This window comes from Cupressus sempervirens, chromosome 7 (genome assembly GCF_028749045.1).
Source record: "Cupressus sempervirens isolate cs-2001-9-10 chromosome 7, ASM2874904v1, whole genome shotgun sequence".
In the NCBI taxonomy this organism is placed as follows: domain Eukaryota; kingdom Viridiplantae; phylum Streptophyta; class Pinopsida; order Cupressales; family Cupressaceae; genus Cupressus; species Cupressus sempervirens.
Window position 1 is genome coordinate 120437562 of NC_143124.1, and position 144179 is coordinate 120581740.

General features: G+C 36.1%; 1 protein-coding gene across 1 annotated transcript; it reads right to left on the reverse strand.

The window, feature by feature from the left end:
- Positions 1-11946: 11946 nt before the first annotated feature.
- On the reverse strand, positions 11947-108267 carry LOC149545800 (flowering time control protein FY-like). The gene is made up of 19 exons (XM_089790846.1): positions 108094-108267; positions 94517-94599; positions 94065-94159; positions 93553-93621; positions 93300-93404; positions 48081-48176; positions 47870-47952; positions 47619-47690; positions 47420-47517; positions 47060-47119; positions 46878-46938; positions 46683-46770; positions 46056-46119; positions 21245-21323; positions 20785-20874; positions 14722-14807; positions 13544-14463; positions 13039-13134; positions 11947-12452 (listed from the first exon to the last, which is right to left on the reverse strand). Exons 1-19 carry the CDS (start codon positions 108132-108134, stop codon positions 12321-12323), a joined length of 2418 nt encoding a protein of 805 aa, XP_089646972.1. The 5' UTR covers positions 108135-108267; the 3' UTR covers positions 11947-12320.
- Positions 108268-144179: the final 35912 nt, after the last annotated feature.

Here is a 144179-nt window from a genome sequence, read left to right on the forward strand (position 1 = left end):
AAGATATCAACTCTGCTAAGAGATATAACAAGTTTACCAAAACATGCCTCTGTAAACTCTATCTCAGAACAGACATCACCAAAACTTACATAACTTCTTCTAGACTTATCCAATAAAAGACCACAACTTGGGTCTATGGGACTGGAACCTTACAACCAAGAAGAAAGTGGACAAATAGAGCACCAAATGGTGTCCAAAAAAGAACAAGTACAAAATTGAAGAAGAAAGCATGAGACATCATGGAAAAGATTAGGTGTCTATCTTCAAAGGGAAAAAAATCCAATAGTGACTGATATGGTCAATAGCTACGAGGGGCCCTATGGTGTAGCTTAGTGCTATGAGAGGAGTGTCGCTAGCGAAGAAGTCCACTATGGGGTCTCATTAATTTGGAATGGCCCATGTTAGGGAAACTGCATGGATGCTTCACCCTAAAGGAACCAAGGGAGATACGTAGGGCATGTGACCAATGTCTATGTAAGTGGTCAGAGCATACAATAATCTCATCCTGAATATCTAAGAAGTACTTGGCGTAGAATGCCATCCTTAGATGAAGACCCCCTAGAGGAAACTTGTGATTTGGTTGTGATAGTTTGCAAAGAACTATCAATTTAAAAAGTTTGAACTTGTTGTCAAAACAGCATACCTTCAGTGTTTCTCTGTTCTTGAATCTTGAGCTGACAGCCGAACATTATCTATATCAAATAAGATATAAAATGGTTTATGATCATATATGATTGTCTTATGAAAATGGGAAAACCTTAAGTTGACTGTGATTATTCGAGAACAAATGATAATATGCCGATAATCGATTTACTTTGATATAACAGTAGATTTTGTTTAATTGAATACTACCAATTCTTTGGTTACTTTTATTTTATTCTTTTATACACAGTAGATTGGATAGTATTGTAAAAAAAAAACAAAAAATAATAATAAATAAATTAGTTATTAAGAAAACAACAGGTATTGTTGAATAATGGAGTTGTAAATGTCAAAAAAGAACATCCTTATATTTGGAAAATATGGTCTTAGTTGACAGTTATATAGAATACTATAGTAAAAGTTTTTATAAACTTAGAAATTTGACTATGATTAGAAAAAGAAGTCATATTGATTTGAAAGTATAGCCAAAAACGTATGACAACATTGTTATTGGTCAACTGTTCAAACAATGATGGGATCTGAATTTGTAAGAAAACTGTCAATGGTGTTAGAATGTTGTATTACAATTCAGTCATAATGTTGAAACAAAAAGGAATTTATTTATATTAAATGTTGTACTCTGTTTTATTAAGAATCAGAGTTGTTTTCCGGATTCTATTGAAATGGAAAGTTGATTTCATTTTAAGTTTCGATTATGAAATATGTTGATGAAATTCATTTTCAAAACGAAGGTATCTTTTGTACTTGATCTTACTATTTAGCTATTTCAAAGGATAAGTAAAGATTGTTATGACAACAGGGATAAATAGTATAGTACTAAGATCAGTAAATATCATTAAGTTAAGATGTCAATTTAATTGTATTTACGGGTTCTATTATTATAATATTTGTTTTTGTTGTTGTAGTAGTCTAAATTTACCTTGGAAATAGGCAATGCTAAGATATGTTCGAATAGATTAAAGGATATAGTATCATGTTGAAAACTGAGTTATATCTGTAGCATGAACATTCTTAGAAAATCTGTTTGATGTGTGTTTTAAGATTAGCTATGATGAACGTATATCGAGGTGGCTGAATTTGGTTTATCCTATTCAGTTAATTAATTCAGTGATAATTATAAAATGAATTAGGTGAATTAATCACATATAAAAGATAAGTTGACCTTACCTATGACTTAAACCTATATGGTTAAGTACAGGAACAAGGCATATCTCTATTCTGTCGATGAAAAGTATAGTAGAGAAACTTGTTATGTGTTGACTATGAGCATACCATACATGGATGCAGTATCTTAGTGCCATAACGATGACACCTTAGTATATATATGTTTCATTTACATGTTATTCTTAGTGTGAGTTTAATTTTGCAATAATGAGTAAAGGTTTACTTCTTGCATATTAATTTTGGAACTGCACTATGTAAAAGTGAATTAGATATCTGCATTATGGTTTTGTATATGATTGGTCTAACGTGCATGCAGGTGGATTACACTTTTCAACTCAGTGTGTGCTGAGCCCTCTTTTGATTTGTGTTGCATTCTATGTGATTCCAGATGCTTCGAGATTACAAGTAGCTAAAGATGTTTCTTGACGTTCTTCTTGAATCATTATTTATTTGCTTGTAGGGTCCATATTTTGGACATAGGCATTTAAGGATGAGATTGTACTTCATTATTGTTCTGAACACAATGTGTATTAGAATCTTTATGTAATCATATTTGGATGATAATTACTTGTATTTTGAGGTTTTTAGATTGAGAGTGATTCAATCTGTGTTATTGTACTTATATTAAGTGGAAATAAAAAAAATTGCGTTCTTTGTTCTTGTTATTGGATTCAAATTTTGGTTCTGTTAGTGGAAGTGTTACACAAATCGTGGTGGCCAGTGAGTGAAACATGGTGGACACCTAACTATGATCTGTGAAGCTAGCGGGACAAAGGAATATTCTCAAATGAAAGATGAAGAGGTCTTGATCACTCTCATCAAAACAAAAATGGGTACGAGTGTGGATTTGAGCAAGGGGACTAGAGGTGGGTGGTAGAGGGTGGGAAGAAATATGAACCGAAAGGCTAAGGAGAGCATGATCAGCCAAGGGAAGACGGGAGATGGTAAAGTTGTGGATGGAGGGGAGGAAAGAAGCAACAATGAGGATGTAGTCAACCGCGCTCGCACCCCCACTATGAGCCTGGGAAGCAAGGGACACCATTCAGAATCACCAGGTTGGCGGACTCACAAAGCTAGAGAAGTTGGCGACCATAGCAAGAAAGAGGTCCATTATAATCCTTGGACAATCATTGAAGACCCATATAGGTAGGATCCCTCTCTTTAGTACAAATCAAGTCAGACCCATGGTCATACTAGGGGGTTTGGAGATCTCTAGTCCATGCACTAAAATCCCCTAAGATGATGATGTCACCCATAGCCCCGAACTTGGAGATGCTCTCATATAGGTCTATAAAAGGGTTCCCATCCTCAACACTATGCATCGCATAAGGTGAAGAAGCCAACGAAAAGTAGAAAACAACAACGTAGATATCTCTTTGATGGTAGTTGGTGCCTCCATAACGAATCCACATAAATCTAGCATAAGTGTCAGAAAGAACCAATGTGGTAGTACTAAATAGATCATCTAAAATCAAACATGCAACCCCACCAAAACCACACACTCCTCCAGAAGCACGAACCTCCTCTCTACAAACTGAAAACCACTAATTCCTTGTGTACCCTAGAAGGGGTTGTACAAGACTCTCATGAGTCTCGGTAACAACCAACAAATCAGTAGACCCAACTGCATCATGAAGTAAGCTTGACAAAGAACACAGGGAGCCATTGTCATTCCAATAGTTTACAAGCAGAGAGCCAATGATGGGCTTAGACCTGCCCAACTGTTGGTCATCAAACTATCATTTGGCTTGGGTATGTCTCACTCCCAAACCACTAGGTGGTGAGTCAGGAATAACTGCATTTAGATTCCTTATAACTTCCCATTTCCCGTTACTCATTACCTCCACCACGAGACTCCTGGAGTACTTTAGTTCAGCTACATGTGATTTTGTGAGGTCCTCGTCAAGAAGTATCTTAGTGGGAAGAGGGAAGGGCTTCTTCTTTGCCCTAAGAGCTTGTAATCGATCGACCAGTGAGAGAAACCTAAGAAAAAGGGTGTCATTGTGTCCAAACCATGCTCTATCTAATGTAATATCTAAAATACCTAGTTGCTCATTGAGAAATAAGTAGCCTATAGGGAGAGGGTCAATAGGGGATGGAGGAAGACCTCGAACCCAAAGGTTGAGTTCCTGGAAGCACCTAACCCGGTCTTCAGCCAACATTTCTTGGATAATTTTTTCGATCTCAGGCAAAGGTGTAGTGCAGGATTTCTTGCAAGTGGAAGGCCAAGATTTAATATGCCACTCTATTTCAGTCAAGAGAGATGTTTGTTTATTAATGATCTCAATCTGCTTGTTTGTGAGGCTTTCGATATCTCTGAAATCTACAAAAATGGAGTTGATATATTTTGTAATGCCTGTTGTTTGGGTGTTAAAAGTTTTAGAGAGGTCTTGGATGTGTGAAGAATTAGCCACCACCTACTGGTTCAAGTCATTTAATGTCTCAAATAGGGAGTGAATAATGTCTTGGAGAGTTTGGTTCACAAACTCGTACTTCTGTAACTGTACTAAGAGACATTGGGAGGCTGCAGAAAGAGAGAGTTGTGACTTTCAAAGATGCATTATCCTTCTCTAGTAATGTCAAGTGGTCAACTATTTGCTGAAATGCTACTGGATTGGGTGGGGGGTCCATGATTTAAAACTGTCGCTGTAGAGTAACAATGCTATGCAGTACTTATATAAACAGTTGCAGATGCGATGCTATGTGACTATTTCGTAACATGCATTGTGTCAAACAGTTCATGTACCATCAATCTAGTATCTGATTAAAGGTCAGACATTTTGTCAAATAGTTCACATGCAATCTGGTTAGAAGGTTGTAGTGACAGCTCTGCTAGCATCCTTGTACACTGCTCCCTCTTGTTGCTCACGACAAACTACACCCTCCAGTTGCTCACAACATTGCACCTTCCCGCTGTAGTGGGCCACTCATGGTACCTACACTCGGCAACCCATGGCAACACAAGGTAGAAGATTCAACAACCCACAACCCCTGCACTTGGCAACCCACGACAACCCACAGTAGAGAAAACAAGTTACAATAAAGAGCTTACGGCAATCCACAACACTTGCACTCTGCAACCCACGACAATCCACAACACCTGCACTCAGAATCCCTCAATCCATGTCAGAAGTCTATAGAGAGGTCCCTACACTAATGCATGAAAAAAGAATAGAGTCCCTACACTTATTCACTAAGGCTATAGAGAAGAAGATACGACAATTTATTTATTTTAAATGAAACAAATCTTTTTTTAAAAAAATTCCTAATCTAATTTGAGGCATACACTAAACTGCTAAATCCAATAAAAATCAGCATTAATTTTGAAAGTTGGAATTTTTTTTTTTCTTAACCCTTGTTCGCACATCAAAAAGAGAAGGTTGCTCATATTTTATTTTAAAACATGGTACTCAGCATGACATTTTTTGCTAATTCCATTGCACTAAATAGTAATAGCTATTTCCAATTGTTATCCTCCAATAAAAAAAATCATAGGTATGTGTGCCACATGATCACTTTACAAACAAAAAAACGTCTTATATTACACTTTTTAAATTACTCGTTTATCCTAAATAATCGATGAGTTTCTAAAGATGCCTTTTTACTTCATTTTTAAAGCATTTAGAATAACTTTAGAAAAGGTATATAAGTCATCTTATATTTAGTTTTATTAAGATGTATTTGATATGAGTTTATATTCTTTTTAAAGATTTTTCTTATTCACGTTAATTGATCTTTTAAACTTACTTATCTTTATATGTATAGATAATCTATAATTTAAATTGTTTTATATTATATGAGATTAAATAACAAAATGTATTAATTTAAATTATAATAAAAAGATATGAGTTATTTTATAATATTCATTGTCATTAAATTTGATTATATTCAATGCTAAATGTACTGTGTGGTCAATGAGAAATTATACACTTATGTACTTTTAAATTTTATTTTGCGAGTGGTTAATGCTATTTGTATAATTTTGTCTTGAGATAGACCTTATACATACATACATGCATACATACATGCATACATACATATATATTGGACATCTTATATAAAGTTTAATATCTAGGTGATGTCATGATCATGTATGTGTGGGCCCTGAGGGTTATGTAGTTAGCCAATTAGGACGTACACCAGAGGTTGTTTTTGGTATTTCTTTGTAATGTTTCTCTATTTTGAAATGTTGAGCTTGTGTTTTCAATTTGGAAGTTGCATTTATGAGTTTTGCTACTTGGTGCATCTATGTTTACTCGAGTTAGGAGAACCAACTTATGTTCAAGTTGCCTGTTAAGGAATCGACTTTGATCATTATGGGTGTTGTGGTATGGGACAATGCCAAGGTAACCTATTGTAAGTTATGTAATAAGTGATAATCTAGTAATTAATATTTTGTGAAACGCACTAAAAAGATAAGTTAGAGATATTGCCTCAACCATGTCTTGAGTGCTTGTATAGACTAATGATATGAATGGGATGACACTATGATTGGTTGGCCTCGTCTTCTTGAGAGGGTTTTTTGGTTTTACATGTGTCATGTTGAGGGTCTCAGGTTCAGAGTAACCAGTCCAAGGTAACTCAACGCTTGAGGGTCCGAAGTCTATTGAGTAATCAATCCAGGGTAACTCAAGTAGTTTCAACATGCAATGACACTCCCTAGTATGTAGCCTGAGTCTCCTCTGTAGATTTTATTTGTACCTCTAGTGGTGTACTTATTGATGACTGTATTAATTGTTTTGAATGTATTCAATGGCAGTGTTTACCTTCATTGATGGTGATTGGTGATTCATTGATGATGTACTTTTGACATGTGGTTCTTGACTTGAAGTGGTTATCTTTCATTGACTTCATCTTATGATTTTGGTGATTTGATCTATTCTTGGTATATGTACGATGTTTTGTTATGCAGTGTGGGTATTAGATTCAATGCTCTTTCTTTTGGATTATATTATTTTCTTGAATAGTATTTGTTACCTTTCAGGTAGTTTTGGCTATTAGGCATTCCTTGCCTAGGAATGTTTCATGATTGATTAGCCGTATGTGAATTGTTCATTATCTTCCCTACACGGTGGGAGTGAAAGCCTAATTAAGTAACCATGCAATCAATAGGTAGTGACTTCTTACCATTGAGTCCCCCTCACATTGCCAGTTGTTGGATGTTCATTGCAGGAGATGTACCTTCATCATTCTTATTTCTCATCTCAGAGACTTCTTTTTAGTTGATCTATACATATTATCATGTATTCTAATGTATTGTATCTATTCTCACATACCATGCGACGTGCTGTGGATGTTATTTATCCATTGTGTTTCCATTGTATTAATTATACTTATGCATTTGTTTATGTGATTATGTATCAATTACTTCTTTATGATGATGACATTGTACTCGAGACTTAAACTAATTAATATAAACTTCTTAAATGTGACTCAATGTGAAGGAACCCTTGAGGAATTGAAATTCTATTTGTAATTGCTTATGTGCATTTGATGTGCATGTTCATATTGCTTCCGCATTAATATTATCTTGATGTTGTTTAAACCTTTTTTTTAAAATAGTTCAATAAACATTGTAACATAATAGGTTTATTTCTCTTGGGTTCCCAAGCGGAGCATTACATTGAGTTTCACACTATTCTAGAAGCCATCAAAATAATGAAACAAAACTATGTACACATATTGGTTGACAAACTATCTTCTCAAGCGGGATTGTACTTGTTATGATGCACTATGGGGAAAGCAAGAGGAGGTAGGTGAGCTCACTAATGAGTTGGGGGTGACTATGGATTCATTGGAGAGAGCTAAATCGACCCTTTGTGACTCTTAATCACAAATTGAGGAGCCTACTGTAGAGTTAAGTTTGACACAAAGGCAATACAATCTTCCACAATGACAATTAGTAATGACACCATATCCAAGAGTTGTGTTAATGGATGTGTTAGAGTATATGGCTACACCCATTGCTAATACAAGTGCAATGGTCTCAATTGGGATGTGCATATTAGGTATAGTAGTACAAAGCCACTTGTTGCATAAGGTTCTCCCAAGGTCGGTACCACGAAAGATGATGCGTGTTAGATTGTTGATAAATCTTGTGTGGCAATGGTGGATTCTCTTGCAAGTCATGTATTTGTACATGATGCCACTCCATCATCCTAAAAGTAGATTTATAGGGTGTTGTTCAGTTGGGAGTATGGTACTCGTACTCATTAGTTTTCTTATCTTGGAAGAAAAATTATTACTTCATCTCATGCAACTAATGGTTATAGACAACTTCTTGTGTCATAAAGTCATCGTGATTAGCTAAAAGTTGAAGAAGAACAAGTTATTTTGCCTCATTGTTTTTACTACATATATTCATTTATTGAGAACTCATTTGAGAGTCAAGTTTCAGAAGGGACTAATTGGAGTCGCTAGCACTGTTCTCATCTAAGGCTCTCATCGCATTCAACATTTGGTGAGAGCAATTATAAATACTTCAACTACAATGCTTCCTTGAAGATATTTTGTGTTTGGGTTTGCAAAGAGGGTTACTAGAAGCCTTACTCGACCAACCATTCAACCTTAGAGACAATAACCTTCTCCTAATTCTAGAATTGTTAGTGATGTCATTGAAAGAGATTGAAGCATTTTGCCATAACTACATTACAATAAGGAGGGTTCATTATGTTTCTTTTGATTCACCTATGGAGGGCTTGATGTTGCCCTAGTGCATATTGGCTCCCAAATTATACTATCCTCTGTGGGATGGATACTCACCATCTTTAGCAAATGGAATTTGTAGCTGCAAGTTGGTGGCGAGGGGCTACTTGCATCGTTCACACATCCATGGTAGATTAGCAAAGGATGGAGATGGTGGTTGTGATACACACCGTCAAGAGTTTTCATCTCCATAATACAGATGGATGTGAGCCTCAATTGCATCGAGACATAGGTAGCAACAAGGTAACCATTTCAAGTTGGTTGGGACTTTGGATCGCTTCAACATTCAAAACATGGGGACGTGATCAAAATTGCAAAATTGAAGTCTAAGGTTCTTCTTAGCAGGCTACCATTTAGGATTTGGGATCCATGTATATTTTGTCGAACACTTTTTGGTGTGGTATGGATCCTTTGCGTGCATTGGGGTTCTAGTGTGGGTCCACTTAAGAGTCTTGCAATGTGTGCACGATGTGGGTTATTGGTAATTTCACTATCAATTCTCGTGTGGATGATTCATTTCAAGTGCACAAATTTAGTGCATAGAAATAGGACATATAGGTTGTTCATCTCTATATAATTGTGATTATGCTAGAGTTGTAATACTGGTGTATTAGTGCATGACATTTCTCAGTTTCCCTTCAAATCTCATATGTAGTGGTGTTTGCATTCATGATTGCTTGGGGACAAACAATTTTAGGGGTGGCGTATTGTAACTTCCTCTTTTTTAGGAGCATTAGAGTTTGGAGGATTAGTTGACCATTTAACCCTCATAGGCTAGAATGGTGGAGTATTGGGTCTAGTTTGGGAGTTTTAGAGTCCTTCAAGTGGCAATTGATGGTGTTAAATGAAAGCTTTGATGGCAATAAGGATAAAATGGAAATATTTGGCCTTGGCACAATTTTGCCGCCTCAACAAGACCTTGCAAAATTGTTGAAACAAAAAGACTATCGAGGGGTCTTATACTATGAAAGTGAGAACATAATTCTGAATTACAAAATTGGAATCTCAAGCAAAGGAGGAATGATTGATGGTGATACAGTCCTGCAATAGTCAATCGGATAAACGTGGGTATTACCTTCAAAACCAAAGCTAGTTGGCCCCATATTTAAATTGAAGTAGCCCACTGAAATAAACGAAGTGCCGACCCAATACAATTGATGATAACCATTCTTTAGCATTATTTACCCACCCACGGAATGAGTGGGAAACCATAAAGAGTTGTGTTGAGTGAAGGGAGGTATGCCATCGTGTACACGGGTATCACAGTAAGGACCTCCCAAATTTGTGCATGCAACCTTGATATCTTCTATCTCTAATGTATGATGTCCCACTTTACTCTAAATCTATATGCATCCATGTCTAGTCTAATACACAAAAACTCACGATGGAACAATGGAATGTCACTAACACTCGACTTGCAGAACAAAACTTATATACAATCAGGGTCCTTGAGAAAACACAAACAGAATGGAATAATATTGTGAAATTCTAAATAAGTGCAAAACCAATTCTTTTTGTTTTAAAAAGGGTAAAGTAGTTATAGAAAAACTGCAGTTGTCTCCCTTAGCTAACAAAAAACTTACCTTAGGAAACTAGATAACAATATGCAATGAAAAAAGCATTTGCGTAAATTGTAGTTGCCTGCTCTTGCTGGGCTACAGGTTTCAATATTCTGTCTTGTGGAGGGTCGGCTAATATTTTGCTGATGGTTCTATTGTATTTGGATTTTTTAAGTCCCAGCTGATAATTGTGCGGCAACCTAGTGCAGCTTCATTGTTTTCTGACTTTTGTGCTGGTGGTTGTATTGCATATGGTTTGAAAGCCCCTTTAAAAACTGGTTTACCTTATATAAAAAAAAGAAATAAAGAATGTGCTGGAAATACATATAAGGAACAAATTTTACTATGAACAAAAACAACATGAGGTATTATCTGATCTATAATCACTTCCTATCAAAGATAGCATGTTACCAAGCCCAGTTTAGTTTCTCCAAAATGGGAAATGCCTTTTAAGAAAGGTCGGTATATAAAGCAAGTTTTGAACACAATAAATCTAAGAATCCACTCCGCTTAAAACAATGTTTGGCAGATAATCATGCATTGCATGTGATTCAGAATTACAGCATTCCATCCAGAAATTCAACATTACTGATGAATGCATTATTCTTAAATTATAGATTAAGCATGTTAAATAAATTTTCCTATACATTTATTTTCTAGCACTCAAACAAAATTCTACATGCTAGGGAAATGAAAGCAATCAATAACTAGTAAAGACCCATAATAATTTCCATGATTAACCTAAAAATTCATTGACAATCACTTGCATTCATTTTTTGTATATTGGACCTTTATGAAGTTAGCTTGGATGCAAATTCCTATGATAAATGAAGGCGTGACAAAATTCCCCAAAGTCAAATTATTTACATTAAAGCTTACTGCAAATGGCTAGACATCACATCTTCGACTTCAAAATGGACTTTCTAAAAGAAAATGGAAAGATAATTAAGATAGTTCTCAAATTTGTACTGTGTAAATGTGAATCAGAAGCTTTCAACCCGGCTGTAAAACACATATTTCAATGTCACTTCAGCCAGCAAACATTGGATGAAATATTCTCTTCTTTAAAGTTTGCTCAAGTGGCAAATACGAAAACTGCTTTAGTTGTCTAACACAATATTGTGTACCTGTTACTGAAAGATCACTCTGTACTGGTAGTCATTTTCCTGCTATAAAACACATCAAGCCATTCTTTTTCAAACATCATTTTACTCTTGATTACTTCTGAAGTCGTGAAAAAAACCTAGCATAAAACTTCGACTACTGAATACTTATTCTATTTATTGCATGGAAAGATAACATTTTTTCTGATACATTGAAAGTAATAACAAAATGGCTAATTTATCAATTTTCAAAATTTCTCCCTGCTATTAAGAAAAAACTACATTTGATGATACATTTGAAAGCAGTGACAAAATGGAAAATTTTCCATTGATCAATTTACAAAATTTCTCCCTGCTATTAAGAAAAAACTACATTTGATGATACATTGAAAGCAATGACAAAATGGAAAATTTTCCATTCATCAATTTACAAAATTTCTCCCTGCTACTATGAAAAAACTGAATGTCACCCTCACATTAAATTAAATTTATAGGCGAAAATCATAATCAGCAGAACAAATGGTGCTTCAACTGTCAACAGAATAAGAAATTATCGTGCTTGACACTTGAGACATCAGAAATTGTTTACATTTCTCCTAGGTTTACAAAATGCTCTACCTCAGCTCTCTTATCAAAGTCACAACTTTGAAACTTCTGGCTGATACCTGATAGAGAATACTGGTACTAAACTTCCATCAGGAGACAATAATCTACACAAACAATTATTTTGGGGGAAACCTCAAAAATCAAACTAAAAAGAAAACAAAAATTTAAATTTATATGTGAAAATCACAATCAGCAGTGGTTCAACAGGATAAGAAATTATTGTGCTTGACACTTGAGATATCAGAAATTGTTTACATTTCTCCTAGGTTTATAAAATGGTTTACCTCTGCTCTCTTATCTAAGTCCCAACTTCAAAACTTCTGGCTGATACCTGATAGAGAACACCGGTACTAAATTTTCATCAGCAGACAATTACCTACAGAAATTGTTTTATTTTGGGTGAACCTCAAAAATTAAACTAAAAAGAAAACAATGCTTGATGTGAGGGTGTATCTCGCTTTTTAGTAATTGCAACCTTTCAAAATGACAAAGATCTACTGCAAATTCTGGTAATCAACTATCATGGTTGTGGTGGAGCAGGACCACAGGGATGAGATGGAACACCCATGCCCATGCCCATTCCATGGCCAATATCAGTTCCCAGATTTGTACGAGGCCCTCTCATGTCCATCATGTTTGGTGGGACAGTTGACTGCAGAAACAGAGCAAAACCCAAATGATATAAACAAGTATAGTTGAAATGCTATGTAAATTAAACAACAGCCAGATTTATGCCAGCAAACATCAACAAACAGCAGATATGCATGTCCTGTACAAGCCATAAGTTTCAATGCTTATGAAGTATCAAAAATTCGAATTTGAAGAAATAGAGATGGTACTACTCAATTCATCCTTCTGTCAAGCAGAAATTAATAGCAGCTAGCATATATAAAATAAATGAACCTTATTTATATTCTATCATCTCTCCAGCAACAAGCTACAAAAACACAATTTGAAGTGTTCCCCACGTTGGGTACCTATGATCTGCTAAGGACTTGTTTTTTGTAACCTACCATGCACGGTTGTTACTTTTGTGGTTAATTCATGTAATCTTCCCCTTGACATTGACATAATTATTGAGGTCATTTTTTGCTTAACATAATGCCTATGAAGTTAATCATTAAATAATACGAATACAATAAATCATCATTTTTCTTTATTTACAGCATTGATTGCACTTTGTAACATTAAAACCAGATATATAGATAGTCTATGAGAATAGATCAAATCAGACCAACCTCCAAAAAAGTCCACAATTTGTCTTTATGCCTCCCATTATCCTTTTGTGAACCCCCTCTAGTCCAACATGCCCAAAATTTGTTTCTGAATATTGCCTGATTCAGATACCAATTTTCAAGGTGGTACCACGCCACCTTTGTCTTCGTACCATTTTAATAGATGAATGCATTCCCAAAATTTATTGCCACAACTTGATATGCCTTAGTATCCAAAATAAAATAAACTAGATGATACCTAGTATTCCAGATTTATTTCAAATTCTTTACTTTGAAATTTGAGGATATTCAAGCTTCAACTTCTAATAGACAGAATATGCCTCCTTGCATAAAATTCTTCCCCAAGTATACAATAGACAGATTTCGGTAAAGGGAAGAACTGACAGAACTGGACCTCCTTGCATCAACTTTAATAGTCTGAGAGTCCTAATAGATGGATTATAGAGAACTGACATAAAAGGGAAAAACAGTTATCACTTAATTTTCCTTTCAAAAGAAGAATGCATACCTGGTATGAATGAAGTCCTGGAGTTATTGATGAAGTTTGTAATGGACCACCTTGTGGCCTGTTGTAAACTCCAGAAGTCGGAGCAATTGTTGCACACGGTTGAAGCTGCATTCCTACTGTATTAGCTGGAAAAGGTGGTGCTCCAGAAACACTGCTTTGAATTTCCATTATATGTGTAATGCCATTCCCAAAGCTTCCTATGCTTGTTGGAAGGCTTGAACCAGAAACTTGTCCTGAATGCATGGAATTCAAACTAAGTGCATGCGATTGAGATATTTGAGGTCTCATTTGATTTGATGAACCTTGGGCTAGTTGCCCTGATAAAGGTACCATCGAAGAATACTGACTAGAATGAAGCATAGGAGCAGAAGGCAAAGAGTTTGGCATTGAAGAAGGTATTGAAAGAGGCATCGAGGAAGGCATTCCTAATTGTGAAGGTTGTGGTAATGGTGGTCTAGGTGGTGGTGGTGGAGGATGTGCATGCAATCCTATATGCATGGGAGGACCTTGTAGTTGCTGTGCTTGTTGCAGCTGTTGTATATTTGGGGGTTGCTGTGGTAAAGTTGAAGACTGTTGCAGCTGAGGAATCATTTGATGCTGCTGTTGCTGTTGTGTTGAAATCTGTTGCATTTGCTGATACATTTGTTGACTTGATGTAGCAATTGATGGATGTGGAGCAAAAGGAGGATGAGGCCCTCCTGGTTGCACTCCTTGAGGTGCTGAACCCAGCACCATCTGTTGTGGTGGTTCAGTCTGAGGAATCATATCAAGGGTTGGAAGCATGAAAGACATTGCAGCACCAACACCTGGAATAGTTCCTTCAACACGTATGCCCCCCCCTGCTGCAAATGGTCCTGGAGTAGTTGGACCTTCTGTCTGAAATGAACGGCCTGGGACAACATTACTTTGCTCGCTAGATCCTGCAAATGACATAAATTATCCAATTGCTACAATTATGAGAACATAGAACCATTCATTTGTCACTGCAAGTGCAAACAATAAACTTGTTACACAGCACAGATAAAGTGGAATGGACTTTAGTTGTGGTTGATAAAATACAAGGGTAACTACTAATTGGTAACGCAGGCTTTGACATTGCCAACTTTGAACAGATGGGGAGGTACCAAAGTTCATGAAGGCACAACAGTAATCAAGAAAACAAACTACAGAATTCAAACCTTGAACATAGCCAGTGTGTTTGTCTCGGCCTGAATCCCCTGGACGGTTTCTACACCAAAACTTGGTTGTGTGATCATTACTTCCACTGCCAATTGACTAGAAAAATCTTAGATATCCAAATAACATGCATATATGTTTACTTTCACAAAAATCTTGCATAAATTATACATATACAGGAGCCATGCCTAATGCTAAAAGATAAAACAATGAAACACTAGAAAACTGAAAAAAAAACTCTTCATTTACATCACACGGTACTTCTAGTGAAGAAATGAATAGAAATTGTAGATAAGATTGTGGTAAGATTTTTCTAAATCACAATATTAAAGTAAGAAATTAGTGCCAGTGGTAAAAGCTAACATGATGTAATAACTATACTTCCAGGGTGACTATAATGAGTTTAGTAGTCAATAAAATTTTGACAGCTAATCAAACAAAAATAATCTCACTGGGCACGATAATACTGATAATATAATTATTACATTCATGATAATAATAATTATAGTAATATTTATATTACAGTGTAACACCAGCAGGGGAGGACATTGGGACAAGTTTCCGGGATGGGAAAAAAGGGCGTCAATTTGAAGACAGTGGGGGACAGGGGGGTTTAGGGTGGAGGAGGGAGGGGTGAAACATGATATACATATAAAACTTGAAATGCTGGTTATGAAATGCTGTTTCAGTATAACATACCAAATTGACTCTTGAAATACTTGAACTTAATAAAATTGCAACACAAACCAGAACCATTGTACATTCAACATAGTAACATACCAATACTATAATAAGTTGTAACATTCAAAAAAAATCAAATAGAAATTCAAATCATCAACGAATTGGAATTTCATTTATATTAGCTCTATCAAAGATTCAAATATCACACGGATGATTAAAAAATAGCATGATATTGAATCATGATTGATGTTGTATACCCTATTTGTAATAATAAATTAATGATTGAAATATATTAATTGAATATTGATCATCCATATAATTGTTAAAATTAATAATTAAATCACTAAATATACATATATACATATATATATATATATATATATATATATATATATATATATATATATATATATATATATATATATAGTTATAGTTAATGGTTAAACGAATAATTAATTAACATACAATATTATTACATAAATAATAGTCACAAAGACATTCATATACAATACCATACGGAACAGAACATTAATTCCCAATAGTAATTCAAATTGTTAACAATGCAACAATGATGACTTAAGCAATCCTATCAATTATCTATGTGGATGGTGTAAAAAATGACATGTCCTGCTACGTATGAAAACGACAATGGTCGCCACCAGGTTGAGTTTAATGTCCCCAACAGATTTTTATCGAAATTTACCCCTTCCTCTGGTTGTCAAATACTTTGTCCATATAAATTGTATGCATAAATTGATCGTGGAATACTTGATGCAGTAACTCATAGGATATCTCAATAACTTTTTGGTTTGGGCTATCTAGTTAAACACTTACCAATGCATTTGTTGTAAATTTATTGAATATTCCCAACATCCATTATATTAAAGAATCAAATGATGGAAACTTTCTTTCACCATAGTAATAACTGACATAATATGAATTCAAAGTTTAAAAGTGCATGAGTTCTCAGTTTCTCTGACCTCCGCTGTTATTGGGTGTTAATTAAGGAACTCTGACGATAATTCCATCCATTCCATGTTGTCTCTATAAGGGTCCATTTGGTTCCTGGAAGATGATAGGAATTGGCTTTTTCAAAACCCGAATTTGAAAATTTGTGCGTTTGTTTCAAAATTTGCAAAATGGAATTAGCATACGGGACTTCCAATTTTGCCTCAAAACCAGGTTTTCCAACTTCCTACTAGCAAGTAGGAATTGAAAATCAAACCCTGATTTTGTTTTTTAAGGAGTGTAAAAACAATAGATTTGACTACTTTTTGAAATTTGCCTTCAACTACAAGCTTACGCACTTCACATGAATCTTTGGAGTGAAACAAACAGTTTTAGTAAAATCCCAAAAATTGGAATGAAGATATGCAAAACCTTGATTTGGCTAAACCAAGGTTTGTAGAAATCTGGGTTTTTTAAATTCCACGAACCAAACAGACCCTAAACTAATAGATTAAATATCTCAAAATTTTGATACTTCTTCTCCCTACTGTCCCAACTTCCATTCAGTCTCAATGTGATCTCTACAATAGGTATACAATAAAAACTTAGGCTCCAACTTTATTCTTAAGTTTTCAAGATGCACGATAACTATATCTTCCCTCAAACCCCACTCATAAACAACTCCAAGCACTCCTTCAATACTCTGTGTACACACGAATGTCTTCACTGAAAAGATGCTTATTGCTAGAGTTGATGATATTGCTGATCCTCTCTGCTAATCACTGTAGTGTCTTCCAGTCGAACCAGCTGTATTGGAATACTAACTTCAACATAAACACGTTCTTCTCCGTAAGGATTTGTACTACTGCTCATAGTTTCCTCTGTTATTTTATCTTCCGCTACACTGCAGACGTGGACTAATTATCTCTTTTTGAGTAATTGGTAACACGGCTAAGAGCTATTATTAGGATCAATACCTCTCATTCCTCCTTCTGAAGCATTCATCGATAATATTTTATATATCACCCTATGAATATTGTTCGATGGATATTAGAGGTTTCATTGATATTGTCTCTTCTTCACTCGACTGCATCTACTGATTAATTGATCTACAGAGCAATTAATTGGTCTTAATAAACGATAATTGATAATATCAAGTTTTTCTAGTTATGGAAAGCCAACGATTTATTGCATCTCTATCCTCTTTGACTAGTCGCTGATTAACATTTTTGATGAGGCTTCCTATTCCCATATTATTGTCAAAGACTTGTGATTATATCAAAATTATATTAGTAATACTTGTATTATTACTTATTCATTTAATTGATGATGATATGATCATCATCAATCTACTCCTATGGAAGTCAATCTACACAAGTTGAAGGATGATATGATCAAATTATAACCGATAGATTCTACTTACTACAGGCAGATCATTGGATCTTTAATGTATTTGGGCAATACTCATCCTGACATATGTTATGCAACTAACACCTTGAGTCAGTTTATGTGTGCACCAAAGAAGATACATCTACATGCAGCTAAATACATTTTGAGATATCTAAAAAGTACTATTGGCATGGGAATCAAATATAATCAAGTCAACATCAACCTTCATGGATATTTTGATTCCGATTGGGTAGGCAGCCCTACTGAAGGTAAGAATACTTTTGGATATTGCTTCACTCTAGGATCTGGAATGGTTTCTTGGTTCAGCAGAAAACAACCTTCAGTTGCATTAAGTTCTACCAAAGCAAAATACATTGCCTCTTCCTTGGGTGCTAGAGAAGCGTATGACTACGGAAGTTGTTAGTAGATTTGTTCAAAAGAACTTTGAAGCCCACTGTGATTCATTGTGATAATCAAAGTTGCATCAAGCTTTCAGCTAGCCCAATTTTCCACAATCGTTCCAAACATATTGAAATTCCTTACCACTACATTAGAGATATGGTGGATCGAGGAGTCATTCAACTAGAGTACACCAGTGCTAATGAGCAAACAGCAGATATCTTTACTAAGCCTCTTGTGAAAGTAAAGTTGGATTACTTCAAAGGAAAACTTGGTATGATTAAACTGTAATATTGAATATTGAATTTAAGTTTTCAATTCGTGTGAGTTTATGCTTCTATTGTTGTTTAGTTACATCAGATATGTAATAAAAGGTGACGATCTTTCATGGACATATATATTCAAAAGGTAATCATTTGTAAGGTGACGATCTTGCAAATGATAGGCCTATTATCATGGAAATCTCTAGATATTGTTTCAGACAATTAGAGATCATTGATAACGAATCCATTATGATTACTCTAGATATTGTTTCAGACAATTAGCGATCATAATATATGTTATGATAGTGTTCATAGCATGGCGATTTTAATTATTTGACTAGTCATTGTTTTAGAGTGTTAAGATCAGATAATGTATTCAGATATTCTATTCTGAAGGTGTATTACTTCTCCCTTGCTAAGAGGGAGTGTTGATGTATATCGTCAATAGAAATAATGATAAAACTATGTCATGAGAATTTTGTTCATTAGACGTATGCTTATTTATATATATGTGTGTGTGTGTTTGGATATTTGTCATAACATACATTTGGATGATTATCATAATATTATCGGCATACATTGTAATGGGAATATTATTGGCAGACATTGTAATGTGTATGTTATCGGCAGACATTATAATGTGTATTATCAGGGGTCTTGTGTTTTACTGCTGATCACATAATCTATTGTATTGCAGTGTTTATCTTAACTAAACAGTTGGTTAGTTATGCCTCCATAGAGGCATGACCTTTCACATGTATAAATATAAGTGCAGATCGTAGAGTCATGACTCTACAAGGGCATGACCTTTCACATGTATAAATATAAGTGCAGATCGATGGGAGAGATAATCAATCTAAAGCATTACAGTCCCAGCAATCTGCAAATTCATTTTGCAGGACAACTCTCAACATTATTCATTGGAAGGCAATTTATATGTTCTCACAGCAATCTCCATTATAAGACAGTATATCTTCAGCAATCCTCAGCACTAAAGTTAAAGACTCAGTGATCACTTGAGAGAACAGACTTTGCATCTCTGGTTCTGCCATTGTTCAAGTACGGATATCAATTATAGTCTATATTTGCAATAATAGTTTTATCTATCAGAGATCACTAAAACTAACACATCCTTGATACAAGTTGCTCCAATGGGGATTCAAAGTGAGACCCAAATCAGAAGCCCCTCCTTGGTAATAACATATTATCCTTAAATGTGTGATACCAAAGGTACATATATTTAGTTACAAGTTTAATATGGTGGCTCACGTGATGCATATGCTCCTGAATGAAATTGTATTGTGTTACTATAATGTAAGTTGTGTCGATTATACCTCCTTCCATGTATCAACGTGGAATGGTGATGGTTGGGTGAACTAGGTACTCCAAATCCACGTGGGATATCCCCCACTTAATGCAAAGTGTAAATATAGTTATTGTCTTTGGTATGAACATTCCAACTTGGAATAAAGGGTCGAATTGAAATAATGGGTACGTTTTTCTTAACGTCCCTTCTACATCATTTTGGTGTCAATGGGGATGGTATTAAAAAGTAATTTTTAAAAATTATGTGTTAATGGAAGGAGGCCCAACATGTCACCCACCCTTTCCAATTTTATTCTTTTCATCTGCTTGCAACAATTCCTGTGTTCTGCTTCACAAATCACAATGTATCTTATCAATGCCTCCAATAGCCCGTTCTCTTCTCTCTTTCAAACGTCAGGCACAAAATGCTCGAACCCAATGACCACGATGCTGACATGGTGTATGATGTGCCTCTACACTCGACGGGTGTGGGTTTAGTACACATTCTTTCTCTTCAGTCGTTGTTTGCCAAACATTCATATCAAAAATGGCAAGGTACAGACCTAGTCTAGGTCCTAGATTTCCCATGATTCCATTAATCTTCCCTGGTTTTTTAAAAAAATTGTATGTAATTTCTGTTTTCTTGATATTGGCAAGATAGATCTACACATTGAAAACATCAAACATGACAAGTGCTGATTCCTTATGGGCTGTGAGTCAAGGAGATTAAGCATGTTTTGAGCTACTCTATCACACAACATTACTTTATTTTATGTTTGATCCCAACTATAACATATGCTCTAAGAATTTTATATCTCCCTATGCATTTGGGCTAGAGCAGAAGTCTGTAATTTTGATTTCTACACATTTCCATGCAGATATTACTTTACATTGTGTTTGGCTTTTGTGTAAACATTCCTTCCTAACGCTTGTGAAAATATCGTGCAAAAACCATGTTCGGAGTAAGAATAATCACATTAATCAAATTTACTGATTGATGTTGTCTTGCTGTAATATCAAAATGTTTTATTAAGGGATTCAAAAAATAAGAAACACTGAGATATAAAATAATTATACTACCTGCAGAGAATATGACCCATCGGATGCCACGCAAGATCCCATACAGCACTTTCATGTGCATTATGTATCTCAACTTGAGGAACTTCGTGCCTGCCCAAAATAGCATATATTTGAGTCTAAACAAACATATTCAGCATTTTATCACTGTTACCCTTATCATTCTGCAATGCAACTCCTTATCTATTATGTACACTAGAATGTTTTCCAGTTAAAAATCATTGTAATTCGACGCCCTAATGAAAATATACTCAAGAAAGCACGCAGGTCATTACTAATCAAGTTAAACCATGCTCTAGAATTTAATATGAAAAAAAAAATGGCAAATACATGAAATGATTTCCCATAAGTATAATTTATATGACATGATCTCCTTCAAACATTTCACTATATCTTAAACTTCTCCTCAAACATTTCAGGTCAAGTTTAGTAATTTATTACAGAATTGAGTATCAGACATTACCCAACAAGCCAGTGTATAATGGATCCATCAAAGCTTCCACTCACAAATAACTCCTCGTGGAATGGATGCCATGCCACAGCTGTTGCCAGAGGAAAAATGAAAAAAAACATTGTAAGCAGATATGTCAACTGGAGAATTCATGCAAATGCATTTGTATAAGTGCTACATGACCCGGGCAGAACCTCAATAATTGCAGCTATGTGGCAGTGCCAATTACAAATCATAATTTGCTTTCTTATGCAAAAATATTAAAATAGCAAAAGAAGAAAACGAATATCAACAAGAAACCAAACTAGGTCAATGAGAGTTAAAAATACAAACAGATATGTTACCAAGAAGAAATTTTAAAAAGTTCCCAAAAAAGCTACAAATTAAGAGACAAGTAGCAGAATCAAAAATTAAGCATTTAATGGGAATTCATATTGAAATAAGATCAAAGATTATGCAAGTGTGAGAACTAGGATTTGAAATATAATCAAAAATCCATTGATGGTTAATAATTTCATCAAACAAGAGGTTGGAGATTAGCAAGGTGTAAGGCTTCTCGATTTTCCACCCCTGGAACTCAAGTCTCACTTATTAAAGATTTGCATTCATAATCTTAGAGTTTCTTTATGCTTCTCATCACTTCGTCCCTAAAATGCTCATTCTCTTACCCTCCTTATCCTCGTGCATAAATTGCAAACCTCAACCCTTGGGACCTCAAAAGATCATTGCGAAACCAAGACTAAGCTAAAATAACTACTAAACTACTAAGCAACTAAGCAAAAAAGAGGGGAGTCCCTATTTGCAATAGGGTGTGTATGTATTTTAACACAACAGAATGCAACGGAGATTTAACCTTTCAAGAACATTAAAATGTTTGTCAAAGTAGAAAAACAAATTAAGTGCCTTTGTGAGGCTCTAGATGAAGCAATGGTTATGGAGTATATTACAGGATTCAACAAAAATGCCCACGGTGCTCGTCAAGGCACGACACAAGTCTGCCGCCAAGTATACACTATCCTTTACAAAACAACCCACTAAAAAGTGTATCCTACATTACTACAATATTACAAGCTATCTATCAAGATTGATTAAACTTTTTGAAGATTGAACTGTGATTTCCCCATTTTGAAATAACAGTTAAATAAATAATTAAAACAAAATTGGTGAGCCAATAAATTATAAAAAATGATTATAAGAATGATATATATTAATAATATAGTACATATAGAAATATTCATAAAAAAATATCTATTATTAATATAAAATTACTATATTATATAGTTATTCTTTATTTTAAAAATAGTTTACATTATTAATATGATAATAACAGAATATTATATATATGTGAAATCGTATAATATTTTTAATCAAAGAATGTGATAATGTAATCAATCAATAGTAATAATAATAATTAAACTAAATAAATGAATAAACACAAATAATTACAATGGGAGCTTTAAACTAGTTGACGAGCAATATTAATAATATTGAGTGCAGAAAACACCAAGAGGAGAACTTGGCTGAATGCTTGAGGATATCACTATGAAACACTAGCCACAGGCATCGGTTAGTACTGAGATTGCAACTCCTTGGTAATCATAATCACCGGGAATATGGATACTATTGTAAGAGATATGTATGCAACGTTATTAATCTACAATAGCAAACCTACATCAACGGTTAGATAAGTGGTAGACTTCCGCAATTTGCATAAAAGCATCCATATCAAGAGAGATTATATTGATAGGTAAGAAGTTCTAGCATTTAAGGAAGTCAACTAATCATATAGCCGATGAATAGGGTAAAACTAGTGATTAAACTAAAATATCGATCAAGCTGAAGCCAAGTCATCAGAATGCAGAAGATCATGAAATCGATATACAAATTGACTTGGGAAGTATAATATTCTTATAGCCACTAATCTCTGAACATCATCAGCAATAATATGTAATTGTCGATTTAGGAAGACGAAAGAATGGGGTCGATCTAATAATAATTATATCAGCAACCTCCATATCAACGAGTCAATAAATAATAGATATCGATTGAATAAAGAAGACGATTCATTGTGGCAAGTACATATTAGATGAAGAGATCAATTATGAAAAGCACCGTGTAACTGATAGTGATAAACTGATTAGTCTTGAAGAATCACACTTATGAGAAGAACCGATTAAGAGGTAATTATTCATTGGCAGGTATCTTGAAAGGGTGTGATCGCTTATAAGAAAATAGAGATGTCTTAAGGATGCAGCCATTTGGCAAGGAGGGATATATATGGTGACTTAAGTCCTTCATTTGAATCAGCAATCAGATTACAATTTATTCTTATTTCATCATATTGGAACCTTTATCTTGTCTATATTCAGTTTTGGATTTGTTCATTAGAGAACTTGCCTATTTTCTGCACAAGCATACAGAGAAAGACGAGACAACACCAGTAGTTTCCAGTGAATAAAGTCTAAATCAGAAACAACATCAACCAGTCCATTGCAACTTATTATATCAGATCAAACATAGCAACACTATCAGAAATATATTCTATAACACAGATTTTTAACTGTCATATCAGAGACAGCAAATATATATTGCTACAAGCAACATCAGATCTCTTTGTCTATTCATATTGTTGCACTTGACATAACAAATATCATCAAATGTAGTGCAAATCATATCAATTTAAATTTTAGTATATATATTGTATATATATCAGAATTATAAAGTGATATCATTCATATTCTCCATCACATAGTGAAGAGCACATGAATATACTGAGAGGGAGGGGGGGGGAATCAGTATATTAACAACTTTGTTAGTTTAAAACTTTTATCCAAACAATTAACTTGAAATGCTGAAATGAACAATTATGCACATAACACAATAACACAAGATTTATGTGGAAACCCAATGTCGGAGAAAACCACGACAATAAATGCTTTTATATAAACTATGTTCTTTTACAATGTATTGTAGGCTCTGTTGGTTATCAAAATCACTGATTAGAAATCTACGAGCCTTGCCTGCTCGATGTTGGGTATCTAAATGATCTTGGCCAACTTGACAGGACTAATTCCAATCCTCTGCGCTTTTGGTTCCGCTGGACTAAGGCCTGTTTACCTAAATCTTGGATGGCAAAACCTAATTCCAAGATGATTTATAACAGATTATAGCAATCAAATAAACTCCTCAATTGGCAAACATCAAGGAAATGTTTTGAATTATTTATCTTCAAACTTCAATTACTCTATTTAAGATTTTGTGTGTTGCTGAAACGAAAAAGATAAACAAATTACTAAATGAAATCAGATTGCCAAAGGAAAAGGATAGAGAAATGCCAGCATTGGGTTTAAAATTAATGAGCAATTTTTATGATCAGTGCTGAATTCTAATTGGGCAATAGAGTCAAACATACTTTCTTACATACAACTTTACAGTATTGTTGGTATAATATTTGTTAATAACTTAGTTAATTTGATGCCATAGATTGTCACACTTAAGCGTATTCAGATCAGTCTATTGTAATTTAACCATCACATGGGCATAATAGATACAAATAATGAGAAAAATATGATATCCTACACTATTTGTATTGATCAAATCTGAATAACAGTAAACAATCTAATGCACTTATCAAATTAATAAATTTGAAACAAATAAATAACTCAAGTATAAAGGACGATAATGTGTGATTCAACTCTAAGACAAATAAAATTTCTTACTGATTGATTGCTGAACAAATCGTGATGAAGACATTCAATCTCTTGATGCTCTATCCAACATAATCAGATCCAAACAATCTCTGGAAATAATACTCAAAAAATTTAAATCTCCTTTGCTTTGTTCAGATCTCGAACTTCTCTCCCAGACAAAAAGATTCAACAATAATTATAGAAAATTTACAGATTTCAAAAAGTAGTCTCAATGCCCTTTGTTTGAAATCTACATCTCACACATATAGATAACCAAGAGGTGGAAGTTAATTTTCCAATCATCACACCTCTTGGTAACTCAGAACCGCTGCTTGTTTATATAAGATTTAAATTAATATAATAACACTTAATCTACTATATAGCAAATAGAACAATTATGATCTTAATTATGAACCTTGCCAAATACCATAAGGCAACGTATGATTATGGTTTAATCTGCCCAGGCGTATGTTGTTCCTGCCGTGAGGGAAAATAATTCCATCTTCATTTCAAAATGATGCCACTAGCTTCATGTGAGGGTAAATTCATTCAATCCTTTGCTGTATGCATGTAATATTTTGTAAGGTCCCCTCTCTATAATGTTGGAAGCTTCCTCTACTTTGCGCCAATAAAGATCCTTCCGTTGCATTTTAATCCGCAAGCCACATTTTATGAAATTTACTCCCAGCACCCGAACACACACCAACAAGCTCATGAAAATGGTTGATGTTGATAGCACAGCCCCGACACACAGACCTATTGATGACGTGAGGTATTTGTTCTCCATGCTAAGACCCGTCTCTTGTTGCCAACTCATGCAGACCTGCAAGCAAAACAAAAGAGAAAAAGCCAATGAGTCGTGAAGAATATTCAACATATCTTTCAACATTTGATGAAGCTTCTTTGCCCATTGAATGATCCACATGGCAATTGCAGAATGCCCTAGTAAGTGTAGATTTCCAACGCCCAGCATTCCATATAGTCCTGCAATTCTTATTTCCTTCACACAGGTCGCATCTTTAATCGCACAGGCTTGAACCTGTGTATATACTGAGGAACTCTTATTCCATTGCTACAAGCTATCATCCAATCCAATGGGTCTGAATTCAAATCAATCAGTCAAACTGAGATCATCTTCATCACGCACAAAGAAATGAAAACTACAAGACCCAAACAAATCAAACCCACTATATTCGGTCTTCATTGCAATAGGTTCAGACGCATTTGGGGTTAAATCTCCATTACCCAGTGAAGAAACATTTGTAGCAATTTTATCCATCTCACCACCTGGGGCCGTCACTTCAAATGGGCTAAACTAATACAACGAAACTAATACAAAAGTGAAGGATCAGACACTCGCAGAAGATTCGAAATAGGATTAAAATAGAAAGGGGTTTTTCCCACACATATGCCGAGGTCAGAAATTCAAATTCAACTATTATTTTCTCTTCTTTTCCTTTGGAATTTTTACTGTTGATGTCCTGCTAAAGAATAGGAGAGCACCAATAAATAAAAAGTATGTTTACCCTCTTGTTTTCATATGTTTCCCAAAGTATCAAGAAGTTCACCATATTCAACATGCTGCATTGATTCCTCCATTTGTGATGTGCTGACCAAATATCAATAACCTGCTTCTTTTACACATTATGGCTTCATCAAAATATAAGAAAGAAACCCTTCCACAGCATTGTTCACATAAAACGAATTTCTAGGCTCCATCAGGCTCCAACCTACAAGAGGCTACAACCTCTATGTTTATGAGCATCGACTCACTAGAAGCTTCAACTCCCACACTTCGCAAGCTTCGATCTATAGGAAGCTCCAACTCCCTTTGCTATCTTCATGAGCACCAACCCACTGCACACAAATTTCTTTTCCACCCTAACAATGTTGCTTACTTCAACGGATGATGGACTATTTAAGCAATTCTTTATTCTGACAATTTAAGCAATATCTTTATTCTCTTCTTTATATCTCTCTTTTCTTAATTTGGATTCGCATACTCTTCTTTAACTAGCATATATTTCATATCTGCTTATATTTCACTTTTATATCTGTACATATATTATCTTGCACTTTTATATCTGTATATGTATCTCTTTTCTTTTTTTTTCACTCCACTTACTCATGTACATATAAATCAGATTTAAAATCTGATTATATATATTTCATTTCTGCTTCTTTACACATCTTAATTTTGTCTTCTTTTCATTCACTTTACTTCAGATATTTCATTCTATATTTCCCACTTTTCCAAAATGACTTTTTTACTTCATTATATATAATCCTTTACGTCTCTATTCATAAAAGAGTTGTGCCCTTTTGTAACTGATGTCTATTCATAACTATTAGTTCAATTAACAATTGAATTACATAACTCAACCTTCATGACTTTCAATAATCATTTCCTTCATTTGATTTATTTTATCATCTTAAAACTTCAATTTGTGCATATGTTATGAGATTGCTTTCTGTATATTAAACAAATCTGCCTTCTATTGTTCGTATCAGACATATTCATTCAAACCGCTGACTTGTGTGTCTTTAGTATTACCAATGTTAATATTCATTTTTATGCCTGTTTTCTGACTCACGTCTTCCACTCATATCTGGACAACATTTATTTTAAAATATTTATTTCCTTGATCCACGATCCATTCGATACCATGCCTGTTTACATGTCACTGCATATATATGATCACCGTCTTATCTTGGTCTGAAGTTTTTGTTTTTAAACTAATCGCTTGATACTCTTATCGGGCCACTACAATTCAATTTTTTTGCTGACGTGATCTGTATTTGTTGCCATTTTTGCAAGCATCTCAAATCTGACAGTATGGACAGAATATGGTCTTCTAAACCTCCTGCTTGCTCCTTTGTCAAGTACAAAGAATTTCCAGTTATTATTTTTGTTGTAGACAAACCAACACATGACTCCATCCCGATATGGTTTTGCCTCTGATAAGGTTTATCAGACTTTCAAAAATATTATCGTCTTTTAATCAGTGCTTGACCACAATACTTGCATGCCCACTACTTATTGCTATCTATATGTTTTTTTGACTTCTGAATTATCCACCATTCTATTCGTTGTGCTGGTATAGAACCATTTGTATATCGAAACAAATATTGCTGCATTCAATTCAATAATCTCCGTACTTCATGCTTGACGAAATACTGGGAATTCTGGGCGTTGCTGTAGATTATTTGACTGCTTCCGTAGCTTTCCAATGCTGTTCTTGATAGGACTAGCATTTATATTTCCATCACCATATGTTATCTTTCTATTAGGAATGCCGTTCTTTTCCTTTATATGCCAATATCGCTGCTATACATACATTGATTTATTCTTGTCTTTGTTCATCACACGAACATTATATGGAGATGCTATTGTTTGCAATATATTATCTTTATTATGTCCTTATTCTTGTCAGCAACTAGACCACTTGCTTCCAGGCATCCTTTCCATCATTACTGTTGTGTGATGATTGCATGAGAGGCTCTGCATTATTCATTACTGCAATAGCATCCACCACTTGCTCTTCTATATTGATTCTTCCTTATTACACTCGATATATTGTCAGTCACTTTCCAGGATTTTCCTTACATGATATATTCATTTAAGATCATAGAGATTCATCTTCAAATATATAGTTTTATCTCTTTCACCTCTTTCATATTTCTGCACTTTCCTTCATGCTCATGAAGTCCTTTGACATCAACGACAATGCTTCCATCAATCTCCCCTCTTTGTCATTGATGGCAATACCAAATCTTTTGAATCTCATTCTTTCATTCTCTCTCCCCCTTTGACATCAATGGCAAAGGTATGTCTATTAAACCTGTCATCAAATGCTCCCCCTATGAATGTTCTCCCGTACTTTTGCTAAGTAAACATCATCCATGCTCTAGTAGTACCATCACTGCATCTCCCTTTTTGAAGGTTCCTCTTGCATACTTTGACATCGATGCAATCCGTTATCTGTCTTCAAGTTATCAACAATCTCACTCTTTTCTCCAAGGGTTTAATGAAGTATCTTATATGTATCTCCCCTTGAGTTCATGCATCTCCTTTCAAACTAAGAAGTATATGAATTGCAAGTTGCACTTGTGATTGTTTGTTCTTCACCTGTAGATGTCTTCTTTCTCCAAATTTTTCTAGTTCTCTCATGATCATTTTTCTTTTAAGTCCATAAGGATGCATTCTCAGCTTTGTCTTTGTCAAGTTTCTTTCTCCATACAAATGTAGGCCCTTTTTGTTTGTTCTTTGTCTTATGTTCTTCATGTGATTTCATGTTTCCAAATATGCAATACCGCGCTAAGTGCCCATACTGGTTTCTACTTCTGCATTCATGAAAGTTTTCGTTTTGCACTCTACATTCTCTCACTCTGTGACTGAAATAATTGCATGAGTAACGGTATCCATAGAATTCATTTCAATGTTTGGATGTATGCTCTTGTCTAGGAGAAAAAGTTTTTCTGATTTTGTCGTTATCTCTTGAAGATGTGTTTGTCCTTAGCTGAACTTGATCTTTCATTCTATCTCCATCTCTAATGGGATTTATCAATACTTCAACATCTCTTTCAAGGTCTTCCTCTTTTAGAGATAAATCTGTCATGCTACTTCCTTCTTTGATGAAGCCTTTGAATGTATAATTATGATGCTGCGAACCTCTTTCATAACCTACTCCTGTCTTGTTAGAAGATAACCTCTGGCCATCAATAATATTACTCAAAATTTCAGAACTATTTTCAAGCTTGAGACTGGTACTCAATTTTGCACTGGTTTTCTCCTAATTAGTGATTCAATATGATGACTTCTTCCTTTAATTTTGTATAATCTGATTCTTTTGCCTTTAACTTATTGATCATCTCATTTTGAATTTGTTTGGCTGCTTCTAATTGCGCTTTCAAATTTTCAATTACTTTGCTTGATTCTGTTTGGGATTCATACAATTCTTGTATTTGTGATTTTTGTTTTTCATTCTTCTTCTTCAGCTTTCCATTGTGTTTGTAAGCATAATGAAGTTCTTCCATGATATCGACATCCTCTTCTTCGTTTTAGGCCTCTTCTTCGTCCTCTATAGATGTAGTGGATCCTTCTTTGAGTTTTTCATTATCCGTGATTTCTTTTACATCTAATTTATCATATTCTTCTATCTTATCTTTTTCATCACTCACGATGTTGTAATGTCCCCACTCCATGGTACAGTTTTACCTATAGAAATCATTAGCAACATAGACTATTAAGTCCATTTCTAGCGATCATAGTTCCAAATAGGAATGTCACTACTTGTACACATCCTTAAGGATTCCTTTAATCAAGCTTCCTAACCCTCTGGGAGGATCCCCTATGTCCCAAGGAACAATCCTCGATTAGTTGGCCTTCCTCCTTGAAACTACTTTCAAGTCAAGCTTCATAATTCTCTGGGAGGACCCTTTGTGTTCTATAGGACAACCCTCGATTAGTTAGCCATCTTCTTAAAGGGTTGCTCTTAAGGTCTATGAGATTTGTCTATCCAATCTTCTACCTTTATATCATAATCAACCATTAATCCTTGATATTAATAATCCAATATAAATATATTTATTTCTATGATCTTAGTTTATTAATACAACATGATCATTATTAATTATAAGGAGTCCTAAGTAATACCTTTAATACATTATAACATTTATTTTGATAATTATTTATCTCATAAGAAATTATATTGATATTTTATAACCAATTAATTATTCTTATAGTATCAAATATTTAATTATCACTCTTTGAATTAAAAATCATCTTCCAAATATTATAAAGATAAAATAAATATATTTTGCAAATTTTCACATATGGGTTCATATATATATATATATCTATATATATATATATATATATATATATATATATATATATATAAAGAAAAGGTATATTAAAAACTTGTTTAACAAATAAAAAATAAAGAAAACATTTCTAATTAATTAAATACACTTACCTTTTTATTACATACTTTCCATCTTTTACTCTTAAAATACTGGCTATTATTTCTCTTCCCTCCTTATTTGGTGGACCTCCTTTTATTTATGCATTTCTTTATTAAATTTATTTCCCATACTTCTAGAATTCTTCCCATTCCTTGTATGTTTGTTTCATTCTTTTTATTCTCTGCTTTTTTTGCATGCCATAATGTTATTTAAATACCATACCTATGTTGTTTTCAAGGTACATGACTTTTGAGTGGTGTTTCCCATTAATCCAAATATTAGTTTGTTATAAGTATCATTTTCTAGTTTATTATTTATTATTTTATATGTTTGTGTTTTATATATGTTTGTTAGTTATTATGTTTGTTGTTATTTAATAAAATGGGATTTAAGCAATTAATAAATGTAGATTTAATATTGCTTATCTAATCAATTAGTAATTATTAACGTTAATTGATAATATTTAATTATTAGTTTAGTTTAATACTAATATTATTTATTTTCCTATTATATAGATTTATCAATCAATTAGCTATTTTTATTAAATGATTATTATTAGAGGGGATATTACAGGCGTCATCTTGATTTGCCACATCATCATTTTCTATTGCCATAGGTATTTCAAGTGCCACTTCATCACATATACTTGCCTCCATGTTATCCCATGCATCTGCTTCCATATCATCATAATAGACATAGTCATCTCCTTTTTCAAATAATTCATTATTGGACACTACAACTTTGTTTCTCAATGCATTGTTATTAGTATTCTTCTTCGCATTTGCTTTTCTCTTATTTCCTTTATTTTTCTCACGTGTACTCAATAGATCTATCTTCAAGTGGTTAGGCTTTATAGAAGGAACTGGCTTTGATACCAATTGAAGAGCACACGAATATACTAAGAGGGGGGGGGGTGGGGGGGTGGATCAGCATATTAACAACTTTGCCAGTTTAAAACTTTTATCCAAACAATTAACTTCAAATGCTGAAATGAACAATTATGCACATAACACAATAACACAAGATTTATGTGGAAACCCAATGTGGGAGAAAACCGCAACAATAAATGCTTTTATATAAACTTTGTTCTTTTACAATGTATTGTAGGCTCCAACCTACTAGAGGCTACGACCTCTATGTTTATAAGCACCAACTCATTGGAAGCTTCAACTCCCACACTTCACAAGCTTCGACCTATAGGTAGCTCCAACTCCCTCTGCTGTCTTCGTGAGCACCAACCCACTGCACACAAATTTCTTTTCCACCCTAGCAATGTTGCTTACTTCAACAAATGATGGACAATTTAAGCAATTCTTTCTTCTGACAATCTAAGCAATATCTTTATTCTCTTCTTTATATCGCTCTTTTCTTGATTTGGATTCGCATACTCTTCTTTTACTAGCATATATTTCACATCTGCTTATATTTCACTTTTCTATCTGTACATATATTATCTTGCACCTTTATATATGTATATGTATCTCTTTTCTTATTATTTCACTCCACTTACTCATATACATATAAATCAGATTTAAAATCTGATTATATATATTTCATTCTTGCTTCTTTACACATCTTAATTTTGTCTTTTTTTTATTCACTTTACTTCAGATATTTCATTCTATATTTCCAAATTTTCCAAAATGATTTTTTTACTTCATTGTATATGTTCCTTTACGTGTCTCTTCATGAAAGAGTTGTGCCCTTCTGTAACCAATGTCTATTCATAACTATTAGTTCAATTAACAATTGAATTACATAACTCAACCTTTATGACTTTCAATAATCATTTCCTTCATTTGATTTATTTTATCATCTTATAACTTCAACTCGTGCATATGTTATGAGACTGCTTTCTGTGTATCAAACAAATCTGCCTTCTATTGTTCGTATCAGACATATTCATTCAAACCACTGACTTGTCTGTCTTTACCAATGTTAATATTCATTTATATGCTTGTTTTATGACTCCCGTCTTCCACTCATATCTGGACAATATTTATTTTAAAATATTAATTTCCTTGCTTAACGATCCATTCGATAACATGCTTGTTTACATGTCACTGCATATGTATGATCACCGTCTTTTTCTTGGTCTGAAGTTTTTGTTTTTTAAACTAATCGCTCGATACTCTTATCGGGCATCTACAATTCAATATGTTTGCTAACGTGATCTATATATGTTGTCATTTTTCCAAGCATCTCAAATATGACAGTATGGACAGAATATAGTCTTCTAAACCTCCCGCTTGCTCCTTTGTCAAGTATGAAGAATTTCCGATTATTATTTTTGTGGTGTAGACAACCCAACACATGACTTGTAATGTCTCCATTTTTAGCAAGTTCGTGCAATTGGCCAAGTTAGTTCACCATAGCGAGCCTTGTAAGCTGACAGGGCATTTTGGGGTCTCAGTTATGGATTTACTATTTTTAGTAGTTGATTTTCTTGGTAGTGCAGTGGGTGGCTTGGCAGTTGGTCGTCACCTATGATTGATCAGGTTAATAATTGCATGAGCTCTTGTTTATTTATTATTCATTGAGTTGCATTATTATAATTATAATAATGACGTTTAGAGATATTTCTAAAAAGTAAGTTGGAAAGTTTCTAGTGTTGAGTTCTTTTGGGAAACTTCCACGTTTTCTAAAGTGGAGTTTTATGGAAACTTTTGCCAACGAAAGCTTATAAATGAGAGCTCATTTCATTAGGAAAGACACACTTAATATATATTTGTTTTTTGTGCCCTGTGGCTCTTTTCTTGGTTTTGAATTGTCTGCCTTTGCTGATGTATAAGGGTTGGAAATTCTAAGAATTGCAATTGAAATTTAGCTGCTGAGGTATGGCTAAGATTGCCTAACTTCTCTACTGTTCATCACTATATTTGAGAAGTATTTTTCATTCCACTGCTGAAGTTTAGTGGATTTGATATTTTCCTTACTATGTTCACTATTGCTAAGGAGACAAACATTCTAGAGGTTAATTAATTGCTATTGTTTGGCAATTGAGGAGAGATCGAATTGACTATAGAGACAGCTGGAAGTGTCATTCTGGAAATACATGTCGTATTGAGTTTCAGATTGAACATCGCATAAACAGTGCAAGTGGTTTGTGAAATTGAGTACAGCTAGCAAAGTGCCGAGTAAACCTTCTCAATAACATGGGTAACCCATGAGGCCACATTGATATCAGACGTCCTTTATTACTGCCGTTGTTTGCGTTTGGGTCCAGGATTCACCATGTTAGGTATTGCGCGTGAAGTGTGTAGCTGCGTTTGGAATTGGAGGTACTGTGACTACCTTTTTACATACTGGGGGCTGTGTCTAGGATTGTTTCAGCTAGACGTCATACTGAGAAGTGGTCTGCTGCCAGACTTGTTAATGGGCAAAGAGAAATAACACAAGAGGGGGTGTTCTGCATTATTATCACGCCTTGTATATGTAACCTGCATTCAAATTGCAGTTGGGCGCCATTCCTTCCTAGCCGCAATTAGCATTAGGGCCATTCGCATTTGTATTAGATTGTCTGACAGTATCCTTGGCTGCGTTAAAAATATTAGGGAAGAGGTCGTGTTAAGGGACCGACCCTAATATATCTTCCAGGCTACTCTTCAACTGGCAATTACAGGGGCTGTGCTAAGCAGTAATCAAGTTCACTGTTGTTGTTAATTACTAAGGAATTCAGTTCTTGATATCTATCAAATTTTGTTTTCATTACTTCAATGACATTATATGTAATCTGAAACTGGATTGTTAGATTCAGCATTTGCCATATACTTCTGATAATTACTGAAAATTAAATAAAACAAAGACACAATAATTTTGTTCATTGACTTTGGCAATTTTGTCAGGGGCATACTTAAAGTCTTTACATGACTCCATCCCGATATGGTTTTGCCTCTTATAAGGTTTATCAGACTTTCAAAAATATTATCATCTTTTAATCATTGCTTGACCACAACACTTGTCTGCCCACTACTTATCGCTATCTATATGTTGTTTTGACTTCTGAATTATCCACCATTCTATTCGTCGTGCTCGTATAGAACCATTTGTATATCCAAACAAATATTGCTGCATTCAATTCAATAATCTCCGTACTTCATGCATGACAAAATACTAGGAATTCTGGGTGTTGCTGTAGATTATTTGACTGCTTCCATAGCTTCCCAATGCTGTTATTGATAGGACTAACATTTATATTTCCATCACCATATGTTATCTTTCTATTAGGAATGTCGTTCTTTTCCTTTATATGTCAATATTGCTGCTATACATACATTGATTTATTCTTGTCTTTGTTCATCACACGAACATTATATGGAGATGCTATTGTTTGCAATATATTATCTTTATTATGTCCTTATTCTTGTCAGCAACTAGACCACTTGCTTCCAAGTATCCTTTCCATCATTATTGTTGTGTGATGATTCCATGAGAGGCTCTGCATTATTCATTACTGCAGTAGCATCCACCACTTGCTCTTCTATATCAATTCTTCCTTATTACACTCAATATATTATCACATAGTCACTTTCCAGGATTTTCCTTACATGATATATTCATTTAAGATCATAGAGATTCCTCTTCCAATATATAGTTTTATCTCTTTCACCTCTTTCATATTTCTGCACTTTCCTTCATGTTCATAGTGCCAGGCATATAGTGTCATGAGCTATTAACAAAGGTTCACATCATTGAGGTTTTACTCTATGATTTAAGTATTAGTTGTATTCAATTACCAGTAAGTACCCAGAAATTGTGCCAAGCTTAATCATTTCCTTCACCACAAGGAATTTAATTTACACGTCATGCAATCTCCCCATGTCTCTGTTCTTTTTAGTTTATTATATGAGGTTGGAAGCTTTAGCCTATAACTTAAAAGAAATCAATGGTAGCAAAGCTAGAGCCTATCTATGAATGAATTATTATTTACTTGTGTCTAATTTTGAAATATGTATAAGAGTTGAATAATCACTTGCAACTAGTAATAAATTATAATATTGTCTTAGCTTGAAAAAGAGATTCAACTAGTGCAAGCTTGTACAGAGGTATCTGCAATATACTCTCTAAGCTAAGATATTGCACAACTATGAAGTCAAGATTAAATTTGAAGAATTTTTCTTTTTTGTAAGCCATACCCCAGGTCGGACAGATGTAATGATTGTGATTATAAAATGCTTATGCATTCACCCTATGATTCATCCAGAAAGGCCAGCATGGTTGAGATGAAGGGTGTGAAATGGCAATCATTGAACTATGGTTCTTCCTGCATGATAAAGAAAAAAACAATCAAAAACATAAGCAAGTAATATAAGATGTTTTAGAATCCGTATCAGCTCATTGTAGTAGATTGTATAAGTCTTGTTGTCTAGTCAGTGGTGGGTTGATACTCTTAACACCAAGATGTTCAGTAGCTGGACAGTGGTGTCCCAAGCCTAGTTCCAGGTATGGAGGACCTTTCTTGATAGGGATTATTGTGTGGCAATGCCTATGGGTCCATGGTTGGGAGGTTAAGCCCATGACAATGCTTCTCCTCTCCCCCAAATGCCAAGGCTTGCACAAGAAAAAGATACAAATTGCATTCAATGATCTTCTTTAAACAGGTATTTTATTTTTATGCACTTGCAAGTTCAGTTGAACATATATTGGATGATATCGTTAAATTGGTTACTCTCCTTTCAGTTCTTAGGATTCAGCCAATCTGTTATAACCATTGAATATGTGAAGTAGTCGATATAAACGTATTTCATTCATGTCAACATGAGTAGTAGCATATCTTTTATTTACGTTTGATTGTTAAATTAGAGTTAGGAAAATAGCATGTTCTTGTTATTAATATTTTTCTTCAGTATTGAACGATCGAACTTAATAAAATCAAGAACCTCTCTTTTCATTTAGTAACGGTTAGTTACAATGGCAATTGTAGTGTTGGTTAAAAGCTCCTTCAATTGTTCGTTAAGACCTTTTAGTTATTCCATTATAAACATCAACAGATAGCTGTTATAAGTGCCATCTCATGCTTGTGAATATGAAATAGTAATTGTGTTCAATAGTATGATAGTTGATATTTAAGGCTCGAAAAAAGGGGTTGTTACAATCTTGAGCTCGTTTCGATAGAAATTTATTTGTTTAAGAGTCTCTCCACATAACTCTACTATCAAGTGTCAATTCTATCAAGTTTGCTCATTTAGCATAAACTCCGCTAATAATATTCTACAATCAAGCTCTTTAAATGAATGGATTTTTAAAGATCATAGGTGTTCATTCCACATTTCTATTTGTAGTCTCACCTTTTTTCCTAACACAGAAATGGGGACCAACTTTCACGACAGCTGGTCCTGTAGAAAGATATACAAAAAGAAGAAAATAAGCTTGTTCCTCATTTCAAAGTGACACATATGATTTTGCGGAACTTGAGATCACTTGTGAAATTCTGCTAGGACTCCTAAGCAAAAGCAAGGAATGTTGTAGGATGGGAAAAATGGCCTCAATTTGAGGACAACAGGTGGGGAGGGGAGGGGTGTTGCATACTATGCATATAGAACTTGAAATGCTAGTTATTATGAAATGATATTTTAGCATAACATAACAAATTGATTCTTGAAATACTTTAACATAGCAAAAATTGCAATACAACTAGAACAATTGAACATAGTTACATACCAATACTATAGCAACATTCAAAAATCAAAATTCACATAGAATTCCAAATTATCAACAAAGAGGATTTTCATTTATATTAGTTCTACCAAAGATTCAAATGTCATAAAGATGATTGCAATGAGTATGCTATGAATCACAATCGACGCTTGGCAGTCGCCCTGATGTCTCGAGATGTCTTGAAGAGGCCCATGCACTGAAGCGGTGTTGTGGCAGGTGCAGCAGTGACATGGCAACACTATAGCCACAACAATGGCACTTTGGTACTCCAAGCCCCCATGTTGGGGACGTGTCCACACCAAATACTCCTAGGTTATGGGTTGGGTGTATGTCCTCAAGTTTCACTACTTTGTAATGGTTGACATTAAAAAGTATTGCATATTTCCCACAAACATAAACAATAATGTGAGGGTTTTTTATAGTCTAGTTAATATAAAGTGAGTCCTATAATATTTAACATTTTTTAATAGATGTCATTATTGAGTGTGATCCCCACATCACCTATCCCCTTCAATGTGTAACTTCCAATCACCAAGCAACATAAAATCTATATTATTATTATTAGCAAAGCACCTAACAGATAAAATATCTTAAGCTGGTCCGATATTATTATTGTAAATTGGGAAAGCCTCAAGGCTGATCCTCACAACATGTGAAGCATGAAGGTGCACTTAAATGAAAGAATCAACAAGTGTTTTTTAATATATTTGAAAGAGTCATCAATGCATACTTCCCTCATGGTCTTCCTTACCTGTCTTTATAAAACTAGCTTCACTTTGTTGCTTGTGGGATAGATCATACTGTCATCGTCTACAATCATCCCTCACATGTCCTAGTCTTTTTATAGAAGAAGCATTTTACTTTTCTCCACAATTATGGAGATGATGAGAACTTGAACCTATTCTTTCAAATCATGTAACAAGTGCACTTTCTAAACTACCCAAAAAAGATTCGTATTTTCTCTTTTTATCATTCCTACTACAATAAATAAGCTCAAACCTTGGCAAAAGTCAAAGTCTGGCTTTCTACTAATAGACTCAAAGACCACCAAACTTTCCGAAGATAGTTTGTCATTCATTGCCAAAGCAACCACATCCTCATCATCTATAGTTTTGTTAATGACACCAAGTTGATCACTAAAATGCTTGATTTTTTAAGATGTTCTAAGAACAATGCAACCTCATGCAATTTTGTAGAAAGCGGTAAATTCTTCAAATATTAGACTCTAATTTGTTTAATTATTAGGATCACAGCAAATGTACTAACATTGCCATAGTTATAGGTGTGTTCCAAATGCAGGTTTGAATCCCATAGAGATATGAGAGGAGACATGTCTCTATGGTTTAATCACCATTAATTAGTAATATATTAACAAAAATAATAATATGTATACAAATATATATTATATACAATATTTTATATTATTTAACATGGATAAGTATGTATAGGAAATGATGATTTACCAATAACAATAATGTATCTCAGATTGAATCAAACTGATAGAAGCCACAACCTTAACACTCCCTCTTAGCTAGGGAAGATTTGTAGAACACGTTATGCTCTTAAGTTTATGAAGAGATACCATCTCAGTATGATATTCCAAGAGTGGCATATTTAAGGATATCAACATAAATCCATCAACTTAGATGTTGTCTTTCAATATAATCCAAAGTATGATTCAACAAGAAATATCAACCATATGATATTCATCATACGTATATTCTTTTGGTATGTGCACTGCCATCAAATCCTTGACGCCTACCAAAAGAATATGTCATATCCTAGGAGGATATGAGTTATTTGATTTCTGGCACTTAGAGACAAGTATCATGGTCTTTAACATGACAAGTATCATGATCTTTGGCACTTTGAGACAACTTAATGAAGTCTGATCATGATAGGTTTGTTATCATGACTTCCAGCACTCTAGGACAACAACTTAGTGAAGTCTGTCATGATAACAAGTCTACCATTTATAATATTGTCAACTTACAATGGTTACCTTTTGTTTATATATGTTAATGAAAGATTGTCACCTTTCATTACATATCATATGCGAAATAGTAAACCAAGTCAAAGGGTGGTACAAGGGCTTTTACCTCAATTATCTCTCACAGAGAAGGAACATTACAATGAATTGTGCTTAGAACTTCTCCCTCATAGAGAAGATATCATTAACAAAGGATTGTCAATGATCTTGGGAAGTCAAGTCCTGTAGTTACTCCCTTTAAGACTCTCTTCATTCAAGGATGCTTGTCGGACTCCCTCTGAATTTGATATTAATCTTTCAACCTTCAGGTGACAAGTTATTACTTCCTCGTGATGTACACATGACTAGACCCCTCACAATCATGTAGTCATACACATGTATGTTAGACTTTGTCTAAGTATCAATCTTCTGAGCTCCTTGTATAAGGTTGTCTCTAATGAAGTATTCAACTCCTCGATATGAAAGGATACTCATAATCTCAATCATCAAAGATATTCACTGCTTAAGCCTCACTTTAACCAGCCAAATCATCAGATGACTAATAAATTCTAGATCATAACTTGTTTCGACTTACTGCCATAAGATTGAGTATGCACAATTTTTGGTAGCATGTGTAAAGTACCAGCCTGTTGTTCTTGCAAGATCATCCCTACACATAAAAGAAAAAAGATTTAAGGAAAATAACTCTTATAGCATGTATAGAATTACAAATAGGAGAGAGACTGCAATGACTAGATAAATGTAAAAGATATGAATACTTATCTGCACATGATGGTTCATAGACATTTATGAATGAAACATCTCCTTTCTAAAGATGGTTCAACTTTAAACTTTGATAGTGTACCTTCTTTGACATATCACCTCTAAAGATGGTTCAAATGGAATAAAACAATGATTATCATTCCTCCCCACAATGTAAGATTCCCATTGATATTGTTTTATGGAGTTTTCAATCATGATCAAGTCCAACGAGAGACAATTTTGAATGAATCATATCAACCTCTATGTCATATCAGTATAACTCTCTTCATGATGAGAGAATTATTATGCATACATGCACACTAGAAATGCTAATGTTCAAGTTTTCTTTTCACTATCAGATTGCAAGCTTCATCAGCATATGATATTCACCATTTTGACATTACATTTGAGTATTGGTCTCCAGAATAACAATATATGATATTCACCAAATACTCTTTGAGTAATAGCCTTCAAAATGTTGAGATGCAAGATATTCACCAAGTGCTTCGAGTAATGGTCTCCTATCAATAACTTCTACAAATACAAGTGACATCATTTGGAAGTCATCACTTCCTCATGATGTACACAGGGGATAGGCCCATTAAAATCACATAAAGTCCTCTTGACTGCTACAATTTATTGATCACTGCAGAATCCATCTCAACATAGTTTACTCTCTCTCAATTAATATGGCTGAGATCCCCGAATGTTGACTAAATCACATCCTCTATCTACGCCCTCTCTTTCAAGTTTGCCTCTAATGAAATGTTAGGCTCTCTCTAAATCTCAATCTATCTTTTCCTACAATAACATTCTCAGAGGAAAGGATCAAGGTACATAGCTCTTAAAGTGCGTTGTGAATTTATAAATAAGAGAGAATAACATAATACTCAAGGACAATTCTGCATAATGATATGACCCAATGTAATATAGATAAAGATCTAATTTAAATAAATATAAACTATACATATATATGCATATATTCCATCTTCTATATATATACTTTAATCTATATTTTCAACAAATTATTATTATCAACTCAATGGATATTATAATACCAATTATAGTTTACAACTAAGAATTTTTATTATATATTCAACTATAATGGTATATCCCCTCGTTAAGTTAAATTATTACTAATCTTATCCTAATACTATTTATATCCCATAACATTAGAATTCAAGAACTCAACCTATAATATTTGTTTAGGGGATCAAAAAACAAATTATATTTTCCTATCTATAATAAAACAATGCTATTAATTTCATGTAAGTATTACCTAATATACCCTTGTACCTTCCCAATTTAATGATTGATGTTACTATACATAATGGAGAGTTTAGTTAAAAAGAGTATGTACCATCGAATAGATTAACTTGCCCGATTATGTGAGCCCATCGAGTCATTTTGTTTTGACCGTCGCCTTTTCAAATGCACGATGTCCTTGCATGGTTCAGTGTCTTTGCTTTGTCTTGGTTTGAGGGCATCATTTTATAACGTGCGAGTGGCACGTCTATTTGGTGCTAGCATTTATATGACTATTGTTAATGATCGACAATCTTATAGGACCTTTTCTGCCATCTCACGTGCATCCCAAATAAGATGATGTGATTTTATCATTTTTGTTTCATTTTTTAGAAGACCGAATTTTGGCCAAAATCACGCAAGAGACCCTATGTGGTATGTGCAGGGGAAATATATCTTATGGACATTACAAATGACTGATTTAAGGATCACCTCACAGTTGTAGTGTCAAGATGATTGGGTGCACTCGGTATTTCCAATTCCTTCTAGCCAAATTTGTCATTAATCAACTAGATGGCTTAAACATCACACACTAAGCTTCATTCCAAATAGTGTCCATAGATTAATGTTTTAATCATCTTATTAATTAATCGATGGTATAGTTTACTCAAAGATGTTGACTCAATGTTTTATATATTTCTTCTAATATGACCATTGTTTGTGTAATAGCAACTGAAATTCATATGCGATGGAAGTTTATCAAATCATCTTTTCGGTTGTTAATACCCCTTTTACTATTATTGTCTATGTTGTGTATGCTATTGATAAACATTTGTATGAATGTGACTCACTCATTTCTATTGCCAAAGCTTATCTCCAATTATATATTATTGCCTCTATTAGATCTTATGTTTGTCCACCTCTAATGTTTGTCAATGCACTAATTAATGGCGATCTGAACTTTGCATAGGAATCATATTTCAATACTTATTCATCAATTGTTTGCCACCCTTTTTAATTATGCCCAATGTATTCTGCAGTTTTCTTATTTCCCATTCGATGATTCCACAATTTGCAAGCAAGTTGACAAGGAAGACTTCGCAGGGCATTTTCAATATCTGCAATTTCCATTAATAATCTGTCTACTATGTTTTGATATGGGACAGGGATGTCACTGTTATTTTCTCTAGTGAGACCTTTGTAGTTCCCCTGTTGTATCTTCAATCCTCCCATCTTAAGTCACTGATGTAGTATAGCATTAATGTTTGATTTTAATATCAGATATTATTTATTCTCTTCCTTGGATTGCAGGTGCAGATACTATCGTACAAGATTAACAGATTAGGATCCATGCCAATCAATTAAATTTGAAAAGAATTTTCAACAAGGTCATTTTGCAACATCTACAATATCATATTGACATCAATACATCTTTGAGACATTCACTCAATTTGCTTACACCTGTGTTTGAATGATAGCATACATTAGACCATATTCCCTGTAGACATTTAGTCAAACACTTGTCATGCATCATTTTAGAACCCTTTCTACATTCTCTGTGGATCTGCAGACTGTTACCACACATTTTGATTGATCTGCTCTCTATAATGCCTGAACAGAAGTATTTGACAATGAAAAAAAGAATTTAAAAATCAAAATCAGGTATAAGGACAGTCTTGTCAATCTTCATTTGCCAATGTTTTCCTAAAGCAATAGATCAAAACAAAATCATGGCATTGTCTCTTAAAGAAATAACAGTAAACATGTATGAGCTCTTTCTTCTTGCAGTAGACAACACCTCTCACAGCTATAGATTGGGCTCTCACATATCTGATAATATATCTTTATATACAAGACAGATTTCTTACATTTGCAGTTGGCTCTAATACCATCTTGAATTATCAGGATCGCTGCAAATGTACCCACATTGCCATAGTTATAGGTGTGTTCCAAATTGCAGATTTGAATCCCATATAGATATGAGAGGAGGAAGAGACATGTCTCTATGGTTTAATCATCATTAATTAATAATATATTAACCAAAATAATTATATGTTTAACTATATATATATATATATATAGGAAATGATGATTTACCAATAACAATAATGTATCTCAGATCAAATCAATCTAACTGAGGCTACAACCTTTACATACTTTACACAACAAGGTTTGCAGACTTTGAAAGGAAGAATTCAAAAACTAGTAAAAAAGTGCAACTAAAAACATATTTAAATAAATCTCAAAAGATTCCATGACATTTGTGTCCTAAGTAACACCAAATATTCAAGAAGAATACAACCACAATTTCTTAGTTTATACATACTACCACTAATTGTCACTGCCTGAAATTTCTACCTTCATGCTTGTGTTTCTCTTGAACCCAAAAAATCCATGATTATGAATTTTTTTCTCAGGTTTTTTGGCCACAACTCTTTATAGTTCTCTCTCAAATTTCCCTCAAAATCTATGCAGACTGACATGTGAGTTATATGATTTTTATTGGTTGAGAACTAAGTTACCACGGTACCTCCTCCCCCCCTCCCTTCAGAACAGGAAAAGTGTGAACTGGTCTGTGGTTCTGATCCGGTTCAAACTTGGTTTGGGCAGGGTTCATTTTTTGCCTTGTGGGTACGATCAAGTTCAAATTGAGTTTGAACTTGGGCGAACCAACACCAAAACTTTCAAACCCACAATGAACTGAGCCCCATAGATGACTAAAAAGTGCTTTTCTGGGCAAAACTGAAATGATTTTTGAGTCTTGACACAAGTAAAGAACACAAAGAATGGCAGTCAAAGAAGTGAAATATAGGTGCAAAGATTGTGGATTTGGATGCTTCCACTACTCGGCCTACAATGGATGATATTGATGACTTTGATGTTAATACCATTGTTGCTTTTGCAGCTGATCCCATTGGCCTTAGCTCAAGTAATACCGAAGAAGAAGAAGAAGATTGAAGAACTTTGAATATTAATCGGTTTTTCTGATTTTCATTCCATTAGTTGAACAATGAATGTGAAACAATGATACTTGAACTTGATATTTACAATGTTTTGAATCTTTGATGTTGAAGTTATTGAACTATATGATGGTATGATCACTATGATTACAAGTTCAACTGTTTATGGTGTTTTTATTGTTTAAATGTGTTTATGCTACTATGCTACAGTCTAATCTTAACTCATGCTTCATATAATTGCTTGGAGCAAGTGCTATAGCTTGCTTCCAATATTCAGCAGCTTGATCAAACCAAGCTTCTGCAATTTCAGGACCTCCCTATTGAATGGCCTGTTCTCCTCGGTCGGGATAGAGAAACTTCTAAAAGTATGTCTATATACATTTTTTTAAATAATTTTTACATGTTTTTGTACTAACAAACCCAAACACCTTTCCAAAATTTTGACGAACTTGCAAACCAGTTCTTGAACTTCGAGCTTGGAACCGAAGCCGAACCGGCAACTTAGGTTTAGGGTGGCAACTCTACAAATATTTGAATGACCTTATAAGAATCTCCTCAAATGCTACAAATCTTACAAACAACAACTCAATTTTTTCAATGACTTGTGTGCTTGAGTTTTTTTCTCACCTGCTTTTGAAATCCGTACAGAGAGCGCTGTACCCAAACAAAAGTAATTTCCTTAACACAATTCAGCTCTAATATCAGTGTTGGTTAAAAAACTGAAGAATGGCATGAGAGAAATTGATATTTACACTTTACTGTCCTCTTATTACACTACAATAACAATTATATGCTAAAAAATAGCATGCAGTTACATGTTAAAAAAATAGACAGGCAGTCTATAAATAGAAAATGGTGACAACTAACTCGTTAACAAACAAGCGTAAGACGATAATTATAATATTATATAAACTCCAATACTTAGAACACAAATGTAGTTAATCACATTCACCTTGTCACCAAATGGTGCATGATTATGAACGAATGCACTGATTATTGAACATTAATAGTACTTTTAATTATTCTCGAGTCCATGTTTTCACTCTTATTCAAATCATTTCTTATTTCAAGTTTAGATGACTTGTGTTTCTTTTCTGATCATCTTTATCATTTCATTAAAAAAAATCCAGCAAATGCATGTAAAAGCAAAGAAGAAAGGTATATATTTTAACAAATTTCCAAAGAGACTTGATAGCAGTCAGAAAACATATGTTAAGAACATTACTTTCTCAAATACACCAGACATGCAAGAAACTCAAATAATTCAGTAACTCCCTCACAGTCCCTAAAAGTTATCATGTGACTGCACAAAAAAGAGCAGTATGTATTGCATAACAAAAATAATTAATTCATAAATAAAATATAATTATATGTAAAACAAGAGGCAAGTAGTAAGAAAATTTAAATCTGGGTAATATCTAAGAACCTGTTGCAGTGTTTAATGAACTAGCCATAACAAATATTTTCGCAAGGACAAAAAATAAAAAATGCAAACATGAAAGAAAAAAATTTGTTCCATGATGTTTAAACTTTGTTACAAAATTGCAGATTAGCAACCCAAAATCCAAGCTAACCTGTTACATCCTTACGATGCCCTCGATATGATTCAAGCTCTTTCAGTGTTCGTATGTCATAAAGCTGCAAACATATTACAGACTGACTAATTAAAAAGGTACTAGCATAAAAACATGCTCATTTTTCTGAGGCGCTTCAATTATGAATCATGCAAGTTGATAGTATAAAATTTACTATGCAATGTTGTACTACTGATAATTATTCACAACTTCACACATAGAAACCAACAAAAGGCACTAAGTATTATGAGACATTAATAAAGATGTTTCCCATTACGGCATTTACACAATCAACATCTCTTGATGGCATTACCAGTGTGTGATATGTTACTATGATGGAAGCCAGAGTATGGTGTGTATAGAACATCTGTATTCTTGATAAACATTATACCCCAGACTGACAAATTATAATTAAAAACTTACATCTGATAAGTAGTCTTCCTACAGTACCAGAAAATGAGAAATGTCATATTAAGACCACTTCAACAAATAGGGCAACAAACATAACAAAATTGAAAAATACAAATATCAAAAGTTACAAATTCAAACACACTAAACTGTGTTCGATAGACTGCTAGAAAAATCAAAATTCAATTCTTCAAACAAGTTCTTAGACCAAAGAAAAACCTTTATGGTTTGGTCCTTCGATGCAGCAAGCACCCAATTACCATTCTGATTCCATTTGACAGAGAGGACTGTATTCTTATGACCATGTCTGCATTTTAAATGTCAACATTAACCAAGCACTTTCATTAAAAAAGTTCACAGGCAAAATCCCGAGCTCCTCCAAAGGTAATCTATCAATAGCATGTAGATACTCACAGATTGCTTAGAACCTGTCCTGTTTTTGCATCCCACAGTTTTATGACATTGTCCTTACCCCCTAGAAAATTCAAATTACAAGGTTGAACTTTCAGTCAATGCAATAGCATAGTTTAGAAATGTAGATACAAGCCTTGAACAGCTGTGAATAACCTTGCTACCAAGTTGGACATTGACCTTACCAGAAATAAGCAAAGATTTTGTTGGATGCCAGTCAACACTCATCACATTCCAACCATGACCTGACTGAGCAACAACCATATGAAAAGACCACTTGTCAATCCATATCTATTTTTGCATTCTGAAACTAAACTAGCTCTAGTTGAAGCCATTTGGCTACACAAAACAAAACAAATGATAAAATTGAAAAAAATAATCAATACATAGCTGAGGGAATCTGTTCATCTCAGAAAATGGGAAACGTAAGCAAATGTGTGCAGAAATAAAAGGAAATTAAGAGAAACCATTCATGGCAATGTAGGTTGAAATTCACACACGAAGTCATTTTGTACAAAGTAAAGCTATAGGAATGTTCTTATCACCTTCCAAGCAGCGTTCTTCCTGACATCGAGCAAAATCCCAAACTTTAACATTTCTATCATCAGAGCAGGAGCAAAATTTCAAATCTGTCCTAGAGAAACTGTTCAAATACAAAAGCAGAGTTGCAAAAGATGAAATACAAATAATCCGCAAATCAAACCACTAGTACTGGGAATGTAAAAAGCACTAGAATAAAACTACCTTAGATCACGTACAGACTCTCTGTGTGCAGATTTGTTTGCTTTCACATTATTCATATTAGTTTGCCAGTACCTGGAAAGTGCAAGCATTCTACTCATATATTTAAATGAATAGACAAAAAAAGTAACTTTGCAGAAGGGAAGACAATGAGATAAACTCGTGCTATGCAAATAAAGTCACAAATAAAAATTGCCATAGCGATGAAAAGATAAGGTTCCAAGAACAGCACAGATTATGAACATGAGACCCACTTGATGAAACCACCATCATCACCAGTAACCATCCAATTCTCATTGTGACTCCATACCATTGACCGTACTGCCTGATCATGAGCCTGGTATCAAGATAAAGTTGCATTCAAATGATTTCTGTGTTAATATATTAAAAACACAGCAACAGAATATATATCCATTAAACAAAAGATTTGGTTCTCTCAAATAGTTTAGAAGAAAAGACTAATACCTGAAGAATCATTTCAAAATTAAACGATTGCCCATTCCAAAGTGTGAACTCTCCATTTTGTGAACCAGTAATGAGGCGTCTTCCTGGCGGTGTCCACTTCAAAATAGCCATAAAAGGTAAAGAAAGAACTAAGAAACCTCATCAAGCACAAAAGAAGGCAAAGCAAGGATTTCAAATATTATTTTGAGTACTACTAAAGCTGAAAAAAAGTCTTAGTCAAAGCCAAATAATGTACAACCACTTTAGCTTTCTTCACCCAGACGCTAATTGTAAAACCCAAACACGTAATTAAAAAAAAGAGTTTTTCTACTACTACCATAACCATTATAGCCGCGTTTACTACCACTATAACATACCAATTGTAACTGCTCATAATGGTGACATGAAAAAAAGAAAAGCACTTGAACCCGACAAATAAACTTTACCCTAACCACAAAGAGATAGCATTGAAACCGTAGAATCTCATGCATATCTCCAGGATTATATTTCTATCAGTAAAAACCCTATGGGTACCAGAATCTGTGGCTTTCCTCTTTTAAACATTTCCTCTTACTAAATTATAAACCAGGCTATAGAACTGCCAAAATTATCGCTTCCCATTTTCGATAATTTGAAGAAATAAAGCACTTCCTTTTCATGAGATTATGGACCAAATACTTTTTTTTCTTATGAAAGGTCAAGAAATATGTAATGAAGAGATGAGACTCCGTCAAAATAAAATATTGAAGGGAGGAAAGCTCATTTGAAAAAGAAGGAAGAAGAGGAGAAAATAGAAGTTAAAGAAGGATTAGTTGAAGAGGAAAGGAATGTTGTAGTGCTTACCCCGGTCTGCTTTCAGTTATATTGTCGAACACTTTTGGGCCAGTTTTCATATTATGTTATTGGATGTAGTGGTACTTGGTTACCTGGATGGATTGATACTATCTTCATGATTTTCTTATATGTGTGATGAGATACTTCGTACTTTTGATATTTATGTGTTACCATGATTCATGGTTATTCATGTGATGATGTTTAAATGCTTATAAATAATGACTACAGTTAGGGTTATGATAATGTTTTATATTGAATATGGATACTTATCCCACACTTGCATGTGTATGGTGCGTGTGTCTGTTTACTTTACTTTTTGTCAAAACTGATGTGGTTGAGGGGGGGAGTCATAGTCACCTGCTAGTCAAATCTACACAATATACTACTCCCCACCATTGCTTGTTAAGTTTAGATATATATATCCATATGTACATGCTCGGATTTTATGCAAGCTGCAAGTATCAAGCATCAACTTCCCTGAATTGCCAAGATGAGCGTGTCATATCGCAATATCTCAACGGTAAATGAGGGGAGATAGTTTTCAAGTCCAAATCCCAACCCTGAGACATTTTGTCCTATGATAAAGGACAAGTATTTGATTACTCTATCCTTCTAAATTCGTCAAGGTGACATGAATTAGAATACCTAAGCCTTGAGTTGATTCTTATGCTTTGTCTAGTTATCGAGTTTCTTTTGAGTGTATGGTCTATTTTGTGGTTTCAAGTGTAATTAAACACCTCAGAAGATAAATTAATTAAATAAATAAATAACTTAATGGAAAGTTTTAGGAAGGGAAACATTATTACATTATATTTAATTAATTGAGAATTAATTAAATAAAAGTATTTGAATTAAAAGGCTTAGTTAAAAAGTCTAACATTGGAATTAATAGTAATTAAAGTTACTTGAAAAGCTAAAGTTGGCGGAATTATAAATATTAAACTTGGCCTTTATAAATTTAGAAGTTGCTTTTTAAAAATAGGAATTAAATATTATTTGAAATTGAAATAATTTTATTATTCTGTAAAGGCATCTTGCTAAATTTAAAACAGGTGGAAATTATGAAATAAAATATTATATCATTAAAAGGCACTAAGTGTGCATGAAAGATTCAAATTAACATAAAATAATAAGAAAATTAAAAAATTGAGAGGCCATTTGAGAATAGAAACCCTAAGGTTAGAGGGCTTTAATAAAGAATTGGAACTCATTTCTCCACATCAGGTATGAAGGAGAAACTTGAGAATTCGATAAAGAATTTCTTTGTGCACTTTTTGAGATGGGATTTCGTGAGCACAAGAATTCACTGGTTTGATTTGCATTAAATTACCCAGAATTTAGATAAACAACATAAGTAAATAAGATGCATAAAAAACACAAAAGACTTATCCTGGGAAAAGCCCAGCAACACCAACAAAATATGATTTTATTGATTAAGAAATGTTAATAGTACGAGGCTTTCCACTTCATTGATTTACAACATACCAAGCAATCACTTACATAGATTGCATAAAACTCTTCATCTTTCACACGAAGGTCTCTTTGAGTCCCAAAAATAAAACCTTTCATATTTCCACATATACAACACTTCATATTTCCATACACATGCCTCTTTGCATGACATATGACACGCCTTTTTGCATAATATTAACTCAAATACAATCACATATATCTCTTTCAGCTGAAGATGACCATGACGGTCATAACAACCATATTTCTATCTCATAAAATCAGAGATAAAGATCTCTATTGCAGCTACAAACTTCAACACTCCCTCTTAGCAAGAGAGAGATCTTTATTCAAGTATGCACAGATAGCTGCAACCAAAGATGCTATCTCAGTAACATAATCCAACACAGTTACTTCATATGCACATTGAATTGAGTCACACAAATGACTTTCACCATGCCTTTTCGTCGATGGTAGAACAAAGACTTATATCTAAAACTTCTCCCAAAGAATGATACATCTCCACCATGGCTACTCGCAAAGGGTGGTCTAATGTACCTACTTGCAGAGGGTGGAATGAAGGCTTTCACCTCAGACTTCTCCTGGAGAAGAATGCATTTCCACCATGCCTAATCACAGAGGATGGTTCACCATACCTACTTGCAGAGGGTGGAACAAGGGCTTTCACCTCAAACTTCTTCTAGAGAAGAATGCATTAATAATCAAGAATTTATCTTAATAGAGACTCCCACTTAGGAGAGACAATTTGAATAATTGAGATTTTCTCTTAACAAAGACTCCCTCTCAATAGAAACAAATTTAGCAACTAAGATTTTCTCTAACATACACTACCTCTTAGTAGGGACATCTTCAATCACCAAAATAAGATGGCTGATTATTGCATAAACTTGCAAAGAGTTGGACAACTCCCTCTGTCACATAATCTATCTCTAAAGCTAAATAGTCTCCCTATGAATATATATCACCAAGGCAATATTCATCTCATTGCTTCTTTGTTGCACCCTGCAACCATGAAAGATATTAATATCACTCATAATTATCAATACTAGCAGCAATCACTATTTATAAATTATATTCAAGAGATATAATCATAAATACTTATCTCTTTGTGGTCAACATGCACACACAAAAGAGATTTTGTGCCATTTATGTTACAAAATACTTCACAACCCATTGAATGTGAGAAGATCCATCAGTTTGACTATATAATTCCCTCAAATTCACCACAATCGAGCATAGCATCACATTAAAGAATGGCTATAGAAAGCTCAAACTGCCCAACCTTCTGTGACATATAGAGAACTGCATGAAGATGACATAAAAAAACTCCAGCAGAAATAAATGGACCTGGTAGAGTCTCAGCAGAATACAAGAACCATCCCCCGATGATATGAGCATTAGGAGCCAAAGAATATAGATGAACATCAACACTGGAGCTCAAACCAAAAGAAAATGCTCGCGATAATGCTCCTGAAGCTGCTACAATCTATATATGTCGGGCACCAAGGAATAAGCAAAACAATAATAAGATAGTATTCCTCAACCTAGCGAAGTAACTAATGTGGCATCCCTTAATCAGGATTTCAACCAAAAGACAAATATTCCCAGCCCCACAAAAGATACTTTTCTTTAAAGGAAATTTCAGTCTTCAACCTTTCAAACAAAACATCATGACCACAGATATTACACATAGACTCATCACAGAAAGACAATCATAATACACTCAAGATTTGTCTTCTGAGCTCTCACAACTGAATACATAGTTGAGCTGAATAACCAAAATGAACTAAATGCTCTGCAATACAACTGATTCACAAAATCCCGCATGAAGCACATATGTAACACAATCACAAGATTCTTTGAGATATATAAGATGCATGAACACTGCACAAACTATGTGACATATAATCTCTGCAATTGATATTGATAACACACAAATTCTTCTGGGAAATATTATTCATAACCACTCAAACTTTCAGCAACTCTTGTCCAAAGATATTGCCCCCCAATGATGAAAAAAGCATCCTAAGCCAAAAAAACAACCAAATCACCAAACTTTCTAACTGGAAGTATTATTTGATACCGCACAAGACTAAATGAAATCTATTTTCATAATTGATTGAAAGATAATCAAATATAACTTATCAATTTCTTTCACGCTACTACGATATTTTTCCAAATTAAAAAAAAACTATGCCAACATTTGCATAAACCTATTTCATTATCATTAATCGAAATGAAAAGACATTGAAAGAAAGGCCTTAATGGTGAATGAAAGGCCTTAACTGAAGAATGCAAGATGTAGAATATCAACCAGTATCAAGAACCAGAAGCGTTATCATTCTCAACGACGAGGAGAAATAAAACTGATGCCGGCAAGGGAAGATAAGGTTGATGCTTATGAAAGCGAGAACATAAGAAATAACAACTCCCGATAACAGAAGACCTTTTCTAGATGCCATGTCACCAAGAAAATTCTATCAAAGCCACCACATCGTAATAGAGGAAATACATGAATGCATCCTGCCACATCAAAATTATGTGTGCATGCTAATACAGAGACGACAGAGAAGAGAGCTCATGACAAGGAGACATCATAATACACAACTTGGAGAAGCGACTTCAACAATTATCATAGAGCTGACATCATTAATACTTACAGTAATAAAAAAACTGACATATATTTGATCCATGCCAACTATGCATTTAGTCCGAAAACATTCACATCAACTCCCAAATAATTAAAGCATTTCTCAAAAACACTGATTCCCGACAAGACTTCCCAATAAGAGTCAGGCCCCTCAAATTTTTATGAACTTGACTTAATTAAATCCCCAATAAACAATTTAACATCTCTCATCAAGCATTATTTAGTTCCAACCAGCTCCACACAGAGATATTGAATAAATATTTAAAATTACCTCTATATGCAGGTTACTTAGGAAATATAACCACGTGGCAGACAGAAAAATTGTTTTAAGATCTGTGATTCCTTTAATTCTTAAATTGAAAAAAGAATCTCGGACTTGCAAATATTTTCGTATTTTCCAAGTTCATTTTCAGCAGAAACTACCAATTTTGTACAAATGAGATTTTGGACACAAATCCTCTCAGGAAAAGCCAGGTTTCCATCCACTTCTGCAATCAATTTCTGAAGAATCTTTAGAAATAATCAGCTAATACAAATGCATCAGACAATTCATCAAATTAATATAACATCTAAGCATATACACAAACCAAAGAACAAGACAAATTACTTTAATGCTGTTATCAAAACCTGGCTCTGATACCATATTGATGTTTCAGCCCAGAATTTAGATAAACAATATAAGTAAAGTAAATAAGATGCATAGAAAACACAAAAAAATTATCCTGGGAAAACCCTCTATCTAGAAGGGTAAACCCAACAACACAAGCAAAATATGATTTTATTGATTAAGAAATGTTCATAGTACAAGGCCTTCCACTTCATTGATTTACAACATACCAAGCAATCACTTAAATAGATTGCATAAGACTCTTCATCTTTCAAATGAAGGTCTCTTTGAGTCCCAAAAATAAGACCCTTCATATTTCCACATATACAAAACTTCATATTTCCATACACATGCCTCTTCGCATGACATATGACACATCTTTTTGCATAATATTAACTGAAATATAATCACATATATCTCTTTCAGCTGAAGATGACCATGACAGTCATAACAACCATATTTCTATCTCATAAAATCAGAGATAAAGATCTCTATTGCAGCTACAAACTTCAACAAAATTGAGGTAGGGTTTTGTAGAAACCCATTTTAGAAAATTCTCTTGAAAGCTTTTGTCATTTTCGTGCCTACAAGAATGGAATTTTATAGTGGTAGACCTCTGGAAATTGCATTGATATTGTTTATCATAAATCTGGTTGAAGAATTGAAAACCCTCATTGGAAAGATTGATGGTTCTTGTACTCAAAACATGGGTGAAATCGTGCCTGATTTATAAATGGGGGTGAGATTGTGTTTAACAAAAATATATATTTGGTGTAACAGATTATATTTAATATTTAATTGGATTTTTATTTAAAAGTATTAACTTAATTATTTGTTAAAATTTAATATATATTTTAAACATGAACTCAATTAAATTTTGTTATAATTAAATTTAAAGTATCATGTAAATGGAGTCTTATTGTAATAAATATATAAAATACTTATCCAGGTGGAATAATTACTATCCTATAGAGAAATCATATCACGCTCAAACAAACATCTAGTTCATTTGGAAATGATGGGATTTTAAACTATGGCAACAAAACTCATTTCTTGATTAAACTAGACTTCAGAATTCTATCAATTAGAAAACTTCTATAGATGGATACTTGGATTTGCTCAAATCGAACTTCGAAAATTATAACGGGATATTACATGGCTGAATAACTTCATGTGTTTCATATGCAACTTCATGATATTGTTTTTTATCTGATGATGGGATTTTGGGGAAAAATCTCTTAATTGGCCAAATAGGATTGTTTGCCAGAGGTGGGGAGTTTTGTGTTTCAGTAACTTCTATCAAGTTTGATTTTGTTTTTATGTACTCTTGTAACAAGATCACGTCTTTTTATGCAAGCTCATGCACTATGATACTTGGATGTAGTCCATGAGGTTTTGATTTATGGTTCATTTCTGATTCTAGTTGCTCGCAAAGAACTGATGTGTTTATCGTGATTTATACGAGATGCATGTTTATGAGCTTACGGTAGGTTATCTATGTATACATTGGGAAATGGCTTGCAATGGGGGTCGGAGCCCTACAAAGGTTGTTTGGGTAACTCATTGTAAGTTGTATTAATATATGATAACATTCTCATTAATGAGGTTAAAATAAATTAACAAGATGTCGGTTTGATATTTTGCCCATGCCTTGGGTGCTAGTTCAGACTAGGATGGAAGATGAGAGGATGCTTGGTTACGACTTTGCTCTATTGGTATACCTTGTCTGTAAGAAAGGATACTAGTGCCAGATAGAGTCACTAGGGGGTCGAGGTCCTAGGAGACTACCAGGGTAACCATAGAGTTGGCTCATGTCATGACACTTGCCCACATGCATACTAGGTTTCCTAAGTGTCTTGTTGCCTCTAGGATTAGACATTACCATGTGTACTTAGCACCTTTGAGATCGATGCTATCCATTTGGGACTTCAGATTATCTCCTCAGCATAGTGGGAGTGGGGTCACTTAGGTTCCACAAGGTCAGGTAGTAGGTTCCACAAGGTCGGGTGGTAGTGATTCACAATTGGACACCAATGATGGATATACCTTATTGCAAATGTACCATTCTTTCCACATGACGATTATGTTGTACTTTGATATTTTGCACTTCAGTTGTTGAGATCCTATGGGATGATGTATCTTATTGATACGGGAGCATCCTAGAGTTGTTGGCAATCATGCATGTTGGAGGGATTTTTGGCTTTGGAGTTGTGGACTCAGTCGCTAAAGGAATGGTGCTCAATCGTTATTGGGTAGAGTGTTGGCCAAGGTGCTCGGCATATAGTGTTTTTTGACATGTTGACATATCGTCAAAGTTGAGGCAATTTGCACCACGACCTTGGGTTGGAGAAGTTGAGCTAAGAAGATATCAATCTGACTGGTGATTTGTAGCAAAGGGTTTGCAAAGATCTTGGAAGATGCCTCTGAGAAGATTGGACCCTAAGATTTTGTGGAAGCGAGGATCTCAGAGAAGGTAAAAACAAATTTCAAATCTAAGATTTAATCGATGAAGAATGAGATAATGAGGGCTATTGTTGATGTACCTCAGCACGTGGGTACCAAAGATGGTTATGAGGAAGTTGTTAAAGACTTTGAGGTTGTTGGATAGAGTGGCGAAGACCGGACTGAACGTGTGGAGAGACCTATGGGAGATAGGGCCGGTCACTTTGCCAAATCTAGATCTCAGTTGAAGCTAAAGCATAAATGGAGGTTTCTTATTTCTCGAGTACCTCATCCTAAAGACCTAATTGATTGGATTGGTGAATTGAAAGACTACTTTGAGTTAGGGATATTGGAGATCCACTCAAAGTAAGGTTGGCACAGACTAAAGTTGAAAGGACACGCTTTTCTTTGGTGGAAAGAATTGCAAAGAGATAGAGAAGAGGAAGGTCAAATGAAGATCGCCCACTGGAGATTGATGTTGACAAAACTAAAGGCTAAGTTCATTCTTACTAATTATGAACTTGAGTTGTTTAAGAGGTTGCAGAATCTGAAGCAGAAGGATATGTCTGTAAAGGACTATACCGAGGAGTTCTACAAGCCGACTATTTGGTCTACACACAAAGAATTGTCTAAGGAGAAGGTAGTTTGGTACGTTCATGGTTTGAGATTCAATATCCAAGATGAGATTGGTATGTTGAAGATTGCTTCGGTCGAGGATGCTTATCAATATGCCCTAAAGGCAAAAGATAAGTTGACGAGGAGAAATCAAGGTAGTTCCTGAGGGAAAGGGAAGCAGGATCACTCGAAAAAGGATAAATAGATTGCAGAAGATGAACCAAAACCTATTGAGCCTAGGAAGAGGACAGGTAGAGGTGCATTTAAGGGTACTTGCTACAGATGTGGTGAAGGACATAGATCATATGAATGTCTTAAGGTTGGATCTAGGAAGTTGTTGTTATGAATGAGGCCGAAAACTGTATCAGTGAACCTGAGGAAGGAGAGAGTTTGTTGGCTCGGCCAGTATTGATTGTTAAAAGGACATTGGAACCTTGTCAAAGGCGTAATTTGGTTAGGACTCGTTGCAAATATGGTGGTAAAGCCTGCAATATGATTGTGGATAGTGGTAGTACGAATAACCTTGTTGCTGAGGAAATGGTTTAGAAACTTGGTTTGAAGAGATTGAGACATCCTTGTCCTTATACAATTGGATGGTTGCAAGATGAGCATGTTTTGGAAGTGAGGGAGCAATGTAATATTGATTTTCAGATTGGGCAATATAAGGATCAAGTGTTGTGTGATATTGTAGGCATGAATAGTTTTCACATATTACTTGGTAGACCTTGGCAGTATGATTGTAGAGTTGTCCATGATTGTGTCAAGAATGTGATTACTATTGAGAAAGGTGGAAGGAAGCATTCCCCGATTCCTTTGTAGAATGAAGAACTTGGTAGAAAGAACCTAAGTATTGGTAGCCAAGTTGAGTTGAGGGATTCGGAGAGGGTTAGAGATGAGAGTGGAAAGCAAACTTGTGGCACACTAAAAATGGATGTGAAGAAGCAGAAGTGGAACAAGGGAAAGAGTGTACAAGTTGAAGACTTGGAGGATATGTATGTGAAGAACCAATTTGGGATTTATGTGTTGAATCCCAGAAGATGTTCTTCTAGCTACTAAGAACATCTTTGGTACAAGTTGAACACTTGGAGGATATGTTTGTGAAAAACTAGTTTGGGATTTATGTGTTGAATCCCAAAAGATGTTCTTCTAGCTACTAAGAACATATTTTGGCACCTGGGATGTCTAATGCACGAGCATCCTAAGGTTGTTGGTAATCCTACATGTTGGAGGGATTTTAGGCTTTGGAGTTGTGGACTCAGTCACCAAAGGAGTGGTGCTCAATAGTTAATGGGTATAGCGTTCGCCGAGGTGCTTGGTCACTGAAGAGGCTCAATCACTAAAGGTGCTCAGTATAATTAGTTGCTCGACATGGACTATGTTGCTCGACATGTACTATGTTGCTCAACATGTAATGTTGCTTGGTAAGGACTATGTTACTCAACAATGTTTGTGGGAGTCTGGTGATGCTTGATTGGTGGATGTTGATGCTCGACAATGTGGCTTGCGAGATGGAGTTCTCATGGATTTGTTAGGATGATTTGACGCATTTATTGCATGAGGATAAGATCGATCTTGGGAGTTTGGGTGGACCTATTTGGGTCTTGGTTATTTGTTCAAGGTGTATTTAATAAGTGTTGTAAGCCTTTTAAGGCATTTAGTATTTAATATATGTTGGAGGTCGACTTGTGGCTCAACATGTATTTAATGTAAGGATTTATTTAATTTATAACATACTAGGCCGACTTGTGGCTTAGTCGGGTATAAGTAGGGGTTCTTGTGGAGTCTTGAGCCATTATTCATCCGACTTGGAGAAGAGGATGTGGCAAAGGAGAAAACTTTGAGAAGTGCTAGTATTTGAGGCTTGGGAAACAAGGAGATTGCTTTGTGGACTCACAAGCACAAGTTTGGATCTTCCTTGGAGGTTTCTACCAAAGTGTAGATTTGGACTAGCTAGGGTTTAGATTGGATCTTGAGGACTCTTGCAGAACTATTACTTGCTTTGTATTTGGTTGTAACTGGGAAGGCCTTACAGCCCAACACATTGCATGTAATCAGTTGTTTTATGAATAAAGAGTTGTGTTTTGTATCAGATCTTATATCTTGTGTTGTATTTATGTTGTGAGGTTATTTAATAGGGGCTAGGACATCTCCTTTGGGGATTCTCCTACCTTGCACTACACTTATCATGATGCATATTATTTCAACATTTCATACCCTACAACATGTGTAGCCGATGAGTATGCACCTTTTTGTCCTTGTATATTATTTGATGAGATTTTGTGCAAGTGGTTATTCCAATGACATGGCCTTGTTTGATTGTCAAACTTAATCTTAATAAAACTTATATATATGATTCAACGTTATGGAACCCTAAGAAATGTAACTATTATTCCCTTGCTTATGTATGTATGTGTTATGTATTTGAATTTACTACTTCCGCATCATTATCTCTTGTATCTTTAATATTCCAAAAAACAAAAAAAAATGTTTAGAAAACTTACCATCATTACAGGTCAACTTCTCCCAGGTTCCCTAGTGGGGCATTACAAATGTGAAGAAAACAAGGAAGTGAATTTTTCCAATAGTATTGATGAAAGGATGAAACTTTTTGAAAGTGTTGTAATTATAAATGGTTGTGACTATTCAAAATAGTTGTAATTTTAGTATTCTGATTTTTCAAAAGGATTATGATTAAGAAAGGTTGTGATTTTTTGAAAGTGTTTTAACTTTTAATTATGAAGGGTCGTGACTCTTCGGAAGTGTTTTAATCATGAAGGGTGCTAATCAAATTCCAAGATCTTCTTCACACTATGCCCTTATTACAAACAGCATTGTTAAACACTTTCTCTATAGCAACCAGCACCACACAATATACAAATTTTGTCGGTGGATCTGCAATGGATCAAATGTGCTTGTAGTAAACAGTGGTCAATGCCCACCAATTGTAGAGATTGATATCCTTGGAACTATTCTCACAAATACCATCGTGGACGTGGATTGGGGAAAAATGTACTTCCTAAAGAGAAGTGGAAGAAATTAGGGAAACCAACCCTCTGGCCCCGAACTCTCAATCTATTCGATGCAGACCAGCATGGAATCAAATCCCTTAGAACACTCATGGCACAACAAGTCACAATAGGTACACAACCATTTGTTCTTGACTTTGTTGTAATCCCTCTCAAGAAGAAAGGATATGAAGTCATCCGTGGTAGGGGGGTGGTTTGTTGCAACGAGGGTAAATCATAACAGAAAGAGGGACACTCTCTCAACGAAGATCAGAGGGCAAAAGTTTGTCAATGATCTTTGTACCCAGATGGTGAGCAAAGAGCTTGCATCTTCCTCCAAGCCAGACTCGGATGGAGAGAATGGTGGAGTAGACGAAGGAAGGAACCAAACAACAAAGGCATATCCTAGAACTTGAGGGGTCTTCAGAGAATGAGACCAATTCACTAAATTGTCTCTTCCATTTGCAAATGGAAGATTATGAACTATTGCACAACTACATGTTCAAGGTAGGGGATGTCAACAAGAGTCAAAGATTGGGACAAAGAAACCAATGAAGTATGAAGAACCCTCCCTGTAAATCAAAAATCTTGGAGATGAGGTAAGCGTGCGCAACATACTAGTCAGAAACAACTGAAATCCTAAGTCGAAGGTTGCAGCATTCAAGATTTTTTTGGAGTATAATGATGTATTTGCATGGACCTACACAGACCTAAAGGGAGCACCTCTGAAGTTGTGCCAACACCGCATTTTGTTGGTAACTAGAATTGTACCCATATGAAAGAGGCTCTACCAAATGAATAAGAATTACGCCGCCAGAGTAAATGATGAGATTGAGCCTATGTTGGAGGTAGGTATCATCTTAAAGGTCCATATGAGTGAATGGGTATCTCCTATTATGATATCATTGAAGAAAGAAGCCAATCAGATTTCAATTTGCGTAAACTTCAAGTGTCATAATGTCATTACTATCAAGGATACCTTCCCCATACCATTTACAGATACCAACCTTAAGGAGGTTGTGGGACACAAAATGTACTCATTTATGGATGGGTACTCCGAATATAACAAGATATCCATCACAGAGGAAGACAGGCTGAAGACAACCTTTGTGCTGAAAGACAATGTATATGCATATAAACAAATGTCATTATGTCTATACAATGCACCAACAATTTTCCAAAGGATAATCCTGCGCATCTTCAACAAGATGTTTGTCGGATATTTTAAAGCCTTCCTTGATGACCAATCAATCTATAGTGGGCAAGACACACATCTCGCAGCCCTTTGGGAAGGCATGGAGAGGTGTTGGAGAGCAAGATCGATAGTCAACCCAAAGAAGTGCAGCTTCATGGTACCACTTGGTAAGCTATTGGGCCATATCTTAAGCAAAGCGAGATTAAAAACAGACCTAGACAAGGTCAAGGTGATCATGGAGATGGAGAATCCCATAGAGGTCACCAAGGTAAAATCATTTCTTAGCCACATGGTTAATAATGGTAGTTTAAAAGAATTTCTCCCAAGTCTCCTACCCACTGGACATATTGGCATGGAAGGGAGAACCTTACATACGGGCGACAAAACAAGACACACCTTTTGAAGAGTTGAAAACAAGACTGGTCAAAACACCAATTATAGCATTTCTAGATTGGAAAAAAGAGTTTCACATCTATGTGGGCACTTCCAACTTTGCCATTGGTGCAGCCATCGCTTGGCTGGGCGATCATGGCTTAGACCATCCTATCCATTTCGCCAATAGAGTGCTGTCAAGTGCGGAGAAGAGCTATAACACATAAGAGCAAAAGGCTCTTAGAATGGTCTACACAATCCAAAAGTTTAGCAACTACCTACAAGCCACCCTGTTCACATTATACATGGACCACCAAGCTTTGATGTATTTGGTCAACAAACCTATAATCCAAGACAAAGCAAGTAGATGGTTGTTATTATTGCAAGAGTTCACATTCACCATCACAATGCGGCCAAAGCCAGGTAACTGTCAACCAGATTTCCTACATCAAGTATGGCGAACCACCTAAGGGAGTGAATGATGATTTCCACGATGCCCAATTGTTTCACATTGTTGTATTGTCGGTATGGTACACAAGCATCACAATTTTCAAAGGATATTCCACCAGGCAAGGGGAGAAAATTGGTGCTTGGGAGTAGAAATTTCCAGCTGATCAATGGACCACTATATAAAATGGGACCCAACCAGAAGCTTTGGAGGTGTATCATGGAAGAAGCACCTAGTTTACTTCAAGAGCTGCATGAAGATTCGGCTAGCCAACACATGGGGCCTAATACAACCACAAAGAAAGTGCTACTCGCAAGTTTGTAGTGGCCCACATTGTATAACAATGCTAGGAAGTGGTCATTAGAGAGTCAAAAAGCTAATGAACAAGGACTTTGTACTTCTAAATCCTTCTCATGCACAAGAACTCTTTGAACATTAGGGCTTGGACTTTATCAAACCCCTAAGGGCAAGTCAGGCTGAAAGGTACCAATACATAGTGGTGGTAATGGAGTATTTAACAAAGTGGGTCGAAGGAAGGACTCTACCAGATAATGCAGCACTAAGTACAACCAAGTTTATTTATGAACAAATTATAATGAGGTACGGCATTCCTATCCACTTGACAAGTGACAAAGAAGAGCATTTTGTTAACCACATCGTCAAATCGTTGACTCTAGAATTCAAGATTTTCCATTCTTTGTCAAGCTCATACTACCTCAAGGCCAATGGGCAAATTCAGGTGACAAACAAGACCTTGATATTTGTCATTTACAAATCAAGTGGAGTAGAATATGAAAACTAGGAAGAAATGTTGCCTTCCGAAATAGGTGACAATTTCAGCTTTTAACAATTTCATGGTATTGGAGCAAAAATTTTGGGCACTTATTTCTTTTGTAATTCGTGTTTTTCAAACACATGAAGAAAAATAAAATTCCTCGAATGAATTGCAGTCTACAACAAAACTTGAATTAGGATTTTACAGTAAATTTGGGGAGTCTATTAAGTTTATGCTGCTTTCTACTGGTCTTCATCCAAATCCGTAATTTGTTTTTAACTTCCCACTCAGCAATTTCAAATTTTTTTTATTTTTGTGTGCAAAACAAAACAACATAATCGGTCTTTTTCTCAAAGTTTTCAATTTTCGTGTTTGCAAAAAAGACACATTTTTGGAAGTTTTTGTTTTTTCCTCAGCTTTTAGCATTTTCTAACAGCCTTTAATGTTGCATCTATGTAACTTTTTGAAAAATTTTCCTCCAAATTTTCATGCGGACAATTTTCTGGCCACTGTCATCCACAAACACAACACATTACAATTTGTTGTGAAGCCCTGACCAGGATTTTTGGCAGCTTGCACTACTTTGCCACCCTTCACTCGCGATCTTTTCTTGTTTATTCTTTTGGTGCAGCATCCTTTTACAAGTTTCCCACCCGCATTTTTTTGGGGCTGCCAATTCCCGACAATCACCACCTGTGTCCATTTTTTGTGCTTTTTTTTAAGTTAACCCTAAAATCTTGATTTTCAGATTTCTGCACTTAGGGTTTTCTATTTTTTTTAATTTTTTTTTAAACCCAAATAGGTATTTTCCAGATTCCAAAAAGGACAAAAAATTTCCCTTGATGATCTTTTTTTTTCAAGTTAATTAGTTTTATTTTTTATTTCAATATTTTCCAATGTGTTTTCATTTTGCTAATGGTGCAAAATCTTCCTTAATTTTTGTGTGTACACTAGGTTGATCAGCAACCTTTGTTTCAGTGATGCCATCTTTGAACAACATTATGTTGGAAGAAAGACAAGGGTTTAATGGCTGCAATTACAACACCTAGAAGCAACACATGATGACAATATTGAAAATCATTGTGTTGGTAAGATTGCTTTGGGTACAAAAGAACGTCCTACAACAATTCAAACAGATCAAGATAAATGGGATGAATGCATAGTTACACCACCCTGGAGGACAAGGGGGCAGGGGTACAAGAGGACAAGTTTCTGAGACAGGGGGGTAGAGGGCCTCAATTTGGGGACGGCAGAGGGACAACAATGTGGAGGACCGAGGGGGTTGTATATAATATACATATGATACTTCAAATACCAATTATGGAAAGCTTTATTGCAATATAAGATATAAAGATGTAAAAGAGTAAATACTTGAACATTTCATTGAATTGGAACATCAAACATTGAACATAAATAGTCAAATCAGCAAATATAGTTAACATTGGGACGTCCCCCAATCCTCAAAGAATGTGGTGAAGTCTAGTGGCACCACTAGGGATGGGGGAACGAAATCCCCAAGTCCCCGATGCATCTAAGTCCTCAATGCGTAGGGCAAAATCCCCGGGGGGGGGATGGGAACAGAATCCTCAAGTCAGCAATGCGTCCAAGTCCTCGTTGGGTAGGGCAAAAATGGGAGGGGCACATCCCCCTAATACTATGGATGAACATAATCGTGAAGTTGTAATGCTGATCAAACTTTCAGTTGCAGATGGTCAACTCCCTTAGGTGCCTTCCAATAAAACAGCTAAAGAAATCTAAGACAGCTTGAGGGATCTTTATGAGACATCCGACAAGAGTCACAATTTATTTCTAAAGAGTTTATTGTTTTCTGTCATGATAGTTGAGAAAACTCTCTAGGCATATATGTTGAAAATCAAGGACCTACATGACCAGTTAGAGGCTATTGGTCAAATGATGGAGAAAGAATATATGGTAGTAATCACGCTGAAAATCTTGGCCTGATCATATGAGCACTTCACCGAGAGAATGTCACTTCTACTATTGTTGCCTTAACATTCTCTAATCTCTACAACATGCTTCTCTAGATAGGTAGAAGCAACAATTTGGAAGTCGTGATGGTTCCTCGTCTTCTAAACAAGTGGCCTTTTTAGCACAACCCTCAAACAAGAACAAGGTACCACTCATTTCTCTCAACAGAAAGGATGAACCTTCAACATCTTCAAATAAAAGTGTTGAGCGCAACTATTGTCACAAGTTCGGGCATATGAAGAAAGATTGTAGGAAATGGTTGGTTGCCGCACAATTTTCTCATAATGGGTCTTAAGAGAAGACCCCTAGTTGCTTTGTATTCAAATGAGGAGGGTTTTGATATTTCTTTGCGCAAAATTATCCAATGGCTTTTCATAATTTTTTCCCTCATAAAAAATTCAATTGAGTTTTACCATTTTTCTCCTAAAAATGGAATTCAATATTCTCTGATTCGTATTCTTTTTCCCTATCATTGCTTCTATTTGGTCTTGATCATTTTTTCACCTCAAAAATCATGTTTTTTTGGTTAATCTATCTCCTCAAAAATTGTTTCTAGTTTCTATAATACATGAAGTTCACATGGGACGTACATTCAAGGTTTTTATTGCTTTTCTCAAAAAAATTGATGTTTTGTACTCTTTAAATCATGGTACTTTGCAGAGTCCATTTTGGGGCATTCTGCTCGCATGCAATAGTTTAGAGGGTTTTGCATCTGTTCTCAATGTATCTCTATTTCCAAGGAAGGACGATTAAGTTATCCAACATCTGGTCGAATGTATCTATGATGATTTCTAGTCAATTGTTTTGCAGATTCTGGGAGGGTCAATAGAAGAGTTTCTAGAAGGCTCTACTCTAGTTAACGTTCTGAAGAAGCAGACCTCCTTCTCTGTTTTTTTTTCTAGCTACACTTTGTCATTGACATTCTGCAGATCCAAGGAGGGTCTCAGCAGTAGCAGAATGTTCTAAAGTATTTGTTACTACAAGACATGTATTGTCTTCTAAAGGGAAGTTGATAGAATGACCATTAAGGTTAATATTTTAAGTATCTCATTATATTTAGGCTTTTTCTATAGCTTTAATCAGTTGAGTCTATTTTTAGACTATGTATTATCAATGTTTGTAAACTCTATTTAAGATTTACTGTCAATGCATCCATCCATTTAGTTTTTAACAATTTCAAATGCCAATTTGAAGATCCAAATCATTGCACTTCGTTAGCTTTTGATAAAGAAACGTGTAGCAACCTAACCTTGATAAATTAAACAATCAACTAAATAGTCAAAGACTAGGTATTCCAAGAAAACAAACATCTTTAGGTTGATACCAAGCCAATATAGTTTTGTTTTGCTTTGGTTTGGCTTTTTATATTTAGTTTTAGCAAGTAGTCTAATAACTTTCAAAAAAATCAAACACAATCATAAAAATTAATATCCTTGCTGCAAGACCCCTCTTCTCAGGCACCTAAAAAAATCTTAACTTTTCAATATGTTTTCCTGTAGCAGATTGGAATGGATTAAGACTCGGTAACATGGACATGATATTGTAGTTTGTAATGATCCTTTTTTCAATATTTGACATATTATCAAAATAGTTGTTAATTAGGGTTATTTGTGACAGGGAATCATTAAATATCTAATTTTGAATTATAATCATTTTAATTTATTGATTTCATTGTCTTCTACAAGAATTACATTACCTACTCTAATTACTAAGGTCATTCTTAGATGGTAGACTTACTATGCAAAGAGCATGTGAAATAGACTACATGTAGTGTCCCTCAAGGCCCAACCCTAGTAGTGGGATAATCTATCATTTGCTCGAAATTACTCTGCCTTTCTCTTCCACAAACTCCCTATCTTAAAATACATTAATAAGGAGTAAGAGATGGACTCTCATGCTTTATAATTTTATTTTTTTAATTATGAAATTTGATCCTACTATTATTATTTTTTTATTTTCATTTTATATACTCAAGAATATATGTCCCCTAATCTTGAAGTTTGATGTTATTCAATAGATATTTTATTTGATTCATAATAATATTTTAATTCTCTATATATTTTTATTTTACATACATTTATATACATACTAGCATACCCTACTTTTTACATTATTGTTCCCAAAATTCCATACTACCATGCCCTCCATAAGTTATCATTATTTACAAAGTACATTATCAATACCATATTTCTATTGCATTTTCCATTGCCTTATCCATTGATCTCTTTTTTAAATAATTGGTATATGTGTTGATCTTTTAATGCAAAAATGAAATACCACTTTTTCTTTGTTCTACTTTCTACTTATTTTCTCTCCTTCCCAAGGGTATGGGACTTTGGACCAATTTTATAACTTAAAACTCTTTCCACATAATAATAAGTATGTCATTTGAAACAATTCAATAAATGCCTTCTTTCCTTGCTTATTATAAATTTTCATATTATTGTTTTTATGTGGCCACATTTTTTTTTTAAATTCATTTAACTTTGCCCTTATATCCACCTTTTTGTACTCCATGTAGCCTCTACCTATCTCTTCGTAGTGTTTTTCCTTATCCCTCCATACCTTTATTTATTTGTGAGACCGAATATAAATATGTGTAGACAAGTCACGTCGGTATGAATAGACACTAGCTTTATCTTAATATATGTTCCAAATATTTTGTAATATATTCTTCATAGTTTGTTATTTATATGATTTATATTTAATGATTAAATAAATGATATAGCTTAATTTTAATGATTAGTATTATTAGTATAATTGATACTAGATTATAATTTAATAACTATTTTGGTTAATATATTTATATTATCTTATAAATGAATACTAAAGATTAGTTAGTAATATTGATTAAGATTATTATTTGATTGATTTTAAATAATCAAAATAATTGATTTATTATTCATTATGTAAGACATGTTTGTGGACCGTTAATGGGCTCTTAATGGTTGATCCTTCTCGTAAAAGAGAAAAGTGCATCTGGTTACCGCCAGAGGAGGGATGGATTAAGATCAATTTCAATGGGGCTGCACGAGGCAATCTGGGATCATTGAGATGTGGATGTATAGCACGGGACCACAAGGTAAACATCTCAGCTTTTGTGGCAAAATGTCTAAGGGATGGCATCAATAATGTGGCAGAATGCGAAGCAACCAAAGAGGTTATTTTACGATTCAAGCTTGGTATTAGCAAAGTACATTTGGAAGGAGATTTTGAGATTATCATAAATGGAATCAAGAAAGGGAAATTGGAGTCATGGCTCCTTAATAAGCACACAGGCTAGATCAAGTATCTATTGCAGGATTTTGAAGACTTTAGGATTACCCACACCTACAAGTTGGCAAATTTGGGAGTCGATGGTTCCTTGGGGAACCAATATGAAATACGTGAAGACCTTAGGCATCTTAATTTGGATTGATGGGTATGGGTTTTAGAAATGGTTTACTTATAAATTTCCCCATACATTGAGTGTGCATCTCATTCAATCATTAGAGATGAAGGAGCATTCATTTAGGAGTGATTCCTTGCACGTGTTAGACGCTTTGCAGACATAAAAAAGTCACCCTTCAAAGTTTGAGCTTCCAGAGTTTTCGAGGGCGTGATTGAGGACTGACAGGGGTTTGTTTTCAGTTGAGGACTCTATTCGGAAATCTAAGATGAAGGCCAATTTTGCTTTGGGATTGGACAACCGAACACAGTCATATGAAGGGAAGATTTCAATGCAGAGGCTGAAGTACATTTTTCTTTTTGAGGACAAGAAATTTATGACTAGTATTTCTTAGATTTTTTGGTCTGGAATACCTTGACACTTACTGGAGACGAAGCTCCAATTTCGATATTGCGTCTCTCTTTTTGGTGGATGGTTGGTGAATCCATGGAGGAAGTTCGTTGGGTTGTAGCTGCTTGCATGGATCCAAAATGGTTGTTGGGGATCGATGACGTGATTGACAGAGCGGTGCTTGGTGTCGGCTTGGACATGGGGGATGGCCCGTGGCAGATGATTTGTGGGGGTGATTCTCATGTTCAACCTCTCGTCATTTGGTCCTCTACATCTCCCCAAGGTGTGCATGTTCGGAAAGCAAAGCAAGGATGGAGGAAGGGTGTCATGTTCCTATAGGAAACAGTTTGGTTTAAGGACGAAGTTTGCAAGGGTTTCATGAAATTTGTTTACGACATAAGTTAAGTAAGAAATGCACACAGACAATAAACACGAACAGCAGAACTCCTTAGATTATTCGCATATGCCAGAACATTACATTATGCTTCCAAGATGATTTACAATGATCCCAAACGGGGTATAAATACTATCTGCCGAACCTTCCCGAAGGAGTCTGTCGGCCACAAACATTATGTCCGCTACAAACTATTTACCCATCGGCTACAAAATCTTTACCGACAACGTCGGCTAATAAACATGAACAGCAGAACTCCTTAGATTATTCGCATATGCCAGAACATTACATTATGCTTCTAAGATAATTTACAATGATCCCAGACGAGATATAAATACTATCTGCCGAACCTTCCCGAAGGGGTCCATCGGCCACAAACATTATGTCCACTACAAACTATTTACCCGTCGGCTACAAAATCTTTATTGACGACGTCAGCTATAGAATACAAAAACACCGACAAGAATCAAGTCGGCTGACATCATCCCCCCCCCCCCCCCCGAAAAGAAAAGTCGTCTCCTGATGACTAACAAAATTAGGAGACAACCCACAAACAAAGAAATACTAGAGAGGAGGAGGAGTCCCAGAAGAGTGTTGCTGGCAATGCAACTCATACACCTGCTCTGTCCTGATGCCGCATCCTTATCCTGTACAGCCGCTTCCACATCTCGGATAGCCACGTCCTTATCCTACACAATTGCTGCTATATCCCTCAATAGTGTTGCCCGCTCCGTTGCCCATGCTGCCTGCTAGTCGGCCAAATCTGCGGCTAACTTCTCTCTTGCCTCTCTCTCAACTGCTAAAGATCTCTGAGTTGCAACACTGTCTGATGCCCTGTCTGCCTCTGCGCGTCGGCAAGCATAATAAACCTCCTTATATAGTCCGACAATCTCATGTGCCAGCTTCATCAGCGGAGTGTCACTCGGTCCCAACTCCGGCTCGGTGGCCCAATCTGCCAACATCTCAGGTGTCTCAACCGCCAGCCAACCTTTGTCCACAAAACAAAACTGAAATCGTCGTGGACAAACCCCACGAATATATGCTCGTATCAAATGCCACTCCCTCGTCGAGTCATAGCCTGGATTGCCACATCGTGTCCTTTCTTCAACGCAAATTTCATAGTCCTGAGGTAATCTCTGCACCTATCCTCGTCCGACCCGTAATCTTCTTTGGCAAAGCCCTCCGGTGACCATTCCGCATCACTAATCTCATCCTCCTCCGTGGTAATGATGTCCACATCCGGTGCCGCCTGCTCCGCTGTCGACACAACCACGGCCTATGGCACTACCTCCTCCTAAGGGTGAGGCCCTGGTACTGCAGGTGATGCTCCTGAATGCCTAGGAGACTGAATGGACGGACCACGCTTGGCAGGAGTGAGTCGGAACTGCTGCCTCGAAAACATACCAGCTCTATCCATCACCTCCCGTCGCTCTGACTGCGTGGGTTCCATGCTCTCCTCCTACTGTACTGGCTAGGCTGACTCGGCTGGCTCGGCCTCTACTAATAAGGATGACGAAACAGTGACAACTGCATCGCAATCCATCACATCTAAACAAACCTGAGGCTCAGGCTCCGGCGTTGGCAACTGTGCTCTCTGTGAGACTGCCACTGTAACGACATCTGCTTGTGAAACTTGCTCCGCTGGAATCACCTCCGCTATAGCCGTTGGCAATATATCGGCAACTGTCCATGGGACATCTGTCACTGTTTTTGGGAGAACTTTTGTCGTTGTCCGTGGGACCATCTCTATCACTGCCCATGGAACAACCTCTGCCACCATCGAAGGGGTCATCACAACCGGGGCATGGCACTGGCCAAACGGGGGAATGACTGTCGTGCATGTAGTCAAGTCCGCCAAAGTTGACAGCTGAGGAGGGGTAAAGAATGTGGACCCACTACCTACTGCCTCACCGCCAACTTCCGCCGAAGTGCTCTCCTCCTCTCCGATGGACTCAGCCCCGTCATTCTCCGAAGTGTCCTCCCGTCCGCTATCTGTATCTCCGGAAGCGTCCAGTCCTCGGAATACTCTCTTATGGCCCGCTGCTCTTCCACCTGTATCCAAGTGATGCCAATAGAATATGGGGGGCTCCCCGTCTACCAACTTGCCCCTCGGAGGAGCCTCAAAATCATCCAGTGGTATCTGGCTAGTTGCAGCCTCCAAGAACAGCCCAATAGCATGGTGTGGCATAAAAAATGTTTAGTGTTGAAGTGTCATGAATTCCTCCATCCTGTCGGCAAGGACTGAAGCCCAATCATATACCATACCCTGCATGATACCATTCATGAATACCACTTGCGGCAACGCTATATCTGAGGCCCAAGTGGCACCTTTCAACCTGCTCTTGATGATGTCCATAATGCACCTCCAGTGACCCTCCCGAATGAAATCTCTACGAAGCCCTCTGCACTTTGACCCCTTAACCACTGCGTCCCTTTCCACAGGTGGAAGATCGCGGCACACTAGATCTATCCAATGCTCCTTTCGTTCCCGTAAGAGTTTGTGGTTCTTGATTTCGACTTTCTTACCATCGGGACCAGGGATGTCGAAAACCCTAATGAAATCCCTAGGTTTAAAAGATACCATCCTCAGATGCTTTTTGTACATGAATGTACTTGTTCTGTTCTATCGACTATATGTCTTTATCGTGGTGTGCAATACTGATTCGAATAACCAGATGGAGAAGATTGGAAGTTGAATCGCCCAATGCACTTGCCCGTACCAAAATCTGCTTAATCTGGTCTGCCTCCGAGATCTCCTACCACCACCTCCGACATTCGCTGCCATTAAGGCCCTCGAAATGAACGGTGAGATAAGTGAGTTCCTCCCTAACCTTTTTTTTCTTGCTACTGGATCCCAACGGCCCTGCAACTCGGATCCCTGATGCCAAAACCCTTGCATTCTTTTCCATATTTGCCGCCAGTTGACTCTTCCACTGCTTCCATTTGCCTGCTGATTTCATGCAAAAACGGCTTCTTTTTCCTTATATAAGTTTCCTCCGACCGTTACCCCCCAAAAGAGGCCAAAGAAATATGTTGTAACAAAGCACACCTTTCCCGCGGAAAGATAAGGCAGCAGAGAACGGCGGAAGAACTTTTGAATTCTAAGCGCCACAAATGAGAAAATCAATCTTTCCCCGAAATGCCTCCTTCGGCAATACACAAACAACTTTGGGGATACCACCACCAGAGAATTCTCTTCTTTTTTGTTGCCTTCTGTTGCCTATGCGGTACTCGAAATATCCACAGGCTGATTCAACTCAACACGCACAAATGATAACACCAGTTGTTATAAAGTCATGCTGAAGCCGAGCACAACCAAATCCGCATACACATTGCAATAACTTCGATACAAACTCAAACCAAATGGCACTAACAGAAACTGTCCGCGGCCAAGCTATTTTCGTGGTTGCTATAAGGAATTCTTAACCGCAGAACTCTGAGATTGGATTGCCATAAAGAAGGGTTTGAAGTTGAGAGTCTCCTTCGTTGGTAAATATTTGCTCACACAGAAAGCACTTCCCTGATTCGTGTTCCACGACAAGCAAGGTGCATGTCAGCTCTAGACGTTCAGATTCCTGGAGCAAATGCTGAAGATTCTGGTGCCGGGTTGAGCGCAAAACAAAAGAAAAACCTGTGGATTAATTTCCCATATCCCTCGAGCTTCAAGCAGCGCTCATTGCTCCTTTCCAGTCGCCGTTTAGAAGCGCTTGAGTTTTCTTCTTTGAATCTCAGCACAGAGGAAGAGGAAAAATGCACCCACGGAAGACTGTTATACGCCCGCGAAGACTGTTATATCAAATTAAAAAAGAATTAAGGATTGCTGCGGTCACAACATCGCGAGTTGACTTCCGCGGACCATGTGCCCGCGGACAGAACACCTTCCGTGGACAACCTGCCGCGAGGCATCTTCTGCGAACAGGTGCCCGCGGGACATCTTCATTTTCTTTTTTTCTTTTTTTCTTTTTTCCTTTTCTTTTTTTTTTTTTTTGCCAAAATTATAGAAAGCAGCACCTCAATTTGTCGAAGCATCCTCAAATGACGACGACAAGGGGATCCTCTGGACATTTGGCGACGACGACAAGGACGACGGCATCTTTCTAGTGCAGTATATTTTTAATTTGGCTACGTTGACTGCCTGAGGTATCTCTTCCCCGTCCAAGGTTGACAATTTGGTCGCTCCATTGTCGCCAACCTCTCGGCTCTGGTATGGTCCAACCCACCTAACCTTAAACTTTCCTAGCTTGATTTCATTGCGACCATCGTACTTCAACACTAACTATCCCGGCTGGAACCTACTACATTTCAGATGCTTATCATGCCAGACCTTGCGTCTCTTCTGTGTCACTTCAATCACCCACTGTGCCAACAATCGCTTCTCCTCCAACTTATTCAAATTATTTAGCCACTCCCATAGGCTTTCAACGTCATCCAGCTTGTTTTCCAGTGCTATTCGCAGGCTTGGAATTATGAATTCTGCTGGTACTACCGCTTCCTGTCCAAACATTAACTGGAATGGTGTGTGCCCTGTCGTCACCTTGTAGGCCGTACGGTAGGCCCACAGGGCAGCGGGTAAATTTTCCTCCCAATCTGCACCTTCAACAGCGCAAGATTTGTAGATGATTGAAACTAGAATTTTATTTGTCACCTCGGCCTATCCATTTGCTCTCGGGTAGTACGGACTCGATAGTGAATGATAAATCTTGAACTGAGAGGTGAGCAGTCGAATGACATGATTAACAAAGTGTCCTCCTCTATCACTTGTTAATTGCAACGGAATTCCATACCTGGTAATGATCTGTTCATAAATAAATTTCGCGGTGCTAACGGTCAAGTTATCTGGTAATGCCCGTGCCTCCACCTACTTGGTCAAGTACTCTGTTGCAACAATGATATATCGACAGCATCGAGTCTTACTCACCCGCAGGGGTCCAATAAAATCTAATCCCCATCGCTCAAAAAGTTTATGCGCATGGGAGGGGTAAAGTGGCATGAAATCTCTCTTCAACGGCTTCCCGGCCCGTTGGCAAGTATCACAACCGACAACCCATTCCCGCGCATCGTTGTACACTGTCGGCCACCAGAGACCTGCGAGCAATATCTTCTACGTCGTGGTGTCCGGTCCCATGTGTCCGCCCGCAAGTCCCTCATGTGCTTCTTTTAACACCCGCGGTATCTCCTCTTCTAACAGACACCGCCGAAGAATAGGATCCGGCCCCATTTTGTAGAGCAATCCGTTGATCAATTGAAAGGTACGGCTCCTAATTATCAACTTGCGCCTTTCACTTGGTGGCATCCCAGTGGGAAACTGTCCTGTTGACAGGTACTCGCCGATACTCCTCTACCATTCCGACAGTACCCCAATCTGAAATAGCTGCACATCAGGAAAGTCGTCATTCACACCCTCCGCTGGTTCCCCTATTTTGATCCGTGAGGTGTGGTCCAAGCTGACATGTTTCTTCCCCGGCCGAACAACAATCTTGAAAGTAAACTCCTGCAACAGGAGTAGCCATCTGCTCATCCTTCCTTGGATGACAAGTTTATTAATCATGTACAATAGGGCCTGGTGATCAACATAGAACACAAACGACGTAGCGAGCAAATAATGACGGATTTTTTACAACATAGACCATTTCCAATGCTTCTCGTTCGGTCGTGCTGTAGTTCTAATCCGCCTTTGATAACAACCGGCTGGCAAAGTATATCGAGTGATCCAGTCCGTGGTTTCCCATCCATAAAGGAGTAGATTTCATATCCGGCAACCTCCTCCAGAATGTTGTCTGTGAATGGAATCGGGAAGGGATCCTTGATCATGACTGCATTCAAGCATCTGAAATCGACGCATATCCAGATCTGAGTAGTATCCTTCTTTAGTGAGATGACTATCGGCGACACCCATTCGCTGGTCTGCACCTTGAAGATAATGCCAGCTTCCAGCATCCAGTTGATTTGCTCCTTAACCCGTGCTGCATAGTTCTTGTTCATCCTATAGGATCGCTTCCGTACAAGTACTGCTCCTTCGATCAGCGGGATGCGGTGCACACACAACTCCGACGATACTCCCTTGAGGTCCTTGTATGTCCATGCAAACACATCGTTGTATTCCAAGAATATCTTGAATGCTGCCACTTTTAGTACCGGATCCCAATTATCTCCTACCAGAATGTTCTTCGGTGCTGCTTCATCCCCCAAATTCATTACTTGTAGTGTAGCTTCATTATACTTGATTGTCTCCCCTTCACTGAATGCATGGGCGGGTGTAACATCCAACGGTGCATCCCCCTCGTTTACCTCAATGAACTCCTTCAAAAATTCATCCTCCCTCGGACCTTTCTCAATTGTTAGTACATTGCAACTCTGGAATAGTTCGTAGTCCTCTATTTGCCAGTGGTAGAGACCATTGACCGAATCCAAGTCATCATCCGTTGATCCTCCGTCCAATCGCAGGACTCCCTCCTGATCTGGTTCCATCCGTTATCTGTCTTCATCCTCCTCTTCCTCAGAATCTGAAGACAGGGACTCTTCCCCGACCATTTGCGTGTGCAGATCGATGACAAATCGCCGACCTTTACTTTCCAATGACAAAGTGTTCTTCCAGTCGTGTCGGGCTCTCGCTTCGATAAGCCATCCACGGCCCAAGATGGCGTCGTATCCTTTTCTCTTCAACGGAATCATGACGAAATCCAACAGAAACCGCTGAGTGCCAATTGTTACCAATTGTGCCATGAGGATACCCAGCGATTTAATGCCATATTGATCGACTGTCAGCAATTGAAATTTCGGAGGCCACAATGTCGGTTGTCCAAGCTTCCTCCAAGTCTCTTTCGACAAGACATTTGCACTGGACCCTCTGTCAACTATTGTGTCCGTGAGAACATGTCCGAGGATCCCCATCTCGACGACCGCGGGATGCCATTCGGATGTGAGGGCTAACAACATCTGGTCTTCTCCGGCTCCGACTGCAGCAATTTCCTTTTCCTTCCCTCGACTTGGTTCTCCGGGTAACTTAGGAACTGGCATAATATTTGCGAGAGCAGATCGAAGTTGAGGCATGGTGAGGAGCAAATCATTTATCCTTACTAGTACCTCCATCTACAAAATTTGTTGTACTATGTTTTGTTCCGCGGAATTCCTTGCTCTAGTGCCGGTGGTGTCCTTCAACTGAGGTGTTGCCGCTTGGGATACTTTTTCAACCTCCGCCCGTGCTTCTACAAATTTCCTCTTTTCTTTGGTTCGGTCTGGGTATTCTTTTGCTTGTTTTCGCGTAATTGCCAGAACCTCTTCCTCGTTCGTCTCGACAGTGATCAAGTTTACTCCGGATTTTGGACAATTGGAATCTTCGTGATCGCCGGGTCCGCACCATCTACATAATAGTTTGGGTGTATTCGCCGTTGGACATTCCCGTGCAAAGTGCCCCCACAAATTACATACGCAGCATTGTACAATCGACCATCTATTCGCATCATACTGTATCCAGCTTCTGCTGGTAGTGTTGTTATTGTTGGCATTGTTATTGTTGTTCTGCTCACGTCTATTATTCTTGTATCCTCCGGATGTGGCACCTACACTATTTGTATTTCCGCTACTGCCCGACGGGGAAGCCTCCTACGTAAGAAGCACCTACAGAGATCCTCTTGTCTTCATGTTAAAGGGGCACTCCTTTGTCGAATGGCCTATGATCTGACAAATGTCACAAAATTGGTTCTTTGGACAAGATCCTTTAGTGTGACCGTTAGTCTTACAGTCCGTGCACCACAGCTCACTACCTTTTGGCTCCTTCTACATGTTCTTAAACTCCATCATGCGGATCATGTCCTTCTGAAGGGCGCGGACCTTCCTGCTACTGCCTTCATTGTCGCTACTATCTTCTCCAGAAGGCTCGTCGTCATCAGAATCAAAGGAGCTAGTCTTCTTCTTCTTCTTAGTCTTCTGCTCGCTTTCCAAGTTCAATGCTCTGTTATAAGCTTCTGTGTATGACAACGGCGGCACAATTTTCATTTTCTTCCGCAACTTTGGGCATATACCGTCCACAAACCATCTTTTTTGAAGTTCGTCCGCTAGCTTATTTTCCATTTTGTTTATCAAGTCTTTCAATCTCCTAGCATAGACACAGACAGTTTCATTCTTCCCCTACTTAGTATTGAAGATCTCACCAACAATTTCATTATCATCCCGCAACAACTGAAATTCTACGAAAAACTCCTTTTTAATTTTATTCCAACTGTCTAAGTTATGTGGATCTGTACTAGTAAACCAGTCAATTGCCACTCCCCGTAGGGTGGCCGAAAATTGTCTCATCCAATCGTCTTCATCAATAATCCCATTTGCCCTCTAGATTGTTTCACATGTTTTGCAGCGTCGAATGGGATCGGCCATACCATTGCCATCGAACTTTGGCAGTTTTTCTTTTGGTCCCGCCATCATGATTGGTTTCTGTAAATAGGCGTTGCTCGGTCCTGCAACACTGGCGCTCTTCACTCCCACACTGATGGTCTGCACTCCCACACCGGCGGACTGCACTCCCACACCGGCGAACTGGTCTCCCACACCAGCAAACTACACTCCCACACCAGCGGACTGTTCTCCCACACTAGCGGATTGTTTTCCCACACCGTCAAACTCAACAGTTGCGAACCTTGGTGAAGAAGGGTGTTCTAAAGTTGTCCCCTACGGAAGTATATCCCAGACGAAGAGTTTACTCCACGCTCTTGCTTCGTTGGCACTCCAAGCTGTGCGAGTCGATGCTCTTTCGTCTGGATTCTCTTCCCTCGGCGAACACAAATTCAAAAACTCCTCCCATGCTTCTTCCACCAATTCCACCCACTGCCAAGTTTCCTCCAACAATTCTTCCGTGCTCCAATTTTCGTCGGCAATCTTCTAGAATCTCCTTCAGCATTCGGCTTGCTGTGCCAGAATTAAATTTTCTTGCGCGATACGGATTCCATCTTTTCCCTTGACCTTATTTTGATCCTTGTTAAGCTGATTTGACATTAATCTTCATTCCTCCCACCTTCTAGGTTCATAGGGCAATGAAGCCAAATGTTTACGGCATAAGTTAATTAAGAAATGCACACAGACAATAAACACGAATAGCAGAACTCCTTAGATTATTTGCATATGCCAGAACATTACATTGTGCTTCTAAGATGATTTACAATGATCCCAGACGGGGTATAAATACTATCCGCCGAACCTTCCCGAAAGAGTTTGTCAACTATAAACATTATGTCCGCTACAAACTATTTACCCGTTGGCTACAAAATCTTTACCGATGACGTCGGCTATAGAATACAAAAACACTGACGACAATCAAGTCGGTTGACAAAATTGACTCCACACAAGAGCATGAGAATGCGAGGAGAACCTTTGAGATATCAAATGGCACGGGCTGCTTTAGGGAAGAACACGTTGTCAGGGGCTTGGATGTACGTGTCGCTAGAGACTGAGAATTGCACAATTTCAATAGGAAAGAAATGCCCTCAGGGACCTCGAAGAAAGGGCATGGAACAAGTTGTGGGGGAGGACCATGGCTTCCTAAATTTTTCCAAAGAAAATGCAGATAAGTGGTTCAAGTGATGCAAAACAGAGCCTTCTACCTTATGATCTTGGTTTTTTATTTTGTTTTGTTTTCTTTGCTTTAGGCAATAGTTTTAAGAACCTATTGGTTTTTGGTAGGATGTTCATGCCTTTTGGTCAAGTAACGATTATCAAGTGATAATGGGGATCGAGGTATAGGTGTGGATGTTTGTAATGAGCCACTTAGTATTGTGGCAAACTTCAAAATTTCTATATCCATATATCATTACTTTTACTTAATACAAATAAATGTTACCTATCAAAAAAAAGTTAAACACATGTTTCTACATATTATTAGAGTAATATTAAGAGAAAAATATAAATTTAGATATATTTGTATCAATCAAGGGTCCTGACATACTAATGTTGATTTCTAGACTTATGATGTCCAAGTTATGATACTCATTACATGCATTACGATTGCTATATATTTGATGACCACAATATTGCAATGGGAGTATTGGATTCCGTGTTAAATGTTGAATTATGTCTTGGAGGGGATTAGATGTCGACTTGATGTTATGTGACTAAATGAACTACTCCTTGTGCCTATCTTTATAGATGCTTCATGTAGAATTGTTTTGTGAAATTATGACTTGGTTTATATGATGATGCAATAAGATTGGGTGTGAGTGCATTTAATTCAAATATTATATACTCCATTGATGTTCTCCTTATTACAGAGTAATTGGTAAAATACTTGTTTGATATTAGCAATCATCAATCCTCTATCAATATATACAAGAAGAATGAACCAAATATATTTTGGAATTACTTTAGCCTTGGAATATGTTTGAGGTTCAAACACACTGTAAATGTTGGCCAAAAGAGAAAAATAAACTAACTTTGTAGGTTTGCTCTTTTTCCGAGCAATTCTCCCATCAATGAGCTCATCATCTCAAAGATCAGCTAGTGTCTCAATCTGACACTTAAGCCGGAGAGGAGAATGACCAACATTAGTATCAAGTGATGCTCTATGATCAAGCTCCTCATCAAAAGAATCTGGATCAAACTTAGGTGATGCATCTACAAATCCAGGCGATCTTGCAAGAGAAGCTGGAGGTGTTTGTATAGGGATCACTAGTATAACTAGAGCTTCAAGAGTTATTGGAGCCATCCCATCAAGTGAACTTAATGGAAGCCTAACTCCCAAATCATGAGCGTTCACGGGCTGGTCTGTTGGATCAGGAATAGGAGAAACAGGCATGAATGATCCTCCTTGCTCATCAAAAGCTACATCACAACTATACAGGAGACAAGATATCTCAGTGTCGATTAAGCGGTAGGCTTTGTGAAGACTACTGTATCCAACAAGCATGATTTTTACTTTTGGCATCCAACTTGATGGGTGACACATCAAGGATCCAAACAAAAGCAAAAGAGCCAAAAACATTCAGGTGACTAATTCTAGGCTTAGGAATTGACCAAGCCTCTTCCAAAGCCTTACCTTTGATCGCCATTGTAGGTGACAGATTCAAAAGATAAAGTACAATATTAACTGCTTATGAATCTAAGATTTAAAAACAATTAACTAGAATGTAGTATACATCGAGGAAAATGAGATTCCTCCCAGCAAATTGAATCTGAATGTTACCTTTACTGACAACAATGTACTCTTCTCTACCACCAAAAATAACATAATCTAAATAAGGCTAGTAGTCACTGAACCAATCTCTACAATGGGTGAAATGACGAGAGGCACTTGAATCAATGTACCAGGCAAACGACTTCACATGATCTACGGGTCTTTTAGCCATGAAGGCGTAATAGGTGGATTTAGTCTGCTCAGAATGCTCAGCATTGTATACTTTGGGTTGCAAACTAAATTGCTTAGATTGGGCAGCTAAGCGTTTCTGACATTCAACCTTCATGTGACTATATTTGTGGTAATAGTTGCATTGAATGTTCTTTTTCCGAGAGCTTTCTGAAGCTGGAGCAAATGACTTCTACTAAGAAGACTACTGAGAATGAGACTTGCCTTTATCCTTTCTGTAAGGATTTAGTAGGAAAGGCTTACTATGTGGAGGTCGAGCTGGAACTGCTACCGAGCTATCATTTCCACCAATCTTGCTTAACCAGAAGTGTGCAGAGATCTGTGAGCTTCAAATCAACACCAATAGAAGTAATGTTGAGAGTCTCGATAAAATGCTCGTAAGACTTGAGTAAACTCCTGAGGGTTATGACCACAATGTTCTCTTCCTCCATCTTGCGTCCACTAGCAAGCAACTGATCACAGATTTCTTGAATCCTATTCAAGTGGTCTTGAAGCGATTACTGCTCATCCATGACAATAGAAAACAGAGTGTTCTTGAGAAAGATGGCTATGTTTTTGTCTGAAGCTTCATGAGGTTCCTTGAGATGCTCCCATATCTCAACAGTTGTCTTGACGGATGGAATCTACAGTAGTTGATCGTCAACTACAGATAATTTGATAAACATCACCGTCACTTGATTATTTTGATCCCATGTATTTTGATCAATACTAGGTGCAGTCCGATGTTGTGTAACACCCAGAACAATTTGATCAATATTCTGATATTCAAAGATTGCTAGTATCTGCTACTTCCATATGCAGTAATTTTGACACTGAATTTTGAGTTACCTTGGAGCAAAATATTAGTCAAAGATGCCATGGCACATTTTCCAATGAAAAGCATGAAAATCTGTTAGGGCGCGTGCTTTGAGGCAAAAAAAAAGAGCCAAAAAAATGAAGCGGTGCCTAGAAGAGAGCTCGAAAAACCTAGTATTAATGTTGTCAATTTCCAAATTTGTTGACTCAAAAATCGAGGCACCCAGAAAAATATGACAACCCAGTTGAGCTCTCAAAAAACCCATCAAGAATTTGCAATCAAAAAAAAACTAAGCCAAAAAATGAGGGTTTCAATCAAAAACCCAAGCTGGCTTTAATAAAAGATCCAACAATGGCAGATTTGGGCAAAAATTTGTCAAACTGGACCACAAAATGGCGGATTGCAGACACAATGTGTTTTGTCTGAGGTCGCGAGAAGAGTTTGACAAAAGAATGGGTGTTGTCCAATTGTTTTGTAGCTCCAAACAAAATCACTCAATACACTTGTCGCGAGCTAATTGAACCCAGAAAAAATGGCACTTCCTGAGAACGCACAAGAGAAGGATGTCGCAATTTCCAATCAAACTGAGCCCCCCAAGGAGTTTGTAATGGACGTCATGATTTGCAAATAGATGCCACACTTTTCCAATTGCAGGCTGCAGATGGACGTGTTTTGCGAGCTAGAGAAGTCACTAGTTGCAGACACTTTGCATCCAAAACCCTAGCCGAAACCAGGCATAATGAAGCAGATAAATTATGGAAAAAATAATTTTGAAAATAAGATTAAGATAATTTCAAGAAGAAATTCTTATTTTCAAAAAGATTCAACCTTGGTCTGATACCATATTACAATGTAATTGGTACAATACTTGCTTGATATTAACAATGATTAATAGATCAATATATACAAGAAGAGTGAATGATGGTTCCTTAGGAAACAATAGTAGAGAATAGAAACATTATATTCTAGCTAATAGAAAACTAACAGTTATCCATGGGCTAACTAAATATTAGAAACATTCTAATATTTGCAATAGGTTGCAAATAGATAACCATTAGATAATAATATGTGCTATCTAATATTGTAATACTCCTCCTATGTCTACGCATCCATTATGAATAGTTTGCTTAAGTGATTATTTTGGTGATACAGTCAAAAATTTATCTTTACACAAACTTATTTGAAAATGTCAATTGAATTAATATTAAGACAAAAAGTGACCATGAGTAAATTGGATGTTAGACACTCGAAAGTGATTTATACATACATCTAAGTTCATTTGGCAGTTACCATAGGAAGATGTTACCCACCCCAACCCATCCTAGCAGAGTGGATACATTTATACTTTGATACTTAATGATGCGATATTTTGACATATTTTAGACTAATTAGACAGTGATTTCATATTATTCGATGTTATGTGATTATTTAAATTATGTTAATTTCACTTATGATAATTAGGACTTATCTTATATGCTTTGATGGTTATATATATTTGGATAATTACATCGATGATGATGAATTATGGTTAGATTTGGAATTGACATGTGGACTACGCTTTAAAGCAAAAATTGATTTTGATAAGTATTACATGATGATAATCATGCAAGTACTATTTATGAGAATTGGATTAGGAATATTGCTTGGAAATGAAATGTTAATTGTTTATGAGTTATGAATGTCAAATGTTTAATTCAATTATGTAACGTTAATTTTATATGTATGTGATTTCCTTAGACTAATGTTTCTCAAATTTAGTGTGCAGGGAAGTAAACATGGAATTTAATCAGAGAACTAAGGTTAGACCTATGTGAGATGAAAACTTCAATGTGATGTATTTTATTTGTAAACATAATTTAAATGAATGTTATTAGATTAAATTGCATTATGTGAGTTAGACATGCCACGTGCAATTGTGAAGTGTATTGTGTAGTTTCAGTTGACACTTTTATTGTTATGTGGCAATGACATGTCTACTTAGAGCTTGGCAAGAGATATCTACCCTAGAGTAAGACCTAATAGGTTACCTAAGTAAACCCAATTGATCATAGAGACTTCAATGGTGTCCCATAAAGACAAATCCGTAAATAAACTTCAAGTGGACTTTTGGGGGGTTAAAAGTGACCTTAGGGTGCCATTTAAGTCAAAATTAACTAGCCTAATGGGTGTACTACAAGTTAGGGGTTACTTTTAGGCCATTAGGATATCAAAGTCACATTTACGACCCTCAAAATGGACTGTTTTTCAAAAGCGTTCAAAAGTGGCAAAAATGGAGGTCATATCCATTTCCTTTCTCCACACCTTTGGTTAACCTCTCATTTATGAGAGGAGACAAAAGTGGAAGGGCAAGGACTTGTAGTCACTTCTCATTTATGACTAGTGGTTGGCTAGAGGTTTGGAGGCCTTTTTAGTGGGTCTTGATGAGACTTAGTGATTGTTCACCCACTCTCTAGTTTTCGAAAATTTGTGCTTGCATGCATTATAGTAGCATAGAATGTTGTTGTTTTGCATGCAACGTGTATTTTGGATCTATATTGTTTTCTTGTTGTTTTTCCTTGTATGGTTATTTATGGGTGTTCAAGACATCACTCACCCTTGGGAGTGAAGTAGTGGCCTAAAGGGTGAAGGGATTATTTGTACCTTCCCTTGGAGTGTAGAGTCTCTTCTTTTGGAGAAGAGGGATTTAACATGGAGTATGGCTCCATGTTGTCATACTTGTGATATTGCACCTTGGGGTTATAAGGGGAGATATTTGTGAGATATGATAAGATAAATTTACTAATGTCCAACAAGAGACCACTAAAAGGATCTAAGGGACTGAAAGCTTACAACAAAGGAGACAACACACAAAGGGAACACCAAAAAGTGCCTGAGAAAGAGCAAGCAAAGAACAAGAAAAAGAGTTGAAGAGAAAAAAGACAAAGGAGGCCGAGATTAAGGGTCTATCCTTCGCGGATAAAAGTCTCGCACAGACGGATAGATGTAAAATCAGCCTTTCTGAACGGTTACTTAAACGAAGAAGTGTACATGGAACAGCCAGAAGGTTTTGTTTGTCCAGGTAAAGAAGGGTATGTTTGCAGGCTCAAAAAGGCACTATATGGTCTAAAACAAGCCCCCAGGGCCTGGTACTCTAGACTTGATCAGCATCTTATTGAGCATGGATTTCACAAAGGTAATGCAGGTAGTAATATGTATTTTAAGTCTATTAATGATCAGATTTTTGTTGTGGTTGTATATGTTGATGACATTATTTTTGGGGGTGATGATAAAATCTGCCAAGAATTTGCAATTCAAATGCAAACAGTGTTTGAAATGTCGATGTTAGGAGAACTTTCCTACTTTCTTGGTTTTCAAGTCTCTCAATTGAAAGATGGCATTTTCTTATCTCAAACCAAATACACAAAAGAGATGCTCAAGAAGTTTAAGATAGATTCTTGTAAACCTGTGAGTACTCCTATGATTACTGGTTGTAAACTTAGTAAAGATGATGAATCTCCAGCAACAGACCAACAGCAATATAGGTCAATGATTGGTAGTTTACTCTATCTAACAGCATCTAGACCAGCTATAATGCAAGCAGTATGTATGGCTGCTCGATTTCAGGCTGCTCCTAAAGTTTCTCATCTTAATGCAGTGAAGCGTATATTCAAGTATTTACAAGGCATTTCTGAATTTGGTTTATGGTATCCTAATGATGATCAATTTTCGCTTGTTGCATATACAGATGCTGACTATGCAGGTAGTGTGGATGATAAACGTAGCACTAGTGGGGGAGCATTCTTTTTGGGTAACCGGTTGGTTGCATGGCTTAGCAAGAAACAGGAATCTGTGACACTCTCTACTGCTGAGTCTGAATATATTGCTGCTGTAGCATGTTGTACACAGGTGTTGTGGATGAAACAAACATTGTTGGACTTGCAGATTGTTTTCAATGGGCCTATTCCTATATATTGTGATAATAACAGTGCCATTAATATCTCTAAAAACCCTGTTCAGCATTCTTGTACTAAACATATTTCTATAAGGTGGTGAAGTGTGTTTGGAATATGTGAATACTAAACAACAGGTGGCAGATATTTTTACCAAGCCCTTACCTGCAACTACCTTCGAATGTCTTCGAGAAGCACTTGGAGTTGTGGCTATGCCACACTAAGCTCTTGCCACAAGGCATGAACATCAGGGGAGCATTTATTGTGTTCCCAACCCCTTGTCATTGATGTCAAAGGGGGAGTAAGTTACATATTGATAAGTGACAGAACATGATGATTCTCAGATTTTCTCAAATGATTCCAGATTGTGTGGTTCAGATTTGATGGTGCAGTTCAGATTTATATAGCTCAAATGTTCAAATTTATGGAGTTTTCGCAGCTTTTCTCAAATGATTCCAGATTGTGTGGTTCAGATTTGATGGTGCAGTTCAGATTTATATAGCTCAAATGTTCAAATTTATGGAGTTTTCGCAGCATAATTTGTGACAGTATTTTGCCATCAATGACAGGGGGAGATTGTTAAGTGTCATTGATGTCAAATAGACTCTTTTCTAGATGAATATCAAACCATGAAATGATTATCTTGTACATACCTGTGTGAATCTGAATACTCTGTTCTTCACATTACTGTTCTGTATAGACTCACAGTAAGCTTTGTATCTAAACAAATATGCGGTGGCTGGAAGATATCTTGCTGATATTATACATAGGGTTGCATATCAGGTGATAGAACAATGTTATACAGACTGGTTATGAATGAAGAACTTACAGCAACTGTTGCATCGTAGTTGGATATCAAAAGATACATTGGCAGCCTCATGAATATTTAAAAATAAACCTTGTGTGATAATCATTCTTCAAAACGTTTGACAAAGAACTACGGGAAATGAATTTTGTTTAGAATTTTCCAATAAATACATTCACAAGGCACTACAGATGTAATTTTATTTGGTCACGTAAAAGCAAGTAATAAAGACAAGGTTCAGAAAGCACAAAAGACAAAACTAGGAAAAGACAAAATTGGGAAAGTAGAAAAGAAGTTTGTCTTAATATTTCCTAGTATGAGTTGTGGCAGCCCAATGATAATGAAATAGTCCTATTAAAGTTTTGGTGACACAAAAACAAAATATTGAAACAGTGCATCGGTTTATTATTGGTGACGTGTTTCATATTAATATATTTAATAATTGGTTAAAGAACAGTTTTATTACAGAGCGAAGGAAGTTGGAACAAATTTCAACTAAATCATCCTCTATATATATTTCGTATTATTGTGTCCATTTTGGATGGTACTAAAATAGAATATGTTTTGAAGAAGAAGCCAATTACATAAACAGAAAAGGTATTGAGAGTATATATTATTAGAAGAGCATACAGATGAAAACAAGTTTTTGAGATTGTATAAAATCAGAGAAGCAGATACATCAGGAACACAGATCAACACAGAAGTTCAGAAGAAGATTTGTGATAATGTACAAGGCAGGTATATTTGATTTAGTTGTATGTTGAAATTTGACATGTCACAGGATTTTAAAATTTTATGTTGAGATTTTGAAGAAAATGTCTGTGAAACAATTGTTCCTGGTTTGATAGTTATCAGAAGTTCAATTACAGTCTGAATTTTAAAAAGGAGATGTTTTGATGTTTAGTAAAAGTGATATCAGACCAAAGCCAAACTTTCAGAAATTCAATTCAATCTTTGTATAGAGATAACATAATGTTTTAAAGCAAACTGGATTGTGTTTTGGATTCTAATTTGTCAATGAGTTAGATACTCATACAGATTAGGTGGGTGCTCAGTTTAAAAGAGTTGTAGCTCTGAAAAAGGGGTTGTTGCTCCTAAGGGTTGAAGCCCTTAAAGTTGTATTTGAAGAAAGATTGGTGAGACTGGATTAGGACAGTAGCTCCTAGCAATCTGGGTGTTGGTGGTTTTTCCCAAGTTGGGTTTCCACGTTATATTTTTTGTACTCTTCTTGTGGATTGTGTTTATTTGATTATTGTTGTTGATCTTATGGTACACTGATGAAATATTTAACACAAGTTTAGCAATAAATTAAATTGGCAAAAGATTTTAGTATAATCCTAATTCACCCCCCCTCTTAGGATTATTATTGTGTTCTACAATCTCCTCCCGAGCTCTCTATGCATCTACCAAGAGAGTCTTACATCCAACCAACACCTACTCCGAGTGTAGCACCCTTCTCGAAAGGCTTGCTCCAATGCTCTCTCCACCTCTGGCATACAGATACTCCATGTCTACAGTAACTCCAAGTCTCATCAACTAGTCACACTTCTCAAAATTGATAATTGAACTGATCGGGGGTCTAGGGGGCAATGCCTCTAGCGGGATCGAGAGGCAACGCCCCCGTGGGTCTTGGGACAAAGCCCTAGGCATGCTCCCTATCGCGGTACAAGGCAAGGTTGAGGGGTAGCACCCCCGCCGCCAGGACCAAATTAGCACCCTCAAACCCACATTGAAGTCCATGGAACACACCACCCCCTTGTCGTCCCCTCCGCCTTTGCCTTCGGAATCCGACAACGCTGCCTCTCACCTACCATCTATGTGTGTAAGTCGATTACAAATCTCTAATCTCCGCTGTCCATGGACAGAGTATTTCATTTCCAATCATGTTTCACCTTCGCCTATACTAGCCAGCCTCGTCCAAGAATGGCGTCGTACCCTTTTCTTTTTAACGGTATGACCACAAAATCCAATAAGAATGATTGCGTCCCGATGGTTACAGGTTGTGCCAGCAAGGTCCCTAAGGGCTTGATTCGGTGTTGATCGGCAGTGAGTAGATGAAATGTAGGTGGCCACAACATAGGTTGTCCCAACTTTTTCCATACATCCTCTAGTAGTACATTTACTCCTGATCCTCCGTCTACGATTGTGTCCGTGAGTACGGTTCCCAAGATACCCATCTCTACTACTGCAGGATGTCTTCCCATAGTGAGTGCCAATAGCATTGGGTCTGTTGCAATCATCTTACTACCACCCTTTCCTGTCTCTTCTGTCGCTTTCGGGAGTGGTGTCATGTTCAGTATGATCGTTCGTAACTGAGGCATTATAAGAAGGTCATTTAATTTCATAGGGACTTCCATTTGCATTACCTACCTTATAATATTTTGTTCTCCCAGGGTGCTCCTTGAGGTGCTGGCAGTGTCTTTTGTTTGTGATTTTTCTACTTCCATTTGTTTTTCTAATTCCACTCCTGCTTGTTGCAACCTTTTTTTTTCCTCTTTTGCATCTGGATATGTCGCCTTCTTTGTTTTCTCATGAGTAATGTTTAATGTCTCCTTTTCACATGTTTCAATACTTACAAGTTCACCCCTTGCTTTGGACATTTTGAATCCTCGTGGTTTCTTGGACCATACCATCTGCACAACAGCGGTGGCATTTCCTTCGTGGTACAATCTTTGGCGAAGTGTCCCCAGAGGTTGCATGCACGGCATTGTATCATCAGCCGTCCACTCGAGTCATACTATATTCGACTTCGGCCTTCTTTATTGTTGTTATTGTTGTTGTTATTGTTACCACCTCGTCCGCACCAGTTATTATTACGGTACCCTCTTGAGGTTGCGTCATTGTTCGTGCTCGTTCTTACTCCTGCGGTGGACACTTCCTACGTCAGTAACACTTGCTAATGTCCCTTTGTCTTCATATTGAATGGGCATTCCTTGGTGGAATGTCCCACAATTTAGGAAATATCGCAAAATTGTTTCTTTGCATAGGAACCCTTTGTGTGGCCCTCCTCCTTACAGTCTGTACCCCATAGTTCCCCTTTCACTAAGTCAAGATTCTTTTTCAGTTTTTTGAACTCCATCATCCCTAACATATCCTTTTGCAATGCTCGAACCTTCTTACTTGATTCTTCGTTGCTACTGTTGCTTTTGGAAGATGAATCTTTTGAGTTCGACGATTTGTGTTTCTTCCTTTTGCTCGTTTTCTGCTCACTCTCCAGATCCATCACTCGGTTATACGTATCTATGTACGACATTGGAGGTGCAATTTTCATCTTTTTCTTTAATGCTGGTTGGAGCCCTTCAACAAACCATCTTTTCTTTAAACCATTTGCTGGTTGGCTTTCCATTTTCCCCACCAGCTCCTTTAGCCTTCTTGCATATACCTGGATTGTTTCATTCTTTCCTTGTTTCATACTATTTATTTTTGCTACCATTTCGTTATCATCCCTTAGTAGTCGGAACTCTACTATGAATTCCTTCCTAACTTTTGTCCATGTAGTTAATTTCTACGGATCGGCATCCAAAAACCAATCAATCGCTACACCCCATAGGGTCACCATAAACTGTCGGACCTAATCTTTCTGGTCCATTACACTGTTCACCGTCCAAATTGTTTCGCAAGTCTTACAGTGTATGATTGGATTAGTTGTCCCATCTCCATTAAACTTTAGCAATTTTTCCTTCGGTCCTACCATTGCTATTTTTTTCTGAATCGGCGATACTTGCTATGTACCTGCGCTATTCTAAGTACCTGCGTTGTTATGAGTACCCACGTTGTTCTGCACAACCGCACTACTTCCAACAACCACCCTACTTCCAACAACCACGTTACCCGATGTGAAGGGATCTTCTTCAAGTGAAGTTGTTCGATTCTCTACTTGTATCCGTTTGTCGGGTGTATCAGGAACGAAGCATTCACTCCATGCTCATGCTCCTTCGTCACTTTGAGCCATGCGAGTTACTTCCCTTCTATTCGAATTCTCTATCCTCAACGTATACAAGTTAAGGAACTCCTCCCTTGTCTCTTCCACCAAATTCAATCGTTGTCACATTTCTTCAAGCAATTCCTCAGCGCTCCTCAATCTGCTAGGTGAATGCACTCTCTCCGTCAGTGCTCCTTCACCCCCTCGGTGTCCGTCAGTAAGCTATTGAAACTTTTGTCTGTGCTCCGCCTATTCTGCTAAAACTAATGCTTCCCATGTTGTGCATATATCATCATTATCTTTAATCTCATTCCTATCTTTATTAAATAGATTTGGAATAAATCTTCATAACACCTCTTGTATACCAAGTTCGACTGGCAACGGCACCAAATGTTTACCATACAGGGTAAAAGGATACTTATCGCATTCAGTAGATTAAGATGTAAAACAGAACAGATACTTTATTCATATACGCAATATGCACTCCAAGTACAATGCTTACAATGATAATAATTATGATCTTCCGATAGTCCCTTCGGACGATGTACATATACTTTTCCGAAGGGGTGACTCAACCATCACGCGCCCTTTCGGATACCTATTCTACCCGTTGGCTATAATAATTTTTACCGAAAACAAGATGTGTTAGGATGCAGCATGGATACTAGCAGGAATCTTACTTCCCTCGTATGGATGCACGCAAGATGCTTGGGAGATCATTTGGAGAGAATCCCTTGAGCATCCAAGCACATCTCATGACCATCCATCCATTTTGAGCACCCAATCACTTAAGTGACTTATTAAAACATGTGTTTAATAAGTTTTTTTAATTATATTTTTTCTAATATTTGTCTCACAACCCTAAAACCATTCATTGCTACAGAATTGAAGAAGGATAATGCAATGTTCTATTGGTATTTCTTGTATTTGTTTGCATACATAAATTATAGTGTGTGTGTGTGTGTGGACGCACCCAAACGCATCCAGAATCCCCCCAAAACAAATCCATGCATCTGCGCATCAGCACCCCTACACCGCATCAGCATCAGAACCAACATTGGTAACTTAGCTCTAATATATGATAGATTCCTTAGTTACCAAGTTTGGACCCTACTGCCTAGATCCGGGTCCGAGTTCGCAAAAGTCCAAGTTCATGCCCAAGTTCGCTACAAGTCCGGGCAGAGTACTTCATTTGGACTGTGGGTCCACCCAGGTTCGCTCTAGGACCCTGCCCAGACCTGCAACGAACTTGGAGGGTCCCACAGCAAAACCAGGAGGACCCATGGTGAATCGAGGACCCACAGCAAAACTGGGAGGACCCAAGATGAACCTAGGAGGATCCGCGGGTTTCTCTTTTTTTTTTGTATATATAATGCATATATATATATACCCATGAACCCAAATGGAAATTTTTTTTTTTTTGTTTGAACCCACAAACCCGAACCCAAATCTACAACTTAGAATTAGATTCTAATCAGATTTATATCTGCTTATCAATTCCAGGTTCCCTTCATTATGCTTTCATGTTGTTGCATTGAAATTGTTTCGAGCATAGTTCAAAATACCACAAATATATCTGTGATAAGTAAATATGCTGAGGTTGTTATTTTTGTTGGTGTTGTATGTTGGCCACCTCCATATCATAGCTCGGGTTGAAAAGTTTTAAATTGTGGGAACAAAAGACAATGGCCTTGTGTGTCAGAATATTGTATTATGCTGGAAAAGGTCATTTTTGGTAGCCAAAAACAATTAATAAATTATCTTATAATGACACTTTATTATATTTTAATGTTGTGTTGAGGAAGTTTCTTGAATGGAGTTCATTTGGGAAACTTGTGCCATTTGGAGATTATAAATATGAGCCCACTAGATGAGAAAAGCATCTGTTTGAATATTATTTGCTTTTATTCTCTTTGTGACATTTCTGAGTTTATGGATTTCCGTGCCCTTGCTGAGGCATAAGGGTTTGAAGTTTTGAATTCTGCATTGCTCCTACAGTTGAGGTATTGTGGATCAATTTCTTAAAGTATTCCATCTTCCAATCTGTTATTACTGTTGCTTGGAAGAAGATTGGCTGGGAGTTCTCGTGTGTATTTCTGAAAATTGAAGTCTGAGAATAAATCTGAGATTGCACTTGCAATTTAATTTGACATTTCTTCTACTGTTTGTCACTGTGTCTAAAGAGATTTAATGCTAAATACTACTGACCGAGTTTGAAGTGAATTGGAACCATACTTATTACCTGCATTCAAGTTGGAGGTCATTGTGCATTTATCAAAACTGCCGTCCATATATAAAGCAGCATTTGCAATTGGGAAAATTGCATTAATTAAAGGGAGTCGACACGACTGCAGTTAGGGCTGACAGTGCATAATTTGAGTTGCATTCCATTATTCCAAGGCTGCCATTAATTCCCAAGGGCCTGCGCTGACTGCTGGAGGGGCTGTGACTTGCTTATACAAGCCTGGGTTACCTGTTTGGAAGGCTGCAAATTATAATTCTGAGCGGGCATTGGTCATCTGGGCATCTATATTCAGATTAGAGCCAATATTGGATTGTATTTGACCTGCATTTAATTACAAGGAGGGCCGCAATTTGAAACTGGACACCATTGTTTTCTAAGTCCAAGGTTACAGGTTCTTTTGCAAAATTGATAAGATCATTTCAGTTCTATTGTATTGTAGTATTAGTTGCTTAAAAATATTTCCAACTCTGAATTTTGTAAGCAATTACGTAAAGGAGGGTTTATATCAGTTGTGTAGTATTTATCAATGTCAAAGTCTGAAAGTTTGATTCATCTGGTGAATTATGAGTAATCTAGTAAATTTCTTAGTGCTGCGATAAACATTAAAACATTATACTGTGATAACTGAATTTCTTGCCAACTGTTTGACCAAATGCAAACTCCTGATTAGTTAAGGAAATTGATGTGTTAAAACTAAATGTTTGAACTATAACCGGCTAGGAACTATTACAAAATGGTGTGTGTGTGTGTGTGTGTGTGTGTGTGTGTATAAATATAATTTTGTGGTACAAGTATATAGTATATTTCACTTAGATTGAGATTTTTATAAAAATTTAAATATTTCTTTGCAAAATCTGAATCCGATTTCACCACCAATAGAATCTGCGCTTAATTAAGATTTCGATGTTTTCAAGGTTTCACTTGCCTAATTTTTTCTTCCTATCAAAACCAGAAACCACGGCATTTTTCCTTTCATTCTTTATTTTTCCCGTTGAAACCCTAACGGTTGTGTTACAACTTAGCAATTAACTTTTACCGCCAATGTCATGGTAATCGTGATATCATGATTTATTGACCAGAAAAAAGAAGCCATTTTTTGAAAAACCCGTGCCCGATTTTATGTGCAATTATATCGTTTACAGTCATGGCTTGCAACTTTCGCGATGTATCTGCAAATTGTTTTTCAAATATCAGTTTAAACCATTCACAAGTTTCACTCAAAGAAGCAAATAACACTCAAACATGTCTTCAAGTGTTTGTTGGCTACAATATTTTGAGGATGATTAGAAACCTGATTCTACCATACCTCTCTTGTAGAGGACCTGTTCTAGGGAATTCTTGGATGATCAAACAACTGCAAGAGTCTTACAGCATACAATTTGGTCGGCAGCAATAAGTTGTCTTTCAATAAAAAGATGAGAAATTGCTTTTTAGGATGATACATATAAATTCACTGCAGAGAATTTACAAATTTTAAAACAAGAGTGGGGTGTAGTCGAAGTGATTTTTTTCCTTGCATAAAGAAAGATTCCCTTGGCAACCAGAATGCTCTATTTCTGTAAATCTTATTTTCAGGAGTACTATAAGATGCATTCATTCAAATAAAATAAAATAGAACTTACCACAACTCGATTAATAGAGCATCGATTTTTGTTTGTGGATGCATGCACAAATTTTGTTGCAAAGCTTGTAGCGGGATTGTCTGGGTACGCAGCAGCAGGTAACATCTGCAAAAACAAATCTCTCCAAAACAAACGGATATCAGAAAGCAACAGATACTCCAACAAAAACGGATTTCAGAAAAATGATTACAGTTTATATGAATGAAAATTCAAGCAACTAAAACGCTGCATTTACTAGAAATAATTGACTCACATCTACAGCTGCAACAGGTGTGGGTTGCAAAACAGCGCCATCTCCAGCATCATGTTGCGACACGCGAACCTGCAATGTCCTATTCAATTATAGTAAAGGCTTCTTCACTAGAGAAATCTAGCGAAGAACAATGACTCTTTGCAACTAAGAAGGAAAGTTGTAAGATAATTACTTAATAACTACTTGGGATAAACAACCCACTTGAAATGATAAATAGAAATAAGATATCAATGTTGTATTTCTATTGTCAATTTATGTCTGCTCCTTATTGAAATTTGCAGATTGAGATAGAAAACCAAAGGTTCTTGATGATCACAGAAAATGAACCTTAACCTAACTAGGGCCAAATGTTTATAAATATCCTTTCATCATTCAAACAAAGCTGAGGAATAAATATAGTCTTAAATTAAAATATATAAAAATTAAACTTGTTCGATAGAGTTTAAAAAAACACATTTTCTAAAGTCAGCTCCAGAATTTTCAAAACAAGACTATATATAATTGCTGCAAACCTCCATATACCGTACAACTGTGCTAGTATAATCAACAGTCCGACGATGTACAACTTTTCTGACTCTTCTAGCAGCAAGCCCATCTCCATGTGCTGCTAAATAAGTACAATAATTGCTTTCTTACAATAAGAAGGCATGAATTCTCAAAGAGCTTATATTACAACTTTATAAAATATTTGAAAACCCAGAAGAAAACTTCTATAACTATTTGTTATAAACATACAAATATTTTCAAATGTAAGCTCAATAGTTCAAATAGTAACAAAGAGAGCTGATAGCCTAAAAGTTCAATAATATGGTATCTAAATACCTTACCTATTAAAAAAGCTTATAAATCAAATTCAATATCTAAAATTCAGTATCCTGTACATCCGGGAATAAACCATTTAACAGATTATATTTGGAATCTGACATATAGTCAGATTCCAAAACAGTTCCATGTCTATACTTACAGCTATACTCTCCAGTCAAAGTGCTTGATGCCATCGAGGACTGCCACACTGGAAGTTCCCTGAGATATTCACCACTCCTGCTGCTATTTTCATGCATATTGCAATAAAAAATAAGTAACTTAAAAGATTTTTGGGATATGCTACAATTATCACTCTACCCTAAGGTACCTGACATAAATTTTCATAAACAAATAACAAATTAAAAACAAACTGCAGCTTTTGAACAAACTAAAAGGTCATTAACCATGAAGCTCACTAAAAGAAGAGATGTATACTGAATACTGCTATATGATATATCAACTAGAAAACCATAGTGTCTGCTAGCACTTAGGAAAAACAAGCTGCAGGTAATCCCAGAAATGCAAACTGGCCTTTGCATGTTTTTCAGGTAATGCTTGTTTGAGTTATCATTCATTCATTCCAGTAGTATAAGGCCATAAACAGATACAGATAAGATTGAGTTTGGAAATCCAAAAACCTGCTTCCTGGTTTTGCAATCTAAAAAGGTTATGATAGTGAAGCATAAAAAAAGAATAAATACAAAAAGGTACAATTTTTTTGAGGCAAAAATCACCAAACCCAAGATCACAAATTTCGTGGAAAAGTGGTAAAAAAATCCTAAACAGGAACACCTGACATAAAATCCCACAAGAACAAACACATTCACAAATTACAAATCCTAGAAACCTTTTTTGAGGATAAATTTGAGAAATCAAACAGATAGCTAGCACAAAATCTGAGATATGGATCAGCATACAAACATTGTTTTTAAGGAAAAACGGTAAAATCGAACAGAATTAAAGGAAAATTATAAAAACCCACCTGATACTTTGTTTTAGGGATAAAAAATTATGAAACCCACTAGATAATTTTTGAGGAGAAATTAGTAAAATCTTCGCATAATTTTTTAAGGGAAATTACAAACCCATCAGATATTGTTTTGGAGATATTATAAAAACCAGAAATGCATGATTTTTCTTAGAAATGACACAAGTTGTAGGCACCATTAAATATTGATTAGCATACTATAACAACCACTTTTTCTGGGTCTTAACTAACAACTAGCATATCAAAGAAATGCATTCACTACTTCATATTCATGGGAAGGCAGTTATAACAGTTATGTTCATGTGAAAAAGATTAACAGTAATTACCAATTTAAATGCGTATCACAACTAATTATTGAAAACACCATAAATGAATTTAACAAGGAATTTAAAATCTGCATACCGTAGATTTCAAAACCGAAATCCATCTAGGGCTGCTTCTATGAAACCCAAGTTAGTCCATAGATAACGTTTAAGGAACAAATAGCTATACCACCTTATCGTAATGACAAATACCATCAAATACCACTATATCATCCCTTTTATTTCTATTGCTAACTATGGCAATAACATACAGTTAGAACATACACTCATATTCATTATTCACATAAATCGAAGACAGAAATAGCAATCCATCAGATAAACCTATCTCTTGCATATAGATATATTTCATGTTCAGTTGGAAGATCAACCAATCTAACTAGTTACCAATTACATCGACGAGAAAAGTTGCTTTCATTAAAGGAAATAACTAATTCAATGATATAAATCAATACATCATATCTTCTACTTGTAAAAACATCATAGAAGTAAAATACCCGTTACTAACAAATGTTTGAATGCATAACTCATCTTTGTCTGGTGCATGTCTTGGCATCTTGTGGAGAAGGGAAACATTGTGATATTGCTATAAGGATTCAACTGTATGATTTTGAGTCAAACTCATTGACCCATATTTCATGAGTAGTGCTTCAATATGAATCCATCTCTCATGAGAATAAATGGACCACTTGGCACTCATTGGATCTAGGTGATGCTCACAAGGGCGAAGCACCGGGACTTCCTAGGAGATCACCCATCCCAGTACTACTCCAGCCTGAGCACCCTTAACTACAGAGTTTCCTCTGTGGTTAAACCCAAAGCTTGCAACCCCATTTGCATAACCTTCACCAAGTGTTGTGCCCTATGAACCATTCATTAGAATGCCCCTTAAGCTCATCAATTGATAACTAGGAGATAATTTCCACAGCAAGTCAAATTGTGATATTGCTATCAGGATTTAACTGTGTGATTTTGAGTCAAACTCATTGACCCATATTTCATGTTGCCCCACCACCTGATTTTGCTTAGGATTCATCCAACCTTCTATTGATGATGATAATCTTCTTGCGCCTCATGCTTCAAATGTTAGCATTTCTACTCTTCAGCGTAAATGGTAGGCTAAGACAATTGGCGATCTTCATGACGATGAGCTCATTGAGGGTATAACTAACTACTCATAAAAAGACCAAAAATTATGACTTGGTAAATTTTGCTCACATGGCCAACATTCACAATCTACATGAAACTCAAACATACATAAAGGCAAAAGGATACCTAAGTGGGAAGAAGCTATGCAGATTGAGCATCATAGCCTATTGAACAATGAAGTGATTTGTAAGATCCTCCTTCAAGAAAAAAATCCATTGGTTGCAAATGGGTCTACAAAGTCAAACAGAAAGTTAATGGTACTTAAGACCAATACAAGGCTCTTCTTGTTGCCAAAGGCTTGAATATGAAGAGAACCTTGCTCCCACTGCAATGATGAGCACCATCTTAGTCCTTGTCATGATAGCTCAATGTGATTGGAAGGTCCATCAAATGGGCATCAAGAGTGTGTTTGTGAATGGTAAGTTATAGGAATAAGTTATATTTAGTAATATATGTTGATGATTTGATTATCATCGGTAGTTCTAAATTGTTGATTCAAGGAATCAAATGGAATCTCTATCAATATTTTGAAATGACCGACCTTGGACTCTTCAATTACTACCTAGGTGTCGAGGTTTGGCAACAGTCACAATGGCATCTTCATCTCTCAATAAAAGTATGCACAAGCTTTGTTGGACAAATTAAAAATGTGGAATTGTAAACCTCCATGTACATCTATGGGATTTGGTCTCAAGTTATCTGCCAAATATGGTTCTCATGTTGAGACTAAAGCTTCATTTGGACAACTAGTGGACGATTTAATATCTCACTACCACTAGACTGATCTCAGCTTTGTGATGAGTTACATGTCTCACTTCATGAAAGCTCCCACTTCAAATCAGTGGGCTGCAGCAAAGCACATCCAGCACTATGTCAAGGGCACTCCTAGTTTTGGTATTCTTTATGGAGAAACCAAGATGTCGAACTTATCGCTTACACAGGCTTGGGGAAGGCTATATTCATGACAAAAAACCTACTTCCATGTATGTCTTCAGTGTGGGTAGAGGTGTTATTACTCGGACCAGCAAGAAGCAACCGGTTGTATCTCTTTCCTCAACAGAAGCTAAAAATAGGGGAATAATCAAAGCAGGTTGTGGGGCAATTTGGCTTCGTCAAATGCTTTCCAAGATCGAAATGCTTCAGGCATGCCCTTCACCCCTCTTTTGTGACAATCAAGGGGTCCTCAACCTTGCAAAAAATTCAATCGTCTTTGAGCGCACTAAACATATTGACAGTCATTGTCATTTTATCCATCAACTAGTTGAAGATGGATCTATAAATTTGTATTTTGTTCCTACAACCAACTAGACTACTGATATTCTCACCAAGTCCCTACTTCCAGAGAGGTTTGTCAAATTCAAGAAGCAGCTTGGTGATGTTGATAAGTTGACCATTAAGATAGGGTATTACTACAAATTCTCCTAAGTTATAAGATTTCTATTTAAATGGTTATTTCTAGATATTGCAAATATCTTGCATAATAGATTATTTGTACTATTTGTATGTTTCTTTTTAGAAGCATTTATCTTGTAAACTCTACAAAAACAATTTGTTCTTTGCTAATCAATTATCCAATATTATACCAAATCACTTGTCTAATAGAATTAAGGAGTTGTATCACAAAGTTGTAAGACTTTTCAACATGCGGGCATGGACAAAAACAACATTGAAGAAGGTCACATTACTCAAAAAACTCACCATGAGCCCTAAATGACACAAAGAAAGGTGAGCAGTAACCATTACGAAAACGGCAAAAAAAGTGGACAAGGTCAAGCAAAGAAAAATACTAAAGTCGGGGCCAAAAAATATGCATGAACGGTCACACAGTCATTTATCACCAAAACAATGGCAAACACAAAACCATCAAACACAGGAGTTGAACAAAATCGTGAAACCAAGAAGTGAAAAAGCAACATGAACACAATCACAAAACCACAAAGTGAAAAAACAACACGAACAAAAACCCTTTGTTTTCCAACATAAATGTCTGCAAAAATGCAGAAGACATCTGATCCAGAAACATTCGAAGCTTTCAATAACTTCTTTTAAATTTTGAAAAACATAAAAACTTCCAAAATCTTGAGCCCTCCCACAAGGGAATGAAACCTAGACTACCTCCCACTCTAATACCACAAAACTCTAAAACACTGAATGAGTTTGTATTTCCAATAAACCAAATAACTAGTGTTTACAAATGCTTTTAAGCAAAAGCAAAGTAGTCTAAATATAGACAGCGTCTAAAACTAGAACTGATTAAGATAATTTAGAAATAAAGCCTAAATGACCATTAAACTAAGATTGTAAATAACGGACTTAAAATAGCAAGAATCTAAGGTACTAAAAAGACTCTGATAAATATTAGAGTTTGGTATTTCTAATATTTAGAGATTAATGAATGAATGAACCTAAGTCACTGAATTCGGCGAATATCAACCATGACGTTCGGATTTGCCGAATTTCAAATTTACAAAAAAAACTGATAAAATTCGCCATATGTTCGTATGCTAAAAATTGGATAGTCGATTTGGCCATATCTTTATAATAGTTGTGTTGTTTTCACTACTCTTAGTGTTGTGTCTCTCTAATAATTTCTTTATAATAACCGTGGGTAGTTATGTCCAGGCAAGTGCAGACTGAAAAATACACTTTGTCTTGATGAAGATGGCTGCAGTCTCCATTTGCAAATCCTTTTGTGTTGCACCGTGTCGTGACCTGACTTCTCGTGCCCAACCAATGATGGCTGTTGTTTTGTTTTTATTTTGGCTTTGTAGGCTTTTTCTAATATTCGATATAGTTTAGAACGTTATGAATATTTTTTATAGAATTTATAAAACATAGATCATATTCTATTAAAATTAATATGTTAAATTTTTAATAATAAAAATTTTATATGTTATATTTAAGTAGTATATATTGTTAGATAAAAATAGTCACACTATATCGTATTGTAATTTTATTAATTAAATCTTATAAATATATATTAAATGTTTAATATTAGATGTTTATATAATTATTTGCAGATTATATTTTAATTTTTAATAATAGATGTTTATAAAATCTCATTTATAAATTTCATTTATAATATATTATTTATATTTTAAAATATCAAAAAGATAGGCGAATTTAATCCAATTTTTTTATTAAAAAACTGCCCTAGCCGAACTTCATCCGAATTATATGGTGGTTGTACTCGAGGTCGAATTCGAACCTTGTGACTTAGGAATGAACACTTCTATAGCTTGCTTAAGTAATCAGGGTTTACATTTCCCAAGTCTAATGTTTCCTAGCGCACCCGATTTGTTATTTGACTTCTTTGTGATGTTTGGCTTTATTAATATTTGCCCACAATATTAAAGTGAGTCAACTCCATAAAAAGCCTCATATTAACCAAATAAATTGACAAGAAACATTTTTGTGCCTTTTTATTATAACGAGATACAAAGATTTCTTCCTTTCGTTAAATTGAATGTTAGTTACATGTGTCCCTCTTCCTAAGGCTAAATATTTTCCCCAATTCAATAGTGTTCTGAAAGACCTTATGGTGCTGCAAGTTGTTTTGCTTAAGTAAATTTACTATGGTTCTACAGCCAAAAGTCTTTATATTATTGCAGCCATCTTTCTATTTCCAAACAACCTTGTAACTTCATTCAGTATCAACTTGCGAGAACCACAAGGCTCTTAGCACTCACGACCTTGGAAGGTTGGAATTAAAGCATTTTGCAGGCACAAGGCTTGGGCAGAGGGGAGCTGAGGTGCACAGCAACAATCCTGGGCGGAGCTTCTTTTGATTCCTGTGTGACATGAAAACTTAATTTACAAGAGAAGATTTTCCCATGGGTAAACTGAGTAACTGTTCAAGACTATTGATGAATGCAACTTCCAATGCTAGCATTCAATTTGTCATTGTGTTAATTGAAATAAAGGTGAAAGAGTTTATAATAGCTGTCTTATTTGTCATGTTCTCAAATTTTCTTCTCCTGATATAGTTTTCTACTAAGTAGCCGAATCCGCCTTCTATTAGAATATTTCTAATAATGCTTTATCTATCATATGTAGATAGTTTCTATTTTCTGATAGTTTCTAATTTCTGTATATCCGTTTTGTATACATGAGCTTGTAAGCTCGTTGTAATTATTCATTGTTTATTCAATACACAAAATAATCTTTTGATTATTTTATGGTATCAAAGCTAATACATAAATTTTTCAAAAAAAATTATAATTTCTTTGTGAAATTATTTGTTTAAATATTTTCAAAATTATTTCAGTCGAATTTCTCTAAAACCCACCAAGGGTTTTCTACCTAGAGAATTTCCCGAACTAGGGTTGACGCAAATCGAGTATTGGAAAACTCGCAAGATCTACAAATTGACTCAAAATTGTGATTTTTTTGGGTCTATTTTCGGCTGCCAAATCACGATTTCTAGGCATGATTTCTTCTTCCATACCTATGGGTTTTTTTTGTGTATGGTCGACCTACGTCTGCCATTCAATGGCGTCATCCAAATCTTGAAAATTCGTAGCAAACACTGCGTTTTTTACTACAACTTCGCGATTTATTGGAGGTCTGATGTTCGCCGATTTATGGTCTTTTTTTCTGCCCATTCGTGTGACCTCCAAGTGTCGTTGTTTTGAGTTTCTCTACATTTTTTCCTCCTCCATCCTATCATGACTTCCTTCCAGCATTGGTCGACTATAAAACCACCAATTTTTTTGCTAAATCGACCTTCAAAGCCAACAACTAGGGTTTTGCCTAAAACCCTACTTTTTGGGTCTGGATAATTTTTTTGTTTGCAGATTTATGGTGGGTTTTTCAAGAACTCATCTGGGTCTTTGTTACAATTTTCTGGGTACCTTGTTTTCCGTGCCTCAATTTTCAAGCCGACCAATTTGCATTGTGACTGTAGATTCCTTCTGAGTTTTTCATCTACTCTTCTAGGTACTTGTCATTTTATTTTCTGGGTTAGCTTAAACATTGCCTCGAACTTCGTGCAAATGGCATCTTTGACCAACTTGAGGCTGGAAAACAGTCAACGGTTTAATGGCAGCAATTACAACCACTGGAAGTAGTGCATGTTAACCATCTTTGAGTATCGTTGTTTGGATGCACTTGTTCTAAGCACAGAAACTTGTCCTACCCCCACTAGCACGCCTGATGGGACCTCCGTTACAACAGATCAGGATAAGTTTGATGATCGGAATCACAAAGCTATTGTGCTTCTCAAGCTCTCTGTCACAAATTATTAGCTACCTCATACTCCCTCTGGCAAGTAGGCTACAGACATTTGGAAATATTTAAAGGAGCTGCATGAAACATCCAACAAGAGTCGAGCATTCTTTCTAGAGAATTAGTTGTTTTCCATTATGATGGATGAACATGTCCTTACAAGAACATCTCACATAGATTAAGGGCATTCGTGATCAGCTTGAAGCCATCGATCGGACAATGGAGGAAGATATGGTAGTTATTACCCTGAAAAGCTTGCTGAAAAGCTTGCCAACATCTTATGAGCATTTCATATGAACTCTCAACATTACTTCAACTAATGTTGATCTGAAATTCCCAGAGTTGTGCACCAAACTCCTATAACAAGATCACTAGAAACAGCAGTTTGGCAGCCGTGCTTCCTCACCCTCGTTAGAACAAGCCTATGCAGCTAAGTTTCAGCCATCTCAGTCATCTCCATAGGGTAGTTCCCATCAATCCTCAAGCAATTTTCAGTTGAAGAGTGTTCAGTGTCATTACTGCCATAAGTACGGCCACATGAAGAAAGATTGTCGTTAGCGACTCGCTTCCGAACAAAAGAAACTAGGAGGTTCCAATCAGCATGCCAATGTTGTTGAACATTCTGAGACAAAGGAGTCTGTGTTCTGCACTTTTATGGCTAAAAGCCCTTCTGTCTAGCCCGATCCTTTACTTGGTATATTGACTCTAGTGCTTCACGTCATTTCTCTCATCGGCGTGACTGGTTTACAGATATCTATCCATACAGCGATTCAGTTGTGTTTGGCGAAGGAGAGGAATTCAAAAGTATTGGCAGAGGAAATGTTCAGATACAGTCTGGTGGGTGTCAACTAATCTTTCTCAATGTCTGCTACGTTCCTGGTATGGCACTCAATGTTTTTTTTGTGAGTCAAATCATGAGAAATTCTCCTCAGTTGGATGTGGTGTTCAGTGCCCACAAATGCTCCATTATTGATCGCAAGACTCGTCTTACTGTTGCTACTAGTCTAGAGGATCATGGCCTGTATTGGCTTACTGACACTGGCAATTCTCTTGAAATAGGTATTGCAGCTCATGATTTATCTCTCAGTACTTTGTGGCATCAAAGATATGGACATCTCAACATCCAATATCTCTCTCAACTATCCCAGGAGGACCTTGTTTCTGGACTACCTCTGATTCAGTCGCAACGTCTTGGAGTATGTGATGCCTGTCAAGCTGGCAAACAACATCGGAGTCCCTTCAAAGATGGAGATTCTTGGCGTGCATCTCAGGTACTTCAATTACTTCATGTTGATATTTATGGTCCTATGAATACATTTTCAGTTACTGGTTGCAAATTTTTTTTGCTTATTGTTGATGATTTGATAATCACTGGAAATTTAGCACATTTAATCGTGGAAATCAAACAGGATTTGTGCAACACTTTTGATATGATTGATTTGGGACTCTTGCACTATTGTCTCAGAATTGAGGTTTGGCAAACTGAACACAGTATCTTTCTTTCTCAGTCTAAATATGCTAAAGTCATCTGAACAAGTTCAGAATGCAAGATTGCAAACCTGCTCTCACTCCTATGAAACCCGGGCTCAAATTATCCGCTCATTCTAATTCACCTATTGTAGATGAATCCTTGTTTAGACAACTAGTAGGTAGTCTCATTTTTCTTACTGCCACCAGACCCGACATTAGTTTTGCTATAAGCTATGTCTTTCGTTTCATGACAGTACCCAACACTAATCACTGGAAAACTGCAAAGCATGTCCTATGCTATGTGAGTGTTACTCTCCATTATGGTCTTCTATACACTCAAAAGTCTGATTCTACACTATGTGGCTACACAAATTCAGATTGGGCCAGCTCTATTGATGATCGTAAGTCTATCGCCAGATATGTGTTTAATTTAGGATCTCTTGCTGTAACATGGACTAGTAAGAAGCAACAAGCGGTGGCCCTATCTTTGACTAAAGCAGAGTATCGGGGAGCAGTTAAGGCAACTTGTGAGGCGATTTGGCTTCGACAAATGCTTGCAGATATGCATGTTCCTCAATCAGGACTGACTCCTATATTTTGTGATAATCAGGGAGTGCTCAAACTAGTAAAGAATCCGATCTTCCATGAACGAAACAAGCATGTCAAAACACATTGTCATTACATTCGTCAGCTGGTTGAAGACAAATCTATTCAATTGCTGTATGTTTCCACCTTAGAGCAATCTACTGATATCTTCACCAAGTCTCTTGGTTCTGATAAATTTGTAAAATTCAAGGAGGCTATTGGTGTTATTGATAGATTAAGCATTATGGGAGGGTATTAGAATATTTCTAATAATGCTCTATCTATCGTATGTAGATAGTTTCTATTTTCTGATAGTTTCTAATTTCTATATATTCGTTTTGTATATATGAGCTTGTAAGCTCATTGTAATTATTCATTGTTTATTCAATATACAAAACAATCTTTCGATTATTTTACCTTCTAAGCCCGTCGACTCTGGAAATGAAACGATTCAAAGTTAGAATCTGGTTAGAATCCCTATGGGCACGAACAGGGTACGTTAAATTGACAGGTGAATCATTTCAAGTTGTTTGGAGTCATTTTTGGTTGTATCTTGAGCTGGTGTGGCGATTCATGGGCGACTCCAAGCAAATTCAAGTCACGGGTTTGACTTTTCAAATGAAGAAAACCTAATTTTTGTTTCACGCAGCTGCTTTTCCTCCTTTTACGCGTCTATTTTTTTTCCATTTTCTTCTTCCCGCGGCTACTTTTTCTTCTTCACACTCGCATTTGCATTGACGGCTACAGAGGTTTTCATGGTGATTCGCAGAGGCTTTCACGGCTGAGGCGATTTGCAGAGGTCAAGCGACGATTTGCAAAAGACACCAAATTTGCAGCAAAGGTGGCAACGACTAGGAGGTATTTCGCCCTAGTTTTGTAAATTTTTATGCCCAGTTCGTCCATTTCAATAGTTTTGTTAAAATCAAAACTATATATATTTAAAATTTAAATTATCATATGCATTAAGTTATAATATTTATTATTAATATAGTATTTGCAATTTTGATAAATATTTATAGTATATTATATAGTAAATACTAAACATTATATAAATGAAACTAGTTTATATTATTATATTCTTATATATAAATTTTAAATTTTATAAATTATAATATTAATATTAATTTTAAAATAAAAAATGGTATACTTAGAAGTTAGAGCTAATTATTGTGTCTAGTGGAGAGTTAAAAAATAATATCTTATTGAATGTCAACACTTTAAAGTTTATTAAGTAAAATTATTTAAATTTAATTGAATTTATTTGTTTTACATTTTTTTTTTAAATCTCATATTCATTTCTGTCTAAATTGCAGGGTGTTATTTGTATAGCAACTATTTAAATCTACTATGGCAGGCACTACTACATTCAATGTCGATCGAGCTTCACCACTATGGAGGCATGTGCAAATATTAGAGCATGTCTCAGGTGGAGGGACATGTATTTGGATATGTCCTAAATGTGATGTGAAGTATACAAGTTCCTACAGCAGAGTCAAAGTGCATTTGGGTGAAATTCCTGGAAAGGGAATCAAGTTTTGTCTAGGAAAAGATAAAGTGCATATACCAACTTCTAAAGTAGCAACATATATTAAGGAACAAGAGGAAGCAAATGAAAGGGTTGGAAGTAAGATGGGGCATCCATTGCTTAAAGGAAGGAGCTCACAGAAGTCCATGCTTCGTCATCTCATAGTCCTACACCTATTGTTGCACCTAATATTGTGGTAGAAAGCCATCCATTTATGAGGAGAAATTAAAATGAGGCTGGTAATGCGAAGAGAGCAAGAGGACCATTAGAGATGGCATTAAATAATGATGCTAGAGATATTGCCAATGAAGCCATTGCTAGGTGCCTCTATGCAAACAATTTATCATTCAATGTTGTTAGATCACCCTATTGGCAAGAAATGGTAAGAAAAATAAATGAAGCTCCAAATGGGTACACAGGCCTAGGCTATGAGAAGGTTTGTACCACTTTATTAACAAAGGAGGTCAAACATACTGAAACTTCATTAGCTCCTATTAAGGCCTCATGGAAAGAAAAAGGTGTGTCCATTATTTCTAACGGGTGGAAAAATGCAAACAATAGATCCTTAATTAATATGATTGCAATGTACCCTAAAGGGGCAATATTTCTAAAAGCTATTGATTGTGAGGGCCAAGTGAAGGATGCACAATTTATTGCTAACATTCTCATATAATGCATTAATGAAGTAGGTCCTCAAAATGTTGTCCAAGTTGTAACGGACAATACAAATAACTGTAAAGCAGCTGGTATGTTAGTAAAGACACGATTTCCACATATATTTTGGACACCTTGTTTCGTGCATTCACTCAACCTCATGCTACAGAAGTTGGGTACAAAAATAACTTGGATTAAACAAGTGTATGACGAAGCTCAAGATATACAAATGTTCATAACAAATCACCACTTCTCAAAAGCTATTTTTAGATCATTCTCGCGGTTGGAGCTATTGAAGGTAATTCAAAATTCAAATACTTCATCTCTATGTTTTACTTCAGTGATTTATTTTACTAAAATTATATACATGCACATTCTTTATTTTTAATTACTTGTTTTTTATTTTCGAATAGGTTGCTGAGACTAGATTTGCGTCGAATACTATTGTCTTGAGATGGCTGGTGAATGTTTGAGAGGCACTTTCTGCTATGGTGATCAGCCAACAATGGACCATATGGAGACAGTCCAACACTAATCATCCAACATAACTTCTTAGCTTCATAGAGCCCATCCTAGGCATGATACGCTTTATCTTGGGACAGGTTTATGATGGAATAGACTCAATGATTGAGAGTATGAGATTTGTCATAAATGCCAAAGAGCAAGACCCTGAAGAAACCTTCTTTAAAGAGGTGCAATCAATATGTTTTGAGCGATGGAACAAAATGACCACCCCACTCCATCTTCTTGCCTTCACATTGAGTCCCAAATATTATAGTGAAAAGATTTTTGCTTTGCCAACAAGGGTGCCACCATATTGTGATGCAAAAGTAGGTGAAGGATTCAGGAAAGCCATTGCTAGACTCTTCCCTATTATTGAAATGGAAGATTCAATTACATGTGAATTTGTTGATTTTGTATCATTCATTGGTCATAGTCCTGTTGCTATTCACGACAAGTATAGGAAGGATGCTCACTCTTGGTGGTACCTCAATAGCCACAAATCGCCAAACCTCCAAATTCTAGCAATCAAAGTTTTATCACAAGTAGGCATATGAATTTGTTGTCATTTTGATATTAACAAACTCATTTGATTTTTCTTCACTTAGATTTTAGATACTCCAATGAGATCTTCCTTTGCTTCATTAGGTTGCTAGTTCATCTTCAGCCGAACGAAATTGAATACATACTCCTTCATCCATTCAGTGAAACGCAATCAATTGACATCAAGCAAAGCTGAGGATTTGGTCTATGTGCATTCAAACTTGCGCCTTCTTACTCACAAAAATGATGAGTACAAGGAAGGGGCAGCAAAGTTGTGGGATGTAGAACCAGAGCGTGCAGACTTGGATTTTTCTATTGCTGCACAAACAGTATCAATTGAGGATTTAAGTAGTAAGCATACTTTTAGTGCAATTATCAGTGAGATTCAATTATCTGATGCCAATGTTGATGACAATCTTGATAGTGATGATGACCCATATGGAGCGATTTCTAGTATTATTTCTATTGCAAACAAGAACTACATTTCATGACACTAGCTTGATCTTTTTTGATATCCAAAACTGAATTTCAAATTAAATACTTATGTTTCAAAATCTGAAATTTATAATGGTTTTGTTTAGTTGCTAGCATGTGTGTTGGTATTTGAATTCTACATTTAATTTGTGTTGTTAGTAATATTATTTGATATTGTTTTTGATATTGGTGTGTTGGTATTTGAATTCTATATTTAAAACAATTCAAGAGTATCATGTAAATACAGAGTCGCCATGCAAATTTCAGGTGTGTTAGCATTCAGAAGCATTTTGAATCCGTACCTCCAGATCTTCGAAAGTCCAACGATTGAACAGCTTAACATCGGGTTGTGGTAAGGTCGCCGCCATAGCTGTTGCTCTGCCTCTGTCCTCCTCTGCTCGTCTCTCTCCAAGGGAATAATGCAACCGAGAAATGTTACCAAGAAAAACCCTAGCCCTAAACCTACAATAAGACTTAGATTAATTATAAAAAATTGCAAGGATTTACATAGTGTCGAGTTCAAATTTCTTTAATATAATTTTTAAAAACATGATTTTTATTTCTATCATGTTTGTCAAAAACAAAATATGACTTATATTAACTAGAAGTTGTATGTCTATGATTTTTAAATTAAAGATTGGATTTAAAAGTTGTCAATCAATCAAAAAAATTGCATTTAAAAGTTGTCAATTAATCAATTCTTGAAAAGTTATAAAGTATTGACTAATAGTTTATTAGGGTTATAGAGAGTAATAAGAAGTATTGGGGTAGTCTCACACGAAGGGTGGGAAAAAGGTAAGGATGGTGATGTTTTAGGGTCTGTTTGGCAGTGGGAGTACAAGTGGAATAGGCATGTGTAAATTCTTAAAATTTTGAATTCTTTGTTTGGATGCACCAAATTGGAATTGGAATAAGAATAAAATAGGAATATGTATTCCAATTTTAGCCCAATAATGGGTATTCGTAATTCCACCTAAATAGGTGGAATTGAAATACGTATTCCTATTCCTATTTTATTTATTTTTAAAAATATTTTAAAAATTGTCTGTGAATTCAACATCAAATTATGGCCGAACCAAACAAAGAATAGGAATATGTACCCCCATTTTCTATTCCAAAATAACTATTCCTATTTCCATATTTATATTCCCGCAACCAAACGACCCTAAAGGTGTGTCATCCCATTTTTCTTTTTTTTGTTTTCCCTCTTTCATCGTGATGATGGATCATGGAGTGTGATCCAAAGCATTGATGGAAAAACTCTCACACAATTGATTCCAAAAGCAATAATTGTTTTAGAGATGATTTAATCGCACTCATGGCATATTTATGGAGGAGGACAAATAATCTTATATCAAGAAATGTACAAAGTTGTTTACTAAATATCTTTGTCAATTTAGCAAAGGCTCAAATTTTGACGGATAATAATTAGGGTATTTTTAGTGTGGCATCCCACATGTCTCTCGGATGCATTTTAAATATGTTTGCGCAATTTTTAAATATTTATATTTTAGCAAGAATAGTTAGGTTCATAGTTATATTTATATATACTATATGTTATTTATCATTGGACAATTGTTAATAGAGTTGGAGAACTTAAATTTGTATACAAATTATTTTGTATATAATTCACATATGAGAGTGCAAAAAGAAATTAGGTATAAATGATAAAATTATATAATTATTATTCTATCTATACAATTGTATAAAAATGTCAATAATTTTCTCACTTACATTTTTTTTTAATATAAATATAATAAAATGTTTATTCTTTTTTATCAGTAAATGGCTAAGAGCCTTTATATTATTAAAATTAAAATTCACAATTTACAAACAAGATTTGTCCCCATTCATGTGTAGGTGCTAGGGAAACAAAGATGAGGGAAGAAAACTCTATGTATTGTCTAGGACTATTTCAGTGCGGATAAGAACTATAATACATTTGTCTTCAACTTATAAAGGTCTTGGAAGGGCATACCCTTCCTTAGAAGGTTCGGAATACATTCCTATTACTTTCTTGATGGGTATATCTAATTTTATCTTTAAATTTTTAATTACTTTCATCCTTACTCGAGATGCATCTTTCATCATCGTTGTTATGTTTCCACAATGAGTCTATTGCTCTATGAAACTAGCATTTTGTTTTTCCATAACACTAACATTTCAAAGTTTTTGATATAAAAGAAGCCAAAGCTAGGGAGTTGGCCCTTTACAATAGTGGTGAAACAACCAACAGACAACCATACAGACCCCCTAACAATTTACATAAAAACAAAAGTAGCAATATAACAATAATTAATAGTACTAGAGCTCATGCTCTTAATACTAGCATAGTGTAACAAATTAACAAAAGACATGTAAGTGGTCATCACATCATACCACCTACAACCCAAACCCAAGTTCAACAGAAAAACCAAAACCATTAAAATAGGATAGGAAGTAATAACCAAGAGAGCACCAAAAAGAACACTAGGCACCAGAAAGGCCACTAACTGACATCTTTTTTCTTGCCTTTCCCAGCTAGGAGAACTTTGGCCCAGTCTTCCACAAGGAAATTATAGAGCAGCTTCAAATCATCCTTCCCAAGGCCCTCCTCCTCCTTCTCATGAGCCAGAAGCTAGAGGGTGGTCGCAGCCACATGGGTCACCTTCAAAGTGAACTTGGAGAAGAGGGTGAAGCCTTCCTCCAGCACATTGCACCTATCCTTTGGATCCTTGAGGTCTTTAAGAGTTACAAACCCCTTCTCCGTAGTAACTAAGTTTAGAGCCTTGTTGCAATTCCCCAAAGACTTCCTCTTATTCTGCACATCTTAGAGTGTTAGTGGGAGCCCTTAAGATTTCTAGACCATCATTTCTTATTGGGGAAGAGATAGTGTCAGGAGAAGTTTTATCAAGCTTTGTGTCTTCTTGGTTATCAGCAAATAGCAAGGTGAAAGTGGCAGAGATATGACTAGGGTTTTGGGAAGAATCCTTGGTAAGGTTTTTTGCCTCAAAATCCCAGGTGCTATTAGCAGTGTCATCCCACTTCTCCTCTTTATCAATCTCATCCTTCACGTTCTCCTTACCATCCCCTAAATTCGTATCACTCTCCTCTGAATTGGTATCTTTCTCCTCCTCCTCCTAAAAGTGATTGGCCTTTTGACACAAGCAAAGGATGAATAACTAGGGCCAAAGACTCACCCAGCTATCCAAACCACCCTGCAAGATTCAACACAATGGAAGAAAACACAAGGAACAATAGCCAAAGGAGGAAGAAGAATGAAATACTTTTATTAATTCTTCAAATATTCAACATACATTCCTAGCTGTAAGGCCTTTTGGGTTACGGCCAATTACAAATACATTCACATTCAAAGATCCAACTGTAAATTCGCACTTTCAGTTATGCTCTCTGATCTACTCCCCCAAAACTTTCCTAACTCTAAGCCTAAAAACTCTATATATACTTGCCAAAATATCTTACAGATTATTCTAGAACATTACATAAGAGGAGGGCCGACCCAACAACAGTCTAGACACATCCCAAGAAAAGATCTTAACATAAATGTCGCACTCAAAATAAATCCTACAAGTCAACTCACAGAAATCATGTCCAAATACTAACACTTGGCATACACTGGATAACTCAACACATGAAGAGTCACTTGGCATACACTAGATAACTTGGCACGTGAAGAGTCACTCAACATACACTAGATAACTCGACACATGAAGAGTCACTTGGCATACACTAGGTAACTCGACACATGAAGGAATTGCTACAGTAACTCAGCACATGAAGGAATTGCTACAGTAACTTGGCACATTAAGGAACTACTAGGTACATGAAGGAATTGCTAGGCACATGAAGGACTGAACTACTAGGCACATGAAGGAACTGAACTGCTAGGCACATGAAGGAAATGAACTGCTAGGCACATGAAGGAACTGAACTGCTAGGCACATGAAGGAACTGTTAGGCACGTAAAGGACTGCTAGGCACATGAAGGAATTGTTAGGCACATGAAGGACTACTAGGCACATGAAGGAACTACTAGGCACATGAAGGATTTGCTAGGCACCAACTTGCAAAATAAACAAAAATGAGCAGGATAACAAGGCAACCCATGATGCTCCTGCATCAGACAACTAGGGTTGAAAGAAATGATTATCCTAAATCATTGAGATGTCCCAACGTGAGCTGAATCCAACTCAAATTGAGAAATCCATGAAGCATCTTCAATAGGTCTATTCTTCCACTTCACCAGATATTCATAGTAATATTTTCCTCTTGTACTCTTGCCAACTCTCTGATCCAATATCTGTTCAACTTCTTCAATTTGCTTCTTAGGATAATCATATGATACAACAACTTCATCCTCTGACTCATGATACTTATACAAATCAATAATATTGAATATAGGAGATATATCCATGTCATCAGGTAACTCAACTTCATAAGCATTACCACTATCAAACTTCTTCAAGATCTTACAAGGTCCAAATTTCTTCATCTTCAGCTTACTATATGTTCCAACTGAGAATCTTCCTTTCTTCAAATAAACCATCACCTCATCACCAACTTGAAAATCATGGTGTCTTCTAAACTAATTAGTATTCTCCTTGTACTTCTAATTACTTTGTTCCAACCTCAACTTCGCTTCCTTATGAAAAGATTCCACAAAATCAGCAAATTCTTCTCCTGCAGCACTTCTTTATTCTTCACTAGCAACATCTCTCAAATCTGATATACCTTTAGGATGTATTCTAGTAACAATCTCAAAAGGTGTCTTCCCTGTACTCCTATTCACAAAATTATTATATGCAAATTCAGCTTGTGCAAATACTATCTCCCAATTACTTGGCTTATTCCCAACTAAACATCTTAGCAAATTTCCCAAGCTTCTATTCACGACCTTTGTATGTCCATCTGTTTGTGGATAGAATGTAGAACTAAACTTCAATTCAATACCCATCTTCTTCCGCAAGGTCTTCCAAAAATAACCAACAAACTTACTATCTCTGTCAAAAATAATGCTTCTTGGTAATCCATGCAATCTCACAATCTCTTTAAAGAAAAGTTCAGCAACATGCTTAGCATCTGATGTCTTCTTACATGGTATAAAATGAGCCATCTTAGAAAATCTATCCACTGCAACAAATATGGAATCATAACCTTTCACTGTTTTAGGCAATCCAAGAACAAAATTCATACTAATGTTAGTCCAAGGTTTCTCAGGATTAGAAATAGGTGTATATAAACCGGTATTTTGACTCACTCCCTTTGCAACTTGACAAACTCCACAACTCTTTACAAATTTATGAACATCCTTATACATTTGTGTCCAATAATACTTCTCTTTTAGCAAGCTCAATGTCTTATCAACTCCAAAATGTCTAACCAATCCACCACTATGCTTTTCCTTAATTAGATTCAACCTCATAGAACTTCTAGGAATACACAATTGAGTACCTTTGAACAACATACCTTCTTGAATGAAATACTCATCATACTTACTAATGTGATTTGTTAGATTTGATGCTTTGCACTTTCTCCACACCTCAGAAAAATCAGGATCAACATCATACAACTCTTTCATTTCATCAAAACCAAGAACTTCAGCCTTCATTTTAGCAAGGAATGTCTCCTACTCAATGCATCAGCAACTCTATTAGTAACTCCACTCTTATGCTTAATGACAAATGTAGAACTCTGCAAATACTCAACCCACTTCATATGTCTCTGATTCAATTTATGTTAACTTCCCAAGTATTGTAAAGATTTATGATCAGTATACAACACAAACTCCTTATAAATCAAATAATGTCTCCACTTCTTCAATGCTTGAACAATGGCATAAAATTCTTGATCATACACAAAATACTTCCTTTTAGCATCATTCAACTTTTCACTAAAGAAAGCAACATGCTTACCTTCTTGACTTAATACAGCTCGATTTGCATTACCACTTGCATCACATTCAACTTGAAGTACTTTGTTAAAATTAGGTAAAGCTAATGCAGGTAATTCAACAACCTTTTGTTTCAAAGTCTTAAAACTCTTATCAGCTCTGTGTGTCCACTTGAATTCCTTTTTATCCCCCCTCATTGTCTCAGTCATGGCATTACAAATAACATTGAAATTCTTTATAAACTTTATGAAAAAACTAGCCAAACCATGAAATGATCTTACCTCACCCACATTCTTAGGTGCAGGCCATTCCAAAATTGCTTTAACCTTCTCAGGATCCATCTTCAATCCATCAGCTAAAATCACAAATCCCAAATACACAATCTCCTCTTGCATAAAAGAACACTTTTCAAATTAATCAACAACTTTTTCTCTTTCAACCTCTACAATACTTGTCTAATATGCTCAAGATGTTCTTCCTTAGTCTTACTAAATATGATCCAAATAAACAATCACAAACTTACCCAAAATCTTTTCAGAACTTCATTCATCAACCTGATGAAAGTACTAGGTGCATTAGTCAAACCAAAAGGCATAACCAACCATTCATACAAACCATCTTTTGTCTTGAAAGCAGTCTTCCATTCATCACCTTCTCTAATTTTGATCTGGTGATAACCACTCTTCAAATCAATCTTGGTAAAATACTTTGCTCCACTCAAACAATCCATTATGTCATCCATCCTTGGCATAGGAAACCTATATTTCACTGTTATCTTATTAATAGCTCTGGAATCAATACACATTCTCCATTCTCCATTATTTTTAAATGCTAATATAATAGATACAACACATAGACTCAAGCTTTCTCTGATCAAACCTTTCTACAACAACTCATGCACTTGTTTGTTAAGTTCTTCATTCTCTGCAAGTGTCAATCTATATGGTGCTTTGTTTGGCAAACTAGCTCTAGGAATCAGATCCATACAATGACTTATACTTCTTACTAGAGGTAAACAGTTGAGAATATCATCAGCAATAATGTCTTTATAGTCATTCAAGCAATTCTATAATTTCTACTGGTACTCGACTATCACTATCTGTTGTCACTCGGTCATTACTAGCTTCTACTACTCGGTCATTACTACCAACACTCGGTCCTCTAGGAACTATGGAAAAATAGACTTATTCTTTTTCATTTCATTTTCGAATTGGTTCCCATTAACCATGCAAATTTTATAGCTAGACAATTAACCTCATCTAGACTTTCAATTAAAGGCAACAATATTTGTTTCTTCCCATTTACCCAAAGAGTATATCAATTCAATCTTGCATCATGTACAACATATCTATCATATTGCCAAGGTCTACCCAACAAAATATGACAACAATCCATGGGCATAATATCACACAAAACTTCATCAAAGTAATGTCCAATTTTGAACTTCACAAGGCATTGCTCACTTACCAATATCTTATGCTCATCTTTGACCCATGAAACATGATAAGGTTTGGGATGCTTCAACCTCTGCAACTGCAACTTGGTAACCAACTCTTCTGATGTCAGATTTGTAGAACTTTCACTGTCAATGATCACTTTGCAACATTTTCCAACCATCTTACATCTTGTCTTGAAAAGACTTCTCCTTAAAACAGGTTCCTCATCACTTCCCATATTACATAAGGTTCTTCTTACCATCAATTTTTCTCTAGCCTTAAGTTCACTTGGTGAACCCTCATCATCTTCTTGAATCACAACATTTCTGTTACCTTGCCTACTTTCAGAGGATCTACATTCAAAAGATCTATGTCCCTCTTTACCACATATGAAACAATTACTATCACTTCTAGAATAGGAATTACCTCTTCCTCGGTAAGAATTAGTGCCTCCTTGGTAAGAATTACCACTTTTCCATTCGGTCTTGCCTTTGTCATCATTCTTCCATTCAGATTTGCCTTTATCCTACATAGAACTATCAGATTTGCCACTTTCTCCAAAAGATCTACTTCTACCTCTCTGGAATCTACCACCTCTACCTCTTTGTCTTTGTTCATGCTTCTTTGCCAATATCTCCTTAACTTTCAAGGCATATTGATATGCTTCTTCTATACTTTCCAACTTCACAAAACTTATTTCATCTTGAATTCTAGATCTCGATCCATTAATGTACCTTGCAATTTTCTCAACATCATCATCCACGTGTCCATATCTGATGTCTAATCTATAGAATTCCTCGATATATTATTTCACAGTCATGTCCTTTTGTTTCAAATTTTGCATCTTTCTCAATAGGCTAACTTGGTAATCAACAGGGAGGAATTTGTTCTTTACCTTGTTCACCATCTTTGGCCAAGTTCTAATCTTCTCCTTTCCTCTCCTTTGTCTATCAGTTTGCAAGTGCTCCCACCATAGCAATGCATGACCTTTCAACCTAGTGACTGCAATCTTCACCTTTCTATTATCAAGAGTGTTTTCATACTCAAAAAACTTCTCCATATTAGAGATCAAATCCAACACAGCATTGGTATCCAATTTTTCATCATAAAGAACAACTTCTACAACAGGCTTTGAATTTTCCCTAGACAACACTCACAACAATCTTTCCTCATCTTAATTTTCTTCAAGTTCTGGATTATGGTTTGGTGTTGCTACTTCATCATCACTTACATCATCAAGATGTGCTCCTCTCCTCTAGGCTATCTCTACAACATCTAATTTGGCTGCAATTTGTCTCAACTGATCCAATATAGCATCATTGACATTTCTTCTACCACAAACTATCTTTACAAATCAGGTTCCTGCAAGATCGTAACCCTCTACAAGTTATAGGTCATATCCACAGATCTGCAACCCTACAACCAAATCTGAATCAGGATTCTACATGATCCAATCTCAACAAGGATGAACCTCAAGCTCTGATACCAACATAGGCAAAGGATGAATAACTAGGGCCAAAGGCTCACCTAGCTATCCAAACCACCTTGCAAGAGTTAACACAACAGAAGCAAACACAAGGAACAACAACCAAAGGAGGAAGAAGAATGAAATACTTTTATTGGTTCTTCAAATATTCAACATACATGCCTAGTTGTAAGGTCTTCTAGGTTACAACCAATTACAAATACATTCACATTCAAAGATCCAACTGTAAATTTGCACTTTCAATTCTACTCTCCAATCTACTCCTCCAAAACTTGCCTAACTCTAAGCCTAAACACTCTATATATACTTCAAAATGGCTTACAGATTATTCTAGAACATTAACATAAGAGGAGGGTCGACCCAACAATGGTCTGGACACATCCCAAGAAAATATCTTAACATAAATGTTGTGCTTGAAATAAATCTCGCAAGTCGGCTCACATAAATCATGTCCAAATACTAACACTCGGCATACACTGGATAACTTAGCACATGGAGAGTCACTTAGCATACCTTGGATAACTTGGCACATGAAGAGTCACTCAGCATACACTGGGTAACTTGACACATGAAAAGTCACTCGGCATACATTAGGTAACTCAGCACACGAGGGAATTGCTACAGTAACTGGCACATGAAGGAATTGCTGCAGTAACTCAACACATGAAGGTGTTAGAGTAATTAAGTGGTTTATTACTCTAGTTCTTAAGCTTGCTTTTAGGTGCATATAATTAATATTTTATATTAATTATAATGTGCAAACCTAGTTAGGGTTTCGTGATTCATTTTATAAAGGATTCACCTCTTTGTATTGTTTTAAGCATCCATTCATTCAATCAATCTGGGAATACTTTTTCTCTCATCTTGTTGAGTTCTTCCGCTCTGCTTTTTTCTTCTTTTTCTGGTTTCTCTTCAGCAGGTTATTTACATGCAGGTGATCTTGGCAATCTGTGAAGTTGGATTTCACAACTTCTACATGGTATCAGAGCCTCCCTGCTGCTTCTCTGTTGAATGATTTTTGAAGCCGCGATTCAGAGTTCAAAACCCTAGCTTTTTTGAGGTTTTTTCTTCAATCGAAAGGAAGAGCATTTTTTTTTAGAGCACTTTGGGCCCAAACGGACATTGCCATTAGATCTGAAAGGTCATTTATAGTCAGGATCCATATAAAATTTGTCCTTTTTGACTTTCGTAGCATCAAGCAAATTTTTTGCCCCTCGGGAGGCCGTACGAACACATTTATTGTAAAGAAAAAAAAATTTAAAAAATGTGGCCGCAGGTGCTGCCGCCCAATGGCCACCACCGTGCCGCCTTAGTGTGGTTCACATGCCACTGCCGCTAGTTGCAGCACCGCGGAGCCGCAGCGACACCTCCTTCTGGCCACTATAGCCCGGCCGCCGCCGGCGGACCGCCCACCGCCCATCGCCCACCGTAGGCGCGGCACCGCTGGCATCCGCCACCACTGAGGCCATCGCCGCCAGCGATTGCCACTCTCCTGTGGCCCCACCTCTTCTGCACAGGCGGAGCACCCATCGGCCACCTTTTCCAGCGGCGTCGCCGGCATCTGTCACTTCTGCGACCGTCGCCGCCAGCGGCCGCCACCGCTCCACGGCCTCACCACCTCCTCCACCTGTCTGCCTGCATGGCCACATTTGGAGGTACAGTCTACACAACCACATGGATGCCACATGGCCTTCTTTTTTGCATTGACAGGCTGCAGGCCATCAAATTTTTTGTAGTGACTTGCTGACGTCAGCATGTTGTCATCAGACCTTGCATGCACCTCTACTGATTCTGTTTTGGAGCTGCTTTTAGTTTTTTTGCCATAACTTGAGCATATGGACGTATTTTTCTAATCTAAAAGAAGCGCCAAAAAGCTTGTTCTGAGACGGAGATAGTGGTGTAGGATTTGTTTGGTTTTGATGCTATTTTCTTTCCTATTTTTGCAATTGAAGTCCAAAGTTTTGTTTTTGACTCCAGCGAGCGTTTCTTGTGCGTTCCATCTCCATTTTTTGAAAACGTGATATTTTTGGAAAGTTGGTTCTGTCTACTTTTTAGAAATGGTGTAATTTCTTTCAGATTTTGCCCCATGCTCTTTCTATCATATTTTTGGCATTTTTGCTCTATGATGGATATCTTGGGTATTTCAGGTCCGGGGATCATTTTCTCAACATGGGATCTCTTCTTTTGGGTTGTACTTTCTTTTGTGTCAGCTTTTTTCTTGTTTTGGTCATTGTAGCTATCATTTTGAAGCACTTTTATGTATCACACTGAGATAAAGTGCCACTTTTGCATTCCGTGGGTCACGAACATTGTTTTAGAGTTAGTTGTACATGCATTATTTTCATAAAGCACCATGGGGGGGACTGTTGTTTGCTGTTTTAGGCATTCTCCCTTTGTCAAGCGAGTGTCTGTTCCACAACATTAGCTCATGTAGAGTCAGTTTGACCATGTCTTTATAGGTGTCTATACCTCTTCTCTCTCATCGTTCTTGGTTCGTCTGCAGGAGACTTCGGCCCATCTTTTTAGTTGCTTGTCACCTCACCTTGTCTGCGTTAAGGGGGGTTATGCTGTTGTTCTAATGCATCCGTAGTTCGATGGCTTGATAGTGTGAACTATGTATTCAGTGGTTGATCCTATGTACAAGGCGATTGCAGTGGCTTGCTACCTATGCATTTCGGTGAGATGGATCATCTACCATATAGACATGCTCGGTTCATGCCTTCTTCTTCCATGGAGGATTTTCAAATCAGCAGTTTGACAGATTTGCGGCTTTTTCATGCTTCAGTGGTTTTCTTCATGATCTTCTCTTTGTTCCTATCTTCTAGAACATTCTTTGCTATCTCTTTTTGGAGAGGGATTTTTCCCACTAGGTTTTCTCCTTTGTCTCCGGTTCATAGAGATTTCTTTGTATCGGGTACTTGATCAGGCCTTGTTGCGGAGACCCATCTTTTCCTACTTTCATAGCTTTGCTAGGTTAGCTTCCTCCTGAGGTTCACTTAAGGGGGGGTGTTAGAGTAATTAAGTGATTTATTACTCTAGTTCTTAAGCTTTCTTTTAGGTGCATATAATTAATATTTTATATTAATTATAATGTGCAAACCTAGTTAGGGTTTCATGATTCCTTTTATAAAGGATTCACCTCTTTGTATTTTTTTAAGCATCCATTCATTCAATCAATCTGGGAATACTTTTTCTCTCATCTTGTTGAGTTCTTCCGCTCTGCTTTTTCCTTTTTTTTTCTAGTTTCTCTTCAGTAGGTTATTTGCATGCAGGTGATCTTGGCAATCTGTGAAGTTCGATTTCACAACTTCTATAGAAGGAACTACTAGGCACATGAAGGATTGCTAGGCATATGAAGGATTTTCTAGGCACCAACTTGCAGAATGAACAAAAATGAGCAAGATAACAAGGCAACCTAGGATGCTCCTACATTAGCTTTTGTTTGAATCTACCTTTGTTCTTAGCAAGTCTTCCTGACCTTCTTTCATTCTCGCATATTTCATCATATAAATCCCCAATCTCCACCTCCACCTTCTCACATATTTTATTGGTATTTAGCTCCAAAGCCAGGGTTTTGTTTTTCCTGTCCTTAACAATGGTTTGGCTTGGTGAGGATTGAGGAGTAGGGGCATAGCTACTACCTGCAAACTCTAGAAAAAGGGGGGTCCCAATGGAAAGGAAATTATCAATGGCAATCACACAAGGGGGGTAGAGGATCAGGTGAAACTAAAATAAACAAAAAATGAGCCCTTGGTATAAAATAATAAAATTAGCACATTTATCTTATTTTTTCTCCCTAACATCCATCATCATCTCTTCAAGGGCATGCACTAGAAAAAAGGGAATATAAACTAACTCCCTATTATGAAAATGATTAAGCAAAGAGAAACAGTAAAAATAATACATATTGTGTTTGCCTTCTAGGGTGAGATAATTCATTATGACTAGGTACACATCGTCCCAAGGCTCTGGTAACTTATCCCTCTGAAAACCACCACGATATCGGTTTGGGGCCTCATTGCCTTTGAAAAAACTAGACAAACTAGCCTCATCCGCCACCTTCGTGGTCTTCTATCATTTTCTACTTGTTATGTCAAGGCCCGTTGCCATAGCAATTTTCTCCTCATTCGCTTGGAAGGTGATGTCATTGATAGTGATCCTCCTATCCTTCCAGCTATTAATGAATTATTGAGAACAATTCTCATCATCACCAGCCATAGCCTGCATGTAAGAGACAAACCCCCCTTCCTTCAACATTATCCAAGTTCCCTGCCTTTTGGAGAAATCCTCCATCTTTGTGGACTCTAGTTTGTTAAGGTCCTCACCCATGGAAGCTTGCTCTTCAATGATATCACTTTCGACGAGCTCGGTAATTTTCATTTGCAAGATGAACACCACCCATAAAAACACAAAAGCAAGGCTAAAAATGGTGTATCTAGTGGATAAAATGCTTTCTTCCTTATACTTCATGAGGATGCAAAATCTAGAATGTACTAGCCATTTTAAAATATCATTACGGGGAGTGTGAATGATCTGTGCGTAATACCTTAATGATCTGGCAATATTAATAATGGAAACTTTTTTCGTAATCATCCCATACCACCAAAAATTGATGGCACCATTTTAAAAGCTGGGCTTATTAATTTCTTTCCCTTTTTCGTGCCCTTGCATGATGCAATCCACATGATTTATCCTCACGAAATGTCTTATCAAATTCACGATAATCTTAACCATCGTAAAAATAGCAAGGTTGCCAATTTGCCTGTTGTCCAAATTTGGATAGTCATCAAACATAGTTTAGAGGATTTTTTCCCTACTAATTAGGGAATTTATATAGTTTGGTAACATATCAGTACATGTCTAGCTTTTTAGGCTGTCCAAATCAAAACCCAAGCCAACCATATAGCATTTGCCACCACATTGCCTTCCCTGAAACTATGTTGTAACTCATAATGATCAAGGGTCATCGAGAATTGCCAAATGTCCCCCAAGATGTAATGTAAAGCCCAACTTGGTTGAGCACACCCTTGAATAAAGTCAATGATGAGTTTTGAGTCACCTTCTATGTTTAACCTTTTAGCCTTCATTTTGACAGCAAATTTTAGACCCCAAATTAATGTAGTGGCCTCTACCACGTTATTGATACCTTACCCAAGTTCCCAAAGTAGGCTAAAAACACATCACCCCTATCATTTCCCAACACACCTCCAGTGATGCAGTGCAAGGTAGGAGAATACCTAAGTAGATTTCCTAGCCTCCATCAAATAACCACACAATGGAAGATAAACAACAATGCAAGATTTGAAGCCAAGTCATAATAATTTATTTATAGATATAACTAATTACATGCAATGTGTTGGGCTGTAAGGCCTTCCTGATTATAGCCAAATACAAAGCAAGTAATAGTCCTACAAGATCCCTCAAGATCCAATCCAAACCCTAGCTATTCAAGATCCACACTCTAATAAAAACCCCCAAGGAAGATCCAATTGGTACTCGCAAGCCCACCAAGCAATCTCCTTATTTCCCAAGCCTCGGCTACTAGCCTTCCTCAAAATTTGCTCCTCTACCACCTTCTCTTTCCCCAAGATGGATGAATAACAAATGACTAAAGACTTCACCACAACCCTTGCTTATACCCAACTAAGCCACAAGTTGGCCCAATATACTACAAACTAAATATCCCATACATTAAATACTTGAAGAGCCACAAGTAGGCCTCCAACATAAATTAAATACCAAATGACTTTAAAGGCTTACAATTCTTATTAAATACATAAAAATTAATTGCCCAATACCTAAATAGGTCCACTCAACCCCATCAAAATCCCTTAATTATGCAAGATGGCCAACTACCCCGGGATGCTCCTACATCAGACTCCCTAGGTGCACAAAGATGTTCTAGGTAGTTGGAAGATCATCTTCCAGGATTCAAAACACAAATCCTAAACTAGTTCTTCACATACATGTCCTCCAAGTCTTCAACTTGTACACTCTTTCCCTTACTCTTCTTTTGTTTCTTCACATCCACCCTCGATGTTCCATATGTTTTCTATCCACATTGATTGCTAACCCTTTCAGAATCTACCAACTCAACTATGTTGTCAATACTCAGGTTCCTTCTATCGACCTTTTTATTTTGCAAAGGAATCAGGGAATGCTTCTTGCCACCTTTCACAATTGTAAACACATTGTTGACACAATCACGCATAGCCTTGCAATTATACTGCCAAGGTCTACCGAGCAACACATGACAACTGTTCATGTCCACAATATCAAACAACACTTGATCCTTATACTACCCAATCTGGAAATCAACAAGGCACTGCTCCCTCACTTCCAAAGTATGTTCACCTTACAATTAGCCAATCCTATAAGGATAAGGATGTATCACTCTCTTCAAAACAAGTTTCTGAACTATTTCCTCAACAACAAGGTTATTAGTACTACCACCATCCACAATCACATTTCAAACTTTACCACCAAACTTACAATGAGTCCTGAACAAATTACTCCTTTGACCAACCAACACTCGCTGAGCTAGCGAACTCTCTCCTTGCTTAGGTTCATTGTCTTCAACCTCATTCGCAACAAGAGGTCTTCTATTACTAGCCTTTTGTGGACACTCATATGATCTATCTCCTTCTTCATGATATCTAAAACAAGTACACTTAAACTCACCTCTACTTGTCTTTCTCATTTGATCAATAAGTTTTGGTTTATCTTTTGCACTCGGTTTAGCCTTTGATAAGTAGTCCTGCTTCTTCTTCCCTCGAGAACTACCTTGATTCTTCCTCTTCAACTTTTCTTCTTCTCTCAAAGCATATTGATAAGCATCCTTAATTGAAGAAATATTTAGAATACCAACCTCATCCTAAATATTGAATCTCAAACCATTAATGTACTTAGCTACCTTCTCCTTTGACAATTTTCTATGCCCATACCACATAATCAACTTGTAAAACTCCTCAATACGATATTTCACAGTCATATCCTTCTACTTCAAATTCTGCAACCTCTTTAAAAACTCAAGTTCATAATCAGTAGGAATGAACTTAGCCTTCAACTTAGTCACCATCAATCACCATCTAGTGATCTTCATTTCACCTTCTTCTTCTCTATCTCTTTGCAGTTCTTTCCACCAAAGAGCAACATGTCCCTTGAGCTTAGTTTGTGCCAACCTTACTCTTAGTGGATGCTCAATCTCCCCAAGCTCAAAATAGTCTTCCAATTCACAAATCCAATCAATTAAGTCTTCAGGATTCAAAGTACCTAAGAAATTAGAAACCTCCATCTTATGCTTCAACTTCAATTGAGATCCAAGTCTAGTAAACTGGCCAACCCTACTTCCCGTAGGTCTCTCCACACAATCAGTTATGGCCTCACCACTTTATCCAACAACTTAAAAGTCTTCAATAGCTTCTTCACAACCATCTTTTGTATTCATATGCTGAGGTACACCATTTATAGCACTTATGATCTTAGTGATCATATCACTCTTTATCAACACTATCTCATATCTAAAACTATCTTTAACCTCCTCTATTTCATGTCTAAAATCTACTTTAACCTTCTCTGAGATACTTTCTTCCATAGCATCACTAAGATCATCAATCTCCCTAGGGTCTAATCTTCTTAGAGGCATCTTCAAAGATTTTCACAAACCCTAATAAATCCACTTCACAAGACCTTGGTGCAAATTACCTTGACTTTGGTGCTCAGTCTACACACTTAGGAACAACCTAGCTCTAATACACTAGATGCCATGTAAGGTAGGAGAATCCTCAAGGAGATGTCCTAGCCCCCAAGAAATAACCACACAACAGAAGATAAACAACAATGCAATATTTGAAGCAAAGTCACAATAATTTATTCATAGATATAACTTATTACATGCAATGTTACAGGCTGTAAGCCCTTCTCAGTTACAGCTAAATACAAAGCAAGTAATAGTTACACAAGATCCCTCAAGATCCAATCCAAACCCTAGCTAGTCTAGATCCACACTCTGGTAGAAACTCCAAGGAAGATCTAACTGGTACTCGCAAGCCCACCAAGCGATCTCCTTGTTTCCCAAGCCTCAACTACTAGCCTTCCTCAAAATTCACTCATCTACCACCTTCTCTTCCCCCAATATGGATGAATAATAAATAACTAAAGACTTCACCACAAACCCTACTTATACCCAACTAATCCACAAGTTGGCCCAATATGCCACAAACTAATATCCCTTACATTAAATACTTAAAGAGCCGCAAGTTGGCCTCCAACAGAAATTAAATACCAAACGCCTTTAAAGGTTTACAATACTTATTAAATACATCAAAATTAATTACCAAGACCCAAATAGGTCCATTCAACCCCACCAAAATCCCTTAATTATGCAGGATAGCCAACCATCCTGAGATGCTCTTGCATCATCCAACTACCACCAAACCCTCATGTATCGCACCATTGAAGTTGAGTTTGATAGTAGACATTGAGGGAGGGATCTAACAAGTTCTTTTTCTTGCTAAAATTTTTGAGTTGCCAAATTGTTGGAAGTTGGTAAGAATATTCCAATTCCCAGCAATATCCTCCTCCTTCCTGCTTGGGTGATCCTGTGGCACTATGAACTTGGCCACCATAACATTCTCTGTAACAAGCTTCCTCAATATCTCTCCCACAACGTCCTCCCCCATTTCTTCCTCCCTAAAGACCTAGTTATTCCTCTCCTTCCAAACACCCTAGCAATCATGGGGGGGGGGGGGGGGGGGGGATCCCAAAGGATTATGAGATGAGAGTAGTAGAAGGGGCAATTCTAGTTCTCCACAAATTGTTTCATGCCTTTGTTCATTACCCAAACCATCAAGAATTTGTTCTAGATGTAGGACCATACCTTCAAAGTATAGGGACATTCAAGAAAGAGGTACACAATGCTTTCCTCTTTCTCCTTGCATAAATAACATCTATTAGTAATCGGTATACCTCTCCTCTTTGGGTTGTCAGTAATTAAGATCTTTTCGTGCATGACTATCTGTTAGAAGAAGTTAACTTTTGGCAGCAAATGTCAATTCTAGATCTTTCTCTAGCTGATAGGGGTTTGATCCTTTTCAAATATAAGGTGGTAGGTAGAATTAACTGAGAAGTGGCCATTAGTCCTCTTATCCCAAACCACCTCATTGGGCTAAGTATGGAAGGAAGGTTTGTGGTGACTAATCATTTCCTCTAATTATTTAACCAGAGGGTCCTCTTTGTTAGGAATATGGTTCCTGAAGACTGCTAAACTTGTTGTAGATTAATGGTTTCCCCCCTAGCCAGTTGTCCTCCCAGAATCTTATTTTTTTACCATTTCCTGCCAACCATCTCATTCCTTTCCTCAGAAGGGACTTGTTCTCAAGGATGCTATTCTATACCTTAGAGCCACCTGAGAGGTTAATATTAAGGAGATTGTAACTGAAATGGGTGTTGGCAAGGTATTTAGCCTTCATGATTCCTGGTCTTGTTTCCAACAATTGCCACCCCACTTTAGTGAGTAGAGCTTTATTCATGTCAGCAATTATTCTTATTACTAACTCCCCTTTATCGTTGGGTTTGCAAACAGTCTCCCAATTGACAAGGTTTAATTTGTTTATCTCCTATTTGCCTAACCATAGGAAGTTACTTTGCATTCTTTTGAGTTTTTCTATCATACTCTGATTAATCTTAAAGATGGAAAGAAAGTAGATAGGTATTCCTTGCAAAGCCATCACCAAGAGTTGGAGTTTACCTACATTGCTAAGAATTTTACCCTTCCACCCAACAAGCTTTTTTTGCATCCTTTCTAGTATAGTGTTCCAATAGGTGGTAGAGACATCCTTGATCATTAGGGGGAGATCTAGGTAGGTGTTTATGATTTTCTTAGAGTGATACCCCAGGATATTTTTAACCTTAACTTGCAAAACCTCAGGAGTGTTAAAAAAATAAACCTTACTATTTACTAGGTTAATTTGTTGACCTGAACAATCCTCATAGTTGGTGAGAAGGTTCCTCCAAGCTCTAGCCTCCTAGATAGAGGACTTGCCAAACAGGAAAGTGTTGAATCCACTAATTGTTGTATTACCTCAGGTGACAATGTTGTAGTAGGTTGAATACCCTTTAAGTTGCCTGGCTCTGCCAACATGAAAAGGTAAAGGGATAGAGGGTCACACTGTCTCAGGCCTTTGCTAGCTTCAAAGTTAACCCAAGGGATCCCATTGAACAACACCTCATATTGAGTGGTTTCCACCATATGTTTTATGACATCCAGTATGTCCTTTCTGAACCCCAACTGTTCTAGCACTTCATATAGGAAGATCCAATTAACTCTATCACAAGCCTTTGAAATGTCTAATTTAAGGGCCATATCCAGTCTTCAAAAATTTTCCATGGAGTGAATGATTTCATAGGTGGTAATCACAACATCTAGAATTTGCAACCTAAGACAAACCCCTTCTATGGGCTCCTAATAACTGTATCCAGAAAGGGTTTAATCTTGTTGACCAACACATTAGAGAAGACTTTATATATGGTATTGCAAAGGTTGATTGCTCTAAAATCCCTTATTGTTTTGGGTGTTTGGGTCTTAGGCATGAGAACAGTAAAGATTTTATTGATCCTTCTTCACATTTTTCTAGTTATGATAATGTCCTTAGTGGCCCAAACCAAGTCATTTTTAATCACTTCCCAAAAATGTTGAAAGAAGGCCGGTGGGAAGCAATCAAGGCCCAAAGCCTTGAAGGCTTTCATAGAGAACACAACATTCTTCACCTCCTCTTCTAAGACTTTTTCCTTTAGCTTATCATTTTCTTCATTCCCCAACACTATAGGGATGGTATTGAGCATGCTTCTCCTAATTATATTGTTATTCCTCTTGTCCTCCTTTTTCTAGGCATTCATGAAGAACTCAATTGCATGTTTTTTCATTTCCTCCCGCTTTGTCCAAGCCCTTCCTCCTTCCTCTTCCAGGGTGGTAATGGTGTTTCACTTTTTGTGTTTTGAGGTTGATTTATGGAAAAAAAGAGGTATTCCTATCACCTTCAGAGAGCCATGAGATTTAGGATCTTTGCTTCTAGAAGACCTCCTCATTGCTAATAGTTTCCTTCCACTTCTTCCTACAATGCTCCTCCTCTTAGGTGTTAGCTTATGTGCCATCTATAGCTGCCATGACAACTTGCAGCCTTTTAAGCTCCTCTTGTATATCCATTTTGATTTTAAACACATCCCCAAAGGATCTCTTTGCCCATTCCTTAACATTCCTCCTAACATTATCCATTTTCTAGGTCAGCCTGAACATCACAGTCCCATCCATTCTAATGTTCCACCATTCTTCCACCTTATTTATGAAGTCTGGATGAGATTTCCACATAACTTCATAACTAAAAGGTTTAGGCCCACTCACAAGCCCATTCATCTAATTAAACATAATTAGCGAGTGGTCAAAAATAGTTCTTGAAAGGTTAACCAGGGAGGAGGGGATGAGGTGTGGCTAATTCCTTGAAAGCAAGAGTCTATCTTATCTGACTTAAATCAAATCCTAACCCTTCCTTTTATTGGTCCAAGGAAAGGGGTTACCTTAGTTCCACATCCATGAGATCATAGGTGTTTATAAAATCTAAAAGATCCTACATGCTTTCTAAGAAGTCATTATTCCCCCCAAGCTTTTCAGAGGAATATAGGGGGGTGTTAAAGTCCCCCATGCACATAATATCTTTATCTTTCATATTTCCCACTACTCCTTCTACCCTTTCCTAGGTTTCAGTTCTTCCAACCCTAGTATTTGAGACATAGATGTTCACCATACCCCACACCATTTATCATTACTGAGCTCTGTAATCATGAAGTTCTTTTCTTTATGGATCTCCCTACCCATTAGGACATTGGGATTCCACATAGTTGCTAGGCCCCTTGAGGCCCCTTCCACTTTCAAATGAAAGAAAGCAACACCAAGCCATAACTTATCAACCAACTTAGTAAAATTTTAGTTGGTCATCTTAGTTTCATGGATGAGAATACAATCTACCTTTTCAACTAGAATACATTGCCTGAGAGCACACTATTTCTGGGAGTTATTCAACCCCCTAATATTCCAAGAAAGGAATTTTATTTCTTATCCTTCTTGATTGTCTCCAGTGTAAGTTGTCTTCCACTGGCTACCTCCCTTGTTGCTTGCTTTGTTCGAGTAGTTATGTTATCAGGGCATCCCACAATATTAGTTACCCCCACATCCACTTTCTTTCCACCCCTAGTTTTTCTCTTAGGCAATTCCCACAAACCCATAACACTCATTTGAGGGGAGGAAGGGGCCGAGTGAGCCATCATTCTCTCAACACCCTCAATACTTCTTATGACTTTGGTAGCAACTTCCTCTGGAGTCACCAATTTGAGCCTTTTTGGGGTTGCAATCCCCTAGTGGGAGCTATTAGTTGTCTTTTTAGGTTCTCCTATTTTGGAACCTCTACTCCCCTCCATTAGAAGTAGGGAGTTCTTGACTAGAGTTACCAACACTATGGTCCATTCCTTGGCAAAAAGGCTTAGGCTCTCCAAAGGCATCCTAGTTGAGTTCACTTGACACTCAGTAACAAAATTGACTATAATTTCTTCTCCCCTTAGGGCTCCCAATCTCACCTTCCTCCAAAGTCTGGTTTGCAGTATCCCCTCCCATAACTCGGGATTTTAGGAGGTCATCAATCTCCTTCCTAAAAAGGTATTCCTCCATGACAGTCCCATTCTTTGCTACAACACTTGACAACAAAACCAAATGGTCAGCTTCTTCATTCATATATTTATCATTTCTTTCCTCTTGTAATCTAGTCTTATAGGATATCCTCCTTTCTCTCAACTTCTACACCCATAGGAGTTGTCAAAGATTCCCCTAGCATAGTAGCAGACTTAACTATACTCGGCGAGCCCACCTTTTGCTTATCCTTTTGTGATAGGGTATTGCAATCCATCAACACATGGCCAAAATGACCACACTTTTGACAATAAAGGCCAACATTCTCATATTCTAAAGACTAGACATTTTCCCCCAACTTAGTAGACAATGTGACTGTAGTCGAGAGTGCCTTGTCAATGGTAACATTTACACATAATCTGGCAAAGACTAATCTAGATTTTTGTAGTGTTACCTAGTCCATAGCTACAAAATGTCCAAAAGTGTTTCCTATCCATCTCAAGATATTTTCATCCCAAAATTCCAGTGGTAAGCATAGAAAACAGACTCAGATCGAGGCTAGGCTTTGGAACTCTAGGCTAGCATCAAAGCTAGGGTGCCATTTAGCCAGGGCTAAACAATGTTTTCCATAGTAACAAGTCCCAAAAAGGATGGCCGCCAGGTCCTCCATAGCTATGAAGTAGAAGTAGAAAAGACCACTAGGCATGATTGAGATACTGACACTACCCTTCACAGACCACTTCTGTGCAACCCACTTCTAAGTCATCTCAATCGTTGGGTAGAAGGAGATAAATCTTCCCACAACACAATGTTTAAGGGGGATAGTGGCATTTTCCACAACACTATTCAGGAAGGAGATTTTCGGTCTAGTAGCACCTTGGGTAACTTTGGGATCCTTCTACTTGAGATTCCCCTCCTTTCCACCCATGAGTGCATTTTTCCACCCCCAATTGCAAATGGGGGGAGAAACAATGTTCCTGTCCTCTTTACGAGTAGAGTCAACTCCAAATTCTAAAAAAAGGGGCTCAAATGTGCTGACTTGACCAAAGGCATTACCTGACAAAGATGGGGAATCTCCCCTCTAAAGCTCTAGCAATGTGCATGTATGGGCACACTAGGGCTTCCAAGAGACTTGGGCCCTCTAGGGCCATGACAATTCAAAATTCAAACCGTTTGTGAGTGAGAAAGTTGTAGAGTGTGCCTAACATTTCAATGTTAGTTGTTAGGGAATAAACAAAATAACCTTCCTCACACCTTATTGTTCTATAGTTTTAAGCATTTTGGTTAGTTTAAAATATACATCTTTTACTAAATCCTAGAATGCTACCATTATTAAGGATTTGAGTAGATTTATAATTTTTCACTTATTATTTTTTAACCATCTCTAATTTTTTAGTGAACTTTGGCTTGTAATACTTGATCCCAATCATATATATATATATATATATATATATATATATATATATATATATATATATATATATATATATATATATATATATATATATATATATATATATATATATATATATATATATATATAAAATTTAATGTCCCTTATAAAAAAAGGACTTTGAAACTCTACTTTCATTATTTCCTTTCTTACTAATTATAATTTCCTCTATTGAGGTATTCATTTATTTAAATAATAATCTCGAAGTATTAGTTTTGGAATGTTTCTATTGGATACAAAGCTAGATCCTCGAGCTTTTTCTCTCTTCTTATTTTCACATAAGGTTGATATGTGTTGATAAATTACATTATGGTAAGCAATGATAAAAATCTTTGTTGATAATAGTTATTATGTGTAGTTTGTTATATTCCAAATTCATTTAAGTCCATTGATTGCATGTTTTCACATCTAGCACACTAAAATTTAATTTTGAAAAAAAAAAAAAAAAAAACAATAACAAAATTGTTCTTAATCCCAACATTATTTTTATTTATCTTTTCAAACTTGGCTTTACACTTTCATCAGAAAATAATTTGACTTAAACTTTTGGCATAATTAAAGGCGATGATGGTTCATCATTCTCATCTTCTTCTTCCATGTTCTAACTTCGTAGCTCAAGCATTTTAGCATCCAAAGTGGAATTGCTATCCCATACTTCAATCTCTTTTTTGTCTCTTCTTTGGCTAAGTACATGCACATCCAGTTGTTACAACTAGTTGGACGAATGTGAAAGAAGACTAGCAAAAATGCAAAATTTCTTTAATGACAGGAAACCCTTTGATTCATGTACTAGAGTCAAGGGATGATATGAGGGGATACAATGGAAAAAGTTGTCTTTGATCTATGGGATACCAAACTGGCAGAGTCTGCAAATCTAGATATCATTTCTAACACATGCTAGTTGTAGTGCCCGCCCATGGTTTATCTTTTTGTTTAGTGTCCTGAACTCTTTTAGGCATATGTTTTCATGCACGTATTAGTTCCAAATATATTTGATTTACAGTTATTTATGTATACTTTCATAATGATGATGCTTTAAGGACTTTTGGTTAGTAATTGCAATTACTTTCATGATGATGTCATACAAATTGTCTTTAAACAATGATGATTGTGTATTTATGAATATAAATATTTATATAGATGTATGCTATTCCTTGTACTCATGATTAATTATGGTACTTACCCCATACTTGCATGTGTATGGTGTGCATGTCTATTTTTCTTTTATGTCTAATGTGTTTGACGTGGTTAAGGGAGGGAGTCATAGTCACCTAATAGTCGAGATCTACACAATGTACACTCTTTGTTACATGTGTGTGTGTGTGTGTGTGTGTGTGTGTGTGAACATCTACGTGCTCATCTTTATGCAGGATGTAGGTATCAAACATCAACTTCCTTGAATTACTAGTATGAGTGTGCCCTATCGTAATAACTCAATTGTAAGAATGGAAAGATAATGATCAAGTCTAATCCCAACCATAGTCTAAATAATTATCCTACAAGGAGGATTCGTAATTAGTGTGTTGTTTGACTTTCGCTTTGGTTGATTTCCTTATGCATTTCATGTGGTTTGACTTTGTGATTTGTTTGGTAGAATGCTTATTTATGATCTTTGGATTAATCATTGTTACTTGAATTATTAAATATTATTTGATTTAAAAAAGAGAAAATTATTAAAATAAGATGATATTTTATTCGTTGGAAATATTTGAATATATGTTTAATTTAAAAGATTTAATTAAAAGTTATAAATTAGAAAATTAAATTAAAAGAATCCAAATATTAAATATTAAATATTATTTTAAAATAAATATTTAATTAATATTAATTTAATTATCTAGTTGCATTTAAAAAATGTGCTTTAATTATTATTATTGATAAAAATAATAAATAATTATTTGTAACGTGATTGCATTAAATAATAAAGTAAGAATATAAAATAAAAGAGTTTATTTAATTAAAAAGTGAGTTAAATATAAATGAATGGATTAATTAAATAAAAATAATTATGTTTTAGGACTTTTTAGAAACATAAACCCTAAAGGTAGTTAGTGTTCTATATTAGAGATAATTTGGTAATAATTTCACACAAGTTTTTTGGGAGCAATTATCAAGATTTTGAGTGAAAGGAATTTTGAAAGCTTTGAAGGGCTCCAATTCAGTAAAGGTTTCACTTTTGTTGTCAAATTGTTAGCATCAACATGAGGCAGGGTTTAAAACCCACAATAGTATATTTCATTTGAAAAGATTTGTCTACTTAGTGTCTTCCTAGGTGCTTGCAAATCTTTCATTCAAAAGATTATCTTTTTTGTATCTATCAAGTTGTATTGTAGTGAATGTTAAAATTTATGCATGGATGTTATTTGTGAAATTTAAAAGAGAATTTACTTCTAGGTTATATTATTTTTGAGAAATTGGGAGAAAATAGTTTACTATTATTTTGTAGAAAAATTTAGTAAAACTAAAATCTAGAAACATTTGTTTTAGATTTAACAAAAACCATGTTGCATGAAACTTGTCAAAAATCTTAGATTCTTCTTTACAAACTTACATGCAAAGTAGTTAGAAAATATAAATATTTGTCCAATTTAGAGTTTGATTAAATGCCTTTGTTTTTTAACCTTTGAAGGGTGTAAGGGTTAAGTTGATAGATTTGTATACCTTTGATGATATTATTGAGTAGTCATTATATATATATATATATATATATATATATATATATATATATATATATATATATATATATATATATATATATATATATATATATATATATATATATATATATATATATATATATATATATCTAAGGTCGGTGGTAGTCATTATTTTGTTTTCAATTTTAATTAAGTTTTGTATTTCAAATAAAATGTTCAAAACAATTTCATCATTATTGCTATTTGTGGTCATAATAATTACATTTTGGTTTAAGGTAACATGATGTAGGCGAGCACCCTCCTTTTTCCTTATAAGTTTATATGGATTACTTTTAAATTCTTATAAATTTAAGATGTCGATACTAAAAATTCATGTAGAATAATTTCATGCATATTATATTTCCTTTTTTAGTTAGTCCAACTAACTAAACTTGGGTTTTAAACAAATTTATTTAGTTTAATAATTTAAATTATCTGATAAAGTTTACAGTCAGGTATCCAAATTTGGATTTTACAATCATGTGCATAAATAATTTTACAATGAAAAAAATGCTAAATTAGGATACCTTTCCAAAAAAAGTCATTAAATATTTTAAATATAAAGTAATGTGTGACAAGATTTAAATTTTATATATATATCATGTCCTTGTTTTAGATAGTCTTGTTACTTTTGATGATATTCTTGAATCTAGTTATTTATGAACTCTCCTTGTTTACTTTCTTACCCCAATCTTTATATCCCTCTTATTCTAATTTCTTTATTTTTTATTTAATTTACTAAATGTATGTAGTTTGACTATCTATCTATCCACAATCCATATGTCACCTCATATATCTATATCACTCTCTCTCTTTATCTCCCTCCTCTACTCTTCTAATTTCTCTTCCTCTCACTCCCCTCCTCTTTGTCTCTCATACATTGTCTCTCCCTATGTTTCTCTATCTATTTTTATCTCTATCAATATTTTTACCTAACTACATCTCATTTTTCTTTATATTATTCATGTTACTAACTCTCCCCCCATCCCCCTCACTCTTTTCTTATCTCTTATTATAATTGTCTATCCCTTTAACTATTATTTCCTATATTAAATGGACATCCTCATTTTTTTAATGTCATCATCTCTATCAATTCCTCTCCATCTTAATCTATATTTATATATTTATCTATTTTCATATTCATATGCCTCTTTGCAATTTGCACATTCTCTAGATATCTACCTCCATACCCTTTCTTTTTATATATTTCTTATAGATCTTCTACATATCTATCTATCTATATACTACCTATCATCTCAAATATATTTATTCTATCTCTCCATCTCCGCACTCCCCACTGCCCTCTTCCTATTCCTCTCACCCTACATCCTTCTTCTCTACCTTTCCCTTCATATATATCTCCCTCATACATGTACACCTACTCGTGTTATTTTTACCTTCTTAATTTTTACTGATATCAAAATTTTCAGCTCTAAATATCTCTCTTCTCTCTTCAAATTATTCACGAAGTCCCTTAGCTTGTCTCCCCCTATCCTTTCCTATCACTCTAAAATTAATTATAAATATCTTATTTGTAAATAATATATAATATTTCAAAATTTCCTATTATCACTCTTATTGTATTTAAATTGCAATATATTATTGGGGGATGATCGCGCAGTGTGACGGTATGTCACGAGCCTCGCCTATGGGAGGTCAAATATTCAAATCCAGATGGAAAGGTGTAGTTTGCAGTGTGTGGGAGGAGCTAATGGTAAGTGAAGGATTTCCACTGGTGATGCCCGGTCGTGCAGTGGAGTGGATGGGGATTTGAATGCCTAGTTGTGTGGTGGTTTGATGTCAAATGATGAATAGGCTAGGAAAAAACTATGCACAGGGGTTGAGTTTAGAGCTGGCGTAGTAGTTGACTTAGTGGTGGATGTGATTGGCATAGTTGGGGAGACATATGGTGACCACCATGGCATGATAAAGAGTGCAGAGTGCTTGGAGTGATAAGGGGATTTGACAAGATAAGGAGGTGTGTTATCTTGGAGAGATAAGGTGGAGCAGAGTGATAAAGTATGGGGTGATAAGGAGTGCAAAGCAAGTGGAGTGGTAAGGAGATTTGGAGAGATTAGGAGATTTTCTATTAGGGAGAGATAAGGTGCAGCATAGTGATAAGGGGTTGGAGAAAGGTGTTATGGAGTGATAAGATGCAACAGAGAGATAAGGGTGGTGTTAGACGAAGAGATATAAAATGATAGCTCCATCTAAGGGTGCTAGCTTATCGATGAATCACCAAACCACATCGACTGGTTCAAAGCTCCAAAAGAACAATAGAGAAGGCAAGAAGTATAAGAACAAAAGAGAAAATGATGGCAGATATTACAAAGACAAAGGCAAAGAGTGCTACATTGTTGAAGAAGAGGATTATGATGAAAATGATGATGAGGTAGTCTATGTAGCTATGAAGGATGAGTTAGATGAAGATGAGCAAAAAATATTTATATTTTTAAAATATAATGTTTTATTGTGAAAAGATTATATATTTTTTAAATATATATCTATAGACACCCTAAAATTGGCCCTAAAGAACATGAGTTTCAATCCAATAACAAAAATTAAGGACAAAATCAGAGAAAGGAGGAAAATCAAAGACTTTCAAATCAATTACAAACATCAAATTATTTGAGTAGTTAATCAATTAATTACCTAAACCCTTGATCAAATTCAAAAAGACCAAAATCACTTTCAAAAAAGAAATTCAATTCATAAAATCAAAAAAGAAAGTAAAAAAGGAAAAAGATAAAGACAAAAGTTGAAAAGAAATACAACATTTAATAAATAAACTAAAATAAATTATCCTCTCAAAAGTGAAATCCATTTTTTTTCGAATTTAGAGGAATTGAAAATCCCTATTTATCCTCACAAACCAAGTTTGTTGGATTGTTCCTCTTGAGATTTTGTGAGATATTTTCAGTTTCATCATTACCCTAGTAAAAGGTAAACCCCAGATCTTTACCCCAACCCCCTTATGAAATCCTATAAATAGAAGGGAAAATCAAGAGCAAAAGGACCCAAGTTTGATGCATTCTTACTATAGGCATATTAGAGCTAGCACTTTGATAATCAATTTAGCATCATTTGTTATAGAGATATTTAGTATCATTTTAGCCTCATTCAAGTATTATCTAACATTATTTAGCATTGTTTGATCTCATGCATAGACATGTCTTTAGCATTTTCATACCATTATCTTGATTTATCTTGTACTTCTTACAGATCTCACATAGTCCTTCATAGATTTGCATAAGTAGCATAATCCCATTCTAGAATTGTCATTAAGATGATGGTCTGGGAGCAATTTTAGCAGTTATAGTTAGGGAAATATGAGATGTTTGTGAATGAATTATTTAATAGTTATTTCTTGGGTCTAGCTTAGTTTAGTATTGTTCTGACTACATTATGCACCAAGGTCTAATGAATATGTGTTTCCCCCATGTACAAAATGATGCCCACTATGGGGCTTTGTTCTAAAAGCCTCATTTTTGTTTAACTTTTCATGGTAATCTTTGAGTCTCTTTGTAGAAAATGTGTGTTACTCTTATATCTTGTGTAGATTTGACTAATTGTAGGGTTAGTAGCATTTAGGAAGACTCATAGTAGGCATAACAACCCTTTGAAGAAGCTTTCAAACTCCAAATACTAGATCTAGGATCTTTTTGATATTTTAGTACTTTTGAACATTATTTTGATGCTTTTGATATATTTTATCATGCATTTGAACTTTTCTAAAATGAATTTACAAAATTTTATAGCACTTTTACAATATTTTATAATGCATTTGCCAGATTCTATAATGCATCTAAGTCATTTTGTAGTGTATATGATTAGTTATGTAACACATTTGATCATATTTGAAATTTTCCATATCTCTCCAAGATGTTACCATGAATACCCACATTATCCCTTGTCCTTAGAAGTGGCTCCATGTCAAAGAGGACTCTCAACAAGCTATAAATAAAGACCAAGATCAAGAACCCTTGCATCTCCTTCAAGATGTCACCTTTCCATATCCCGTGTCTTATCCATCTCCCAAATATGATGAAGTTACCACTTCCTATATGTCCATTGAGCTCATTGAAAATTATGAGAAACCCACTATGCCTATGCTATCAAAAGAAACTTGTCAAGGTCAAAGTATCCCCCCTTGTTCTACTTCTTTGTATCTACTTCAAAACTATGCTCTAGCTTCAAATACTCCTATCAAATATGTTGCTCCTATCAAAGCTACTCATGAGTTTATTGATCACCATAGTCACATTGATCACTCTAAAGATGTTGATATCCCTATTCATTATCTTTTTTCATCTCTTAAGTCTATCCTTGGTTCTTATCCATCAAAGCTAAATCCTTCCAACCTTCCATCCATATTGGAACCTTATGTTCCTCTATCTCCTACTTTCACTCCTAGCTCATCCCCTAGCTCTCCTATCATACCTCAAGATCAATAGAGACATTTGTCCTTGATGAATTCCCATCCATCTATCCATATGAACAATTCATATCAGCCTTATTCATCCACAAATTCCAAGTCTTTTGGAAGACAATTGGATGATCAATTTAAGAAAAAAACTCAAGAATCCATTTACAAATGGAGATCACTACACCCTATCTAAATGACATATGAATTCTAAGAAAGAAAACACTACCCAGAGAGCTAAATCAAAGAAAATATGGGTTCCTAAACCCATTATTGAAGTAATGTGTTCTAAAGTATCAAAAGCTATATGGATTCCCAAGTCTCTTTTGAAAGACTTGAATACTGAAAATACTTCAAGGTTGACATTCATGCTCCCAAAGGCTTCCACTCCATCTTCTTCCAAACATATTCATAAAATGATTCCAAAGCCTTCCACTCCATTTTCCTCCAAGATTACTCTACCACTTCATCCATCTAAACCTCAAGTTATTTCATCTGTAATTCCCCCATCATTCCAACACCCTTCAAGGTGTGTGTCAATGTTGATCTTGTCCATTGTTTCAGCTACCCTCATGAAATCCTCTAAAGCTTACATTTGCTTTCTATCCATGCTTTTTTAGTTCTTTCAAGGCATGAACTCTTATCATCCACATACTCTTCCTACTATCATCTCCTTTCCATCACCCTATCAACATCTTTGAGCCTACCTTTCTATGGACTTGGCCTATCATGATTTATTTTTCCTATAGGTGAACAATCTAACTTGAAGAGCTTGATCTATTTCTAGAAATTGAAAAAAAGGCAAAAAAAGAAGAAGAAGAAGAAAGAAAGTGCCTTGGTGAAAACCACTTCTTGTAACACCTTGGTAGAAAAAGTAAAAGAGAAATGAATCCGTCCTATGGTGAAAACCACTTCTTGTGCATCCTTGGATAAGTAATAGGATGCAAACCTGAAAAACATGCATCATGCATAATTCTTCCACATTCCATCTTCTTTCTTTGATCTTGACAATGTTGAGCTATCGTTGCATATTGTATATCTTATCCACTAGCTTCCCTATCGCACTTTCTCATTCACTTGTAATTGACATATTGGCCTTCATTCTTATTGCTCTATACCATCACTATCCTATCTAGTTGATTCTTTGGTCTTGATCAAATTGAAAAATTTGGTTCTCATAGGTCTCTTGATATGCCTACTCTTATGGACTACACACTTTCATGCTATTGGTTTCCATCAGTTATCCTATATGCAATCTCTCTTATTGGCTTTAACCTCTTATCCTACATGCTAATTTCTTTCATGGCTTTCTTGGTTTTTCTAAAACATGATTCATATGGCTTTCCCTAGCTTGGGTACTCTTAAGGAGTTAGTCCTAGAGGGTCATTTTCACTCACTTCATAATCCTTGCCTATCCATCTATGCTCATTCACCAACTTTCTACTTCATCCTTCCCTTCACCTTGCTAGACAGTAGAAAAAAATGATGTGATCTTTCTTGAGAGCTAGTAATCTTTGAAACATTCTAAAAAATATAAAAAAATCCACATATTTTTAAAAAAAATCCATACATCCTAAAATCCAAAAAATATTCAAAATTTCAAAATTTCAAAAATCTTGAACATTCCTTTGTCTCAATATCATCACATTTGAATTGTTAAGAATATTAAATCTGATGATTCTTTGTTTCCATATCCATCTGGTGTCCATCTATAATTGTTGCTCCTTCAAGATAGGTTTGCATACCCAGGTTTATATGGAAACATTAGTGAGGTCCCAACTTAATATTCTCCAACTATTTCCTAAACTGGGACAACATTTTCACTAGATGATAAGCATATGAGATAAATGTTTAGAAAACAAAAATACACTACATTTTTATTTGTTAATAAGAGCTTTGCTTACAAACTACACAAAGCAAACAATGCAAGTATAATGCTCATGGAGCTGCTCCTCATGGAGGTTGGACATTTGGCTTTCCATTAGGGGCACTTCCATTTGTGCAAACCTAGATGATGAAGCTTCTAGCATTAGTCTTACACCTTCCCATATTGTACCCATAAGAATAAGGATATGCCTACATCTCAACAAAGTGTTTATCTGTATCATAAATGTCCTATCTAAGAAAAATACTCTTCTCCTTTTCTCTAGAGGGATTTCCTGATGGTATAGTCTCATGTATTATGCTTCATCTTGCACAAGTTTCTCAAACTTTTCCCTAACTTCATTCATATATGCTCACAACTTTTCTGCCCTAGGAAGAGTCGTTGCCTATTGTGCAATGTCATGTTCTATCTTATAGGTGTTTGTTGTCATTTTTTAGGACTCCCTCTCATGCTTCACCTCATGCATTTGATTCATGAAGTATGTAATCCTTGCATTAGCAATATTTAGTTTCTCTTGCGACCGATATGCTATGACATTGGTCTTTGTCATTGTTTCTATGAACACACCAATCTAATCTCATAGCAAGACCATTTCGTTATGTATTCTCTCCACTGACGCTCATTCTATAGCCAAAGATGACTTCGTAGTCTCCTCTCATGTTTTCTCTACTAACAAAACTACTTCTAAATGCTTAACCTCGTTGCATGCCCCGAATTCTTATGCCCTATCAACTAGACCCTAGAAGAACTCAATATATTTCTCCACATTATTTGCCCACTCTATCTCAACTTCAAGTTCTTTCTTTAGTTCAACCCCCATCACCACCACAACATTATGAGCTAGCTATAGAATGAAATCAAGACATGTTCCTTGATACACTTGGAAGGTAGGTAACACAGGATCACTTGATGGCTCTTTTGTAGGCAATGCAAGGACAATAGAATAATTTCCCCCCATCACAACTACATGCTCAAGAATCTCAGTTATTCACTCCAAAATGTTTTTTTCTTGCCTCCACAATGATGCTATCGGCTTAACCACTAGATCTTGCTCCACCTCTTGGACAACCTCTTCCATAGGCATTTGATCATCTACATGACCATTTGTGTAACCGATGTACACATCTGTCATTTCACATTATGCCCTATTGCTTAGAGATCCTATCTCCTCCACTTGTTTCTCCTATCTTGTGAGTTGTGTCACAATATTTGATAACATTTGAAGTAGGGTAGGATCCTTCGTATTACCCTTAGTTTGATCCTAGATTAGATCACCTTGGCTTGTGTCCCCCATTTCTTGATCACACTGACACAAACTTTGATGGGAGGATGCTCCACTTACTTCTTGTCAACTCTGATTTGATCGCTTTCTTTGTCTCCTTAGCCACTTTTCATCTACCTAGCTTTCACCATCATCTTCCCACCATCCTCCAAGCTCTGATTCTACCATTTCATGCTCTTGTCATGACTACTCTCATGAACTAACCATGCTTATTTTCTTGCAGATAATGCTCGAGCTTATTGCCCACTTCAAAAATATGTGAGTTACTACCACCAATCAGTCATCTATTTGTAGGACTTTCCCATGATGCTTTATTCGTCCCATTGCATTTATATGTTTGAATGACCTCAAAGAAGGTAGGATATTCGACAACAATGTACCACATCATATATCCAACTTTAAGATTAGGTAAGATACACCCAATTGCACAGAAAACAACTTTATCTTGTTAATACATTGAATATAATGCCTTTTGATAGTTGCACATCAAATTATTATTTCTTCTAAGAGGCACTTCCTATTGTGCTCATGCTTTTCATACACATGAGACAAAATCAACACACTTAAAGGCTATCATAGCATGACTCTTTATACATTTCTTATGATCATGGAAAAATTCCTAAAAAATATAAAAAGTCCTATGAAAAATGATTATATTAGTAACAAAAAAACCTAACAACAGGTGCTTTGATGTATCACCAAAAAAAATCTCAAGAATACAATTTTTTTTTTTTAAATCATAAAATATCTTGAAAAAATTGTCAAGTTGTGCAAACCTAGAAAAATAAGCTACTTGAGACCCTTGTGTTTATGTCTATCAGTCTCACTTCACACTCATACTCACTCACTTCACGATACATTTCCTACCTTGGAATCTACTCTTTTCCTCATCTTGGGGGCATGACTTCTTAGCTTTCTAGGGTCTTTTTGTGCGTTAAGAGTTTCTTGGGAAATTCATCTAAAATAATATTTTTCAACAGTTTCTTGACATTGAGTGTTTATCAACACTTCTCAGATATCTCACATATAGTCTAGGATGCTACAATATTTCTCCCATAGATACAAGTCCCAAATAAAAGGCCAATGCAATACACACACACACATGTGCACACACGCACGCGCACACCCACACACACACACACAAAAACATTTACCTTGCTGAACTATGATGAATTTTATCTTTGTGTGTTGTCTATGAAGTTTTATTTGATGAATGCTATCTCCCTAATAGCCTTTCAAGGATGTCATGGACTAGAAGACTAGGGGCATGGGGCATGTTTTACTTGTTTTATGCTTATGGGTATACTATGTTAGTCTAAAGTGTTTAGAGCCTTTGTGTTTGTCCTACTTAACACTTTGGATCAACAATGTATCATCCTTGTCTATTTTTGCAAGACCACACTTGGGGCTTATCTTGGTGCTTATGCCTTGGTATAGGTGTACTATTGTTATATTAAAACTCAACAAATCTAAGTAATGAAGTCATCTTGACCTATATGTCTTTGATGTATAGGTTGGGTTCCCATATTCTATCCGATGTAGATCATATTCATATCCTCATAGTTATACTAGTGAGTATTGTATGATCTTTTGATGTCTCTAATAATGCTCAATGATGAAACTCAAGTCTAAATGTTATGTATTTCTTGCAAGAAATCACTTTGCATACTAGTTTACATTCTAGGATCATTCTAGCTTAGTGTTTCATTTTGTATATGTAGAGAGCTCTTTCTCAATATTTCACAGACATGTAAGCTAACTGCATTCATTTCTTCTCTTCTTCTTGACCATATCTTATCTTTCACTTGTCTCTTTTATTTCCTTATCATCACAATGGTTCATCTTATCATTGCATCCATATATTCTTTTGAACCTATCTACTCCACTTCAATTCATTTCACTTCTATATCATTGTTGGTTAACAGTTTGTTTCTCACCTTGAATTTTCTTTATCTTGACTCCTTATGCCCAAGATTGTGAGAAACAAGCTATCTACAACAAATTAGATTAGTGCAATCTGATGTGACTAATCCCTGAATTGAAGGGTACAATTCCCCTATATGCAAAATGTGCAATGAAATATGTTTTTTATTGATCAAAGGGTGGGCGACATGCTCTTAACCTAAGAGAAAAAGAGGATTCAACCAAGTTACTCATCACTATAAGTAACTCAAGAACATTTAGGATCAACTTCTAAGACTACTCATAATCCTAAATGCACACTAAACCTACTGAATGCAATTAGCAACAAGAAAGTAGAAAAGATTAAATGATGTAGTAAGAATCAACTCACCAGCTACAACAACTCTCAAATTGACCCTCACTTGAATAGTTTCTCACTAACTAGGCCTACTCTTTGGCATTGTATGAAATGCAACCAAGGAAAAGAGTAGAAATGCATATGATGACAACACTAAGATTGGTTGAACTATAAATACTTGCTGACTCTTAGATTGGCTAGCTATTAATAGTTTCACATGCACTTGTCCTAAAATTCTAAGGAGACAACTAATCTACATGCATGTTAGCTCAACAAACAAGAGACAACAAATGGAAAATAGATAACCATACATTATTAGATCCCTCCCTACTATCTATTGATTCTCACTCAATAGTCTTAGCTATAGGGGGAAAGATTATCGAACAGATTGCCAATCCTTTCTAATAAATTCAAAAATTACATATATAGGCCCCCTCTTAAGGTTCTTGGCCAGTTACAAATTCATCAATTATATTAATAGAGAACTTGAATCGCTTAAGAATCAACAATCATCCATTATAGTTCTAAATTTCAGAGATAGAGGGAGAAAAACTATTCAATTTCCATTTAAAGACACTAGTAATCATTTTAATAATGTCACAGGCATTTGGTTTTAACATCTTGATGTTCCTACAAACACCTAACATCTATCCTAGCCTCTGCAATCTCTAGTTACCATAGAATTTCCTTAGAAAAATGGTTGATATTCCTCTCTAGACTTGTAAGAATCACCTTGGCACCAAAACTTGTATTTCATATCCTAACAGTCACTACAAGTTTGAATCTCCATTGTCGATCTAACATCAACAATCACGATTTAAGCATGGCAACCCTTTCATCTTAATCTTTGTCACCTTTTCACAATTGTCATTCATATGATACTTTTAACTTGTGTGGTGATATG

What these genes read in the sequence shown, in the direction of transcription:
- LOC149545800 (XM_089790846.1), bottom strand. Translation starts at nt 108,134, where the DNA reads ATGTTAAGCTGTTCAATCGTTGGACTTTCGAAGATCTGGAG. An exon ending in GAGTCTGTACGTGATCTAAG is followed by an intron (nt 47,518 to 47,618) that starts GTAGTTTTATTC and finishes GTATTTGAACAG; the next exon opens with TTTCTCTAGGACAGATTTGA. An exon ending in AAAATCTTTGCTTATTTCTG is followed by an intron (nt 46,939 to 47,059) that starts GTAAGGTCAATG and finishes TGAATTTTCTAG; the next exon opens with GGGGTAAGGACAATGTCATA.